This window comes from Chiroxiphia lanceolata, chromosome 3 (genome assembly GCF_009829145.1).
Source record: "Chiroxiphia lanceolata isolate bChiLan1 chromosome 3, bChiLan1.pri, whole genome shotgun sequence".
NCBI classification, from domain to species: Eukaryota; Metazoa; Chordata; class Aves; order Passeriformes; family Pipridae; genus Chiroxiphia; species Chiroxiphia lanceolata.
The window spans coordinates 108131397-108275575 of record NC_045639.1 but is presented as its reverse complement, the minus strand read 5'-3'; the positions used below and the strand labels follow the sequence as shown (position 1 = coordinate 108275575).

Sequence of the window (144179 nt, the reverse complement as noted above, 5' to 3'; positions counted from 1 at the left end):
GGGGGGCTCCGGGAAAGGTCCGAGGGAGGAAACAGCCCGAGCGGGACCGTCAGCGAAGGAGGGAGCGAGTGGAAACCCAGGAGTAACAGCACGAGAGAAACCCAGGAACTGTGACCCCAGAGACAAACAGAGTGGGGCAGACACAAAGCTGCCGACTTCAGCAGTAATCAGAGCAGCAAAAACCCCCTTCCTTGATTTTTTTCCTTTTTCTTTGCAGCCTGAACTAAGAACTGGTCTTTTTTGCAAACCCTTTTTGCTTATTAACCTGTTTCAGTTTCACAGTATAAGGCGAACAAAACGCTACCAATGGAGAGATTGTCCCCCCACACCCCGCAAACAAACAAACAAACAAAAAAAAAAAAAAAAGGGGGGGGGAAGCGAAGGAAGCAAAGAACCTTTGCTGAATGAAGATACCCTTCCATAAGTAATAGCCAAAACAGTTTTTAAATGTATGCATAGCTGTATTTTTGAAAATTTTTAAGTCTTTGCAATAACAATTTTCCCTAAGTCCAAAAGCCAAATTAACACAGAAAGACATATATTTGCCTTAAAAATAGAAGAAGTATATATTTTATCCTTGAACTATAGGAATGTTTATATGTATTTGAAATTTAAATTGAACATGAAGTAAAATATGATTATGTTTTTACAGGTTATACTATCATCAAAACAGAGAACATAGTTATATTAGTAATCTAAGGATGAGAAACAAAAAATGCCAATGCATAACCAAAAGACACTGTAAAATGAAACCCAAAGGTATGTTTGTATGATGTGTGTTCGATGGCCATCGAGTGTGAATGTGTGAATGTATGCATGCATGTGAATACATAATATGTTCTGATTTATACACAAATGCGCATTACCTCACATATGCACAAACACTCTTAGATAAAAAACAGAAAACATATCACCCTGAGTTGAATAAAATTTCATTTGCAGAGACATCTTAGGTTAAATAAAAGTTTTCAAAAACAAACACTAAAAAACACTTTCAGTAAAAATCAGGAGCACACAAACCCTGAAGTCATCAAGTTATTAAGTTCGGTTCAAAATCAATTGCCTATAAGTCAATAGGATCTTTAGAGGATAGCTTAAATAAGATTTTATAAGAGTAATTTCTAATAAGAAATAATGGGAATAAGTTAAGTTGTTTAAACAAGTTTTATATTAATCCAGGGTTATTTAGTTTAGCATTGTTGGGAATTTTTCCTTCTTGCATTTTGTTCCTTGTTTACTTTTCTATATCCAAAAATGTCTGATAGTCTTTTTGATTGGTTAAATGTTTTTAATGTTAATGCTAAGTTTAAAAAAAAATAATTTATGTAGCAACACGCAGAATGCCTTAAAACAGCTATGATTCCTTCACATACCTTTATAGTGCCAAACCTTGTGGCCCAAACTATTCTGACACACAAGGCCTTTGCATAATCATACTTTCTATCTCAGGTATGTAAAAGACTGTACATTGCCTTGAAAAAAGAAGCCTCCTTGCTAAAATTAATTTCACTTGTGGTATTAAAAGTAAGACTGCAATGTTTCTTGTTAGATCCATTTAAGTATACCTTTGCTTCTAAAATGCAGCTATAGAATTTGTTATTACTACACTCTGAACTGATACATCAAAGCAGTGATAAGTTGCAGAAAAAATAGTAATCAAAGCTTAGATTTCATGTTTAGTTATCATGATAAGTTAAAAGAAAACATTTAAGGTAATATTTGTATTCCTTTGTATTTTTTCTTGCATTGGCAAATGTTTGATCAAAGTTTTTTCTGAGTTTTTTGGGTTTTTAGAAAAATAAAAAAAGAAGGGGCAGATGTGGGAGCCCAAACCCAGCTTTCAGCAAAGGAAAACAAGGGCTGACAAAAACCTCGTGATCGGAAGGAGCTGGACCCTTCTCACAAGACCTGTTAAAGTTCTACCTCATGGATCAAGCCTGGCTCCAGCAGAAATCAGAAAAGACTTTTGAGATGATTGTATCAAACCATGTCTAAACCCCTATAATCCCTCTATCCCCCATGTAATCCTACTAGAAGAAAAATTAACTATTTAGAAATTGCAGTAAAAACTTGTGTAATTCCATAATTAACATAGCTCGTCCCCTTCATTAACATGTCCAGCCTCAGATGCCTTTAAAATAGTGTTCTCGTGTTCAATAAACGATTCCAGTTCCCCCATACTGGGATCGTGTTTAGCTTTTATTTTTCAGACCGCCACTGTCATGAGCCATCAAGCTTAATTTCTTTCTGAAGTAAAAATAATTCCATAATGCTTTTCCTCCCTTCTTAACCTATGTTCTGCTACTTCTCTCTCCAACTCATTGTACTATTCCTGTCCCACGATTCTCACTTGTCCTAATTATATTTATTACTTCTAGCAGGAGAATAATTATGAGTCAAGTATGCGGGAAAATTTTAATTAATGCTAATTTTACATTTAGATTTTATCTGTGTACACATATAAAAATAATTATATGCGGTTCTGGAGTTACAGAATTTTGAGCCCAAAAGTAAAAATATCCAAAGTCCCAGTCTGGGATTAAAGTATCAGCTTGGACAGTTGGAAAGTGAAAATTGCACCATTTAAAAATCAGGAAATTCAACATATCACTGGGAAGAGCAGAGCGGAGAGAAAAATCGGTGGTCCAGTCTCTGTCACAGAAGCTATGCACTTGGTTTTAAAAAGTGTTTAAATAGCAACTGCCAGAGATGCAACAAGTGTGCTCTCCTTTAGGAGCACTGCTTGGTAGGAGATGATAAACTGAGGTAGGAGATGATAAACTGAGGTGCTCTTCTTTCCGACAACCCGTTTTCCAAGACTCTCCCTTGTCTGTGTCCCTGCTGCACCATGCGCTGTCCGTCACAGAGTCGATGACCCCCCAGCTACACTGGGAACAGAGATGGTGCTCCTCTGCCTCATGGCAGAGAAGCTTTGACACTCCACAGGGTACTGTGCTTCTGCGCCTCAGTCTGGTCTTTTTTTCCACAGCATCCAATGACCAATGACCAAAGATAGAATTCATCTGACCAGATGTAAGTACCCACCATGGGATAGTTGTTAAGACTCTTTATGATCACCAAAGAGATGAGGACAATTCAAGGGTGAAATTTATCTTAATCTAAAGATGGGATTTGATAGGAATTTTATTAATTGCGTCCTAAAAGTACTTTTTCACTACCTACAGTGGGTACTTAGATTGACTGACTCATAGGTAGATGTCTTCAACCTAATCACACGCTTAAATATATAGATCGATGGTACATCTCAAATATACTACATCAGGGGATATTTTCATGAAAAGTTCTGGAAGTCACACTTCAATTTTGCCTAAGCATAATTTTTTGCTCATAAGTGCTCTATTTATTCTGGTTTTTGCTAACTAACCTCTTTACACACTTCTGAAAATCTGTGCAGGTGACTGTCTTCACCTTTGAAAATCTGGGTTTTAAGGTCTTTAAGTCCAATTCTAAATGGCTTCTAAATTGCTTCTAAATTCCCAAGTTTCTACTGAAAATGTTACTCCTGCAACTTACATTTATATAATGTTATTTTACAGATAATTTACTGAGTGCTCCAAGCCTGTCTCATAGAAATGACTTCATCTACTCCCAAATAAAATGGGGATATATTAAAACTGGAAACTGATTAATTCTCAGTTATGCTTGGCAACACCCTTTCTGCTTCCTTTTCTTAAGAAAGCCTTGTTTGCACAAAGATCTTTCTTTAGTAAGGCTTTGAAACCTTTATTACAACTGAAATGAAATTAGTCAATCTATATTTAAAACATAGTCAGGGGGAATAAAAATGTATTACTATAAAATTTTCTGAAGAAATTACTGTAAAAAAGAAGTTTTGTTGACATTCTGAGGTTGGATAATACATGCTAAATAAAAGGTCACAAAGGTATTCTGATTTTCGCTTTTCTAATTTTAGAACAACGATATTCAAGTTTTGTAAACTTTTAAATAGACCTAACTTAGACCTATTTTTTAAACTGTTTTTTTATAATTCTGATTAACAAAGAGATTTAGTCATAGAATCATAGAATGGTTTGGGTTAAAAGGGATCTTAAACCCTAGTTCCAACCCTGCCTTACATGGGCAGGGACACCTTCCATTAGAGCAGATCACTCAGAGCCCCATCCAGCCTGGTCTTGAACACCTCCAGGGATAGGGACTCCATAACCACTCTGGCAACATTTACCTGAAGTTGAATAAAAATATTTACTATTAAAATAATTGTACTTATTTAATTATAATGCTAATACATTAGCTTTTAGAAGTAAATAGAAGCTTTTAGAACACCTTTCAAATAATAATTAAAAAAAATCCCGTGGAACTGCATAATTGATAGGAATTTTATTATTTTTGCCTGAAGATTGTTATTTTCACAAAAACCATTTCTGTAGTTTGGTTTTGTCGTCCCAAAAGTACTCAGGAAAATTAGCAATTTTCCTCCTGTTCCTAAACCGCAGTAACTTACTCCAAGGTGTGCTACCAATCTTGTTTCTGTTGCAATGACACAGAAGTGGATGAGGCAGCGTCAAGGTAGGGTGACACTCAGCTGCCGTTGTGGCTCAGAGGTATCAGAATCTGCGGGTTTTAAAGTGTTAGGAAAAGTATTAAAGAGACACTGGGGGAGAACAGAGTATCAGCCACAGATTAGAAACACAGAAAGCACCATGCAAAATTCTCGCTGTCTCAGCATTAGCACTGGGACTGGGAAGCAAAGGCTGTGGCAGCAACTGCGTGTACTGGTAGACCTGTAGTGCTTCCTACAGAAGTTGAATCAGAAACTTGGAAACTCTGTAATTGTCCCTGACTGTAACTCCCATCAATCAGTAGCAGAAATATCATATGAAACTGTGTGTATTTTCTGCTTGCATTTGAAAATAGTGTACTTATCCTATTCCATTAGTGTATTTTAATAAGCATTGCTTTGGGACAGTATGCCTGCCAATTTATGTTTATGAGACTGTCAACAGAATTTACATGCCTAAGAAAATATGATACAACAGTGCCAAAGCAGGGACTGCCTGTCAAATGAGGTTGTCATGGAGAAATGAGACATAGGAAAGCTCATACATTAAGTGGCACACAGAGAATGCCAGGGATTTTTTTAATCCCCCTGTTGAGCTCAATAAATATTTATTTCAGTAAGGGAAGGGGTAAGAAAGTAATGAAATTATGAGCCATATTTTGCAGTCATTTTTGTTTAAGAGATCTTCCCATTGAAGGTGGCCCAATACAAAACTACACCAGTTAAGTTCTTGCAGTCTGTATTGTGCATTTAGAAACAAACTTTAGCAGTTCAAATTTTGCCTGGCAGCCCCTGACCTGCTTTGAAAATGAACAAGTCAGAGACTAAAGGTCATTGCTGGAGTGTGTCTTTGGACTGCCTTGTTGCTGACCACTGAAGTGGTCACTGACTCCTGGAGTGGCTCTCAGGAGTCTTTGGGAGCTGATATTAATTGGACAGCTCCAAAAAGCACTTGGGACTCAGATTGGTGCTAAAGTGGCTCAAGAATTTGAAGGTATTTAGTCACCTTTTTGAACTTCTGCTCATACCAGTAGTGAACAATTTGGGATTTCAGAGAAAAATACAAAGACAAATTCTTATCCAGCCTGACAAAGCAGGTAATTCTGTCTCTACAAGATACTGGCTGTGACACCAACTTGACATGTGTCAAGGAAATAGGAGGTAGCCAAGTGCTCCGGAGTTGTTTCCCTTATCATAATTTTAATTACTCCAGGGAGAAGATTAGATGCTGCTTGTTATTTACAGTCGATTCATAAAATGGTGATTATATAATGAGGGAAAACATTGAAGGGAATATCATTTCAGTTTCCAAACTCTCTAGGTGGAACTAATTCTCCCTGACTTTAACTCACTAAAAATTTGTTATCAAAATCTTAGCTAGTCACTGAGGCTTCCTTAAAAGAGATATAATCTCCTTGAGACTATGATTCATCACATTGTAAATTACGTGAAATGGTTTGTTCCTCAAAAGCTCTTCTCTCCTCCAGTGGTACCAAAGGTACCTTAGGGACAGGCTTAGAATTTAGAGGAATGAATTTCTGAAAATTAAAGGCCATCTTGAGCTGATACCTATCATGTGGACGTGGACTTGCAGTCTGAGGTGATATTTGCCACTGATGTTTGTGTCCTTAACTTGCTTCTGCTCCAAAGAGATCAAAGACCAATTTGCAGCTTCTTTCTTTGGTATCCAGGGCAACTTCAAATTGCTGATGGCCTCAACAGGGAACCTTGAACAACTAGCATAAGCAGCTGAATCAATAATAGTGTGACATTCACCTGGACCATCTGTAAATGGTTAGCATCCCTTGTTTGTGGATTTCCAAAGCAACACCTATTTCCCATGTGTTCTCCACACATTTATGAGTATTTTTGTATCCAGCCCAAAAAACAGCTACCAAGCAATCAGTTTGATAATTGGATAGATGTACATTTCCCTCCACCTACCTGCTGCACAGTTGTACCAAATGAAATTCCGTGCTCCTTCCAACCCAAAATTGAGTCACTTCCAACCCAAACCATTCTGTGATTCTATGAAATTCATGTGCACAAAGTGGTAAATACTATCTAACACTTTCAGTCCAGGTAAGTTAGTAATTTGACTTTTTTTGAAGTCAAATACACCCCTGAGTATGAATCTATGTATTTTTCTTCATAGTAAATTGCATTAAATATCTGACCAACAAGTTATTGTAAACCATAGGAAATATAGAGCAGATTATCCTGTACTGTATAACTTTCACATGATGTAATGGTATGCTAGCATATTATAAATACAGTAGAATAATTTATTTATTATATTCCATTAGTGTATTTTAACGAGCATTGCTGTGGGACAGTATGCTTGCCAATTTATGTTTATGAGCCTGTCAAGATAATTTACATGCCTATGAAAATAAACAACATTGCCAATGCAGGGTCTGCTTGTCAAATAATCTTGTCAGGAAGAAATGAAACACTACCAAGCTGAAGAGTAAAGCATATTCATTATTGTTGGCTACACAGATTGTAGGTGACACAATGAAATACATTTATGCCATTTTTCATGTTTCATATGAATAAAAAAAATGAGAGAGCGGGGTACTTCTGTCTGCCATATATTGTATTGTACAAAACAGATTTAGCACTCGATCACTTTTTTCTTCAAAATAATAATAATAATATTTTTAAAAAAATAGAAATACCTGGGTCCCAGTAGCATTAGTGGGCAAAATAAAATGCATTATTCATCTGGAAAACTGAGAATGCTACACAAAATCATGACTACTTCACAATGGTTAAGGTGAAATAAAATAGCTGTAGAACTGTCTAGGGCTGAAAAAAATTACTGGGAAGAGTTCATTCAAGAGTTCTGACTAGATAATTATTGAGCTGCACTGACAAATTCTACACTTCCCTGCCAATTACACCTTCCAGGCCATGGCTTTTGGAATAATTTAAAGCAGTGAGATTTAGAATCTTGTTCTCATAATTCCCCATAGACAGCTAACTCTGTGTCTCCTTCTTCAGGAGAAAAACCCCAAACTGTAATTACACTCTCCTCCTAATTCTCCCTAAGCATGGAACTGCCCTTGGAAACAGACTCAGAGACTAAATGTATCCATGAGGAAAAAAATGACCCCAAAGCAGATAAATAAGTCTCCCACTAAAGTCTTCAGAATGATCACTGTTACTGGCAAAGCAGTGAGAATGACTTGAGAGAAAAATGGATAAGAAACATACAAAAGGGGTCAGTGTTTATCAGAAAGACTGTAAAGGTATTCTCATTTAGGTGGAGAGATTGCCTGTACACAGAGCAAGCAGCTCAGACGTGAATAATCTCTGCACAGCGCAGAGCGTGGCGGCAGCTGATGCTATCAGCAGCAGCAAGGAGACAGACAATAAGCATGCAGATGATGAATGGAGAACGGGAATAGGGCTGGGAATCACAGGAGAGATGATAATTCAGTACTAGTGAGATAAATTAGAAGGGTACAAGATGAAACTTAGCTGGCTCAGATATGTGTATGCACAGAGACCAATGAGTAAACTGGCTGCTGGAGGAGAGACTGCTGCTCAGACGGGGCCAGACTGGAGAGGGAAGGTGAGCTGTCCGTGGAACTTACTTCACTTCTCTTTCCCATGAATGGGCACCATAAACTGAACCAGTAGATGCCCTAAAAATCTGGGGCCAAGCAGATCTGAAACTGTTCCTTCAGGCTGGCCTGACCCCTCTACTGAAATCTCTGAATATCTTGTATGAAAGGTCAGTGATCCACAAGCACCAAGAGAGGCCAGTGAGTCAGTTCCACAGTACAAATCACATTACTATACTTCCTGTACTTGTTGCAATAGATTACAGGAAAGACAGCAAAAAGATATTTTAAGAGTCACTGCAGGCTGAAATTTTGCTAGAGGTGATGTACAATCGTTTTGTAATGATGATCTGGTAGATCTGTCAGCACACTGGCTTTTAAGATGGCAGCTGCACCCTTTTGCTGACAGCTGCACTATATAGTTAATACTTGAGTAGAAACTTCACCTCCAGAAGCAGATGGCAAGATGTACAGAGACTTAATTGGGACTAGGTTGCCTTTCTTTACAACTTTCCTGATAGAGGTCTAAAGCCTACCAAGTAATAGGTTACATTGAGATAGATTTTCATAGGGTTGCATGAGAAGAGTTAGTCACAAGTTAGAAAACAAATCAAAAATTTTTATTACTTGTTGATTTTTAAAGTTCGTTAGTTTCCAAGTGCAGAAATTTGGATTAATAATTTAGAATAATAAAAAAAAAAGAATCACAGAATGATTAAGGTTAAAAAGGACCTATCCAGGTCATAGAGTACACCTCTCTCCACCATGGACAGGAACACCTTCCACTAGACCAGGCTGCTCAAGCCCCCATTCAACCTGGCCTTGAACACTTTCAGAGATGGGGAAGCCACAGCTTCTCTGGACAATTGGCTCCAGTGCCTCACCACCGCCACAGTGAAAAAAAAAAAAAGCCTTGTATCCTATTTAAATCTACCCTCTTTCAATTTAAAACCCTTGCTCCTTCTCCTGTCACTACAGGCCCTTGTAAAAAGTCTCTCTCCATATTTCTTATAAGCAGTTTATATACAGAAAGTCTGCATGCTCTGGACTGTGTTGCAGGAAAAGTAAAAGTGAGTTAAATTGCATATAGAGGTAATGCTGTGATTAATGGGTGAAATATTTTCACAAGAGAACTAGGGATAATTTAGCACAGGCACAAAGTAAGATTTGTCCAAAATCCTTCCTAGTACACATCAGTCTTGCCCTGGTTTAACCTCTGCATCCCAGCACTGGACCTCTAGAGTAGGTACTTCCAATTGTGTGGCAGTTTCTAATTTGAGCTGTTATCTATAAGAAATTGCATCCGGCTTTCTTCATAGCACTCTATCACATCACCACATGTCTCTGTGGTTGATTTAATTAACACTTTTCGCTAGCTTTTTCCCCTTTCTGTAAGCTTCCATCTATTTATTTGTATTTCCCTCCTGACAGTTGACTCTCGAGTTGTGTAAAATATTTTTAGGTACATTACATCTAATGTAAAAGTATCAGAAATCAATCTGCCTTTAACTTCTCAGGCACATACATACCCTATTTTAATGTGGCCATTTATGCTGCTGTGTAATACATCTTCATAGTGTTGGCTTAATCACGAATGACAAGTGTTGAAAATGTAATAAAGACAGGGACACATTAATCCATTTTGTATGAAAATGCGAAAAGGTAATCAGATTCTGAATGGCTGTATGCTTTAAAAATATACTGGCTGAGATTTCTTTCCATTTGGGATTCTCACCAGAGGTTCTGATTAGAAAGATTTCAGTATAAAATTGCCTTAAAATATTACAATTGTGCCAAAAAAGCACTGAGGAAGTTTTATAAAATGAGAGATGAATCTCAATCAGCAATGTGATGACCCCAAAGCTTCTGAAATACTTTAAGTAATCAGGGAAGTCTGTATTCCTTTTCTTTTTAAAGAATCATACACCTTGCCCACGGGTAGAAATGCAGTGTGTATCATTATCATATCTGTTTCTGAATATCCAAAGCTAATTAAATAATTATTGTTAATAATTCTTCTAGTCTCAATGGGCAGCTAAAAATACTTTTGTACAAAAATCTGCATAGAGAAATATAATTTCCTTTATTTTTCCCACTGCCAAAACAAGAAATATGTGGAAAACTGGCATTCTGTTCAACAGACACTCGTAACATATTCTTCCCTATCCATTACTGTGTAGCATGTATTTCCTATGCCTTAGAGAATCTATGCAGCCTGACATAATGACCTTTTTATTTTTTTTTTTATCGGAAAAAGAATGAATTCCTTGCATCTTTTGCTTTTTCTCACCAGCCTACTTGGAGACTAAGATAGAAGCTCTGAGATCATTTAATTACTCCAACTTGCCTCTTCAAATAACTGCCTAACCCAGGCTACAATGCAGTCATCTGTAACACTTTCAGACTCACTTCATCACATTTGGTAGCTCCAAGACTGGCATTTAAATCCATTATGTGGCCGTATTCAAAAGGGATCTTCCTGCAGGTACCTATTCTGGTTCCACAGCTATTTCCTAGTCTGTGTAAAGGAAACATCTCCCAGACCAAAGCTACATTACAAATTGAAAGAACTTTTTAATTGTGATCACTTTCTGCTAAACCTTTAAATGAAATGATTAAATCTACAGAAGTCTTGATGAAATTGAAAATATTTCTTTAGTTATTTAACTTTGAGTAATTATAGTTCGATGTCAACTCTTGAGCAAAAGATGATGACCTGATTACAGCACTGAAAATGTAGTTTCATACAGCACAGTATCACTGGTGTAGTTTATGTGGCATATTTACCTCTTAGTACTTGTTTATCAGTTTGAAGTATTTTAGCTGCAAAACATCAAGGTCAGTTTTTCAGATGTTTTACAGAGTTTACTATAGGGCCTCAAGCAGAGTTGATGGTTCTAGACATTCTGCCTGTGAATTATGGTGATTTAATAATTTCAGCAATCTTAGAGTTTCATCATTATTTCCAAAATAACTGAAAGAGTTCTGCACACATCATAGATACTTTTGTTCCTGCATGAAACCTGGTAAAGTATAAAGTCTTTTCAATCTGAGAAAAACATTTACAACATATAAGCAAGATGTATTCCTAAACATGGAGTGGAAAAGTAAATGAATAGAACATTTCCCACAAGCCTGTGCAAATTATATTAAATCAAGAATTGGTCCTGTCAATCATTTTTCATTTAACACTTTCAATTAATTTGAGATTCTGTAGGATGCCACTTTAAATTATCTACTTAATAGAGTAGGAAGGAGAAGGATTGGCTTCCTGCTGTGGTTAAGGCAGTCCAAAACCAAAGTGGATTCAGTTCTACCTGCAGAGCTCTTCTGTAATCTAAAGCTGTTCATCTTGCAGCAAAGCCACAAAGGAAGGATGATGGTGGATCCCCTCCTGCAGAGATGGGTCATGGCCTTGCTTCACTGGGTTTCTCCAGGGAGTTCTTATGCTATTAGTAGCCTCCTATGCCAAGCATAATGGAATCCAATTCAATCTTTGCTGGCAGCATAGGTAGTAATATTTTATCTAAATTGCAGTTCTATTTTAACCTCTACATTGTTTCTTGTTAACTAGTGTTTTAATGAATGACATTGAGTCTATATCCATGTTTGTGAACTACACTAATGGCATTTCAGGATTAACAGACGAGGAGAGAATTAGTTTATTTTCCACAATGATTGTTTATACAAGGTTTCCCTGAGTAATAAAATAGGTTATAAATGAGGGAGCACTAGAACAACAGCTCCTGAACTCTACTTTGTAAAGAAATTTTAAATAGAAATGAAAATGTCACTTTCACGCACAGTGCATTTCACTCTTTTCCCCTTTAATTTTGAAGAAAAACTCAGCTTTATTATAAGGGCTAGCACAGTCTATCATATGTTGGTAAAAACCTTAGATAAATGGCAAAGACAAAGTTCTACAGTTATTTTTGACTCCCTGAATCTTTTACATTCTGTGTGATAATTTTGGTGCTCTTTAGGAAAAGTGAAATACAATACACAAGGTTCTACCTCCTGTAGTTCTAGACTATTTCGAAACAGGGATAATACAAAGGGTCCAGGTCGATACAGATCCTTCCATAGTAATTCATAGGGATGCCCAAGAGAATAGGAGCCACCAGCATGTCAAAATGCTTTGAACTCAGTGACATCATAAAAAGAATACCTAAGTACAGGGTTAAAGGAGTAATTTTGAACTGCTATTTAGATTAGGTCTGAACAATACTCCTGTGAAATCTGTATTTTATGCATACACCTGCCTTCTGGATCAGGACATACATAGATTGTTTCTGCATGAATAGCTTTAGGCTTACCATGTGCATGGCAGCCATGTGTCAGTAAGTACAGAAATGAGTCAGCTTTGAGCATGCTAGATGTAAGTCAGCCAGGCCTTTGAAATACTTTTTTTTCCTGTGGAGGACATAGAACATAGGTGGTACACAGGTAACTTAGTCATGTTCACATTTATAATATAGGCTAATATAGATAGTGAACCACAGCAAGTTACTATCCAAGCCCAAGGTGAGACATGATACTTGGTTATATACATACCCTCCATCCAGTTCCATGGAAAATGGAACAAGGTGGACTGTAGTCACTTTTTTGACATTTTAAAATGCTTTCTTCTGCTTTGCAACCAAGTGGTTAGAGGCAGTTATGGTGGAAGATTCATTCCTAAATACAAGTGTCTGCTTCTGAGTTTGTTCTCTGTCTTTTTTTGAATATGGAAGACAAATAGGCACTTCTGCAAATGATCTGTCTCGTCTCAAGGCAGACACTTGAAACAGGGCAGATGAAACTGGTCCAAGTGAGGTTTTTTCCTCTCCGTTATCACAGAGGGAGACCAAGGTCATTAATATACAAGCAAGCATCTACAGAGACCTAAATTTAGGGAAGATGAAGCTCATTCTGTGCACAGATGAGGGAGTTATAGTTAGCAAAGAGTATCCCCATAACAGGAAGATGAAAGTAGATACTTAGCATGTGTGACTGAAGTCCCCTTCAGTGTAACCAAGTATATTGCAAAGTGGTAGTGATACAAGAGAGTTTATGAGATCTGCTCCACAAGTATGGTGTTTAAAAGTACAGATGTATAGATTGACACCTAGATGGGCTATAACTACATCTCCTGCTGCAATGCTATCATACTGTGTGTAATATATATATTAAATATCATCTGCAAGCAGATTCTGAGGAAGAAAAAGGCAAGACTGTAAGAACAGTCTTCCTTCTCTAGACTCTGCTGTTCCTTCTAATAAATTGTGTCTTCTCCATGAGTTCTATAAAGCAAACGGATACAAATAAAATATATTTTGACTAGTAGTAAAAACAGGAAAGTGAAATAGGGTTGTGAGTCTGGCTATTTCAAGTGGGATTATCTGATAGGTGGGATTTTATAAAACAAAAGCTGGGTTTACTGTGATATATTCTCAACCTGGAATTCTCAATACATCTAACAGTCTCTGTGGAGAAATATATCTTCTCTAAATTTACTTTTTTGCTATGTAAAGCACCATTCCAGTTGTCAGTCCAAGTGGGGTGCAATCTTCTCACCAATGTATGCACGTCTAATATCACAGAGAATTACAAACAGTACTGGAGGTTTATATTTAAACAACTAAATCAATCTACTACACAGGATTCTGCTTTCAGATTAAGTCGTTGAGATGTTGGTAACTAAATGCCAGAGCTGGTATGGCTCTGGATTCCCCTGTCAAAACACATGCCTCTAAGTACCATTTAAAATATCTTCTGCTGTGTAGGGCTCAGACCTACAGAAGCTTACAGATATGACACAGGAATTACAGGAGGCCTATATCCACCTGAACTGGCATGAAGTGCAGCAGAGAGAGCCCAGAGCATCGTGCGTGGTACTAAATACCTGTCTTAAGGTAACCAAATCAAACCCTAAGTAGTACATTTAGTGTCATTGGCAGAATTATTCAGACAATCCCAGAGTCCACTCATGGATGGTCATATGAAGTATTTCCAACTTAGCTTTGATGTCTGACTTTTGGATATGCAAAGCTATTGAGAATGATGTTACCAGTTTTGTTTCATGGAGGGTGGCAATGTGTTAACCAAGCCCTTGGCTATATAACATGGCTAACGTGTAGTATAAGCTTCAATGGTTAAGTATCTGTTGGCCACAATAAAGGACTGATTTAGATAATAAATGAATAAATAAGAAACTGCAGTTTGGTTGATCAGGGTCTTCCAGCCTCTGACATTGCTATATATTAACTGTGTACACCTTGTACACTGCTTCATATTTTATAAGGCAAATGTCCCCCTGGTCTCTGTATCTATCTTTGAGTATCACTAGCTGCTCTTTAATTAAGTTATCATAAAAGCAAGTTAGAGAAAAATACAAAGTTTAAAATTGAGAGTAGAAATGTCAACAGTATTAAACTCAGTCAAGTAGACAAAGCTGAGTAGACAGAACAAATCACTTTAAAGTGATCCACAAATGATTAACACTAATTTTGCTAGAATCAAGCTCTGTGTTGTCTTTGAATCCACATCCTCAATCTGTACAGTATTCAGGTACACATGACAAAACAAGATGTCTTCTACTCTGACTAGAGCTACTTGCAATCTTGAAAGCTTTTATAGAAAACACTGGAAAAGCATTAATGTTTATTTTCAAAACGTGTCACCTAGAAGTAGATATTTCAGTATCAATAGTTGCATCTTATAATTTAATAAAAAACAGCTCTTCTAGATGACTTCTACTTGTAGTATAAAATGTAAATTCTATTTCTGTTTACTCCAATCACTTAGGAATAAAGAGTTATAATGTTATATTAGTACCTTATTCTACACTGATTACTTATAGATATATATTTCCTGTAGTATGCTCATCAACATTGTTACTGAATCAGAGAAAATAGGGTTAGAAGGGACTTAAAGATCACTCAGTCCATGTTCTTGTCTCAAGCCTTGATCAACTATACTTAGAACTCTGACAGATGAGGGAAATTTTACTGTCTGCAAAATGTCTTTCAGCAATGTTTATTTTTATAGTTAGAAAATGTTGCTCTTATGTTTAAACATTCTCCTCTACTTCAGTTTAAGTCCACTGCTTCTTAATGTACAATAGTCATAGAGAAAGCTCATTTGTCTCTTTTCCTATATTCATTTGTTGAAGATAAGTTATCATCCCTCCTTTAAGAATTCTTTTTTATAAAGAAAGCAATCTGAATGCTTTTAATAGGTCAAGCTTTCTGACCAGACCCCAAGTGCATTAGTAGGTCTGAATTTCTCTGAGCAACATCACCAGGTCTCCAATCCTTTGCCCAGGAGCACAATGTAAGTGTTGAGCCCAGTCCTTGCCTGGCGTGGTGTAGGTGGATGTGCATCCTGTCCTGTCCCCTGCCCATCCTGACCTGTTCACTTGACTTCCCATTGACCTCAGACATTTTGTGTTTGTCTGATGCTCACCAAACTTTCATTGGACAGTGTTACTGCACAGACCTGACCCTGTTTGAGTATTGCAGGAGTACACCCAGGTCAGCCAGGCCACCAACCTACGTCTGCTACGGTTACCCTTAGTCCCAATTTGGCTTTCCTTGCTCTGCAGTCCCGTTCCTGCTACCCCTTGGTAGAAACATTTTGTTTCCCTCCTATTTGAACTGTCTTGAATTTTTAGGTTTCCTTCATCTTTTTTTGCTGATTTGTCAAGATCATTTTGTATTCTAGTCCTTCCCTCAAATCTTAGTGCAGCCCCTCCTAGCTTGGTGCTGATTAGTAATTAAATAAGTATACACTTCACGCTTTTGAAATAATTAAGGAAAATATCGAGTGGTGGCAGACTGGAGACAGACCCTGTGAAATTCCACTTACAGCATCCTTCCAACTTGGCAGTGAACCTTAATAGCTACTTCCCCAGTATGATATCCTTCCCTTCCAGCAGTGCCATATTTCTTTATCTTGTTTAAGACAGACCTGCTGAAGTTTAGCCACATGATCTCTATTCTTTCTTTTCTTTTTTTCAGGAAAGCTCTTAACTTCCCACAGAAGGAAGTTGAATAGCTATGACATGATTTGTTCTCAGCAGTTCTTCATCTCCCTATAAGCATGTACTAGCTGTATACATGTAGTTCAATTATTTATTCCAGTATTTTCACAGGAACTGAAGGTCAGCTGCTAGGTTACTCCTTACACCCACTAAAAATAGACAATACAATTTCCTTTTCTGGGCTTCTGAAGCCTCTCTAGTCCTTATGAGTTCACAAAGTTGCTGACCCTGAGACTGTTTGAGTCAGTACCATAAAGCGAATTTCATCAAGCCCAGACAGTTCAAACTTATCTACCTGCTCTCTAATTGGCTCCTCTCACTGCTCCTCTGGCCTGAGGTTTTACCCCTCTTCGTTCACTGTGACGTAATGAGCTGCCTGATGAACGCTGTTATTGTCAGTGAAGGCTGAAGCAGAAAATGCAGTAAATGCTTTGGCTTTTCTTTGTATCACCTGTCAATAGCCCTCTCTCCTTGTTAAGCAGCAGATGAACTCTTTGCTTGATCTCCCTCTTCCCCGGTAGCATATTGCACTTACAGAGGATTCTTGTTTTCTTGTTGCCCTTGCTAAAACATTTGCTACATTTTTCCTTGTTAAATGTAGGTTTCTAAATCTGCTTTTAAGAACCTAATAGGAGCAGACTGCTTTTTCAAGGGTGCTAGCTGGGTTATTTCAGCATCTGAAGATTCTCTTCAGGTGCTTAAATGCGGATTTACATCTCCAGCTTTGAAATTGTTGGCTTATGTAAAGAAGTATTACATCCTTTTAACTGCTTTCAGTAACAAAATAGGAGAGTAGGGAAAAAAAGACAAATACTAAGTCCAATTTAGCAGACCTTCAATCTTTTTAAATGTTGTTGTTTTCTTAATTTATTTAAAAAGTATAAGCTCTTTCTTTTAATGGTTTTGTTAATTCTTCCAATAAAACACCAATTTCTTTTTTTTTTCAGACGTGTAACAGTCAGAATCGTATTTCTTGATTTAAAATTAAAACAATTACTTACTGCATTATTTCCTTAATAGAAAAGCCTTAAACTACCTCCCAATTTAGAGTGCCTCAGTGATTTCTACGAAGTGGTCATTAGTGGTGTCTAGCTTCATTTTCACAGCAAAGAAGAATCTTGTTAATATTAACTCATCCTACTCTTTCAGGCATTCTGAACAGCTTTAACTTATTTTTTTCCCCTTTAAAATAGTGATAGAAAGAATTATCTTATACCTAGGGCTATAAACTAGGTTTCCAACAGAAGTAACTCCACATGGCTCCTGTTCATGAGCACTTCATGACCAGAAAAAAACCACTTCTGGCTTGTCCACACAAACACTTCTCTAAGTTGCCTAAATGCAAGGCTACTCTATTACAAGAGATAATTAAGAATATTACTGACTCCATGGTCTGCAAACACTATTGTGCATACATTATCTTACCCATCTGTGAAGACATATCTGATTCACTGCATTGCGTAGAGATTCTCATTATGTGTCAGAGTAGTACCAGACTTAGCAACAATGCCTTATTTCAGCTATATATACCACTTATACAAGGAAATCTTATGAGTATTTTTATAGTTGCAATTGTTATACATAACTTATTTCACTGAATTCAACTTTTCCAATTGATAGGAAATGGTAGTTTGTTTTCTTCATCCTCTAGACCCAACAGACGGCGCCGCTGTGCCATGTTGTGGCAGAGAGTTTAACGGGGACTGTATAGGTATCTATGACACAATGTCTGGATACAATCACCAAAAGCTTTGCAATGTTATAAAGGATATGGTTTTTTTTTTCTCCTCTTAATCTGTGCTTCCTAGAAAAAGAGCAATTCTGATTTTTGTTCCAAAGACACTGACAGAAACAGGTACCCAGGCTGTTTAACTTCAGCCTGAAACATAAAGTAAAGCAATGGATAAGAGGACCCTGCAACAAAATGCACTGGGATCAGTTCCACATTCACTTCTGATTCCTGCACAAGGTAATCACCATGTGCAACTTCCTTCTTTCTATTATTCTGGAGGGGGGAATAAAAAACAAACACCTCCCCCCAAAAAAAAACCACAAACAAACAAACAAACAAAAAAACCCAAACCAAAACAAAAAAGAGGTGTAAGGAAGGAAGGGTTAGTCTACATATGCATAATAAAGCTGATATATATTGGTTATAAGCAAGGAATTGAATTCTCTCATATACGTTTTGTTGGACTAAAAATAATTGAGCATTTAATTGCAAAAACGAGACAGAAATTATTCATTAGTAAGATGTTTGAGGATTTGAAATCCTATTTCCCAAACAACAGTTATTATAATAAAAGAATTATTGTTCTGTGCACTGATATCTCACTAATCAAATTTTTCCATCCCAGGTTTTAGGGTTGTTTGTTTCACTGAAAGGGAGGAGCTGCAAAAGTGAACTTTTATATTTTTGGGGTTTAAAAATATTTCTTGGAGACTTGTTGAATATTGCTTGAAGAGTTTTTTATATTGACCATTTCTAACACTGTCTGGTGACACCATTCTACACCTGCAGATAAAGATGTAGTCATACTAATTTTTCACAGTGTGTAACATTCACAACTCAGTGTTCTTCAGCAATCTAAAATAGCCAAGCTCAGGAAGAGGAAGTGAGAAGCTAATGGGAGAACTGATGTGGCCCATTTCTTACCACTGTTGGGGTTGAGCCAATAGACTGAGCCTGAGGAGATGCATCCGTTTTTTCTAAATGATGCTTTAAAAAATGTTTTTGTTTTTAATGATGTCACTACCCAGAATATGTGACTGCATCGTTATTTAACTGAACTAAAAATTTGATAGTAATAGAATTGTATTTTGACTGGGTAGAAAGTATTCTGCTATTCCACATGCTGAGCTATGCCAAGTTAGCAAAATAAAATTCAGATATCAGTTTCTTTTGACCTTGGAAGATTAAATATTTACCTTACACACACATTCCCAGTAACAACATACAACCACTGAGTCTACATGTTGGTCCTGTTATACTTAATCTGACATGTACCAGATGTATTTGAAGTTCAAGAAATAACTGATTTCACAGGAAAGAGACTTCTGACAAGGCCAGAGGACGAATGTCAGTCACTGTGAATAAGATATTGTAACCACTTTAATATCACATTATTGCTATTGTTATGATTAAATGCATCAAGTGTTTCCAGAAACTTCAATTTCTATCTTTTCAACGGAAATAGTGACAAAACATGTAGGTGAAGAAATGTTCTATGCAGGACATTCATGACAATTTATAGGTACTCCATGTCCTTCAGCCGAACTCACTAGGTGCAATATTTTTGACTTATAACTATTTCAAGATTCATGTCTAATAAATAGATCTTAGCTTGCACAGATTTTTGAACACAAAATTGTCTGGAAATCAATAACTTTGTGATGAAAAAATAATCAGTATCAATAACAACTTGGTTTCAGCCACAAGCTTTCTGCTAGTTTACTCAGCATGAGGAGTAGCCAGTCATCTGTTCTTAAGGTGCACATCCTAAACTTCCTGCAGAAAAGACACAAATCCTACATAACTGAGTGTATGGAAGAAATAGGGGAAGGAAGGAAGGAAATCCAAGTGTGCTTCACAGTCAGAATATGCCAATTTCTCTCAGGAATCCTGAAACTTTAGAGCATGTACCATGGTCCTGGACACTACCAGGCTGGGTCTGGTTGTGGTGGCTGCATCTGGCTCAAGATGGATTCGGGGAACACAGATAACAACACAGCAGTGAAGGGCTAATCTGAGTAGTGCACCCACCTAACCACAGAGCTGGGTAAGGTTTGAATCAAGGCAAAATTTGCAAGAAGTTAATATGTGTAGTTGATATGCAAATATGACTATGAGTCAATTATCTTAGTCCATAAATAAGGGAAAGCCCAGTGCCTGTTGAGCGTTCCTGGCTGTCATCAGTGCACACCAGGATCTCCCCTTGAGCAGCAACACCTCACAAGTTTAATCATTGAGGCTGAGAGAATCCTTGTCATGTCAGATACTATGAAAGTTAAGTGGGAATAAGTGGGCTGAAACTTTGAAATCTTAGCTAAGTGATATAAAGGATAGATTGTTAACATATAATCCTTCAGACATAAACCATTAACCAATACTGAGATTAAGATTGGATTCAGCTGCACCTGAACTGCCCCCCCTTGCTAAGAAGAATTTTGGAACCCAAGGGGGTTCTTTCTGATCCTCATGACTCGATGGGAGGGTCTCCCTGATAATTTTGTCTCACCCTATTCTTTAAGCATTAAATAATCAAATGTACCTTGTCACTGAATTTTGTCAAAGCCCTCTTGCATTTACTATCAAACTTTATAAAATTACTGGGTTATATAATTTATGAGCATATTACTGCCTTTCTCTTACAAGTGAAGTGCATCACTCCATCCACAGCACTTATTCATAAGTTATCCTATCAACTGCTGTTAAATGCACCTATTTTCCATGACCATTGCTCTTGAGACTCAATTAAGGGACTTTCCAGTTGAATCGTAGCTGATCTTTTATACTAGGTTTTTGATTTCTCCCTGTGTATATCCCTTAATGCAAAACTTAAATTTCTATGCTGTTATGTCCCAACATCAGCAGCTATATGTGTTCTACAAATTATAGTAGTTTCTTACGTGCAGAACTAGAAGTAAGAAAGAAGGTGGTGTTTTATGACAACTTGGAAGGTAAAAAAATCTTTGCAAAGGTGAAGAGATAAGCGTTCTCAGATTCTTCTCTGATCCAACTCCTGGGAGCAGTGCCACTTTTCAGAGTAGAAATGTGTATATTCCTGAAGCCCAGAACCCTTTTCAAAAGACACATTTTCTCAACAACTGATCCACAAAAGAAAGATCCTGTCAGAGATAAAACAAAGGTGGAGATGTTCTCCCCACACACAGATCCAAGGATTCAGTCCTTTGAATATCTCAACATCTTTTCTATGTGTATCCCAACGTCATTCCTCCTGCTGTATCTCATACCATCACTTTGATTACCTTCACTGATAACACAGACAAGTCAACTTTTTGTTACTTATTGTCCTCCATCCCCTTTAACAAAAGAAATTGTGCATTCAACCCTACAGAGAGTGCAAGATTATACATTGGCTCAGTAACAAGCAGTGCTCCTCAAAGTTTGCTGCTGTGTTTCTGAAATTCTGGATTTCACAGGCAGCCGTGAAATTGGTCAGCCAGATTTTCCTCACTCCCTCAGAACTCAGTGTCCAGATCATATAACTCCTTAAAGGGAGACTATCTGAAGCACTTCAGGTGTTTTCTGGATACATCTCTCCACATGGATTGAAGAGGTGGTTGTATCAAATAATGCAGTCGGAGGAGTGTGGTGTGTAAAGCTTGATGATACAAATATTGCATTAACTTATGAAGGGCTTTTCTACAGAGCTGGAAAGAATTGCTGACCATCTATAAATGCTTTTTTTTTTTCCAAACTTTAAGTTGAAAAGTGCAGGTCCTAAAAATTCATTTGTTGTTTGTCCTCTCTGAAAAAAGGGAAACAGATTTTAAAAGCAATGGCATTGATTCTTCATTAGAGTGCAGGATTATGAGATCCTAGCCATGAAAAGCTAAGGGTCATTACAGCACATATTGGATTTATAGTCAATAAAATAATTACTTCATTCAATCTTACGTACTAGGTCAATTAATTATATTTTTGAAAATATTTCTGGCTTCAAGGATTGTTTTACTTATATTGCACAACAAAGTAATGATATAATTAAGAAGAAATTAATCACTCTGGCAGCGTACATTTCCATTCAAATAAAAAGAAGAATGAATGTGTATTTCAGTCAGGATAACTTATACACATTTTTGCACACTTAGCTAAGCTAATCAAGACTAGCTGCCATTATACCTATGTCAAAGGGAAAAATTCATATTGTCTAAATCAGATCAGGATCGAAGCAGTTAATTGAAGTACTAATGGCATGTAGTTAACTGGTAATCAGCAAACTGTACATTAAGGATTAATAACAACAATGCAACACACAAACCATAATACTGCACACCTACAAAATGTTAATATATGTAGACTACTTTCTAAACATCCTTTTAAAACTAATTCAAAAATCTATAATTAAATATGCACAATATACAATATGTGATTATGACAATATAGATGTCATTTTCACAGTTTTGCAAACAGTTCACACACACCCCGCCGCATCCACACACACACACACCCCCCGCACAGGCCATAGGTTCCTATCATCCTTCCCTTTTGGGGGTGCAAGAGCTACTGGCATCCCCCTCAGTGGGAGATGTGGGTGATCCAGCTCTATGTGTGCTTGTGCTGCCCCGTGCAAACCCCTATGCCCATGCAGAGTGGAAACCCATTGTGAGACAACAGACATCCCCTCAGGGGTCCCTGCTAGTCACCCTCGCTGGGGGTACCATTTTCCCCAGAACCGCAGGGAAGGGAAGATGCTTAACCCAGCCAAGGCAGCCTGGACAGGGGGACTTCTGACAGCACCAAACTAGGTTTAAACTGCTACTCTGTTTCAGTGACTCTTATTTTCCTACTAATGACTGTAGCATCAGCTCCAGGTAGATTCTGACTATTTCCATTTAAAAATGACTAGTCTGTTCTATAAAGTGTTTCCTTTTGATGTGTTTCTCTGCTGTTGATGGAATGACTGCTCATTCTATCCTTTTATTTACTTATTTTTTAAAAAGGTAAAAATTTCACACACTATGTTCAAAGGTTTAATGCCTTGTTCTGAAATTGTTCATAGCTATTCTTCTCTGTCTAAAAAAAAAATAAAATTCTTCATCTGTTTTGTAAGTGTTTCTTACTAAACCAAAACAACAGCTGCCTTAGCTTTGTTGAGGGCTGGCAAACTGTTTTCTAGCCTCAGCACTGATCAGCATGGTGTGGATTTATCTTTGCAGACTGGCTTCAGGCTCACATAGCCAGTCCCAAGAGTACAGCCTGCTGATGGCACTGAATGATAGAAATAGGAGAATTGTGTGGCAAGAAGTGAGGAACTTGAAAACATTTGCCTTGCCTAACATCTTGAAACACAGATTGACTTCAACCTGAATTTTTCATTAAAAATATTAACCTGAAACTTTTGTACAGATATTGGGATTCCTCCGTCATTAGATTACACTGAAATAACAAAATAAGGCAAAGGAAACTTGCAAAACCAGGAATGTGAAAATTAAGGAAATTTTTCAAGTAGTTTTGCATCTCATATATTATTGATTTTGATGTTTAAGGACATGCGGGCTTTGAATGAAGATTTTTCACAATTGCAGGCATTTTTGATGGCTTTACTTTGAGAGGATTACCTGCTATCTGAGAGGAAATAACTGGGTCCTGAAGCATTTTTCTGATTGGCAGGATTTGAGACATTTCTCTGCTCTACCTAGCTGCTATATTTAATTAAATTTGGAGGAACTTCATAGGTCTGAGATATTTACTTTCCCTGTAGACCTCAATCAACAGGATTAAACTTCATAAAGGAATTGTAGGGACAGACAGGTAGGACAAACTCTTTGATGACTTTTAAGATGCTATATTTAAAAAAGAGATAAAGAGGTAAATGTTTTGAGGATTTTGCAACTAGACATATTTTTTCTCATCATTGAAGAAATAGAACAAAAATCAATCTAAATATAAAATTTGAATGAAAAAGTGAGGGGGGTTCATTATGCTTGGTAATTTTATCAGGAAGAGACATATAAGCTCTAACTTTTAATGGCTTAGAGCATTAAATATTGGAGGATTTAAAGCATTCTAACTTTTATTTAAAACTATTCTGCAGGATTTTTTTAGTACCACCAGCATTTTTGTTACAGGCAATTTCCCATCATGTTAAAAAAAATTCTCTCTGATTTGAAAGAAATAAAATTATGGTTGTTCTGTAATATGTAAATAGAGGTTTAGATTAATTACCCAAGACTGCATAAAAATTAATGAAGAATATGAATATTATGTTAAAATCCATAAATATGATATAGTAGTATGTCACTACTAGAGGCAAAAATATCATTACTAAAACTCTGGAAGCGTTATATATATTAAGAACCCTTGTTCTATGGAATTTCATACTCAGTAGGAGAGGACAACTAGAAAACACAGAACACTTTTTTATAAAACATCTGCTTTCTCAAAGTCTTTTTTTTATTTCCTCCCTTATCTCCTCTAAGTTGGCAGCAATATTATTCTTAAGGACCAAGATTCTTCAAGGTTGTAATGACCTTCCCACTGAGTCAGTGGATACTAAGCTGCAGTTTTTTGGGTCTGTTCATGACAAAAAAGAAACTCCAATCACTGACCCACCTGAAATAATCAAGTAAATAGTTCAGTCTTGCACCCTCACTTTATGCCGTGATACCACTTACCGATCATTGAAAAAATTGATTGCTTAGGACAGATAATTTTTTTTCCAGACAAGATGCACTGAATGTTCTTTAGGAGGCAGAAGCTTTTCAGCTGTTTACTTCAAAAAATTAGGTTATTTTTTCCACTACTGAAACTGTTGTTGTCATCAGCTAAAAGTGTATGGAGGTGTATTCTTTCCATTTGTTTCTAGACTTTTAAATGTATATTGCAGTATGTTTGACTTGCACATTTTCTTCCTCAGCAGCTTATTGACCTTCCTTTTGCTGAAACATCAGAAATAATTTTAAATTCTTCACTTCTTGCAAGTGCCAGTGAACCCAAATGAAATAACACCAGTGAAATGTCAGAAATGAGTAGTGTCAAACTATCAATCAGATGATAATCCTGACAACATTAATTCTAGCTAAGCTCCAAAGGATGATCTAAGAAGAGTATTTCAGTGCTACAGCCCTTCAAATTAAGAAAAACTATTTTGCAGACATTTAGTGCTTCGTGTTAATTTTGCAATTAATAATAATATTATAATTTATGTAGAAGTAAATGTAAAAGTCAGCCAGCTTTAACCACCGTGCCCTACACAACTTAGTCTGACGAAGATCATCAGATATCCAAGTTCCTAAATAATGTACTGAACTGGCAATTTCTTTAATATCACAAAGAATAAGCTTATACACAAAAAAAAAAAAAAAAGCTATGCAAACCACTCCATTATCCAGTTAATTCTTATTTTTCTGGAACTTCTCAGTAGCAAGACAAAAAGAAAGTGGCTCAGTGATTCCAAAGCTGAAGGTAGAGGTGAAAACTGTTTTTGATTATGTGAGAAACAGCTATACAGACCAAAATTACACATGTACAGTGCAAATGAATAAAGGATAACAGATGAGTCTGTGCTGCTTGGGTCACTGTCAGGCATCTCTCATCTTCACATTCAAAAATCTTAAGGCCCTAGGTGCCTAATTTGCTAAACAAGCCATTCTTTTCTGTTTTACTTTTTCTTCTTTGATCATTCTTCAAGCTCTTCTTCACAGTATTTTTTGTTCCTATTTTTTGATAATGAATCATACACAATCAGACAAAGAGAAAGTCTTGGCTGTGCTCTGCTTGAACACTCGCCTATCATCAGCAAATATCCCCTGACTGATACATTGTAAGTTTTCATTTGTATTGTGTGCTCTTACATCAGATTGATAGTGTACATCAAACAGGCTATCAGCCAACAGTAACATCTTCACCCACAAACATTGTTCATGGCGGTAATTCTTGTTAGTAGTAACTAAATACATCATACTTTCTGACTTTATTAATTGTCTTAGGAAACACCTTATTTCAGTCTTTTGGGTCTTTACATGCCCTCTGTGGTTTATTTCTCATTGTCTGCACTGCTTATGCCTTCTAATGGTGTCGTATTCTCAGTTTAACAGCACATTCTTATGGCAAAGTTATTAATGCAGGTACCAGCTAAGTTTGATATCAAGACTGGCTTCTGAGGAAAAAAAACACGTCACCTCTTTTATTTCTGAGCAACCTCTTATAATTTCCCCTTTAATCCTTTATTCTGTCCACCATTCAATTTCTACTACTCTAAACCAGTTTAACAAGTAGTCTATTATACAGCAACAATTTCTTACATTTGACTGAGAATATTATAGACATTTTTCAATTTCTTTGTCTAGAAAATCATTTATTTTTAACAAGCAAAAGCTATCATGTCAGACTGTCATGTTCCTCTGCATTGCATTTTTTCCTTTTTATATAACTCAATTTTTCTAATTATTCTTTCCCATTAAACTGCTAGTTTTCTATATGGCTGAGGGTAGGTTAGCAGATTAGTCCCTACCTGAATTACTGTCCCTTGTAAATATTTGTCATATACCTAGTTCTCAAATCAAGTGTTCATATACTCAGCATGATGAATATTGATACAAATTTTACAATTTATCCAGTGTACCACAGAATTCTGCAATGGTGTTCATCTATTTTACAATTTACACTTGAGATTCAATTTACCTTGTGTGTAGTAATTCAGATTATAATTTTTTCCTTTATATATTTTTCTCCATTGTGCAACCTATGCATCTTTCGTTTCATATCGTCCTTTTCAGTGAAAAGCAAGGTATTTTTCATTTTCTGTTTATTTCCTATATATTGCTAAAACTCTACTTATCATGTTCACATTTTGAACTCAAGTTGGATTCAGCTTGACTTTTGACATCTTGCATTTTACCCTTACTTTATCTGAATCACCTTCTGATTTGTAAGACCTTTGTGGTGTTAATTTGACTTCTTTCATTCACAGTAGATGCTCAATTTACACATGATATCTTTGATAAAGTTGATATTTATTGAATTCTATGGGTATTCTTTCTCTGGTTTGCTCCTTTTTCAATTTGCAGATGACTTTATTAGTTTTTTTTTTTTTGGTGATTTTTACTCTCTTGTTTTTTTTGTTAAATACATTTGAAACTTCAAGGAAAATCAAGTCTTTGTTTTGCTAACTGATTTCTCGAATTTTTTAAAGCTTGTTGATTAGAAATCTGAAGGGAGAAAACAGGAAATATATTCACTGATTAAGAAAAGAGAAATTTTAATCCAAGAAATAGATTGTTCAGAAGTACAGATGTCCATGCCAATGCAAATACAATAATGCTGAAGACAAATTTAAGTCTCGATTAAACACTTCTTTCTACTTCATGTGTCTGGGGCTGTTTGTCTGTCTCTCTTAGAACAGTTTGGGAAATAATTGATTAAGAACCATCATCCCCTACAGGGTATACAATTATTATTCTCAATTGAAGATGGCTAAACAGACATTCAGGTTAAATGACACATCCAAAGTTCATCTTTGGACATGCAACGTCACGCTCCTGAGCGACAGTCCTGTAGATTATACAACATTCCCAGCCCATTTACTGTTTCTCTGGGGATAGAAGTCTCCAGGGACCCTCACTGGGACTTATCAGCACTTATAGAGGGCTCACAAGACAGAGGGAGAGCAATTTTTACATGGGAAGATAGTGGTAGGACAAGGGGAAGCAGTTTTAAAATGGAAGAGATTTGGATTAGATATAGGGAAGGAATTCTTTACTGTGGGGGTGGTGAAGCACCGAACAGGTTACTCAGAGAAGCTGTGGATGCCCCATCCCTGGTAGTGTTCAAGGCCAGGTTCGACAGGGCTTTGAGCAATCTGGTCCAGCAGAAGTTGTCCCTGTCTATGGCAGGAGGGTTGGAGCTGGATGATGTTTTAAGTCCCCTCCTGCCCAAGTTATTCAGTGATTTGCATGCATCTTTAATACTACCCACCTCTACCTACCTTGCATTTAAATTTACCTGTTCCAAATGGACCCTGATCAACAATTATTATTACAACAATAGCATGAACTTTCAACAGAGATCTTTGCAAAGTCAACAAAGAGAGCTCCATGGTGACTAAAAATCAATAGGGCAGAGAGAAGAATAAAAATTATTTTTGTAATGACTTCTTTTGAAACAAATATTCAAGTTGCATGAGAACTCATGACTCAAATAGTGTTGCATGGTCTTATGAATAGTAATGAAATCAAATCCTAAACAGAGGTATTAGATTTTAATTGAGCTATTCTTTAAAAGGCTTTTTTTTCACAGTGTCAAGGTCATATTCTCACAGATAAGAAGTTTATTATACGAGAACAGCGATAATAGGCACTGGAGACATATTGAGTATATGCAGCATGTTACATGAAAAAAGAGAGAAAATATACTGAAAGCAATAATTGAAGCATACACAGAAGATATTCTCATTTACAAATAGTTTAAATTATTTAGGCATATAAGAGATTGCTAAGTAGAGGGTGTATGAATTATTTTTTTCCTGAACATAACTTTTGTTACTCTCCAAAACTTATTCTTCTGTTAAAATGAAACTTAAATGCAATTAAGTTTCTAAATATATTTTGAAATGTCCATGAAGATGGATTTATTGTTACAAATGTAATCCTGATGCATTTGTAATCAGGTTACCTATACTAGACATTGATTGTCTGGGAGTCTGAATAACACTGTTTTGAATAGGCAAAACGTCTTGACTATGAGGACTTTTCAAGGCTTCTCTAGACTCTGCAAAGCTTTTAAATATGAGCTACACTTTAAATATATTAGTAATATCATCTCCTTAAGAGGGTTCAATCATTTACTACTGAAGCCAATGAGATTTAAGCAAGTGCATATATGCTCCTGTATAACAGTTCCTTTGCGTTCCTATTTTTTTACATTATACTGGGACTCATGCTGGTTTATGTTACCCTATGGAGTACCTGGCACTTAGTGACTGCCTTCTCCAAAATTTGTCCCCCATATAGCTGATTTTAGTGATATTACATCTAGTGTCTTCTTAGGTTTCGTAACACATCTTTTTTTTTCAATGTTGCGGGTTGTTGACCATCATAGCTCCCAATGGTCCATTCCACAGGAAAAAGGAAAAGTCATATGGGTCTGTGGCAAGGATTTTCTAAGTAAGCTGTGGACTGTGCAGAAAAATGCACAGAAACAGGTTCTCTTTGTTAAACTGGCTACATCAAATGAGCAAATACCTTTTCCTGAAATGGAATCCAGTTTTAAACTCCTCTGGAATCTCCCACCTGAACATACACCAAAGCACCTGTTCCCAATTTGCAATGCTTCACAGATAATGTACTTTAAAAAAAATGTCTGTGTCAGAGTCCTTTCTGATTTATTGGCATAATTTCCATTGCAGAGAGGGTGCCATTGTCTTTTTTTCTCATTTAACCTTCCAATAATCATATTTTGTTTATTTCATCCAGAAGCAGCACTAATAATCATAACACAATGTGCTCATACAAAAAGGAACAGATAATATTCATGGAACGAAATTAGAAAATATTCACGTACCCATATGACTCACAGAAATTGCTATCCCATTAGCTGCTAGCTTTCTGTTAGTCAAAATTGGAGTCAATTTACTCCTGACATGTCCATGAAAACAACTTAAGTTCTATAATAGCTTATCCATAATTTTCTATTCAGGAATAATTTCATGCACAACTACAGAATATTACAAAATCTGTGTCAAGATTTCACTTCTTGCAGTCTCACATCTTCACTGTTGACATGCATCTCCTGCACTTGTTTTACATCAGTATTAGATTTGGAATTGTCTCTATGTCAGTTCTCCTTAAAAGTTATTTATCAATACAGGCATTTAAACTAAGCACCCAGATGTGTTTCTAGCACTCAAGTAAAAATCTCCTTCACTGAATTCTGGGTTTTTCTGGAAGTAAGAAAAAACAGTTATTCAGAATAGTTTTTCCTCTTATAGTTCACATTTAATATATTAATTCTCTTAAAATATGGATAATGAATTAATTAATATATACATAGAATTACACAGAATCTAATTCCAAAGATATAAATCTGATGATCTTTTTTTCTCACATACTGGAACTGTTAACTATTTTGATAACATAAGGAATCCAAACATTAGTTCTAATTCTCTAAGTGGTGTACATTAGGATTAAACCTTTTTTCTTTTTTTTTTCCTGCTTTTAATAAATATATGATTTTCTTTTTGCCATTGAAAAGTTTAGTAGATTCTGAAGCAATAGAAATATTTTCAAAGCCTGCTGAAAACCCTACTTACTTTTGCAAGAAGTTCTTATGTATTGCTTCATGGCTATGCAGAATTTCTCTGAGCCATGAGACAAAGATAATCTTGCAGGAGCTCCTTCGAATTCCATGCAATTCTAGGTGGCATTCAGAAGAATTGCCATGCAAATAGTCCCCATTGCACTGAAAGTATGTTACATTTGTTTCATATTGTAATTTTAGCCATAAGCATTAAGTTAACTGGTTTGTTTGTTTGTTTGTTTGTTTGTTTTTTTACCTCCCATAGTTCATTGTAGCAGATTCAACTTTCATAGGAATGGGGAAATTTTACAAAAGTTTTACAATTACATATTCAGTATTTGCTTTGAACTTAACCAGAATTTCTAGTGGTTTCAAGGTACTGATGTCTGAAATGCGACTGTTCACACAGAGCTTCGAAATGAATATATGTCCACAATGCTTTTTATACTATGTAGTCTAAGGATTAATTTTGAGCAAATACTATTATTAAATGTGATTTCTTTTTTTCCTTCCTCTTAGCCTCAGTTACAGTATAATATTCATACTGATTAAAGTTTTTGTATATTTACTGGTTGCAAAAGAACAGTTCTTTTTCTCTGTAATATCATTTATTCATGACCTATTGTCCATCTTCTTTTATGCTTATTAATATGGTATATTTAAAAGCACTGATATTTGGATGGATAGAATTTATAAGAACTGTACCATAACCAGTTTTCACACCATGAAGACTTTAAAAATTGCAGTGGTCTATGTGGCAGAGGAAACATGACTAAAAGTATTTCTGCTTACACTAAATCAGAGGAAAAACTTGATATTAAGTAAGAATCTGTTCATCTGAGTAAGGTATTCAGCATTGTGTCTAGGTCACATGGTAGACCAATAATACACATTTCACTAAAAGGGCTAAGAAGTACTAAAATAGTCATCTAATGGGAATTACATCACTACATATGTTTTCTGCTAAAACTAAGTGGCTGACAACCAACATAAAAGCTTTGATACAGAAAACTTTGTATTCTTTCATTCTTATGTCTTTTCTAAATTCATTAGAGTATGGTAGATGTGTGCAAAAATTTTGTCTGATTTGGTTTTCAGGAGATATAGTAATTTACATTTGATCTTAAAACCCAAAAGAATTAAACCATGGAATAGCGTTGGATGAGTAGTGATATTTATCTTTCAAAAAAAAAATTCTGTGTTTCCTTCTAAACACTGTGTTTTCTTCCTATATGCCAAAAATGCTAATGTATCTTCCAAGGTCTATGAAGAGAATCATTTGGACTTTTTGGGTATCTATCTCCTTTTTATTTTCTGTAGTTATTAAAAATAAAGAGGCAGCTTTCTGAGGTTTCTTTCAATCATTTTCATGCGTGCTACATAGGAAACATTTTGAAGGAGTAACTCTCTAACTTTTAATGTCATGCATCCTGTTTTAAGAAATTTTTACAGCCCAGCAGATTATGTTTCTCCCTGTAGAACCCAGGGAGCAAGAGACTCTTTCAGAGAATGGGTCAAGTTAAGCACATGAACTATGTGCTTGTGCAAGGTTACACAGCTCCACCATCTCAGACCCTATCCTGAATGCCAGCAGCCAAACCCCCAGGAATAGAGGAAGAGATTGCAGAGCTGCTGGTGCACTCAGAGCCCTGACACCTCCCCCATGTGATAGTCAGAAAGTTTGAAAAGGCTGTACCTAGTGTTGAACCCTCATGATTTCACTGTTAAAGCACAGAGCTCACAGACTCATGGAAGCATAGAATAATTTGGTTTGAAAATACTATAGAGATCAGCTGGCTCCAGCGCCCACATCAAAGGCAAGGACATCTTTCACTAGACCATGTTGCTTAGCGACCTGTTTGAACTGGTCTTGAACACTTCCAGGGATGGGATACCCACAGTTTCTCTGGGCAATCTGTTTCAAAGCCTCACCACCCTCACAGTAAAGACTTCCTTCCTAATATCTAATCTAAATCTATTCTTAGTTTAAAGATACTACCCCTTATCCTATCACTACATGCCCTTGTCAAGAGTCACTCTCTGGCCTTTAAGTACTGGAAAGCTGCTAAAATATCTCCCTGGAGCCTTCTTTTTTCCAGGCTGAACAACCCCAACTTTCTCTATGTCTTCATAGAAGAGGTGCTCCAGACCTTGGATCATCTCTGTGTCCCTCCTCTGGACTTGCTACAGCAGGTCCACATCCTTTTATGTTGGGGACCCTAGAGCTGGACACAGAATTCCAGGTGGAATCTCATGAGAGCAGAGCAGAGTGGGGGAGGATGCCCTCTCTCAGCCTGTTGGCCACGCTTACTTTGATGCAGCCCAGAATATGTTTGGCTTTCTGGGCTACAGGCACACATTATCAGGTCATACCGAGCTTATTTTCAACCAACACCCTCAAGCTTTTCTCCTCAGAGATGGTCTCAATCCTTTCTCCACACAAACTGTATTTGTACTTGGGATTGCCCCGAGCTTGCACTTTGCCTTGTTGAACTTCATGAAGTTCTCACTGGTTGTGGTGGGGAAAAAAAGTGTTTTTCCCCCTGGATTTAAAAAAAATGGTAACTCTCGAGGGAGTGGTGTCTCTCTTGGTGTTGACCCAATCAGCGCCACTGCAAAATTTAAACATATCACACCAGACTGGAAAAGAAGGATGAGGTAGTTGGAGGAGAAGTGGCCATGTTCTGAGACCAAGAGGGGAGAAGGGGCAGGAGACTCGCTGGGGGCCACAGCCCTCCAGCCCCCCGGCTGGGGCCACAGAAACTCGGAAACAGTGTTAAACTGAAATGGGTTCTGTGAGTGAAGAGCTGGGGGAGTCTTTCTCCACTGTGAGTGGGCAGCAGGAGCAGTGGCAGAGGCAGCACTGAGTGGAAGACTATGGCTGAAAGCCAAGAAGATAAGAAACAAGCAACAAGACAACAAGCAGCTGAGTTGAGAGACAGAGATGTCTGATGGAGAGAGAGAGAGGACTAAGCTCAGCAGAGGCAGTTTTGGGGTAAGAACTGAATCAGATCCCCACAAAACCCCTTTGAGACCCCTTCTAAGAGGGGGTGGACACCTACTTGGTGAAAGTCCTAAAATGCAGCAGCACCGGAGAGAGGAGCTGAGAAGCTCAAGATATCCTGGAAGCTGGACCGGGACGGCCGGACGGAATGCGGGGGAAGTGACCTTGTCCCCCCCCCGCTGCTGCCATGCTGGCAGTTTTGAGACAGAGCAAAGGAGCTCTGATAGAACACTTAGGGCAAGGACTGAACTGAAAACTGCCCTAAATGTTCTCACTCGAGGGAACTCAACCCCTCGAGGAAGGTTCATGGGGGTCTTACATCCCATGATATGATGTAGTGAGGTGAGCTTTTGTCCTGGCTATCACAGTCCATGGGAGAGAGACCTTCGCTTGGAGACGAAGGGCTGAGAGGGGTGAGAGGAGATCCCCTTGTGTGTGATGGAGAGAGATCCAGCTACAACAATCCAATTACGACTGTTGCATTGAAGAGAGACACTGCTGCTCTGAACGTGGAAAGGATCTTTCCTTCTTCCCTTCTGGCCCTTTATTGGAGGTAAGAGATTTGATCCAATGTAAATACTGCTTTACCATAGGAGAGATAATTAGAATTGTGTATATAATGTATTATAATATTTATTTGTGTAGTGATTGTAATATAATTCCCTTTCCCCCATACTGAGTCTTGTGTTGTGTCTGGAAAACCTCTCTCACACTGGGATGAGTTGTGGGAGGGGGACTTGGACTCGGGAATTGGATTTTTGGGGGTCTCAAACCACCACACTGGCCCACCTCTCAAATCTGTCCATGTCCCTCTGGATCACATCCCTTCCCTTCAGTGTGTCAGCTGTACCACACAGCTTGAGGATATACTGAGATATATTGCAAAGATCAAATGAAAGATGCTCTGCTTCCCACATCCCTTTGAGGTCAGAGGCAAATTGTGGTCACATGCATATATAATGGAGTCTTGTGCACATGATGTGCTGAGGTTTTACCTACATGCCTTTCATTTTTCCTGTCATCTATTGAAGAATTGCAGGCAAATTAACCCTCAATCAACACGACTGACAATATGCAGATTTTACTTTGTTGTCTCTGACAGAAAAAATAGCCTACAAATCAGTCATTCCCCTCAGTCTTATCTTTTTCCTTTAAAGCTATTGTCCATACAGATGGTAGTCTTCATTTACTTGTTTGTTGCAAACAAATGTCAGATGAACCTGTCGAATAAGGGCTGCTTGAGACAACCAGTCAACACTTGGTTTGTGTGATTGATTAACTACTCCAGGATTTTCAGAAACAATCAGGACTTAATGTTTAACAACCAGAAATGGGAATGAATTTTGAAAATAACTCAGAATGATAAATAAAAGGTTTTCTACCCTTTCATCTCTCTGAAAGCAATTCAGAATTTTTAACATCTGGGCCTTCTTACAGACCAGTTAACAGACATTCTTTCCACAGTTTTCAGGATGCACCTACTATGATGCTATGATCCATTACTGAAACAAAGATTGCAGCCTCTGCTATATTTATACCATACTAAAAATTGGAGGTTCATTTAGGTACATGAATAGTCCATGAGTGTGTTGAAACTGTGGCCTTAAAAGCGGCATTCAGGGGAAATTTACTGGAAGTTCCAGTCAGAGCTCATTTCATTTTCTCAGTCTTTGACTGATAGAATTTTTATAAGAAGGCAGAGATCTTGGCTATTTTTGTGAGAAATAGTTGTCCAAGGAGCACTGAAGAGATCAAGATTATAACAAGGTGATAATCAGGACTATGAAACAGGAAAGGACTGTAAATCTTTTTTGCTTTTCTTTTCTCTTTCCTTTCCTCCTCCTCTCCTTTCCTCTTCTCTTTCTTCTTTTGTCTTTTTTTAATCTCTCTTTTTAATCATATGTACAAGAGTATTATTAAAATGTGTGGTTCCTTCCCTGAGTGAATGAGAAACCGTTTAGATGTTCTTCAATTTTATATTTTTCTTTATACATTTACTCAAAGTAATTGCATTAGAATGCACTCCATTTTTTTTTTCCTCAGGTCCCCTTTCAAAACTGTATGTTTATAGTGATTGAATGTATGTAAATATATGCAGCTCTATGAATAAATGTTGGAAATGAACATTTCCTTTCACTGAAGGCTCTTTCCTGAGAGAATAAAGCAGCAATTCCAAAAAATACATGGGCATTCCTACAGTCATTCACTATAGTCACCAAATGATACAGTTGGAACAGATTTTTACCTCTTTACCTGTACTTTGCAGATCAGTTACAGAGAGATATGATTACGAGCCCAACAACATGTTGGACTGCGACTACTGACTCACCTCCTGCTCAGATTTTGGCTAACACAGAGCTCATGATAGGGCCTGATGTGTGTTGAGAGCAGCTCCTTTAGGTCAAAGTGAGCACAGGACATGGTGGCCAGAAAGGCCATTATCACTGCAGCTTGCTCTCTTCTGTGGCCATAATCCTTATCCACTGATTGCATGGCAGTTTCTTTCAGAATCTGATAACGAGTGGAAATTGTATAGAGCAAGCCTATTACTCATTACTCTGGAGACTGACCTCCACCTCAGTACAGCTTCCTTCCAGGCATTTGTATAGAGCAATACGGTACCCCCTGAGCTTCCTGTTCTCCAGGCTAAACAAACCCAGCTCTCTCAGATGCTCATCATAAGATTTGTGCTCCAGATCCTTCATCAGCTTTGTTCTCTATACACGTTCCAGCACCCAATACCTTTGCAGGAAGGGGCCCAGAACTGGACACAGCACTTGAGTTATGGCCTCACCAGTGCTGAGTACACAGGAATGATCACTGCCCTGGTACTGCTGGCCACACTATTGTTGGTACAAATCAGGATGCCATTGGCTTTCTTGGCCACTTGGGCACATTGCTGATGCGTAAATATCTGTCTTGTTGCCCTTTCCCCCCGATTCATACCCAGAAACAATGAACTCTTTTGTCACCATCATTAAGTTATGGATAATCAAAACACTTTCTAACACACAGAGCTACCCCACCACCTCTCCCCTTCTGAAGAGACCATAGCCATTCATTGCAGAGCTACAACCTCCTTTGCCCTTTCATCTGAGATTAGTTCAGTTTTTTAGAGCATGGTGCTAATAAAACCAAGGTTGTGGGTTTAATCACTGTATGGTCCATTCACTTAAGAGTAGGACTTAATTATCCTTATGGGTCCCTTCTAAGTCATATTATTCTGTGATTTCATAACATAAGAACAGGGAATGTGCCTTAAATGCTCCTTCTCTTTCCTGGCTGAGTTCAGGTACACAGATGAACAAGCAGGTTGATCCTTAGTTCTAAAGTATCACATGGCAAACATCCATGTTCATGTTGGAGGTCGTTTTGCATATTGTCCTTTACTTCCTCCACAACAGCTGCTCATTTTCCTGTAGGCATTATGAAGAAAGTCATACTTGCTATTTCACTGCCAAAACCCTCCTTCCTTCCTTTTCAAATTCTCAGCCCACAGAAAGCTTTCATAAAGGTCACACAGGCACATGTGATATCAATGTTTGTGTGAATACATGCTTGTATGCATATTCACGGCACTTTCACATTTGACAAATGTTCCAACAAACAGAATTTCTCTCATATGAGTGTTTTAAAGAAAATAAATGTGGTCATAACTATGATGGAAGCACTATTCTTGCATTGGGGGGAAATACATTTACAACAGCATTTTACTGGACAATCGGCACGAATGAATTTGTCACGTGATGAAGACTGAAGGCAATGAGCAAATAGTCCATGAAGCTATACCAACATATAGACCAGCCATTCTTAGATTACTGAGCATGTACTGCATTGGGACCAAATTCAAGGGCTAATTTACCTGTACAGTAGCTTAGATATTTCAAGCCTGTACCACTTCGGTTTCTTTTTTACCGAGAACCAAATTTGCCAAAAAGTGTTATAAATGGAACTCTTTTTAAATATTGATCCCTTTACCCTTTTCCTTGTTTTCAGGAGATCATAAGTAAAGAATACAGCAGAAAATTATGCTTATGGCATATGAAACTTCCATTTCAAATACAGTGTCTTACAGGAAATGACCAGGAAAAAATATAGATCAACAGGGGGCCAACAGAAAAAAAAAATTTGAAAAGATTTCCATTTCTCTGCAAGATCCAGCAGCATTTTAGGTGAGTTTCTTTATAGGGTTCCACATCCTTGTATGAACTTCAGACAGAGATATAGTGTGACTAGCTGCAATTTTTGTTAGTTTGCCATACTTTTCCACCTCTAGGAGTCAGCGGACAGATAATGAGCACTACTTTTGTAGAAGTTAACTAGCATTCTACTTGTTCTAGCATAGGTTGGCATATACAATCTTCAGAAATATTAATTACAATTTTATTAAAAGAAAATTAATAAGCTAGTGACTCACATAACAGATATTGGTATTAGGCAACCATTAAATGCTGCAGAAAAGGCATAAACTAAAAGTCAAGAGATAGGTTGAGCCATTTAGATGTTTTCTCAAAGCATAGAGCCGTGACTTCTCTGTTATTTTTTTCCTCTCACTTTTTATCAATAATAACTGCTTAGGAAGAAAGTTTGCTGAAATATTGTCTGGCATATTAGGGTCTGAGTCTCATTATGGAAGTATTATGCAGACTTCTAAAGAACCAGATGCAGTTGCAAAGTAGACAAAAAGAATACATGGGTAAATTATTGCTTTCATATTATGGGACCTAACATATACATATCTCTGTATGGTGATTTTAAAAGACAGGGTAGAAGACAAACTCTGTATGCTTTCCTCTTTCAAGTATATCACTACCAATTACTGTGTGACTGAGAAGAAATTTCTTTCTTAATTTCTAATTTTTTCCAAATATTGTTTTCATAATTTCATTTTATTTACTGTTATCTTTGTCCTTCGACTCTTCCCTCTACTCATCAAAATCTCATCAGAGTCATAAGTTTTTATTATGTTTTCTTTTCCAGTATGACTAACTCACATTCTCCTTCCAAGAACATATTTAGTACTCATTTACAACTGCAAAATACAAGCCAATCTGTTGGATTTCAACAATTTAAATCAAGGGCAAAAGAGTCTTTACTGTGCTTTCCTCTCAAACATATTAGAAAACCAACTGTTTCACAAGTTACAGGACAAATTCTTAGCTACATTCTCAGAAATCTTTTTTACAGGTGATTTTATTCTACAAAAAGATGATCAAAACCTAATTAAAGTTTAAAAGAGAATCATTTTAAGATTTATATTTGTTAAAGAGGTAAGAAGGTGGGAAAAAAGCATCCATTTTAGCACAATGGTCGAAGAAAACAAAAATGGTCTTCATGAGTGAGGAAGCCCATTTTATACTAACCTAGTAGCATGTTACATGTGGCTACTTTTATTGCATCAAAAGAATAACATGATATGAAAATTAATTCTGATGGCATATGACTATGTATGAGCCAAGTATGGAGATAATAATATTCTCTTACGGCAATTTTTCTGTATTGCAAGAAGCAATGAAGTAGATATCTTAGAAAAAAAAAAAAGAGGAAAGATCCAAGTAGAGTTTTGCTCTCTCAAAGCTAAGTAAGAGTTAAATGAACTGCTGGACTGCATGAAAAATTTAGAAACCTAATATTTTCTTAGACAAGCCTGCCTTATTTTTGTCAGTATGTCTCTTCTCCTTTTTATAGCATGCAGCATTTTGCATGCTACTCTCACCAGGTGAAGACTTCACCTTGGGTTGTGACAAGATGGGGACCTCATAACAATCAAGGTTGAAGTCACCAACAGGAATACCATTCCTTCTAATTAGTAAGCTGTTCTCACATGGTGTTGTGAGGGCAGGGAAGAGATATCTGAAGAAACCAACATTTCTATTCACACAGTCAGTACTGGGAAGACTACTTACAAGGAAGACAAATTCTCCTAGTGTACACAGAATTAAATCCAATCAGAATATGATTCTGTAAAATGACAGTTGCTTATTTAGGACCCAGGTGGCAAAATAGTTAAGTGAGTGCTTAAATCAAACCCAATTCTTGAATGAATGCTCTTTGTAAGCACGTGCTAAATTTATTTTTATTTATGAAAATTTTACTGATTCCTGAGCACCTTAAATAGGCTGCCAAGCTCCTTGACTGACACTGAAACAAACTGATATTGGGAGTATCTGTATTGATGGATGAAGAAATAATCAATTTTTGTATTACTTGTCCACACAGGCATGCATTTATTGAGCACATTTCAACTCCATGTTTTAAGGTAATCTGTAATTATACTTGTAGGAAACAGTCAATGTAATGTGAATTATTGTGTGACTATGAAAAGATTGTTTCAAACTCTCTTTTCATAAATATTAATAAGTCGTAAATGGTGCTTGCAGGACCCACAGAATCCATACCACCCTCTCTTATTCTAGTTTCCAGGTATGCATTAAAGGGGTATCTTGCAATTTTATTGACTAGATTCGATAGGTACAATGCTCTATATATGTGAATGTTCACTGTAGTTTAACCAAAAGAGAGAGAGCAGTCCAGCATATCAGAATGATCAAAAATTCCTCTCCATAAATGGAGATATTAGCAGTTCTTTGAAGTTAAAACATGTTTACAAGGAATATTTGTCAGGACACAATGGTAATGTAAACTTTTTCAAGTGCAGTTGTTGCTTTTTAACATCCCTCCCACCCACATGGAAGCACGTGAACTGAACAGCTACACTTTTTCTGTTGGGATCACATTTGTCATTATTCGAAGCAGTATCAAATAGAAGGACTGTCAACTCTTAGTTCTGTTCAACAGGCACATGTTGTATGTCCACATGATTTACTCAGAGCAGACTTCCTGGTTGACAGGTTTCCTAGACAAGACAGCTCTTTGCTGAAGATTGCACTTTTCTATTCATGTGGCACTGTTCAACGCAACCCTTAAATAAAAGTATGTGTATTTTTCAGTAATAAAATATTTGTTCATGCAGTGAAGAACATGATTCTAGCAAGTAAGCAAGGGGAATAAAATAGCTGAATATGTAGGACATGTAAACTCTAATATGGAATAAGCAGAACTTAAGTTACCTTTACAATCACTATAACCCACTTACTAGACTGTTTTCTAGTAGCAGTAAAATAAACATTTTCTGAAGGGAAGAAATACTGTATTTTGTGTTCTCTGGAAATTACCATGTAACATATTATTGTTCTAGCTGTCAGTTCTCAAAATCTGTTGTGCAGCTTAAGGACCATCACAATACATACCTGAAGCCTTACTCTTTGTTGTAAAGGAAAACAAGGTAAAAACTTTTTATCCCTTATGCTATGTTTTTATTAAAAATATATTAACTTAGATAAAATGCTATTCAACAAATGCAAGTCAGTGATTTTTTTTGCTTTGTCGTATAATTTATTCACCTCACTCTTGTAGTATTCAGACATCATGAACAGAATACATTATTCAACAAATACCAACAATTACTCCTTGAATAATTTAGTTGATGAATATTTTATTCTTTTGTTAAGGCCAGATCCATGTGAGGGAAGTTATATTTGTGCACAGCCTGCTGGACTTTTATGGAAAGTTCATAGAAACCCAAAAGCTGATATAGAACTTCTTTTGTAGTTTTGGGGTGCAGAGGGAGGTAAAATGCATCATGATGGAATCTGAACCCCGTAGAAAACGAAGTGATTGGGTATTTAGGTATTATTATTTAATTAATGTCTGGGATTGATTGCAGTAGGTAATGAACTAGCCCAAAGTACAGAATGAATGACAACAAATGAGTGAGTGTTAAGCATGGCAGGTAGCTAAAGGAGAAACATGAATAACAACGCAGCTCATTTAAAACAAAACAAAACAAAAGAAAAACCAGATTAAAGGAGGGGGAAAAAACCTGAAACAAGAATTCAAGAGACCTCTAAAAGTCAGGATTTAACGAACTTCAGTTCCAGAATTTCTTCTTAAATAAAATATGTAAAGATCTTTATGATATGACTGCAGCTACATCTTCATCTATCAGGTTAAAATATTCAGTTTGTGACTAGGTCTTCTTGTCTCTCTCCAGACAGCCCCTTTCAAGAGTCAGATAATTCATGTGTACTCATATGAACATCATTCTCTAGCTCTGGCAAAAGATCTGCTAGATGTAGATGAATAGCTTGACCCATGATAGGCTGACTCACTTACCTGTAAAAAAATTTGGTCTGCATAACAGTAGAAGCCCATGTGCTTTTTAATAAGATTCCTCTCACAGTTGTAACCTCACTGGACACACAGCCCCATCTGTGAGGATCTCATATATGTGGGAGCAAGCCTTCCAAACAACAGGACGTAGATATATATGACAATCAATTAATCAGGCACACCAGATGCTTTTGATATGATCTCCCCATGTTGTGAGACCCAGTGGATATAATCTCACACAAGGAACAGTTCTGCACACAAGAAATCTGGAAATTATTAACGTGGAAATTATAACGGAATTTTGTGAATCCCAGTCCTATGGCTTCATCACAAAATCAATCCTTTTCTTCCATGTACTACCATATGCATAGCTTACGTTCTTGCAGCCCATTCTACATACTACTAGCTTGGTATCTGCTGATGGATAGTTTATCAGATATCTTCCTTGAAAGTGCAGAGACTTTTGCCTTAAAAATGTTCACTAAATGCAGACCTTCATAAAGGTGAGGCTGTCTTCTGTTTAGATAAAATGATTATAAGTGTTTGCTTTTGAAATCATAATAACCTCTGCATCACTTCTCCTGTAGGTACATAATTAACCTGTCAGCCCACCCTGCAGTAATAAGTGTGATAGATGGGAAATATATTAGAAAAGAACCTGTGTGTGATATGCTTGCAAGCCCTACCTTATCCTCCAAATATTTTTCTTTTAATTAGCACCCAGGTAACTTCAGACCTTAATGAATTAGCATATAACTGTATACATTATTTTTTCATTCTGAATTGCTCACTTAGATGAGATATGAAATACCTGCTATGGGTATATTGGGAAAAAAACCAACAACTTAAGATAGACTGATACTCTTTGAAAAGTCGAGAACTTTCAGTATTTGCAAAGCCTTTCTTGATAAATAAGATGTAGCATGAACTACTAAGTAAAAAATCCTAAAGGAGAAAGACTGGCAAAAACATTGTCTCAAAAATGATAACATCAGAAACAGAAAGTGTTTATGAGTCATATGGAAAGTATACACAAACGCTAACTTTGAAATTAGACTCTGTCACAACTACTGGAGAGAAAAATAGGCATCTGGAGGAACTGATGATCTGAAGGTATCTCAGTGATGTGAGAGTTTGTACCTCCTGCTTTTTTAAGCACTTCAGCATTCAATGTCAAATGAATGTACTCAATTATCTGAATATGTTTCCACTAGATAAAATTTTAGAGGTTTCATTTGGAGTATCCCTTCTAACAGTCAATAAAGGGCAGCAGAAGCAAAGGTGGGAGTAGTAGTGGGTATATCTTCTAAGTCTTAGAGACTAACTCTTCCCCTTTATGAGATTAATGAAAACAATAAACTAAACAAAAACACTCTTCAGTGGCTGGAAAACAAGTCTTATGATGTGAAGTTTAAACAGCTCAGTAGAAAGGTTGAGATGTGTCTCAATCACTGTGAATAGGTACTGGCACAAGGAACAAATACTTCATACTGGAGTCCTTTTTCGTCTTGGAGACAAAGATAGACAGGATCAAATGGCTGGAATTTGAAGCTAGACAAATGGCTTCAAAGAGAAAGTGCGCAGATTTAGATTAGATATTAGGAAACATTTCTTTACTCTGAGGGTGGTGAGGCGTTGGAACAAGTTATCCAGAGTAGTTGTGGGTGTTCCATCCCTGGAAGTGTTCAAGGCCAGGCTGAATGGGGTTCTGAGCAAGCTGGTCTAGTGGAAGGTGTCGCTGTCAATGGAAGGGTTGTTGGATCCAGATGCTCTTCAACATTCCTTCCAACCCTAGCCATTCCATGATTCTATGAAATTCAAACTTGATATAACACAATAACTGCATCATCGTAGCAGTAAGTATAATTAAACACTCGCCAGAGCTTCAAATCCCTAAAACAAGATTAGATGTCTTTCTGTCTTGGTTTTGGCTGGGATAGAGTTAATTTTCTTCTTAGTAGTTGGTATAGTGTTGTGTTTTAGGTTCCATATGAAAATAACATTGAGAACACACTGATCCTTTAGTTATTGTTAAATAGTACTCACTCTAAGTCAAGGACTTTTCAATTTCCCATGCTCTACCAGTGAAGAGTGCAAAAGAAACTGCAGGGAGCATGACCAGGACAGCTGTCCCAAGCTGGCCAGAGGGATGTTCTATACCACAGAATGTCTTGCTCAGAATGTCATACATCCTCCTGTGGAGGGAGTATGCCAGGAGAGGCTGATAGCTGCTCACAGACTGGATGGGCATCAGTCAGTAGGTGGTGAGTAATTTTATTGTGCGCCACTTGTCTGTCTTGGGTTTTATTCCTCTCTCTTTTCCCTTTTCATTATTATTATTATTAATAGTAGCAGTAGTAGTAATTACTATAACATTCTGTATATTCTTAACCCGCAAGTTTTATCTTTTTTTTAGGATTCTCCTCCTCATCCCACCAGGGCAGGGGTGTGAGTGAGTGGCTGTGTGATAGTTACTGTCTGGGGTCAAAACATGCCACTTTCTAACAAGGGATGCTCTCACCTGATTTCTTGGAAAAATAGATGTTGTGATAAAAACTCAGAGAATCAAACTTAAGATTGCAGTTTGTGAGTGAGAGATCTATATATACTGCTGTATCCAATGTCTTCTAGCTATAACAGATATAGTAGACACAAATTTTGAGACACAAAGTCAGTTATGTGGGTGGTGAGCCAGACTAGGATGGATACACTACCATAGAAATAGTCTATGTAAATATAGTCAATTCTACACAGTTCATTACAACCATATGAATTTCTGTATCATAAAAAGTCTTTGCAAACTTTTCGTGACAGTATCATCATCAGTTTTACTTCTAGCAAGTCCTACCACTATGACTTACAGAGAAGTTATTGCAATGAGGTCAATAATGTCAATTCATACAAGAAATGGTGGTTGATCTTCTGGATTGTTACTCACAGTTAAGTTTTAGTACACCTCACTCCTTGTGAGGCTGTGTTAGTTTTGTCATGCTAGTCCAGGCTACCTTTTATTCCTTCACCTACATTTTTAAAAAGGCAGCAATTGTTTAGGCTTCTTCTGTAGTAAACGTTAAAAATAAATACTTCTTTTAAATTGAGATGGTTTAGCTATTTCTGACAATATTTTCCTGATCAAACAAAAATAAATATATCTCAAGAGCTTTCTAGAGAATATATGTCATATTTTGGAACACTTACATCTGGATGGAAGTCATGGCTTTTCTGAATGAGAGTTTATATCATAAATATATGATACTTCATCCTCTGTAAACTTATGCTGGATAAAGAAGACATTCTTAAAACTTTTATCTTCGTATGTGTAGCAGTAATTGCCATTTCTTCCCTCCTCTCCTTTCTAGACTGTAACTGAGTAGTTTCACTAAACTGGGAGGAAAATTATTAAAAAGCTCTCTATTCTGCACAGGCTGTTAAAACAGAGTCTGTCAGGAGAAACACATAATTCACATCACATGGAGACTGAAAACCCTAATTAAAACTGGAATTCATGGCCAGGTTCCCAGATGGAGCTGGGCAAAAGAAGAGTAGTCTACCCTTTCACAAGTATTGTAAAAATGACCTTTCTAAATCTCAGCTGTACTGTTGTTAAAGTATATGAAAAAGAGGAGCCTGAGAAAGACATTGAAAGTCAAAGGATGCCAGACATGGACTTCTGTGAAACCATGCTTCCCCAAGAATTCGTATTGGAGCTAGTTTTTACTTCATGTAGCTCTACAACCACCAAACCTGCTAAGTTCAGGGAGCTGTGAGGACTGTAGAACTTGGAGGACCTAGAACTGATGTCTCAATCTTCTTATCAATGGATTCATCTGAAAGAAGAATGATGAACAAGAGATGAGCAGCTCATATCTATCCATCACAAGTAAAAAATATTTGAATTACAGGAGGCATAAATTTGGTGAATTCTAACAAAAGATACAAAGCAGAGAAGGAAGAAAATAATGGGTTATTTTTAGCTATTGCTATTGCTAAAATTTGCATTCAAAATTGCAGAAGTGGTAGTCAAGAGTATGTCTTTTTAAGACTTTCCCTGATATGACAAGCTACAGCAAATGGATGAATAACTTATGTGCCTTCATACGACACCCATTATTTTATACATAATGTTTGTCCTCAAAGGTGATTTTATTTTTCATTTTATTAATCCCTATTAATATTAAAGAGAGAATAGTAAAATAATTTTGGGTTTTTTTCTGGAATGTATAAATGCTATAGCTAATCATTTCTCAACAATTATCATAAAACAGCGGTGACATTTTCAGCTCTTCAAAATTATGCAAATTATTGAGTGGGTAAGTACAGTAGCTCTTTTCTCTATTAGAGCACTGCTGTTTAAAGTGGTATTGCATGTCAAGGAGGGCAAGGTGTGAGTAGTTTGATTAGAATTATCCACCCTCCACCAGCATCTCCCTCTGCTTCATGCAACTACACTGTACAGACACCAACCGTTCTTTATTAAATCACATTTGCATTTGTAAATTCATTGAGATGTGCTAAAAAAAAAGAAGCACCCAAAAGAAAGTGGGAAATCCAGACCTGCATTGTTTTTTATTCCACAGCGCCATCATTCAGTGCGAAAGTAGGGAACCTCCACACGTCTTTCTATAAGGTGAGGGGACAAAAAGGAGATTAAAATTTGCAATGCTAATTGGATTTTGAATGCAGAAATTAATTTTGCTCTTCATAAGTCAACATAACATAGCTGAGTTTTAGAGTTACTCAGCTGAGGGGTAGTAGAACTGAATGACAAAACTAGGAGTGGATCACAGTCTTTTCCTGTTCAGTTCAGCTTTGAAATAGTGAAAATTCATTTCTGTTCACCTGGAGATCAGTTTCAGACATTAGTTATAAAAAGCACTTCCACTGTTGTCCAGCTTATCAGGCCTAGTGCAGCAGTTCTTACCAAATTCCCCAAAGAGGCAATAACTCCCTTCATGCCTTTCCCTTCTGCAGTGCCTGAGTTACCCAGCCTATGAACACTCACAGCAAAGCTGCTGCTCTAGACTGCTGCACGTCATCCCAGTAATGCTCACCCCACTTGGGCTCTCCCATCTGTTTTCTGGAGTGTTTGTGTGTATGCGTGTGTTTGTTTGTTTTGAAACCATCTGTTGTCTGGTACCTTCCTCTTCAGCTCCAGCTCCACTGCTGCCCTGGATGAACAGTCTAACTCTCAAACTCACAGCACAGCATCACTGTTCCAGGCAGTTATGTGGAACCTGGACCTCAAAGCCCTGCATGTACAGGTGTGGCCACAGCCTAGAGTGCACCTTTCTTCAGAAGTACCAGCATGAGGAATGGAAGTGCTGCTGGCATGAGGTTGTGCCTTAGGGAACAAGCCCTACTCATTAGCAGCACTCCTTGGTTCAAGTTAATCCTGTTCCTGACCTTGGAGTTATCTCTGCATGAGCACATCTGAGTGTATTTCACTGACATTCACTATGCAGCACAAACATACCTTTGAATTGCATACTACCAGAGATGGCATTTCTATCTCAATTTGTTTATATGATCCGGTACTATGGCTCCATTCATGACATTTTTAAGGTGATTATAAGTCTACTTACAATTAATAGCATGAAACCAAAGGAAGTCACACGTGAAAGAAGTCAGTTCTTCATCTATTAAAAGCTCTGATTGCTTTTCCTGTCCTTCTAAGCCAGTTAAGTGCAAACATCGCTCCCTGGAACAATCTACATGTGGAGGTTGTTAATATTGCCCAGTGCACATTCCTACTCTCTCTTTCAATGTTTCATTGAGATATTCAATTCTAATAGTGAAAAGGTCTAATTTACTTTCTAGCATTTAGACAGAAGCATTTTTTACAGTTTTTTAAAAGAAGAAATAAAGCCAACTGTATTCTTATCTTCTATTTTTAATTTAGCTTCAGAAATTAAAATTTCTACCATATAATTGAACCAAAATTACCTACAACTTTCCAGTGCTTTTTATTCTGTATACCCATGCCGCAAATAGAAATTCAAGGCTATGATCAAGTACAAGTCATCCATTGTCAATGAACAGAGCATTATAATACACTGAAGTATTTCCTACATTTTAGTTGTTTTCCTAATGAATTTGTGGTCACAATGGACGTCCATGAAGTCTGCTTAAGAAAAATGAAGACTCTCTTCTTCCAAAATAATGGTGTGGTATCTTTTGCCAGTTCTTTTCCAATCCCAAGCACAAATACAGGCTGTGCAGCAAATGGATTGAGAGCAGACCTGGAGAGAAGGTCTGGGGGTGTTGGTTGATGAGAAGCTCAACATGCCCTGGCAATGTGTGTTTGCAGCCCAGAAAGCCAACAGTGTCCTGGGCTGCATCAAAAGCAGGTTGAGGGAGGTGATTCTACCTCTCTGATCTCACGAGACCCCACCCAAAGTACTGCAATCTATCTCTGGGGCCCCCAATATAAGGGGGTCACGGACCTGTTGGAAGTGAGTCCAGGGGAGGACAAGAAGATGATCAGAGGGTTGGAGTATTTTCCTGTAAAAGGCTGAGAGATCCAGGGTTGTTCAGCCTGGAGAATAGAAGGCTACAGGGAGACCTCCCAGTAGCTTCCACTACCTAAAGGGGGTACAAGAGAGTTGAAGAAGGACTTTTTACCAGAGCCTGTAGTGACTAGACAAGGGGGAATGGCTTTAAACTGATAGAGGGTAAATTTAGATTGGCCATAAAGAAGAAATTCTTTACTCTGAGAGTGGTAAGGCACTGGAACCAGTTACCCAGAGAAGTTTTGGATACCCCATCCCTGGAAGTGTTCAAAGTCAGGTTGGATGGGGTCCTGAGAAACTTGGCCTGGAGGAAGGTGGCCCTGGCCATGGCAGGGGGGTTGGAACTAGATGATCTTTAAGGTCCCTTCCAACCCAAAGCATTCAACAATTCATGCAAGCAGAATACAAGCCATAATATAAAAGCTTTTCCTGTTCGTGAAAAAGTACTTGTTCCTTCAAAAAAAATTAATATAAAGAGAAAGCTAATTTGCACATTTTTACAGAAACATAAAATCTTGGGGTGTTCCTTCCTTTCATTGGCTTTCTTCCATGTTGAAAATTAAATTCTATAATACAAGTCTCAGGCCAAACTCTGGTATATTATATTCTTAAGGACAATATAAGATGCCTTCTTTTCTTTTGTGTGCCCTATGTCATCCCAGTAATTTTCTGAAACAGTTGGTCTCTGCCTTGCAGCCATCTTCAGGCCTCCCCACCTCCAAACCCTTGGCTACAGAACTTGAACTTGATAGTGAGATACAAAGGCAACATATAGTAACATCTGAAATCCACCGAAGAGCATCAAGGCAAGTTTACCTAAGTGAATGAACAGTGTCAGAGCTCAGACATCAGGCAGCATCCATCTCATCTCATGGCTAGGCTTCGCAAACGAAGATTTAGGAAGGCAGCATCCGTACTATTAACTTATTAAACAGCTCTCAGCATGCTTTTGTCCAGATCCAGGTTAGCACTCTCCCAAGCAGTTCCCAGGGGTGCTCAGGGTGTCAGAACCAAGCAAGGGCAACCCCCATTAGACATCTGAGAGACAGCCTCGGTTTTGGAAGATGAGTGTTTAGTGGGATAGAACAGACCAGACGGTGTCAATTGGCCTCAGGGTCAAAAAAGCATTGCCCTCACTATTCAGTTTACTGGTATAGATGCTGCCTCAGGCTCCTGTCTATTTCCAGAGACAGTAATAAATTCTGTACAGGCTTGTCTTTTCCCTCTCATAAGGACACAACACTGCTGTTGATGACATTTGTGTTATATGTGAAATTGGCAGGAAGTAAACAAATAGAAAAACAACAGAAGGTATTGTCCAGGTTCCATCACTTGAACAGCTGGTTCAAAGCAAAAATTGTGCTGTGAATAAAGAACTTTTGAAACTAGTGATATGGAAGCTTGCCTACCCCTTGCAGACAGTACTTTAAGCCCCATGCAGATAAAATAGTTGTGTTTCAAACAATGAAAACAAAATACCTTTTTTTGTCTCCCTCCATCCAGAGTTGCAGGACAGGTGTGGGATGCTTGTGCTTTCACCCTGATGCTGCGTCTTTCTATGTTCACTGATTGTACTGGAAGCAAGGTTTTGGCAACTCTGTGTAGGCACCACGAAAGATAAATAAGACAAGTAATACTGTTGCTAATACCAGACATACTTTAAGACATCTTGATAGCAGCTGAAAAGCTCTTAAATGAATGGAGGGAGAATAAGAAAGACCTGATAATGTATCTTTCAGAAAACATGGGGTTGAGGAAGAGCTAACTGTTCAAGAGAGAATTAACAACAAAACCCCCACACACTGAGAGAAGAGTAAGTACTTAAGTGTGGGGGCAGGAGGGGTATGGGCTGCCAGAAATATTGTCCATGCTTGAGCAAAAGGCTATAATTGTTCTTTAGTACCTTATGACAAAAACATTTATTCCAGAAATATGCTGCTTCAGATCATATCTGAAATCATTTAATTTTTCGTGACCTACATACGAATACACAGAAATGCTCTCATACATTTAATTTCTCTCTTGGGGCTGAGATTTTCTGGAATTTAAAAACAAATGTGAGTGATTTAGGTTTTAAGCTCTCAGTTTGAAAGGTGGTTGTGTTCTCTTCAGGAAAACAGAGTCCATAGCATTTAGGATTTAACTTAGATTCAAAGAGGATTCTACTGAATCAGAGCTGTAGTAGCTCTGACAAAGTTGATCACTCAGTCCACAGAAGCCCAAACCTGACAGAGACACGTAAAACAACAAAATTATATTTTTCCTTTAATGTTACTTTTGTCATTTGGAGAAAAAAAAAAAGAAGAAGAAAAAAGGTAGGAGCTCAGTTCATTTAAACTGAAGTTGGTCTCACAAACCTAGACCTTCACTAATGCTCTAACAGTGAACCTGCTCACCTGCCCTCCAGTACTGTCTGCCTTTGAAAGCGCTGAAATTTAGCCATGCATTAGCCATGCTCTGGAGTTTGCTTGCACACCCACATGTGCAACAATACCTGTTTTGGACATAAATCTATGCAATTCTTAGAGTGGACCTGAAGCTGCACCTACACCGGAAAGTTAAACAGGGTCAAAATACCAGGATGAGCACTTGCATGTGGTCATCCATCTGTGCAATCAGAAGGAATCAGAATGCAGATTTGATCCAGATGCATAACAGCACTTTGGAGAGCAGACTCTGGAGCATCATTCTGCTTCTTTCTGTTAAAAGTAAAGTTTCTTCTGTCAGCTCCTACTTGCTGGTCTAAGAACTCTGCCAGACATGATAGATATGGCTGAGCTGAGAGAGATCCTCTTACCCCCTAGGCAGAAGGTGACCAGAGTGGTGATCAATGGGCAATGCTGCCATCCTTTTATTTTTTAAGGAAACCTTCCTGTAGGAGCTCTCAATAGAAGGTAGCTCACATTGCTTGTTATTTCCCTGATCTGTGAGAAAGAAACCTCTATGCTTAATTTAAGCAGTCTGATTCACCCTGTACCTTTCTTCACTGACTTTATTGGGATTACATATTCTCACTTACTTGTTGAAGCTGAAGTACCACCATGTCCAGGTACCTAGGTTACACACACAGCAAGGCTCTACACTTGCTGCAGACCATATGACAAAATTCAATTTCTTTGGAACTATGTTCTTTTGAACCAGCTCTTCTCTTAAACCTGCTGGTGTTATGATTGAAATTTGAAAGCTAACCATCCCTTGCTGCTCCCAAAAGAGTGGAAAAAAAAAAAGTACTTCACCAGGTCACCTTTTTACTAAATTCCATTAGTCTGTTTTAGTTACTGTCTGTCATGCACCAAAAAGGAGGAAAACTAGAAACTCCATTCAAGGTTTTGTTAAAATATTTATCTTTTAAAAGTTCCACAATATCTGGAGTGGTCTTTCATGCAAATCACTTTTGACTGGGATGCTACATTTCTTTTATTTTTAAGTCAAAATATCCCCAGACTCAATGGATTAGTGATTTAAATCTGAAAATTTTGGAGAAAAATATTTAAAATAAGAAGTTGAAGAAAATTTCTGTAAGTCAAGTTCATTTTTCTGACTTTTCCTCCATCCTGAATCTTTTAAGCATACGGAGACTAAAGTATTTGTCTCAAAAAATAGTATTACCTTGATAAAATTACTGTGATTTTCTCTTTCTTGTGACCTCCTGAATGGTTTTAATCCATAGCCATGGTTAGTCATGTCATCATTGGTCAAATTTCTCCTTGGTTTTGAAAACAGTTACAGCCTCTTGTGCAGACATTTACTTCTGTAATGTGGGCACGAAACAGTGCTCACCTAAAGTTATGTCCAAACCCAGCACAACGGTATTAACAGCAACACTTTTTTCTTTCTAACAATGGAATGGAAAATGATCTTACTCATGCTACCATTGTGCCATTGCAACTCAATGGTCTTCAGTGGAGATGCTCCTGATTTACTTCAGATATATTAAACTTAACTCCCTAAGTGTTATATTTACTGAATAGCACTTATCCAACGATCTTAAAGGCACCTCAGAAACATTAGTTAAGCTCCAGAATCTCTCCTCCCACGGTTTCCCAAGTGGAAAATAAATTAATACGACTGGTTTAAGAGAATTTAAATCATCACCCAGGAATATTCCCCAAATTTGTATAAAATCACACAGCAAATCACCATCTGGGTCAGATATGAAACTGAATGTCCCACTTGCTCTCTTGAGCTCTGGAACTTGATATTTTATTCTCTTTTAGAACAATGGATTTAAACTCTTGTAGATTATTACTTTTATCCTAAACTCTCTATTACCTCAAATGGCTGCTGAGTTCTCAGTTGGGCCATTTAACATAAGTGCCTGCTCTAGTTATTCAGTCCATTAAAACAGAAATCAGACTACATTACCCAGAACACACTTAAGCCTCCCACAGTCCTGCTCAGTCAGAGAGGCAGCCTGACAATAAATATGCTTTCTACAGTGTCCTCTTCTAAAATCATCTGGGAGTTCCACGTTAAAATATATGAACACATATTTTTATACAATCCCAATAGCCAGTATCAGAATTATCAGATAATTTAGTTAGAAAATCACTTGCTTATGCATGTTGAGTTGGATATTTCATTACTCAGAACTAATTCCTGGGATGCTGTTAGCAAGCTTCTTAACTTCTTTCTCTGTCTGCACGGTCCTCTGCTGTAAGAACATAGACATTCTTTTCTTTAGTTGTAGGACACCTTTGCTATTAGAACTAACCTGGCCATGGGAAGCACAGGATACTTTGCTTGTGTGGTTCTTGGATGCATGTAGGCAATTCATCTACACATGAGCAAGGTAGGCAATTCCCTGAACTAATAGATAGAAGGAAAAAAAACAAATTAAAAAAGAAACCTTAATGCCTGTTTTTCTAAAGTCCTAAGAAGCTAGATTACCTTTTATTATTACCACCACTGAAGAAAGTTCAGAGATGTGAGAGGAGGTAGGTGCTGCTAGGAAGCAAGGTGTTTAAAACTACATAGATGGTTCCTCAAGGTAGAGTCACAGTTCTACTTTCCCTGTGGAGACAGTCAAACCAGCAGAACTGATTCTGAAGTGTTCTTCCCCATCCCTTCCTTCAACCACTTTTTCTTCACCTGCTGCCATGGCATGAACATGACTAGTCCCAGGTCTTTGTCTTGAGACCAGCAAAATTAAGATTTTCCTGTACTGCCTTGAACCAACACCAAGCACACACCTTTGCTTAGTGAATTCAGGACTCAGTCAAGGAATACACATGCATTACTAGTCCACACTCCTGCAGATATTTGAATGCCCTGAATGCTCGTATACAAAATATGTGCCTTTGCAAGACCTGAGCTCTATAAGAATACACATAATCAAATTCAGACACCATTTGCTTGCCAATTACTGGCAGATTTGCACCATTTATGGTCAGTCTGTTATTACACAGCTCTACAAATTGAATTTGTTACAGAAAACGTTAAGAAGGAAGGATCTTTGGCTTCAATTTATCCAGAACAAATGGGCAAATGGAAAAAATCAAATCTGAATTTGTAGTTACAAGGCAATTTGGACAAATTTTAGGCTATACTGTCCTGTCTGTGGAGCAAAACATGATCCAAACTATCTCAATGCATTGAGATTGTATAATTTGATGACAACATCTAGCACTGTAGAGGCACAAGCAATATGGTGTCCAGGAAATTCCTGAATTTTGGTTAAAAGCCTTTTTTTAGTTCAAATATCTTTGTTGGTCTAGATTGCACATTTGTGGTGTAAAAATGAAACAAACAGTCCAAAATGGGAGGAAAGACGCCTGTGGTATAACTGATTTGCCAATTGCCTTGATTACTGTAGAAACATTCAGCACTTTTTCCTCCTCACTATGCAAACAGATAGACACACACATACAAGTTAATCTGTATTTTATAAGAGATAGCATTTAAAAATACCTGTGAAAAATGTGGTATTTGCACTACATGTGGTGGGTTGCCTCTGTCTGGATACCACGTATCCACCAAAGATGCTCTATCAATCCCCTCTGCAACTGGACAGGGGAGAGAAAATAAAATGAAAGGCTCATGAGTTGAGACAAGGACAAGGAGATCACGTACTCAGTACCATGATGGGGAAAACAGACTCAGCTTGGGGAAATTAATTGAATTTATTACCAATCAAAATCAGAGCAAGATAATGAGAAATAAAACAAATCTTAAAACACACTCCCCCAGCTCCTCCCTCCTTTCCAGGTTCTACCTCCTCCCCCCCAGAGGCACTGGGAGATGGGAAATGGGGATTACAGTCACTTCATCACAGTTCCTGACGGTGCTCAGGGAGAAGAGTCTTTCCTCTGCTCCAGTCTGAAGTCTCTCCAACGGGAGACAGTCTTCCACAAACTCCTCCAGTGTGTGTCCTTCTTATGGGCTACAGTTCTTCATGAACTGCTTCAGCGTGGGTCTCTCCCACGGGATACAATCCTTCAGGCACAGGTTGCTCCAGCATGGGTCCCCCAATGGGGCCATAGGTCCTGCCAGGAAACCTGCTCCAGTGTGGGCTCCTCCCTCCACAGGTCCACAGGTCTCCAGCAGGGGCCTCCCACAGAATCACATCCTCCTTTGAGCATCCACCTTCTCTGACATGGGGCCCTCCCTGGGCTGCAGGTGGATCTCTGCTCCCTCATCAGCCTCCATGGGCTGCAGGGGCACAGATGCTTCACCATGGACTGTACCACAGGCTGCAGGGGAGTCTCAGCTCCAGCACCTGGGGCACCTCCTGCCCCTCCTGCAGTGACCTTGGGGTCCGCACAGTTGTTCCTCTCACACATTCTCAGTCCTCTCTTCTCTGAGCACCATTACATTAGTGCAATAGCGTTTTTTTCTTCTTAAATATGTTATCACAGAGGCATTACCAACATCTCTGATGGGCTAAACCTTGGCCAGCAGCAGGTCCATCCTGGAGCCGGTTGGCATTGGCTTTGTTGAAGTCTCTCCAGTAGTTCCATATCTCTCCGTAGAGAAGCAGAAATTCATACAGCAAAAGTATAGGGCCTGTAGACTGCTAAAGGTAAATGATTTAATCTCAGATTCAGTCTCCTCACCACTGAAATCAACAGTAAATATGTCTACATTGAAATTGGTTACTCAAGCTATCCTGTAGGGGTTTTTATAGCCATTGGAGAAAATGTTGACATTCTAGTATGTAATTTGTCTGGTAGTTGTCAGTGGCTCCTCCCCCCTTTAAAAGGAGATTTTCATATTTTGTTGGAAAGATCCTGTTCTTTATTTCAACATCTACAGTACTTCAATGAGCATGTGAGCATCCACTTTATAAAACCACAGCCGACTGACTTTGTTCTTTCCAGGGTCTGCACATTTCACTGGGGCTTGTAGAAGCACAGCAGCTGCTGCTCGATGCTGCAGTAAGATGAGCTTCTCCATTGAGCCTTTCTCAGTGAATTGTAGAAGGCTGTTGCCATCCTCTGGGCACTCACAGGAAAGTGTCTGAAGGAAGGTCATCTCCCAGTTGTTCAGGTAGGACATGTCAAAGCAGTGTAAAGGAAGGTCATCCAAAGTAATAGAGACAACAGACTGGAAGTCAGCAGCAGTATAACCCTGTTCCAATCCATATTGTCTCTGAGTGGAAGAGCTTTAATGAGAAAAAGGGATTATTAACTTTCAAGTGTTGCAATGACAGCTTGTTTTTTCCCAGTAGATGCGTGGTATCCAAACATGGCACAGCACAGAAAAATATGTACTTAGCTAGGTGCTAAATATAACGTCTTACAATTCACTTTGCCCACATCTTGACTGAAGAGTGGGAGAGAACAGAGTGTTTCTAGCTAAAGTGAGCACAATGTAAAGTCATCATTAACCCCTTTGTGAATATTACCATGATTTACAGCAATGGATAAGTACAAGCATTAGCAAAACTTCCATGGACAAATTATAGGCCATAATAAAACTGTATAGAATATATTCATTAGAATCCTGGGACTGGTTTCAAAATATTTAATTCTCAAAGTTTCTAAAGTTGACCTTGAAAATTTCCCTCTCCTCTTGCTATCCCTTCCTGTGATCAAACATTCTCAGTCATCACAAGCTGCATACATCACATACATTTTCTCACAACAGCTCATATGAAAAACAAAGTCACCTTGCAATTTTAACCTCAAAAAAACCCCAAACCAAAACAAATTCTTATTGCTTATCGCCACCAAATTTAACCCCGAAAAGAGAAGCTTTTCAAGTTAAAAAACAGGAAGACCCTTCAGACCTCCAGTGTAATCCGCTCCTTTCTGACACTTTCCAGCTCTGTTTAGATTTCACTTCCTTCATCCCTTACATATGATTTATCATCCCTTTTTGCAGCAGCTTTGTGCTATTCACAGCAGAGTGCCATTTTAGCAGTTGTCCACCTATGAGAGCAGGAATCCTTGTCACAAACCTGTCAAGAACTTCTCTCACCTGATGTTATGAAGTTCTGTTAAAGAGATATAAATTCTTATTCTTTAGAAAGATTAGTTTTAGTCTACTTGTTTAGTTGTTGTCACAGTCACTGTTGTCACAGTATCACCTAACCTTTTCATGACTTGACATGATGGGATCGAAGAAGGGATACCTCTGAGACAAATTTCCAGAAGAATACAGTTCACAGCTTCCTTTTGTTGTAGCCACTGGTCTTCATCACACCCGAGTTCCAGAATCCTGCCCATTAATTTCCCTACCAGTCAAGAGAAAGAAGAGGCATACAAGTACTATTTGCTTTCCCCAACAAGTATGAAATAGATTTCAGTGGAGCCTGCATCTGACAGGAGACTACAGTTTTTGGGTTAGGTGAAGACAGAATGATACTGGACATCAGAATGTATTGTCAAGACTGGTCACCTGTTGACAGCTGAAGGGAAGTGTTAGAGCTGTAGATACGTTTGGACTTAAAAGCAGGGAAAGATGGGTGTGAAAGTTGCCTTAACTTGATTTCCAGTGATAGCATCAGTGGGAAATGCCTTTCAGTATCCCTCACTGGGTTTTCACAAGTTCTGGTGTGATACGCTGACAGTGTTACATGACAAACTCTGTGCACCATCTCCACCAACTGGAAACTTGTGACTTTCTCCTCTCCTCTCCAAAATTCACCATAAAAAGATTCATATTTAGAACTTATGCTAGTTCTATTTCACATTATTTTCACAGAAAGATTTAAGAGCTGGATGTACTCAGAGATATTCTCTGAGTGCCAGACTGGAAGTGCCAGTCTTTGTGACATTGATACCCTCGGGCAGAAAATGCAAAATATGGAAAAAGTGTAAACAAATTTGACCTACTCAGGTTCAAAAGTCAGATCCTGAAAACTTCTATTCTTCTTCTTCCTGGCTTCTAAAAGTATCCGAATTCCTTTAGCATATTCTTCTCCTGCATGTGCCTTGATGTCTTGGAACTGAGAAACCTGTCTGACATGCAATTCCAATCAGGTAGATCCTCCTCTACTTAAGTACCCCAATGTTTTCAAATCTGTGATTGGATTCATCTCACATAAACTGAATATCTAAAATTAAACTGTCTTCTTATTTACCTTAACTCTCTCTATTATTGATGGAGTCAAGCAGCTCTGCAGGCAGTACACTTCATGCAAAACCATCCCTTATGAATCAGCCTGTGACAGTATCTGTCCTCCATTGGATGGAGAGAGAAGTCAGAGTGGTGAGTTTAGGAAGAAGTTCTAGGCAATATAATGTTTGACACAACAGTACTGGTGCAAGGCATTCTAATCTGCTCAAGTTCCTATCCTGTACCTTCTACTCCCTTCACATGCACTGAAAGAATTTATGTCTTTTTCAAAGTTTAGTTTTCAAGACCATGCTTTAAATCCATGTTGGTGACAAAACAAAAGTCTTCCCAAATCATAGCCTTGGACTTTGACAACTAACTTGTAAATGTTTCCATGTGATAGCTCTTACTAATGCACACATTACCCTACTGATCAGAACATTTGGCAAGGAATCTGGAAGTCCTAGGAAGCATATTTTTCTCTAGTACATTTACTTCTGATAACTTTACCTCTCTGTGTCCAAAACCCAAATGACAAAGTTTTCTGCTTGTCCAGAGTGGTGACATTTCTTCCACTATAAAGAAAATAATATTTTTTTTAAATGGACTAATGCTCTTTTGTGAGTAGGAAGTGAAAGGTTTCTAGGTGCTGACCAATTTTACATATCTGTTTTTTTTTCTGGTGGGTTGGTGTTCGATCTTTCTGTTTGTCACCTACTTTCCCCAAGATAAAGAAAGGGGCCCAATTTAGGCTCCATTCTCAGAGCCAGGTATCTCAAAGTTAAAAATATCAAGACCAAGCTTTACAGTACTGTGAATGGCTTACCCTGCCTAAAATAGTCCATTTGAAATATGCTATTGTGGAGCCAAGTTTTCCAAGAGCTCTCTGATACTGGGGTACATCAGCTGGAGGATGCAGGAAGTCTAGATCAGGCCCAGTGTAGCTCTCTACTTTGCAAAAAAAGTACTGCTTTTAATGAACACTAATTATAATTGGAGAAAGATAAGCTGTGGATTCAACAGAGGGGAAAAAGGCTAATGCTTTTAAAATGTAGCTTGATTAATGAGACTGTCATAGAATTTATTTATAGGTATTCTGTACAAAGTATCATAATCTCTGGAAAGATTTGCAGCAAATTAAAACCATCAGACTTTAGAAATCATAAAACTGATTTGACTCAGAAGGATATTCCGTGGAGGCCAACCAAAGGGTTATAGCTGAGGCAGAGAAGTTGTAAAGAGCAAGTGTTCTTAGATTGTTCCAGGGTGTGGGTCACATTTCAACCCCTCGACTCACTCTTTCCCTGCCTACTAGTCACACATGGAATATTTCACAATTAGATATTGGCCTTGTGTAACAGTAGCAATCGCCTTCTTTGAATAGTGGCATTCAGAAACTATTTAATATAATTTTAGCTGGTTTAATGTAAGATAGCAGATGGAAATGCAAAGGAACCTGTGCTTTGCTAAGCTGTTCTCTATGGACCTCCATCAAGTGCTTAATGAATCACTAATGGTGCATAGTCTACAGTTGGGAGCTATTGATTTGAAGAAAGTCCAAGTAAACAGATAGACCTTGTACTATGTGGTGAAGGTCACTAAGCATAAGAAATAAAATTTTCCCTTCATCAATGTGCATGGAGAATTTGGTATCCTGAAAGTAAAAAAAAAAAATAATTGAATATTTGGGACGTTATATTTAAGGTAAAGGAAGTACACTGACAGAAAGAGACTTAGGTATATAGATGCAAGACACAGATCATCTGGCAAATGGCAAAGAAAGTAATCTGGGCTTTATTTTTTTTGTTTTTAAGAATGACAAGTCCCTTCAAATCTTGACTTCCGGGGATTAAAAACATCATCCAAACTAAGACAAATGGAGTGAGGGTCAGATAAGGCTTTTCTAATTGTAAATCTGCCTCAGAGAGGAGAGCTAACAAATGTGAATATGTACTTCTAAACTTTTAAGGGGCAGAGAGGAAAAAAAAGATTAATAGGGCAGGAGAGTGCATGAAATTAAATGTCTGGATATGCTGTCAGACCTGAAGAAGGAGGAAAATCACCAATTATTACAATCATTCAGAATTTAATGTAAAGTCAAAAGAAAAAAATACTTATAAATGATTGATTTCCCAACCTACTATAATGTCTTTGGACATCAATATAACATTTGATGATACCAATGTTTTCCTCTTGTTCCTCTCATAGCTCCATAGATGTTAACTTGCAGGCAATCTTGCCGGTACAAGAACATAATAGCATATAGGATTTTGGCTATATTGAGCACTGGATAATTTTGATGACTTCTAAAATCCTTCAGCCTAGAAGTGCTTTATTTTCAGGCTCCACTATAATTAGTTACAAAAGTTATTTGTGTGAGACGTGAGACAAGGCTGGAAGGTTATTGTTAAATGAAATCAATTTCACCTACTTTTTCTCCTGCTATAACATTTTCTTTCAAATCTATAATAAAGAAACAGAGTACTTCTGACAGTCATTTACCAACAATTACTTGTTCAGTAGTTTAAACAACGCATTCAGGAACAATGAAGGGATTCAGCTGATACCAGCTTTTGACTGAATAGTTCTCTGTGTCTGTCAGGCTCTGTCTCCACCTATATTACATATTCCAATCATGGACAGCTTCTTCAGCTTGAAGGAAGGCACAGTTGACCTACATAAACTTCTCAGGCTCTAACTGAAGTTTGAGCAGAGGCAGCACATCCCACCAGCTCTGTTCCATCTCCCAGATCTGAGTAGCCTCATACATTACTGATAGTCCATAGTTTGAAAGATCAAAAGAATAAGGATGTATTTCCAGAAAACCTGGTCTAGTTTTATAGTGCTTGAATTCTAAAACAAAGGTCTCAAGAATCCACAGTGCATCCCGTGCTCTTAAGAGGGGTGGATGGAAGAAGCATTCCAAGAGAAACAGAGTAGTAGAGTCAATGTTTAAGAATGCTAGAGAATTGAAATTTGCTCAGGGATGGCATAGACATGGTAGCTACTAACAGGAAAAAGGAAGTTCCCACCCATTTGTCACAATTATTCATACTCCAGATTCAGAAATTATTGTGATTTTCTGTTCATTTGCTTGAGTGAAACTTGGCAGATACAAAAAGACCTAACTTGAGCTGGATTTGTGTGCACATTCATGCATGTATACAGACAATGAGGAAACACAGGAAAATTTTTAAAGCTGAAAAAACATGCCTTTTAACAATTGCTAACGTCATGACTAGAAAAGATAGCTGTTGAAAGCATATCAGTGATTAGTCTCTTGACCTTTCCTCAATTTGAAGTCATCAGCTATTGTTCACCACTGATAACAATAATAACCTTTATTTTATGAGGTGACTGACAGACAATCCTTAGAGACCACAGTCTTTCACAAGATCAACGTGCTTAAAAAAGAAATCATATTCAGTAGGCTAAATACAGTAAATTAATTCAGTATTTTTTACATCAAATATTAGAAACATGAAATACTGTCTATATAAAAAAAAAAGAGGAACATTCAAATGACTTTTAAAGGAAAAAGCTGTAGCAGAAGTTTGGGCAGCAGAATAGTAGAGTACTAAAATTTATTTCCCCTTTACCCGAATTTTTTCAATAAGAAATTAGAAAATTTCTCAAAGTTTTCTTTTTCTTTGCTTCATTTTGAAAGACTAAGAGGAGAGAAATCCAAGATTCTATGAACTGTCACAGGGAATATCCTATCTTTGACAATGGCCAGTCATGAATCGTCAGATATGAACCCTATAATACTTCATTTAAGAGGAGGGGATTTCTTCCTGATCACAGTCAGCAATCGTCTCATGACCTGAAGCTGCAGTGGCTGCCCCCTTCACATTTTCATTCTTCCTAGTGTAATTGCATATGTTACTCTAGACCAGACTTGAATGCAAGTCTCTTTAAGGGAAACTCCAGGAGGTGGAGTCAATAATAGGGTAGGTGGCTCTCATTCCTCAGACTCATTATTGAACCAATCAGACAATACAGTGTGAGGGGTCACTGTTCTGAATGAAATGTAAAGCCAAAGCCCTGAATAACCGTGGCTATTAGATAGATTTTTTTTCATGAGTGAAGAGCTTGCTCCTACAAGACCTAACTTCAAGTCCTGTACTTTGTCTCCTGTCAGTTCAGTCAGTCACTCAGCCTGTGTTAGTAGCATACAGGAGGTCTCTGTGTGCTTATATACCATTCTGCTTCCCCAGTGCAAGGAGCAGCAATTCTCCAGTGAGATTTTCATTTGCCAGAAGAATTTAATCCAACTTGTTAAAGCATTATGATCATCATAAAACATTATGATCATCATTTCGTTGGAGGGCTGCAGAGTATGTGTCCTTAAACTCAGTGTGATTTTCATGTTCACTGCATTTACCACTGCTACCTGTGGAAGAGAAGAGCAAGCATGGAAGTTAGGAATTGTTTGGAGGCTCATCTGAAGTAATGTCTCCTTTACCTAGCAACAACTGTATCTCAGGCAAAATGTTCTGAAATTTATAAAACCAGTAAAGAGCTAAAATGAAGTTATTAGCTCTATATGGTTTCTTAGTCAATTATTGTGAAACATTCATTAAGCAAAGTTAAGATCTTAAAGAGGTTGAGGAACCTGGCAACTAAATCCCACTGGAACTCAAAAAGTTTGAAAATATCAGTCTGAATTTTTAATTTGGATTTGGATTCAGGGGGAAGATATCTATCAGCTGAAAAGGCTCAACATGAGATAGCCACGTCTGAGTAATACAAAATATATTGAGATATGTTAGTCTTATAAAAATGTCAGCACTGTAATCCTAAACCCACCTAGCCAGAAGAAGATTCAAAAGTCAAATGGCCCTATCATGTGGCTTATGTCAGTCTCCATGGCCTATGACAGCTCAGGAGGCCACTGGACAAATCATCACCATTCAGGGAATTCTGTCACTGGCTTTCTGCAAGCCAGTTGTTGGGGTCTTATTTTCCTTATGTGCAAAGATGGAGGCTTTTTTTTCTTGAAAGTTGTTTTGAGAGTTACTAATAAAAAGAGTGGGTAATTTTGTTGTAGTGGTGGTGGTTTTGACTACAATCTAAACAGCACCACTTTTTATTCATATGCAATTTGGATGATACCAAGATATCAGGCATCCAGCTTGTAACATTTTTTATTGCAGGGAAAATCCATTTAAAACCATTTTTCGTGTTGCTAAAATGTAGTAGTCCTATTTTTTTCTGCCTCCTAAGTTTTGAATGCACATGGGAACTTGAGAGATCAGATCTAAATTGAGTGGATCAGCAAAGTGTGTTAGAGTCAATGAAGTTATGTGGGTTTACATTATCTAAGAGTATGGCCCAAAGTGATAAGGACTGGCAGGAGAAAAACTCCACATACACTCTCCCCCTTGAAACACATGTTCTTAAAACTGCAGTAAAATATTATTCTTTCTGCTAAATATGTAATATATGGAGGATATGTCAAATTTTCATGCTTTCATAAAGATTATGCAGTTTTAAATGCCTTTTCTTGTCAGACTTAATCTACTCAGCCCAAAGACAAGCTGTTACGGTTTTATACTGTACAGCGTATTTTTGTGTGTCTCTGTGTGTGCATTTGCATGTATGTGAACAAGAGAGAGAAATGCATTTACAATCATGGAAAGCCACTAATTAGGCAAATTAAAATACACTTTTTTTCATCAGAACCTCAGATATTTTCCTTTTGCCTTTTATTGTTTATTGGAAACAGTCCTTTCTTTGACACTACCCACAATGGATTTTGCAAATTTTGTGGCTTATGTTGACTGTTTTGCAATTTATACTAGTATGTAAAATATTCCCAGCACATACACTTAATCAAAACAAGCCCAATTAAGCTCAGTACTCCAGATTCCACCTCATTAGCTTTCTGTTCCTAAAATATAACAGATGTGATTGCTGCGGGCCATGAGTTAAAGACGAATTTTTCAGCTAAGCACTTGCAATACAACCTAAAGTTATATGAAGATTTAATTATTACTTTCATTTTCATGACTTACTGTAAAAGCTCGCTTTTCATTTACAAGCAATAGTAGTATTTCACTACTGTGCTTTACCCACTGTTATGGAGAAAAGTATCTAAATGAGGAAGAAGACAGAGGTCAGTGGTCTTATTTTTACTCTTGGCCTCACATATTGAATGAGTGACTTCCAAACTTGCAGGGCTTTTATCCTTTCTAAACTACTGGACTTCAGAAAGAAGTCAGGATCTCAGCTTGCAGAATATCACTTCTACCTAAAACCTCTCAGCAACTGAGTGAATGATATTGCAGCATGTTTACTTGGCATGCTTCAAAAAGATCTGATGGCTTAACATACCAGCATTAGATGTCTAGAGCTCCCTTCAAGTAATTCTTGGTATTTCTTAGCAGTATTTTAAATGTTTAGAACTACTAACTTCCATATAATATACCATATAAGGAAAAATATTATCCTTTTTCAGTAGTCAAAAAACCAAAGAGGATTACTATAGGACTGACAGCAGGGATACGAAGGAAAGCTCTGCCAATTGTCAGTAGCTGTATTTCTTTGTCAATACCCCAGTGTCAAGCTGCTGAATCTCTCCCACACTTTGTTATGGGAACTCAAGCATCTGGTGGATCAAAAATAATCTGGCCAAACCCAAGCAATTCCAAGAATAATCCAAATGTGACAGTCTGAGTTGTTTGTGGCACAATTCTCTGCGGAAATTTCCAAATGGGCTTTCAGCTTCCCAGATACTGTACTGATGAATTACTGACACCATCCTCTCTTCTAATTTCCCAGAACACTTGAGAGTCTTGTAGGCAGGACCCACTTACTCAACCTGTTCAGTCAGTGGTTTTTTTTAACTACATTGAGTAAACCAAAAAAAACCCACTCCCAAGGTCTATGCAGTGAAAGATCTGTCCCAATGCCTCAGCATCCTGGTCCAGTGAAGCCAACTGTGCATAAAATTGTGCACATGAAACACATTCAGTCTTGCAAAAATGAGTATAAAATACTCCCATTAATATCGGTAGCAATACCACAGGCCCTAAAAAGGCCTTTAGGTACCTTTTTTTTGCATAAATTATTACATAAGTACAAGGCGAGACTAATGATTAAAATTACATAAATGCCCCATTTCACCACTCTTGATGCATTTCTGTGCAGGAAGACTTTTTAAAAGTCTGTGGTTGCCCTCTGCTCAGGCTAGGTATCTGAGATAGCTTAATTGAAGTCAATGGAGCTACACATTGACATAAAACTAGTGTACTTAATAGGAGGCTAATGCTCAGAAGAAACGAGAAGCTTTTTCTTGCAAGATTTTCTCATGGTTGAGATCTTCTCTTGTTTGCACATTCCCACTGGATTATTCTTTCTTTTCTCCTCCCCAAAAGGTTCACCAAAAAATGAGCGTGTTTCCTTTGTGGTTTACACTGAAAAAAAAGACACAGCTTTTCTGTTTGCTAAAATGTGGAAGAAGATAAATAATGAAAATTTCTAGTGATTAGTCCCTCAGGTCTTTATTTATGGATCTCTGGCACAGAAACGCTACAGATAATAGCCCAATCTAATATTTATGATGTGCTACGTTTCTCTAAATATATAAATTTGGCAATTATCATGGGAGTTATCCCTTATTTATCTACTTTTGACTTTTAATTAGTAGGATTGCCATTTAATCATTAACAATCTTTTTGTCCAAAAAAACACCCTACCTGCTAATTCCTTGATGAATGTGTCCCTGTTGTGTCACTACTCGCATTAGAAGATCATTCTTAGTTACTCAAATGACAAGCTTTCATTTAAAAATACTGGATCTACAGATCTCTTGAAGTGGCATATCACTGACTGCAACCCATGTACTGTTAGTTACACATCAGCCTTCAGCAGACCAGGCATTAGGAGACTCACTAAGGTGACCAATGACCCCTCAAATCTTAGTACACTTTTCAAACAAACAAAGAAAAATACCATATATGTGAGAATGGATAGGGGAGGAGGAAGTCTGTCACAGTCTCTTTAATTAAACATAATAACATTCAATGTAAAGATTATCCCTCTTTCTTTAACAATATAAAATAGTGTCTCAGAAATTATACCTTTGTTAAAAAGTTCTCTCTAACATTAATCAAGTTGCTTCCATAGAGAGATGAAACTACAAGCTCTAGCATGTTAACATTCAGCAGCATGTTACTAATAGCATCATTAACACATACCATATATAGTTGCATGGGGTGCCTTAGACTGAGCTGGTGCCAAGTCCCAGTTTGTCAAGTTGGTACATGGGAATGGCAAAATAATTTCATTCACTCCACCAGCTAATTAAGATGGAGCTTAAAGCATGGAAGCTGAGAACCTTAGCAGGTCTGCTGTGCCATTCCTCCAGAGTGACTTCATAGGGAATAGTAAAAATACTTAATATAGTCACTGTTGCATGTTAAATGATTGTTAGGGAAGTGGAAACGGTGCAGGTTGAATCAGTAAAGGGTGAACAGTGCCATCATTGTGCAGTATTCACTTCTCCCTCTCCACTCATCTCTGCTCTCATGTTGGCACATACTCTTACAAAAGAATATTTTTTTTTTTTAATACAGGAGCTCTTGACATTTACTTTAAAACCAAACTATCTTCTTACACTGTGCTGTTACCTGGTACATCTTATACAACTTTGTCTTGAGAATTTGAAGGGGAAATTAGGACCCATTCATCTATTTAGGTTTCCCAGCAATTTGCATTGTGAAGGAATCTCTCATCATTCAATTTGAGGAACATTGTCACCACCAATCTTTGCAGCAGTTCTTAGCAAAGGAATGAATGAATCCAGTGTCCAGCTTCTTGTGTACTTGGCTGACTGGGTTATTTTTTAACCTTACACTGATATAACTGATATAATTATTCAGTCCCAAAATCTGACATGTAGAAACACATTTATAATACACTTTAACAGTGTGCTACTATAAAACCTGCAGCAAGCTTGTAATGACAATAACACTGTCTAACTAGGTCCCAACTCTGCATGCAAGACCTCTGGGTGCTGGTGTCAGGGTCCATCTACAAAATATCATGTATTCAGTCATGAAGAGAGAGAAGCTGGTCTGCATAGTGACAGTGCAGTTCTCTCTGTACCAGACATGAACAACATCTTAGTAAGTCCACACACAGTTGCAGCTCAGACCTCTGCCCCTAACTAAGAATGGATTTGAGGCATTCTGTTTTCTGCTATTACCCCTTTAGTAGTGGCTTACTTGACAACATGTTATATTTGTTTTGGTTTCAAAAAAGCTGAGGAGTATATGCTAAATTAATTGCAAAAAAACCCCTCATTTAATTCGCAATAACACTCTTCATTTTGTATTCCCTTTATGCTGGGAATTTCCTGTTATTCAGTTGTAAATTTTTTACCTATTTTCCCTGTGTAAAATTTTGGAGACTGTAGTACATCTTCATGTGACTGGTATGGACTGGCAATGGCCTGGTAGGATTTTTTTACTTTTATTCACATAAAACTTGATTAATAATGATAAAAGTAAAAATTTTGAAGGATTCCTCATTCTGTTGATATGATTCTTTTAAGACCACTGACATACCATACAACAGCAGGAATACCTAGCTCTTTACCTTTGATGTTGGCTCTCTTATTTTGTTATTTGATCATTTTTGTTGCTCCTTCAACATCCCTCTGATTTTTCTCCCATTATATATGCCTTTTTCTGTTTTGAATCCAACAAAATCAAAACAACAAAAGGTTAGTGAATAATGTTTTATAGGCTAAACTTAAGAAGACAAGATACATTCTCTGTTCCAATTTTGATAATATAGCTCCAGCAATATTTTCTGGTTAGTTTTGATTTTATCACTTCTCAGTGCAATAGCTGATTAAGAGCCACTTGCAGTATAATTTCCTGTAGTCAGGAAACTGAAAAGTCTACAACACAGTAGTGTATTTTGAAACACGAGCCATTGATGCCAAAGTCAGAGCTGATAATGTTCGAAAGCTTGTGCTCACACATGCATCCTTAGGGACGTAAAAGAGAAAAGGAGATTTCCTGTAAATCCAATCCTAATTTGTGATGTTTATCATCAAAAAACATATGGCCAGATCAAAAGGACAGATCCTAAGCTGGTGCAAATTGGCCAAGCAGCACTGTCAGCAGGGATACTGGATTTATAACAGCTGAGTGTTCAGACTATTTGTAGTTCAGTATAAGAGTTCTCTGGCTGAGAGCATGGAAATTATAACCAAGAATTCCAAGTCTTTCAAAAAGTTATTACGCATTTTTCAGAACCTGAAAATTCACAAATTTGTTATTGTCTCTGGAACAGTTCCCTCTTCAGTTCAGATTCCATATTACCCCTATTTTAGTTCTTTATAAAAATGAAATGCACTTCATCTCAGTCTATACACTCAATAAAATAAATTCAACTGTCATAGAATCAAAGAGAGTCATTCTGCTATAGTCATAGTCTGTCTCTCACTTTTGCAGATTTAAGCAGAATGAAAAGAAGCTACATTTAAAAATAGGCTGGGCGATGTTAAGAATATATTGTTGAAAACAATCTGGCAATGGGGAAGGTGAATAGCCTGAACCATCAGCTTTCCTTCCATCCCCAGCTGTTAGGATTCTCCAAGTGCTGAGAACACACAGTTTAGTAGCTTCAGAGATTTAACTTGTTACTTGTTTTTCTGGCATATCTGTAATGCAGCAAACAAAATATATATATTTGTATGCATGAGATTTACATTAGAGACAAAAAAAAGTAACTATAGAGTGGATTCTCACTGACAATTAGTGGTGCTGTTTGCACAGAAGGAGGCAACTTGTTGGATGTACACTGATGTGAAATAAAAAGCTTGCATGAAGAAAATGCAAATGATACGATTGTAGTTTAACAAAAAATAGAAAAAAGACTCAAAATGGAATTCTAGGAAGGGAGAACTGAGGTGCTTTTGGTACTGCAAAGGACAGGCAGGTGTTTAGATTAAGAAAGTGTCATTATGACACATGTCACTATGACTTGTGGAAGCTGAATAGGAAAAGTGACTCATACTACCAATCTCTGAATCTCTTGATCAGGTAAACCATAATTATTGCTGGAAAATGACTGATATAAAAAGGAATTGAAAATAAGTGACAAAGTATAATGATGTCACAAATTTAGATTATCTTCAGCACAGACTGAAGTAGAAAGAAATAAAAAGGTCAGATGCTGAAAGACATCACAGACTGGATCCAATCTAATGCTTAAATGCCTGAAAGCTCCAGTAATGCAAAACTCAGTGTTAATGACATGGCTCTGTGACATCCAGCACTTCTGGTGGACATGCAGGTACCCACTGCAGTGAATAGGGACATTCAGCAACCGCAAAATAAAGACCAGATTGCTTTGTACAGAGGCAACACAAAGGTACTCATTCAGTAGCCAATTGGAAAATACCAGTTTCTGCTCCCAGGGCTGTTCCTGCAATCAAATTAAGTGATGATTGGATATAAAAAAATTCCATGCAGTCAGCCCTCTTTCTCTGAGGCAACAGTACTCAGCACTGAGGTGCAGAGTTACACAACTATGCTCTTTCTCTTCTCAGACCAGGGAAACTTGAAATCTTTTATACACATGGACACAGCTTCAAAAAGGAAAGTGGAGCAAAAACACCTTCAATCTTTTATGAACATAAAACATTTTACAGGTAATACAGTTCATCAGGAATAAAAAGAGATTTAACCTGGGTCACCTACTCAATGACTGAATGCTTTAAAAATACTAGGCTGCTACATGGCAGCAGATGGAGCATTCATCTGATTACAGGGGCTGGTCAGCAGTGACGCCACTTCTATGGCTTAAACAGAAACATACACACTTGGATGAACATCTGGAATACTGAGCAAACTTACCACGCCATCTAGTTCAAAGATGCCTTCTTGAAGGAAACCTAGATCTCTGAAAACATGCATAAATTCTTTCTGTACTATTTCTAAAAAAAGATTAACACCTGCAATTCCATTTTGTGCAGGCCCCAGCCCTTTTAGAAAGGGCTTTAGAAAGTATTTAGAAGTGTTCTGCAGGTTGATGATGAATAGACATGTTCAGGTGAGATAGGAAGAGAAAAATTCAGCTTCTGGTACACCCCATCTTGCCTACATGTGCCTAACTGGAAGTACTTCATACTAGTACTAGACAGCATGCTAGCCCTCAAACATGCTAGGAATATGAAGGACCCAAACTGAAGCATCTGGGGTTTAGGAGCCTATACAGAGAGGAAGCAGCCAAGCATGAGGAGCAGGGATGCTCAGTAGCCTCTCTCCTGATGACCCATTTCTGCCTCTCAAATGCAGAGAAGAGTTGAGAAGACAAGAAGTAACAAGATTCCTTAAAGCCCTTTCCAGTTCCTTCCAGTCTTTCTCATCATCCTGTTGCAGCAACAGACAGGCTTCAGTGTTGAAGGAGAAATATGAAGTTGCTCAGGATGCAATTTTTTCTCAGATTTTTGTGCCTGGGAAAAGCTAGCAGGACAAATAGAAGGATCTGTGAAGCTGGAACTCCTCTGGAGGTGAATTGTTTGACTGACCACACTTACCTCCGGGCTGAAACCTACAGCACAGATCCCATTCTTACCAGAGAGTTGCCTAAAGCAATATAGATAGTGGGTAAATGCAATTTAGTTTTGATTTAGAAATGGAAGAAGAAAAAAATTATCTGTGCTTAACTAAATCAATATAGATACTCAGGATTTGATTTCACAGCAAAGTAGCTTCATCAGCTACTTGGCTGAAGGTTAATTAAGATTGTATTTGTCAATATACAAATATGAGTATGCACATTTCTGGAATTTTCACTGACTGTAAGATTGCATATTCTACTAAGTATTCCTGAGATGATGCTTTCGTATGTTTGGGTACACATTTTTTAACTTCTATTTCCACATTATACTAGAAAGCGTGATGATCTGTGAATCAAGACGGTCTCATGTGTAATCCAAAAAACGCTGAAAGAATCTCAGTCCAGCATTCATGGAGATAAATGAAGCTGTCTCTAATTAATTCTATGAATCATGTTTTGAAGGATTCCAGATCCTTCAAAATGTATAGCTTAACACAAAAATAGGAATCTCTTGATGAAGTTGTATGCATGGTAGGATAATGTTCCCCTCTGTGTCAAAAATTTAATATTTCCTATTCTTATTTCCATGTCTTACTCTGGAGCAGAACTCAAACTTGGAGATGATCAGTCTCAAAAATTAATTCATAGGTGGGGATTATTTTCTGTGTTAATATCTGAGGTGTTCTGAAATTTCTTTGGAAATTCATCAACTATGGATAATAGAAATATACACAGGGAAACAGTAAATGTATAATATACTGCATAAAACATTTTGCCATCATTACCTTCTCTGCAGGTACAGAAAAATAGAGAAACTGAACACTTTACTATACATACAAAACCAAAATATCTTGAATTTTATTTCACAGATCTGTTCTTTCCATTTATTTTTATGAAGTACAGAATGATAGACCCTACTTTTAACCTTATGACATAATAAATCAATAAAGGATGTGCTGTGAAATAAATGGAACACCAAAGTACAGGAAAAACTGTGAAAGTGAATACTTTTCACAGCATGCTGTTGTCCCTTGGAATTAACTCCAGCAGGAGATTATTAAGTCAAATATGAAAGACTTTTGAAGGGCTGAATAACTTTATGAGTAATAACAACAATATGAATGTTAAAGTAATCTATTGTTATGCTTCAGAGGGTAAATTGATAGCTGCAGGGGTCAAGAAGATATCTTCTTCTCTACCTCTCTTTCCACACAACTGCTAAATGCATTAAGGGTTTTTCTTCAACCTCCCCTTAAGCACCAGACATTGGTCACTTTTGAAGGCAGCAAAAATGCAAGACAGCAAATGAGAAGGAACATAAACTTGTCTGATCCAGCACAACAAATCCTATGCTCCTTCTCATCATCTTTACTGAACATATTTTACTTCCAGCATAAAAGGAGATTGTTTTCTGTGTTCACCATCTCCATAGATGCAGCATAGGCACTTGTAAGCTTGCTGTTCTAAGTCACTTATCATTTTAATTCTCATGCCTCATCCACACTTTCATCTGGGAATCTATCTCTTCTTTAATTTACCTAGTAGATTTCATGAATTTTCCAAGCTTAGACTCCGGAAAAAGATGACAAAGCAAAGGTAAAAGAGAAGAAAAAAAACCCACAAAAACCCCCACTCCTTGATTCATTTTTCTGGTCTTGTAAGAATCAATTTGCCCCAAGAAGAGGAGAATGACAGTTTCTGTGACACTATTCTCACTAGTAACCAGCATGGATATCAGGTGAGGAGGCACAGGAACAAATCTGTATCCAGTATAAAATTTATAAAAGTCTGGTTGCCTATAGTTGTCCTATGATGCATTTTTGAGATATTTTTAAAAAATTCCAACATCCTTTCTAAATGTTTTACTTGTTAAAAATCCATGAACACTTGAAAGAATTTAGATTCTTCATGAAGCAAATAATTTCTCAACCACTTTTGAAAAGCAGTCTGATACACCTTTAGGTGCTGCCCACGACAAAGTCACTGTGGAGTTTATGGTGCCATATTATTGATCCTGACATTTTTATGACCTACTGTGTCTGAAGGACTTGGTAAAAAGTAATTATTCAAAGCAGAAGAGAAAAGTAACTCCCAGGAATTTATTATTGTTGTTGCCATTACAAATTTTAAAATTCACAGCAAAACTGCAATAATCTCTACAAACACTATCTAAAATGGTGTAATAATAATGATAATAATAAAATATGCATCATTCTTTAAAAAATTATTTTTTTGGTTAACCAAAGTTTATATTCTATCCATGTAGATTACCCTTAGTAAAATCTTGTGTAGAACTCTCTCAACAAAGAGCAGTATCTAGTTTGACTGCTCTGGGAACTAGAACAGACCTACCAAGAAGCAGAAGAATAAGACATCACAATAATTAGGAAATAAAATCTCTCGTTACAAAAGCTACTGACGAATGTTGAATTCTTCAAAACATATTGTTTGGAAGAAATGGCACTGAAGTTACTCATTTACTCTAGGTACATCTCTGTCATCTTGTCATTCGTATCTCAAACATTATTCTCCCCTTCAGAGTGACTTGGTGTAAACTGTGAGTCTATGCTAAGTATCATTTTCAAAGCACCAGAGATGACTGTGCTCTGACCAGGAATACCTGTGCTGGAAAAATTGCCAAGAGGAACAGTATTTTTGTGGTGATCCTGAGAGAACACCAGCTGCAGCACTTTCTAGATCAGTAAATAAAATATATTCATCAAAACCTGCAACTGTATTAGCTTTTGGGATGGAGCAATAATCTGGTTCTGAAACAAAACTCCAGTGCCCACGTTTATTGTATATTCCTGTTTCAGAGACACCTTGGTGTATATGAACAAGTGTTTTATCTGAGGAAACAGAAATGGAAGATCAGTTTAAGGTGCATGAAAAATGTTTTTCCACCCCTAATGAGGACATAAATGCCCAAATCAATCACTGATACATCCTTGAGATAGATTTGAATCAAAGTTTGTGAACATTTTGCCCAAAGTCCCAAATTAAATCTAGCCCAATGTGTCTATATGATAAAATCATGGAGTGGCCTGTGTTGGAAGGGACCTTAAAGATCACCCAGTCCCAACTCCCTGTCATGGATAAGGGCACCTTCCACTAGATTAGGTTGCTCAGACCTCCATCCAAAATGGCCTTAAATATTTCCAGAGATGGGGTATCCACAACTTCTCTGCTGGAACCACATGTGATCCATATGTGAAGTCTGTACTTTTAGTTATTTTGGACTAGCGTCCTTCTGTTGCACTACTTGCTAAAGTAGACACAATCAACAAAATGTGAATACCCTGCTCTTCACTCTCCCACATCCTCTGGAGAAAGGAACACCAGTTGTGTGAGTTAACAATCCAGCAGAACTTCAACAGAAATATGCATTTTCCCTTCTACCAGCCACAGAAACAATTTATTCATTCACAACCATCCACAAGAAACATAAAGGGACTCATTGCTGGTTAAGCTTAACTGCCTCATTAACAGAAGAATTAAATGAAGACTCCACAAACTGCAGCATAGTGGTCTACTCATTGAGTGTCAAGTGATGCTCAACTCATCCAACTAGTTCCTATAGGACTCTGACTGCACTCACTGACAGATGTCCCTAATGCTTCAAATGAGGGACTCACGGATTTCAGAAAATCTGAAAAAGTGTTTGATAGTATTTAGAGAATTACTTTTCTTTAAAGGTTGCACATACACAACCACATATAACTTTGAGAAACAGTGAAGGATCCATGTAATTTCCCACCAGACAATCTGTCCTGAAGAATCTGATTTCAGTGTTTATCTCAGAGGGATTGGATGTGATCACGGTGCAAGGATGTCTTCTTTTAAAACAGGAGATTGATTTCTGGGTTCACGAGACTTTTTGAACCAATTCTTATTTTAGAGGCTCCCATATCCTCAAAAATGGCAAAATTCTGTCAAAATGGGTCATCCATGTTTCTTTCAAGAACACATAAATTTTTTTCTATGTCATTATGAACACTGAACTTAGTAGGCTGAATCTATATCTCACTGGTGGGTGTTTAAGCTACAAGGTGAAACAGAGCTTAGAGTCACTGCCTCTCAGCAGAGGAAAGAGTCTTATCACAGATGTGCAACAATCAGTTTTCCTGAGGGCTGTTTGGGAATTACTCCACTTTCTTCGTGAAGCCCTCATTTCTTCATCTAATCTCAGTTTAGAGAAATTACCAAATTGGGAAGCAATTAGTCCTTAATGCTATAATTTTTCAACTCTTTCAAATCTAACAGTTGTGACTTTTCCAGCCACTGAGCAAGAATATAAAATGATGCAGTATGAACAGTACATTGAATTGCTATAGTTATTATTACCATTATTGTTGCTACCATATGTAAAAAATAAAAGAGCACAAGATATGCAGATATATTGCTAGGGCTTGGGTTTTTTGGTTTTGTTTTGTGGTTTGTTTGGGGTTTTTTGTTTTGTCTTGTTTTAATTTGTTAAAATCTACTTGAAGCAGTGAGTTTCTCTGTTACTAATTGATTTTGAATGATGGCTTTTTACACCAACAAAAGGGAAAAAAAAGTTCGCATGGAACATGCTTTAAATAAACAAGACACCTACACTTCCCATGAAAATGCATGTTGTTATAGTGACACCTGTCAAATAAGAAGTTCAGAAAAGTAATGGAGTAATATGGAATCTGCAACTTTGGGGGAATTGATCTTCTAACTAACACAGTACAAAGAATATTTTTTTTATTTGGTGAATAGGTAATGTCTGGTTCCATATATAAAGCTCACAATCTCAAACCTTCTCTGCCTCCACACCAGGTTAGGTAAAAACATTGCAGTTGTACAGGAGTTCAGGACTGGAAAGGATCTGCTGTCTTGGCAGAACCCCAACTGAAAAGGTAATACTCTCACCAATTTTAACAGCATTTTGTTGTATTGTCTCTATTGTCACTGTCAAACTGTAAATAGCATAAAAGACTATGAGAAAAGATGAGATAAAAATCTGAAAATTATATAATTAAAATTTAGGTGTGATAAATGTGAAATGATGCCCATTTTGGTGATGGGATATGTTTATATAATTGCATGCATCCTGTAGTAAATTCCTGTGTTAGTAAACACTGTAATACAAAGAGAAAAAAAATTAATTGCAGTGAGAACCTAAAGTTCACTAGATCTGAACAATTTAAAATATTCAGAAGGAGAAGTAAGGTGTTTAACAAGAAAATATGCACTTTCTTTTTAAGAATTCCTGATAGAATGTGATTATTTCATGTTCCCAAGTAGTAGGAATAGAATTGTTGATTTCACATATTTTTCTTATGTTCAGCTAAACCGTTGACAGGTCTAAAAGGGTAATATAGCTGAACCAAACTCCTTTTGCCTGTAATCATTTATTAAAGAAAAGATTTATCACAAACTTCCCCTCAATGTATGGTATTAGAGACTAATTTTTGAAGTAATCCGATTAAAGTCAACTTGGGGATAGTGGTACTTCTCTAATTGTTTCTGAGACCTAGGCATTAGCAACAGAGAGTGTTATGTTGGCACAGCAACAGGACTATGATAATGACTTCAGACATAGAATTGAATTATGTCACAAGGTGGTTTGGGAACAGCTGCTTCTGTGCAAGTTTAGTTAGAAGGACAGAGATGTGTTGGCTGCGAAGAAACACGTGATGGTTTGTGGATCCTAACTGTAGATGCATATAAGGAGCCCAGCCCTCCCCAGGTGATAGTTGGCTACAGTAAAAATAATTCCATTATGGATATTTCATTCTTATTAATCTGCAATTTGTGTAAATTCACTCAGTGTCATAACTGTTTTACATCAACAGACCCAATATAAGGGTGAGGACCTCTGGATGCTGTTTTTCTTACGCATGATCAACAAATAAAGGTGGATGAAGGAGTCCACTGTGATCCTTTCATAGTCCTCAAGTACTGAAGCGAAAGCAAGAGAATTAAAAATGCACCACTCAAAATTCAAAACAACAATATACTTCATCAAAAGGGTTGACCTGTTGAGTAGAGTGTCTCATGTTGTGTATGAAGATGTACTCCATCTGCTTTCAGATTAGCACTCGCACTAAGCAAGGTGCCTGACTGTAACTTTCTTTGTTTCCTTTTACTTTTTTTTACTGGCTGTCCTTTATGAACTCATGGTCTAGAAAAAAGTGAACTCAGCACAAGGTAAAAGGATTTCTTGTTCATTAATTACTTGCTATTAACTTGGCAACTTTGGTTGTGGCTTAGAATGCAAATAGTTGTCCAGATTGTAACACTTAAGTTCAAAGCATGGCACAGATCTCATAAAGGTGATTCAGGATAGTTTATAGAAAGCAGGACATCAAATGGTAAAGCTAATCTACTAAACAGCTCCCTTAGTGCTAATGCAGGAAAGGCAAGAGAATGTAAGGGTTCAGATACTTTGGAAGCCAGAAAACGTAAAGGAAACATCATTTTGGTTCATACAACTCCATATCCAGGTGTTGAGTATGAACTGAGCATTTCTAAGTTTCTTGAGAAAAGGAAGAAGAAAACAGAATGCAAAAAGATAAATGTAGGGTTAGATATTCAAAAATGTAATAGTAACAGTGAAATGTACAACTGAAATGTTTTTAAAGAAACTAAAAGCAATAAAAGCAATATCTCCACGGACAGAGAAAACCATAGATTTTGATTTCCTGTGGAGTTGTGTCCAGTGTTATCGGGGAAGACATGACTTCCACATAAAATTTATCAGGTGTTTGAAGTTTTTAAATGCAATCCTTCTGTGTGTATTCCCTACTGTTTAATAAGGGCTGAGGTCATACTGCAGACAGCTGTACCTTCTCTCTCAAGTACTTAGATGTCTGTTTTCACAATATGTCTAGGAACAGAGTATCTTTGAAATTACTGTGTCTATGTCAAAGTTTGTTGAACTTGGTGGACAGGTTAAAAAGTCATGGACAAGCAAAAGGGAGAGAGAGATAGACATACAATATGATGACTTAAATTTTATTTCTCTAAGAAATCTCACTGCAAAGATCAAAACAAAGTAAACAGAAAGCCTATAGCTTGCTAAAGACATCTGAGAAAGTCAGAACTTCTACAAGTGATATATCACGGGATTAACACTTTGAGGTTAATTTTAAGCAAATGGCATAAATTCAAGCCTGGTAATTTTTGTAACAGAAAGAAACAACATGTTATAGCAACATACCACTTTTGATGACAGTATAGCACAGATGTCAGGACTGCAGCTTGGGAACACCTACTGTCACTGGGAGTTTGGTTTGAAGAGATGAGACAAAAGTTTTTCCTGGGTTAATAGAATTCTGTTCCAAAGTCTATTTTCTGACACTCTTTCAGATGCTTCACTGTTCACCTATCTGTCCTGATGACTCTGGTGTGAATTTTAGTGAGAGGGATCTCCTCTTCATAACTTACCTAGTATATGGCAAGTTTTTTCATAAACTGCTGGTGTTGGTGGGGGGGCAGCTGTTCTGATATGGGCATTAAAGCAGTTGTAGATGATGAAACAGCTGGTTTGGGGGTGCTTTGTCATATCTATAATACTTCTACTCCCTAATTGTGACACAGGACCAACAGACTGTGGACAAAGCAGAGCACGTTTGTATGCCCCAGTAATTTTAATTGGTTTATAACTTTTTAAAATTCTTATTGAACGAAAATGTTAATCATTAAAACACTTGTCTGAAAATATAAATTTATAGGAATGCTTATGGACATGAATCACAATCTGGGTTAGAGCTTTGTTTGGGCTGTAGGAGACCAAGGCTCAAAATTATATTTCCCAAGATAATGAGGAATGAGATATCCCAGCTTTCTGAAATTGATAGCAGTTTTCCATATAATTCTTTTTATCATTGGTGGTATCCAAAACACCACATTATAGTGTATGTCTCATCGTAAAAGCTTCACAGGCAAAAATAGAACTGTGATGAGAAAGGAAATGGGGAATGATGATGAAAATCTCCAATTACTGCATATAAGTTTTGTGAAAGCATCAGGTGCATTTCTTTAGTGTTGAGAGTTTAGTTTGAAACACTTGATAAATGCTTCCATTTTTCTCTGTTAGAACAATCATACTTTTTAGACCACTGACAAGGTATTTGTCTGCTGGCAGCTGTCAAAGTGTACAGCTAGTCAAATAAGCCCTGACAAAATAAACTTACACAGAAACACGTAGTTCATTGAGCCCAACTGTCTCATTTCAAACATCTTGGGTTTAACAAGTATTCATTGACTGCAGAGATGGTTTTACAGGGAGCCATTTAATTCCTGGTCGATTTGCCATAGGGACAGAGATCTCACAAACTGTGAAAAACTCAAATTGGATTCATACATCTGCTCAGGAGCCAAGTCCTCTTCAACCACCCAGTGGAAATGACAGTATCATCAGTTTAATGGCAGGTATTATTTGGGAAATTGACAGGAACACCAACTGCCTAAAGCAGCTACAGTATCCAAGAGCTACCATAGATACATAGAGTGAGCAAATGATTTTATTCAATGTGGACAGCAAATATACTTTAACGTTCACTTAAAATTTTCTCTAACTAAAAATTCCTACTTTTGAGCAAGGTCTACACTTAGTTTTTATATTTTCCTTTCACAGCCCTCCCTAACATATACTTTGCTTGAGAGGAGCAATCCACACAGTGTATTCATGAAGGGATGTCCAAATGAGCTAAAGTTATCTATGCTGCCTTCTATAGTAATCAGTGTTTTTAAACAAATTGCCTTTCCTTAGAATGACACACCACTTTCTTGTTCTTCCTCACCATGAGCAGAAGTATGATAAGGATCACACAGACCATCCTAATGACAATTCACCAAGCATGGTCTGTAGAGAATTCAGAAGAATGACATTTGTGAATTCTATCACAGATCTGAGCAAAATTTTATGAATAAGTTTTGTAAGCACAGGAATAATCCCAGAATCACTGTTGCTTATCTGCTTATCCTCCCTTTCTAAAAGAGCAACCATTGGGCTGGCTTGTACAAGTCTTGAACTGTAGTACTGTTGCTGGTGACTCAGCTGAATGATCTAAACAAGCATGAACACAAATTCCAAATTCATCAGGTGTCGAAACTTCCCGTTCTCAAAGTGCAATGGGAAAATAAAGCCTCTAACCATATTGGACCCAAACGTACAAGTCTAGAAAGCATATGCAAAACTGGAAACAGTGTTCTAGAAATAAGAATTATAATACCCTTTCAAATTCAGATAAAATTAAGATAAAACAGGCTTAAAGGGTCTCCAACAAAAAATAATAATGTGAAATACAACATTAAAAAAATATTAACCTTACAAATATGTCAGTTATCTCAAAGTAGCCCAACAATAGACAAAAATTTGGCTTTTTCCTGTCCCTTTAGTAGAATGGAATAGATCAGAAAGTCATTAGTTGGAGAAACATGAGTAAAATACAGCCAACCACATTCCAATAATGCCAATGTCCTCTTAGTGATAAAGGTACTCTTATGGTCTGTCAGTTTATACCTGTAGATTTAAAGACATAAGCAACAACTGTACATAGTTTTCAAAATGTAGTTTTTAAAAAATATTTATTTCTTAGACATGAGTCAGTTCAAATGAAAATACATGTTCACAAAAAAAATTGTGAAGTCAAATATAATCATAAAATAAGGAAAATTAGTCTCCTTTTATGTTTTTTCCCATCTGTTGGTATGGATATGTTGTCTTTCATCTCATTCTTATAGTTTTTATAGTAGAGATAGGTTTGCTTCATTATTGATCTGTGTGGATCCAGCACCAAGTACAATGGAGTTCCAGTCAACAATCAAAATTCTAAAGCACTATAGTTAGAAAAATACACCTATTATAATACATGAAGAGGTATCATTTATGAAAATGAAGTGAACAGAGAGTGAATAAGAAAATTACATAATTAAAAAGCACCACGGAAGGATGGATTTTACAACTATTTGTTAATAAGCTTAACAAATTTGCTCGGATTCCATCCATATAACATGCTAAGTAATGGTACAGCTAGAAGAACGGTAAAAGACCATATTCTCTATCTTTTTCAGTTGCACTGTAAGGCAAAATCGATAAATGTGGTCAGGTGTACCAGGACTAAGAAGAAAAGAAATAGACATATAAAAAATTAAGCTGCTTTCCTTTATGTTGCAAGAATATTGAAAATATTTTGGATCCTTCAAGAGCAAAGAAGGTGGGAGTAAAACGAACATAGGGTAATGTAAGCCTTCAGTAGGTTGTGCAAAGGCTATTGCATAGTGCATCATACAATAAGATTATTGGACTGATGTCTTGGCAAAATTGATGCGAAGTTGCATGCAGATGTATCTACTGTATCTGAAATATGAAATAAAGTGCTGGATAAGCTATGTTTAGAGCTTATCAAAAGCAAATCTTCAATGAGTCTTTGTCATACATCCTTTCTTAAATACCCATTTCCATCAAATGAAATGTACAGATACAGAAAGAAAGATGTTTAATGACTAAAGAAAGAAGGCTTGCTTGCTTTTTTATTAAACATCTGATAATTTTATTAATTTATTAATATTTAACCTGTATTTAATTTCATAAAGTATTAAAAAGAATCACACAAGTGTTGCAGAGATGATAGCAGATAACTGGGTCCTGCACTTGGATCTCAACAACCCCATGCAGTGCTACAGGCTGGGGAAAGAGTGGCTGGAAAGCTTCCCAGAGGAAAAGGACTTGGGGGTGCTGTCAGTGGCAGCTGAACATGAGCCAGGCAGCGTGCCCAGGTGGCCAAAAATGCCAGTGACACCTGGTCTGTATAGGCAATAATGTGACCAGCAGGACCAGGGCAGTGATCATCCCTCTGTACTGGGCAGTGGGGAGGGACACCTTGAGTGCTGTGTCCAGTTCTGGGCCCCTCGTCACACAAAAGACATTGAGGTGCTGGAGGAAGTCCAGAGAAGGGCAACAGAGCTGGTGAAGTGTCTGGAGCACAAGTCTGATGAGGAGCAGCTGAGGGAGCTGAGGGGGCTCAGCCTGGAGAAAAGGATGCTCAGTGGGGACCTTCTTGCTCTCTACAACTCCCTTAAAGGAGATTGAAGCCAGGTGGGGGTTGGTCTCTTCTCGCAGGTAACAAGTGACAGGACAAGATGAAGTGGCCTCAAGTTGCACCAGGGAAGGTTTAGTTTGGATATTAGCAAAAATTTGCTCACCAAAAGAGTTATCAAGCATTGGAAGAGACTGCCCGGGGAAATGGTTGAGTCTATAGGGATTTAAAAGACATGTAGATGTGACACTTAAGGACATGGTTTAATTGAGGGCTTGGTAGTGCTGGTTTAACAGTTGAACTTGATGATATTATAGGTCTTTTCCGACCTCAATGATTCTATGATTCTAACCAGAATATTGATTATAAGCTTTTGGGATTCCTTTCAAAAATGTAATTTTAATAAATAAATTAAGGAAGCATAAAATTAATAAGCGTGAAGGACAAGCAGAGATATCACTAAATTATTTTGACTAAACAGAGAATTCACAACTAAGCCTCAGTGCAAAAAGATGATATATGAGGAGGTGGAAGTGAGGAAAGTCTGAAGAAGAGGGATACAGAAATATTGGTAGAGTGTGAGGGGTGGTGTTAGGAAAGTCAAAGACAAACTCATGTTGAATCTAACAAGGGATATCTAGGGCAAGTAGGAAAGCTCCTACTGCTATATTAATAGTGGAAGAAATAAGCAAAATTACAGGTGCAGGTGATTCATTGACAGTGGATGCAACAAAGGCTGACTACCAGATATCTTCTTTTCTTTTCTCTTCACAAACTTAGTCTTTCAGGCTTTTGTGCCTGGAAAGAGAGTTCAAGGAAGAAGGGAACTATCAGTCGTGCAAGATCCAGCCTTGAACCTGCTGAGAAATTAAATCTCTTTCAAGTCTATGGAAATCACAGGGATGCATCCAAGATTGCAGAGACAGCTGGCTGACACCCTTGCGAGGCTTATTTTCCTCAATTTAGGAAGGCCCTCTGATAAAGAAAGACAAATGTTGCACAGATTTTCAAAAAGGTCAAGGAAAACAGTCCAGAAAACTGAAAGACATTAAACCTCTGTTTATTTCTGAGGGAAATCATGGAACACGTCCTCTTGGAAGCCATTTCTGGGCGTGTGAAGCAGGAAGTGAAGAGGAAGAGTCAACATGGATTTACCAAGGACAAAATATGTTTGACCTATCTGATTGCCTCCTGTGATAAAATGTCTAATCCTGCGGATGAAAGGAAACCAGTAACTGTTCTGTCTCTTGACTTTAGAAAGGCTCCTGCATGCTTCTAAATCAGCATGTTCTGATCTACTACTAAATGAATTACCAAGTGAACTACTAGATAAGTGAAGTACTAGAATAGTTGGCTTCAAAGGATAATATCAGAGAATCATAGAATCAGCTGGGTTGGAATGGAGCTCTGAGATCATCAAGTCCAACCTTTGATCCACTACCGCTGTGGTTACCAGACCATGGCACTAAGTGCCACATCCAGTCTCATCTTAAAAACCTCCAGGGACAGAGAATCCACCACTTCTCTGGGCAGCCCATTCCAATGTCTGATTACCCTTTCTGCAAAGAATTTCTTCCTAATATATCTAACCTAAACTTCCCTGGTACAGCTTAAGACCATGTCCTCTTGTCTTACTGATAGTTGCCTGGGACAAGAGACCAACCCCCACCTGGCTACAGCCTCCTTTCAGGGAGTTGTAGAGAGCGATGTGGTCTCCCCTGAGCCTCCTCTTCTCCAGAGTAAACAGCCCCAGCTCTCTCAACCTCTTCTCATAGGACTTGTGCTCAAGTCCCTTCACCAACCTTGTTGCTCTTCTCTGGACCTGCTCCAGCACTTCAATATCCTTCCTGAACTGAGGGGCCCAGAACTGGACACAGTACTCCAGGTGTGGCCCCACCAGCATTGAGTACAGGGGAAGAATCACTTCCTTGGACCTGCTGGCCACACTGTTCCTGATCCAGGCAGGATGCCATTGGCCTTCTTGGCCACCTGGGCACACTGCTGGCTCATGTTCAGCTTCTTTCCAAACTCCCAGGTCCCTTTCTGCCTGGTTGCTCTTCAGCCACTCTGTGCCCAGCCTGTAGCGCTGCAGGGAGTTGTGGTCAAAGTGGAGGACCCGGCACTTGGCCTTGTTGAACCTCATCCTGTTGGAATCAGCCCAACTCTCCAGCTTGTCTGTGTCCCTCTGTAGAGCCCTCTTGACTTCCAGGTGATCAACACTCCCCCCCAACTTGGTGTCATCTGCAAATTTGCTGATGGTGGACTCAATCCCCTCTTCTAAATCATTGATAAAGTTATTAAACAGAACTAGGGCCAACACTGATCCCTGGGGGACACCACTAGTGACCGACCGCAACCTGGATGCAGCACCGTTCACCACCACTTTCTGGGCCCGGTCATCAGCCAGTTCCTAACCCAGCACAGAGTGCCCCTGTCCAAGCAGTGGGCTGCCAGCTTTTTCAGGAGAATGCTGTGAGAGACAGTGTCAAAGGCTTTGCTGAAGTTCAGGTAGACACATCCACAGCCTTCCCCTCATCCACCAGGCAGGTCATCTGATGTAGTGGGTTGGTTTCTTGAATTTTTTAGGCCTTCCTTAGCAATGGGGTCAAGAATCTAAGGAAGTATTCCATGTCATTCCTTTCCATAACACCACATATAAAAAGGCACAGATAAGAGAGTTCGCTCTCTTCTCTCTTCCTGTGGCTGAAGGCGACAGGTCTCTCCATAGACAGGCTTTGCTTATATAGGCCAGGACCTGCTACTCAGACCTACCGTTATCTCCGGTCTCTCCGGGAGGCAAGGGGGAATTGGCTGCTGCCTCGCACAGTTCTGCTGTCCTGTTCAGGGAAGTATTTAATTTGTTTTTGTATTTATTCACTAGCTCTATAGTAACTGGTATATTTGGAGGATATTTGGTTTTAGTTCTTTTATCCCTGCTTCCCCCTCCCTTTTCCCTTTTTTCCCTCTCGGGAGCTCCCTGTTGTGTATAATATATTCAAATTGTATATATAACTGTAAATATATGTAATATATATATATTTTATATAATCCCGTTTCATTTGAACTTCTTTCAGGTTTTTTTTCCCTGTGGTTTGTTTTTTTTTTCCTCACTTGAGGAGAGCAGGAGGGGGGAGGAGACAGCTTGGACTTGGCGGGAGAGCCAGGCCAAACTGACACACTTGATCACAAAAGGAGATCAGGTTGGTCAGACAGGACCTGCCCTTCCTAAACCCATGCTGGCTGGGTCTGATCCCTTGTCCATCCTGTAGGTGCTGTGTGATTGCACTGAGGATGCTCCATAACCTTGTCAGGCACTGAGGTCAGGTATACATAATATAGAGAGGCTGTTAATTTTCAGTTCTTAGAGGTTTTCATAACATTACAGGACGATGTCCTTAGCAACCCTGTTGCTGAATTCACCACTGACCCTGCTCCGAGCAGGAGTTTGGACTAGAGACCTCTGAAAGTCCCTTTTCATCTGAATGACTCCATGACTCTCAAGTATCTGGGGATACTGAAGGCACAGGTCTGTACAAAGAAGACAGTAAAAATAAAAAATATTGTGCTATATGAAATTATTCTTCATCAAAAATGTTCAAAGAGGCATCTAAAAATTGGAGGAACATGATGACAGCAAATTTGCAGATGACACGAAGGTGAGAGATGCAGCTGACACAACAGAAGGAAAGGATGCCATCCAGGGGACTTGGACAAGCTTGATAAGTGGGCCCACATGAACCTGGTGAGATTCAATGAATTCAAGAGCAAGGCACTGCACTTGGATCAAGGCAATCCAAAACATGGATACAGACTGGGAGATGAGCTCATTGAGAGCAACCCTGTGGAGAAGAACTTGGGGGGTTCTGTTGGAGGAAAATCTGAACATGAGCCAGCAATGTACACTTGCAGACCAGAAGTCCAGGTGCATCCTGATCTGCATCAAAAGCAACATGACCAGCAGATCAAGGAAGGTGATTCTGCCCCTCTACTCCTTCCTTATGAGACCCCACCTGGAGTGCTGCATCCAGTTCTGAAGCACTCCACAAGGGAAAGACACGGATCTGTTAGAGCAGATGCAAAGGAGGTCACAAAGGTGATCAGAGGGCTGCAGTACCTCTCCTGTGAAGACAGACTGAGAAAGCTGGGGTTGTTCAGCCTGAAGAATACTCTGAGGAAAACTCACTGGAGCATTTCAGTAGTTAACGGGAGCTTACAAAAAAGATGGAGAGTGACTTTTTGCACAGACAGATAGTGTTAGGACAAGGGGGAACAGTTTTAAACTAAAAGAGGAGAGATTTAGGTTCAGCGTTAGAAGGAAATTCTTTACTGTGAGGGTGGTGAGTCACTGCAGTAGGTTACCCAAAGAGTCTGTGGATGCCCCACCTCTGGAAGTGTTCAAGTCTAGGTTGGACGGGCAAACTGATCTAGTGTGTGGCATCCCTCCTACGGTGAGAGGTTGGAACTAGATGATCTTTAAGGTCATCTAGTTGTTCTATGATTCTATTATATGATTCTACGAATGTTAGCATTGTACTAGGTAATAACGAGTTCATATGTGAAAGGCTTCAGGTTGAAAAGAAGAGTGAAATAAAAGGTCTAAGAGAACTCTAGATGTTCTGGAAGAGAAACATACAATAGAAGTAAATTATGTGGGAATAGAAGATGAACTGAGAGGACCTTGAGTACCGTTCTAAAGAGTAAATCCTAGTAAGTGGATTACGTTATTAGACTGACAGCAAAAACATATTCAAGGAAAAAAGGTGTAGCAAATAGGTTTAAGATTAAAAAAAAAAAACAATAGACATATGACAAACCATAACTTAAATAAGTATGTGTTGTTTATGTTGTTTCTTGTTGTCATTTTGTCTTGGTGTTAAGTGGACTTCTGTTGCTCGTGAGACATTGGAGCATCACAGAGGACAGACAAAGTACAGGTGTAAAGGATAAGGTATATGGTCAGTCACTTTAAAGTGATTGTAACAAGTTGGAGAAAAGTCTGAATACAACCCTACAAATTTATCAGTGCAGTGTAAGACATAAAGACTACACAAAGGAGAAAAAAAAATTATACTGGATGAGATCTTCTAAGAGAACTAGACTACTAAAAGATTATGGTATTTTTCAATCATTACTTTGAAATGTTTAAATAGGTTCATTATAAAAAAAATAAGGGGAAAGTTCTTTATCTTAAATTTGATTTTTTTTTATGAGACCATTGAATTTACAATACAAGGCTAATAAGGATAGTCAGTTACGCCAGAAACTTAAAAGATCCTTTGGAATTGAAAGTGCATAATCACAAAACGCATTCTTTGTGATGCTTTGACACTGTGCACAAATCACAATTGCATTAAAGACATGGAAAACCGGTTCTGTCATAAGCCAATGTCCTTTACTCAAGCAGCATTGCCAGGCATTTGAAAACATTAGACAATTAATTAATTTTACAAATTCATCGATGTTTTGGTCTAATTTATATTCATATTAAGATTCTTTTCCTTGTGAAAATCTGTGAATTATAACTCTAACAGTACTCCTCCTACTGCTTCCAATCACAGTAGTAATTAGGAAGAATCATGCTCAGATTAAACTGTGAATGTTTGTTACTTACTAGGTTTTCTGATAACACTGATAACAGCAGAAAGTAGTACATGACTATTTTTAAACGGGAAATATCCAACTGCAATTTTCATATCTGCTAACCATGAGAATATTACATCATGCTTTCTCTGTCAGCTCTGCTCACACACAGTACCTCAGTGAGTATTGTGCCCCCTCTATATACCCACAGCTACTCAGAACTGGAATGACTTTGTCCAGTTTCACTAATTGAAATCACAGCCCTTATCAAAGCAGTAAACCATATCTCCAGATCTTTCCATTCCCTGTAGCTTCTGGCTTCCACTCATATCTTACGCAGGGAAACTGTCTCACTCTAATTGCAGAACTAATAGTTAAAATTTGGAAACGTACTCCTGAATACCAATTGAGTCCTTAGCTGCCCAAGAAGCCACAGCTTAGCTGCTACAGTCAGAGCCTGACTGACATAAAAATCGGGATAGAAAATTGGCATAATAAGAAGTAGGAAGGATATTTCCAGTCACAGTTCAGTTCAAACAAAGACAAATACAGCAAAATGTTGCAGACAATAAAAACACCCAAAACTCCTTAGGTAATTAGGAATGAAGCAAGACATTCTGACCCCAAGAGCAGTTTACTCAAGCAAACCGAGAATCAGCAGAATGTTGCCACCCAGTTATAAAATATTTTTATTCTATTTATCCTTAAAATAACACCATGTAGATTCTTTGGAGGGATGGAACAGGAAGAATATGAGTAATGTATAAGAAACACAACCTATTTCCCAATCTTTTCCTATATACTATTTCTGAAAATGTCACTACCATGCTGAGTCTACTAATAGGATCATTAGCTCATCAAATCAGGCTTGTAGTCTAAAACTGAGAAATGAGACAGACTCACAAAATATCTCTGAAGAAATAGCTAATTAGGTGGAATATGGCATGGTGTGGGCTCTGAAAAAGGTCAAACTAAAAGTAAGGCTTATAGGGTTGAATCTTAAAAACCAAAATATAATTTTGAAATACAAGGAAACAGAAATGCAATGGGCATTCATAGCCTACAGCCTCTCACAGGTAAAATGGTACCTGAAGAAACAGATATGAGGCACAATGGGAATTCTCACTCTCGCCTAGTCTATCATACATCTCTCCAGGGGTGCTCTTTTCCTCATACTGCCAGCATCAGCCACTGCCTCCAAGGACCTTTCCCAAAATTTATGATTTTGTCATAACTTTAGTTGCTGTCAAGTAGAGTTAAGAATACAAACTCAAACTTCCTCACTGGAAAAAAACCCAATCAAACAAACCAAAACAAAAGAGGAAAGAAATTTCAGATAGCTAACATAAAAATGGACATTATATGGAACTGGGAGAGTAGATGTTATCCTCAGGGTTAGTAGTCTGGGCTGCAGTTATTCCCACACTATCCACCTTAGCCTTTTTCCAGTCACAAATCAGTTGAACTTTACACTGTATCTGTCTTTATCCATATATATGTATATGCATGATACATTCAAGATAATAATACAGTCAGTCAAAAAAACATGAAAATATTAGGTGATGAGGAATGAAATAAAATATTCCAAACATCAGGAATTATTTCAGTACATATGAGATATCAATTTCAATACAGGAGACTAAAAGAGGCCTATTTTTACTCAATATAACATGGGTAGATGGGGAGAGGAACACAACAGGATGAAGGACTCATTTTCTTTTTAAAGCAAAGATACAGAGGGTGTACAGGGAGCACAGGTTTTGAATTGACTCCTCAAGGCTAAAATGAGGGAATAGCAGGATGATTTTTCCTGATCTTACCCTGGATGATTTTTCCTGATCTCTTTGTGAGAAAGTCAAATGGGGTAAAAAGACAAAGACAGAAAGACGGGAATATCACTAACACTGAAATACAGACTGGAAACCTGAGACCAAAACATGGACAGAAAGGTCCTTATGGGATATCTCCGAACTTCCAAAATTTAAGGAAGATATGTTTAAAATAAATTTTCTCCTCATTCAGCTTTTAGCTTCATCAGACTTTAGCTTTGTATGGGCTGAGCAGAAATCTTGGGAGCTATAAGTGAAATTTTCTCCATGAAAAGGGTTGACAATGAATTCTTGAAATTGCTAACTGAAGAGAGTAAAAATAAGAAGTCAAAGCCTCATATGTTTGAGATTCTCTTTCCCCTAAGATAACAGAAGAACCATGCTTAATTTAAACTAAATAGGACTTGCAAACAGCTGTAGGGAGCCTAGTGCAACCCAACACATTTCCTCGCTTACAGGAAGAAATGAGAAGAGACAGGAACATTGTGTGTATAAAAGAGCCAGAAACTGCCAGAAAACTTCCAACTCAATCCCACACTGACATTAGCAAAAAACGACAAACCCAAGTAGACAGTATAACAACAAGTTTATGATTACACCTCTGATAGAGCAGGTGGCAACAGAGCCACTGCAGTTAGTAGAGTAGCTGGAAAATGTCCAGGGATTGAAAAAGGCACAAGCACAATACTCACATGCTGTCACACAAGCACAAAACTGTGGGTAAATATAAAAAAAAAGCTGCAAGGAAATGGCAAGGCTTGCAAATGATGACTGACCTTGTCATCAGAAATAGTCACGATTACCTGTGGTAGGTCAACTGAACTCCCAGAGAAAGTGGGAGATCTACACATATATAAACAATATCTGGCTACATCAATATGATTGAAGGTGATGTGGTACAATGGCAAAACAACTCAGTAATGCTGTCTATACTACTGGAATGAGAAGTCATTATACTGATATGCATTAGGTGGATAACTAAATATCTGCAGAAGAGGCCTCTATTTCTGAATTAATTGTATAGAGTCTTTTTGTATTTGCTGCACAGGAAGAGTAGTTTTAGAATACATGCTATCTCATGCCAAGCAGACTACTCAAAATGGCCTTCATACTAACAGATAAATATATATTTCTTTCCTGAAAAGGAGGTTTTAAATATAGACCTTTGTAAACTGACCCAAACTGTATAAAAGCCTAAGAAAAAATATTTAGGCTTCCTAGAATATATTTAGTTAGCCAAACACAGTAGCCTTGTGCTATTTGAGAGTCTTTCAACAATACAGATAATAGAATCTGGACAGCTTTTCAGCTCACCCTAAAGAAAACATGCAGGTCTTGATTCAGTTGGCCTTGCATAAATATCAACCTTTCATAAATAATCTTTCATCTATTCTGTTTCAAAGCATATCTGGGAATTATTCAGGTGATCACTCTCTGGAGTAAGCCAAAACTAGACCAAGGACAATTTAATACTGTGAATGATTAACATCCAATACCTAAGCCACGGCCTTCTCTCTGTTTAATTTACTCATGTAGATGTATCTAGCTGCAGTCAGCTTTCTAGATTCCAAGAACTGCATCAACTATTTCTCTGTTAACAGCAAAAGGAACTTAAATGTCATTATCATGAATATATATATATACACATATACATGTATCTTGTGAACAAATGAGCTTAAAAATCTTACTATAAAGTTTAATTTCAATGCATAAATTGTTAACCCCTCCTATCACATTTTCTAGATGAATTATTAAAAAAAAAGAAAAAAGAATAAACAAAAAGAGTGAATAATAAATTTCCTCAATTTTGATAAGCAAATGGATCACTGATGGTCATGATTGCATGTCATCATCATGCAAAAATTCTCCTGAACAGCTGAAGAAATGAAAAGGTTGTTTTTAAAAAAATAAAAATTATGGACTGTTATCAGGTAGAATTTGACAGAGCATGTGGCTTTGCATGTCTCTCATCACTTGATACATCCTTCATCAGAAAAGGAATGTCAATCAGTTGTCCTTACATGTGAAATGCTGAAAGTGGAACTGCTGTCTAAGTATAATTAGAACAGTAATGTAGACGTATTAATGTTTTTCTTTGTTGAGCTCTGAGTTCGATACCCAAACAAAAAGCAGATGCTTTTGAAGGAAAAACTGATTGCACTTAAATACAGAGTACAAACCTTCCAGCCAACATATACCAATAAAAACAGATTACACGAGTCAAAAAGATGCTTACAATAGCAATTGCCTTTCCTAAGTTTTCACTTACAAAACTAACATCAAAAGGGTATTCAGAGTTCAAAAAACAACTTCAGCTACCCATTGACTCTGACAGAGATTACAACATCATCCACTTCTCAATCACAGCAAGTACTGACAGTTTGAAAAGCATACAGCATTGTTTTGTGATGTGAGGCCTATAAAACAGTCTGATGATACAAAAGACAAAGTTTTCTTGGAGATGATTCCTTATCAGCTAGGATGTAACTGTTTAGAAATGCTGATGATGCAACCTTGAAAATTAAAATCACAGGTTTTTTAAGCTTAAAAATCTGGAGTCTTTAGTTAATGCAGTGGATTTGGAGCCAAATCACAATTAAAACCTATTGTAGGACTGGTATATGATAAAACCCACAAGTGCAACAGAGAGAATTAAAACCCTAGTAGATGCATTTGTTCTGGAGACAGAACACAAACCTACTCCTGACAATTATATACCTATTCAGTAAGCCACAATGAAGACAACAAATCATTCCTATTCAGGAAATCCAATTTTCCTTGATCACCAATTAAAATGAAAAATATTGAGTACATGGTAATAGTCTCATGAGTCTGCTGTAGTCTCCAATAACCACACACTTCAGCAGCTCTAGACTGTACATTTACAATACCCTGACATCATAAGAAAGAGGGAAACTTAAGGAAAAAAAAACATATATTATGCAAACCATTAAAAAGATTTAATTTTATATCACCCCAGCCTAATAGTACCCTAAGTACATATTCAAGTTATTAAGTCAATCCCTGTAAAAGCAAGACTCACCTTTCTTAACTTTCAGTGTCTGAAGGCTGGTTTTAAAATTAAAGTGTCTAGGCTTTATCTTGGAGAGATAAAAATTTATAGTAGATCATTCGTTTCGTCTATTTTAAGATGGAATGGGCTGAGTTTTGATGGCCTTTAACTCTTACTGTTCACTAGGAAGAGAAGTCTGATGACCTCCTTAGACTAGATGCCTAATATGTAAAGGTAGCCAGAAGTCAAATATCACCTCCATATGTGTTTGTGAAACAAGATTCAAGCCCTGAAGCTATATAATGCATTTTCTCGCCCTTATTATGCAAAAAGAGCAAGAGTACTCTTTTCTCGAAAGCTGCTGCTCTTGGTGGTGCTGCCATATGCTCTCCAAGCATTAGATGGATGGCTAGAACACTTGCCCAGAAACTGGGAAATCTGGGTTTAGCCAGACATTCTCAGGGTAGTTTCGAAAACAACAGTTGTTCTGGATCATTGAACCTTTCCCTTCAGACATTAAACACAGTCTAAACTTCCAGAAGAAGAACAAGCCGTTTCTGATCTTTTTTGGGGGAAGGTTTTCTAAAGAAAAAATGTATAACATAGGGTTGGACATGTGGACCAGAATCCTCTATTTTTCTCTGTTTGATTTCACCAACTGATGGATCGCAAACATTAGAATTCTGCATTTGTGTTCTTCTTTTAAAAGGAAATAATAGTTTTTAAAGAGGGCTGTAGAAACTCCATTATGACACGTAGATAAGCAGTGCTAATACTTCAGGGAATGAGCACATCTCTGTGTCAACAGCAAACAGCTTCAAGTGGTGAATCTCTGTTCAGGCAGGTAGAGTGCAAAAGTACTTGACTGGGTTGTTGGGAAGATTTTCGTTTGATGGATTGATATACTCTAATAACAAAGACAAAAGTAATCAAGTTTCTCTACTCTGAAGGTGTAAAATGAAGCTCAATAGCAATATATGCATGTTGCAGAAAGAAACAGAAGAAAAATATAACTTCAGATGTACAACATATTCAGCTTTACTTTATATGTGTCAAGTGCACCAGTAAAATGCAAACGATTTGACTATGGTTGGCTAGGCTCAAAAACCTTCAGTTATTTTTGTCAGGAAAACAAAAAAAAAAAAAAAAACAAACCACGAAAACTAACAAAAGAACCAACCAACCAACCAAAACAAACAAACAAAAACCCCTGAAAAGCGTCCAACCAACCGAGATGAACCAAAAAAACCCCAACAACCAGAAACCGCTCAGACCTTTACATATACTAGGAAAACATTGCATTCATAAAGAGAAATGTGTCAACCTAAACTGCATTTTCAAAGGGCAAAAGGGGATTTCTTTGACAAAGGAAACCCCAGTGAGCCCAAGTCTTGTTGTTGTGGTGGCAGAGGACAGTGTCAGTTTCAGCGATCTGAACACAACTAATACAGACTAAACCATGTTCAGCATTTTTTTGTGATTCCTCAGTTCTTACAAAACTTGAGTCATAGGTTGGACCCACTTGTAAGGCTGGATTTTCATTGAAAAGTAATATAAATCTAATATGTTTGATACAGATTGGACAACAAGGAACAATGGCACAGCTTTTGTTATTTTTGTTCCTACTGAACGTTCACAATAAATTTCAGCAGTCAGAGAGATACCACTCAAAAAGAGGCTATGAGATTAATTCCATTAAAAAAGAATAAAAAAAAAAAAAGAAAAAAAGCAGGAAAGAAAAGAAAGGAAAGAAATTAAAAGAAAAAGGAAGCCCTCTGCTTTTTCATCTTCCATGTACTAGAGGCACTATCTTCCAGCTTGAGTACAAAAAAGAATTTTAAGAGCATGGCGAGTACAAACTTAACTATATAGGTATAAAATTTGCTACAGACATAGAATGCAGAACTTGTCTGGCCTTTCATCAACATAAGTTCCTGGAGAAATATTTCAGTTAAATATCGATAAAAAGATTTCCTTATGTTTTGTCCTTTACTTAAAGTATATTAGCTATGTCAAAATGTCATTGAAGGTAAAATACAGTAACTTTAAAAGTAACTCAGGTATACTTTGAATGTTTGAGAAAATTCTTAGGTCTGAAATCCAGTGTCAGCAAATAATAGCAGTATCGAAACTAGGGTAACATTTGGGAATTCAGTGTGTTTTGGGAAGAAGGACAGAACACAGCAATGCTGAATGTCTCAAATTACATAAAGATTATATTCAGGTTAAGCACCACTTTTTAATTTGTTTTAATTACCATAGTAAAGTTGTCACCAAAAATTAGGTATTCTTAACAGTAGAAATCCATAATGACAGTAATAAAAAGGAAGTACTTTATTACTCTTTTCATATCCACAAAGTCCTTGGCCTGGCAGAGCAAATGAACAGCAGATGCTAAAGATATATCTTGGGCAAAGTGACAAGGAATGAATGTTCAAAATGTCCTTCTATAATTCAATTCAAATTCTATAATTTACATATTCATTTAAATCTCTGTGTGGTCATACCATCCCCAAAGTGTTGGGATAGCTAGTTCTATTTAAGGGATCTTATAGTATCTTAGCAAAATCTGTGGTGTGAAAACAGCCTAGCCTGCACATGTCGTTTTAAGATAAACACATTCCAAACCAGGAAATCAACACGTCAGATGAATTCATTAACTAAAAAATTTAACAAAACCCAAGTATCTTTTTCAGTATCAAAGGCAAATTATTTCTAGTTCCATATCCTACCAGCTAACCAAATTTCCATCCATCTCAGTTTCTTAGAAGAGCAAATCAGTGCTAAAGGACAGGCCTTGAGCTGGAACTCAATCATTTATAGAGGATAAATATTGGAATTATTTTAACTCAAGCCAACAAGCTCTTTCAAATAACAGGTGTATTTGAGAAGGCAGCCTAGGCTAGGAATCATTGTCATTAAGCACTTTCCATGTAGCCACCCTATTTTAGAGGCTAAGAGAGATTAGTAAAACGAATGTGCTATAATTTTGTCATTTGGCTTTAAGGTCAGAAAGCAAACCTTGGCACTGTTTGGTAATTAAAATAAACATAGCCACAAACCATAACATTTTTGATTTATACTTCACTGCTTTCTTCATTGCAAAAGGATCGGCATCTATGGATACGATTTTTTTATAAAGAGACTGTTCACCTCATTAAGTCTAGATTATAGAATAGTTCCATGTTAGAGGAGTTGGGTTTGAAAGTTTTCAAGGAACTCTGGTAAGTGAAAAGATATGTGTAATTCTTGACATCAATATCCAATTATTTCAGAAAGGAAAGAAATCTGTTCTGAAAGTTATATATGCATTATAAATAGTGGGTTTGAATCTAATCTAACCCAAAGAGGAATTTAATAGTAGTCTCTCTTAAGAGAGATAGTAAAGTGATTGAACAAGTACAAAGAGATTGTGCATATATATATGTGTATATATATACATGTGGAAAAACTCAAAACCAGTCTTGAAAGTGTTACATGGCTCCTCAGAGAGTAAATGACTCCATCTGTTTAGCCATTAAAAGATTCAAAGGCTGATAGAAGAGTAAGCCTCATTATGTTGCCTGGGAACATACAGTAAATATTCTTATGTATCTTTGACTGCAATGTTAAAAAGTCATCAAGTTGCCTTGATTTTCTGAGACCCAAAAGAACCATACACTGGTATTTGTATATCACGGAAAAATAGTCTTGTGGGTATGTAAGCAGATTTTACTCACAACATGAATTTAAAGTTCACAGTTAAAGCAGTTTGTAAGTTTTAATTGGTCGTTTGGGGGGTGGGGGGACAAATCCATGCATGAACTTCTGCTTTTAAGAGGAACTTCTTTCTCGATAACGCACATTTCCCCCTCTAATTATGTACATCAAGAGAACCAAAGAGAGAACAAGACACTAAAAAGCAGGTTCATGTGAGTCCTGACCCTGAGACAAAAAAGTTAAAATAAAATCTACTAAAGAATGACTTTGCCATAAGAAAAAAAAATAGGAGTAAATAAAAAATTGTGGTAACTGAAATAAGATCATGAAAGTTTTTATAAAAACATTGAAAAATAGTTGAAACATCTAATTTGAGCAGAAAAATTACTCTTAAGACTTCTAATGAACCCTATTAACCAAAGCCACAGAAGCATGGTGCCACTCAGAGAAGCTGGTGAAATTCTTCACTCTGCTGCAAAAAGTGAAAAGATTTATTCAGGAGTTCTGGAGATGCTACTTATGTTTTTATATCCCCAGGATAAATTTGATTTCTTTATAAATTTTAAATAAATTTCAGGTTTTTATCCCCTAGAGTCCCCAAATCCATTTTTGTAGTGTCATCTCAGTCAGCTCTCTCCCATCCTGTATTCATATACCAGATTATTCTCATTTGAAATGGTATCTTGCACTTGTTCCTACCAAATGGTGTATTTTCTTCTGAGAGTTATCTCTCTCCTGCATTAAGATAATTTTGGGCTTTATTTGCATATCCCAACATAGTTACAATCCCTTTGACCTCGGTTACTGCCAGATTTAATACATCTACTCTTTAATCTAATGTTTATTCATAAAAATACTGATGAGTACCACACAAGATACATCTTGGCAGGGACTAGCTTGGTATAACCTAGTGTTCTGCATATGAACTATTGAAAACTCTTCTTTATATTCAGCTTTCAAACATCTTTGCCCCTATGCCGCATTAATATTATGCAAATGACGTTACCATAGCAAAATTTTAAGAATGTTGAATGAGAGAAAACAAATAAAAAACAGTCCAAAATGTGAAGCTAAATGGCAATGGGATCATATGAAAACAGTAGCATGACTGTTTCTCCTCTTCCCATAAAATCTGCTACCCTGCTATAAAAAAGAATCTACATTGCTTTGATACAAATCACAGGGACAGTTATTCACCGTTTTGTTGTTTTCTAGGTACCAACAAATTGTCTGATTATCCTTTTGCAGTATTTTTCTAGGCCATTAATAACACTAATAGACTGATCTCCATTTCTATAGTTCTTCTTTATCCCGTTTTTAAACATGGACACTCTATTTGTTTTTTTTTAAGCCTTACAGGATTTAGCAGAACTCCATGGGCTTCTCAAACTAACTGCTCAGAATTCTGAAATTCCACCACCATCTTCTACCATGGGATTGCTGTCTCAGAAAAATAAACAAAGAGTAAGGTCATGTAAGTCAAATCAAACTTTAAATAGATACACACTGTGAATCCAGAGCATTATCTTCATCTAGAGAAAAGAAAACAGGCTTTTAATCAGATTTAGACATTTAAGTTATACATTGAAGAAAATTTCAAGTGTATCCCTCAGACAACTTACATGTACTTCTTGCAATTTGTAAGTTACAAGGACAATCAGAGGAATAATGGCTCTTGCTATTTCGGCATAATAGAGTATGAAGATCCAGGAAATAGTAGCAGTGGAAGTGCTATTAAATGGACTAAAGAAACTCTTATACTAACTCAATGAAAAGGAAAGAGAAAGCCAGGAATGTTGGATCTAACAATAACAAAATCTGCAATTCTGGAATAGAGTTGCAGTTTGCTTAATGTACATTTGACTGTGGAGTTGCAAGCAAGAAAGTTTCCAAAGTGAATTTTAATAAATATATACATATATATAGTTACATATACAATTCTATGTGGGTTTTATATCATATTGCTTGCTCTCTAAATAACACAACAAAATATATTCAAGTTCATGAAGGAGACTGATGAGAAAAACAAAAACAGAAGTCCTTAATATACATTCATTTTGTTTAGTATTTTGAAAAGAGTGGAAATCTTACAAATACTTGGAGTCATGTTACTCTTGTTGCTACTTTTTTACCATTGAAAAATCTTGAATTCACAGTCAGAGCTAGACCTCATTGTAGGAGACATTTTCTATCCACTCAATGACAGACAATATCCCTTTCAGGTAAACTACAGGATAAGCATATGAGAGAGAAGACAAATGATAGGGGAAGTTGACACAGAAATGTAAAGTGTCTCCCATCATACCACCAAGTAGATTGACTTCAATGTTAGAAGTTCAGATCGAATTTCCAGAATCTTAACGATATTATTTTTTTTCTGATTATTTCTTAATAAAATTCAGTTTTCCTGAATATTTCCTGATGTCTAAGAAAAATTCAAAACATGATCTATGTGAATCTTCATGCAGAATAGATTTAATGTAAATTGTTATTTGATTTCCACAGGTTTCGTAGTATTATTTTTTTTTACAATTAGAATTAAATATGACAATCCCCTAGAAGACAGTTCAAATTAAACAAAACAAGGAATACAGTTGAAATATGTTTATAGTCCTATTTGTATGACACATAATTTCTGTATTCTTTCTAGAATGCTTCAGGATAGCTTAAGAGAATTCCATAAGAATAAAGGTCATTAAGCAAGGTAATACCTTTTTGAGCGTGCTATGTAAGGCGACATGCTAATGCAAATCCACAGAAAAAAACTTAGGATAAAGAACCAGAAGAACTTTTATCCTTGAAAATGTCTTAATTGCACATAATAAGGAAAATTTCAGTGTATAATTCTTTAATATTCAAGCCAAGCAAAAAGATCATTAGCAATGTATTGAAGTTCTTAGGCCACACCTGGTTGCCAGTGAATGCTTAGGCAACTTATGAGCCTTGTAATGGAATGGGCAAAGGAGAGAAAGCTGCTTATAATTTGGGTTTGTTTTTCTGCTTCTCTGCATTAGTACTGTGAATTAAATGAATACATTTCCAAATATTCCAAACACATCAACATGTCCACATCCCTCTTTGTAAACTGAGGTGAACTGGGCCATAAGAATGGTCTTTTCTCTATAATCTGGTATTTCCTTTGAAATGAACTATAAATATGTTGCGATTGTTATACGACTTTGTTGTGTACTTTGGGAAGTGATATGTCAATAAATTCGACTTTCTTTCCCATGTGGTGTGTTCTTTGAGAGTGGGACAGTAAGAGGAGGTCTGTAACACCAGGGCAAGCATGCCTGTATAGAGGTATTTAATGATTATTATACTCTCCTTTACTCTTTTCTTTTGTCTTGTTCCTCCATGTTTCTTTTACTCTTCTCTCCTCTCTTTCTCATCTCATTCAGAAAATAAGGAGTTCCTCAGCTTCTTGAGACCAAGAGCAGCATGCAGAAGGAAACTTATTTAATGTACAGCTTCTTACAGAACAAAAGATAAATTGATGTCTTTAAAGTAACTTCTAAAACACGGACAATCTTGGTAAATAAATGGGAAAAGAATGAATAAAGGTCAGTTCTGGAGTCACTAAGATTTTTTTTCTGTTTTCTACAGGAAAGTAGAAAGTTTGGCTGACTGACAGAACCAGGTGTCCTGAGCATAAAGTCCATCAATGTGGCTCTTGCCTTGATATGCTTACTAATGGTCCTTGCTCTCTCTCACTGCACTGCCAACTCCAAAATCTCCAAAATAACAAGTTTTTCCAGTTTGCTTTGCCTTTGAGGGAAGACTTTTCGGTTGTTCCTAAAAGGTACTACGAAGTTTCATCTTCCCCTCATTATGAACTCACTCTGATGACCCTGTGTGTAGGAATTTGCATGAGTGAGTTAAAGTCTAGTTAATTATCCCGAAGGGAGAAGGCAAGAAGGTATTCATATCACTCAATTCACTGTGAAATTTCCCTCTTCTCAAATTTCAGTCAATTCACCAACATGTCTCTCCTGGCCCCCATTTAACCCTTCCCTAGGCCTGCCAATGGCACATTCCCTGCACCCACTTCAGGCACTCCCTCCTTGCCGTAAACATATCCCTTCTATCAGCTCCAAATGATGACTAGTTCTCACCACACCTTGTTTTCTCTTTTCTCAGTCCTGGGAGACAATGCCAAGAGTGACAACTACTTGTCTTTCACAGACTGAAGTATCAAGGGTTGAAAGCAAAGGGAGGTAGAAGACAATAACAGCTCTATGGAAACAATCATGTATGCCAAAGATCACAGTGGGAAAACATTGATCTGAGCCAGCTGGTTCATAGCTTCAGAAAATCTGAAAAAAAAATAAAAATAAATTGGTAAGGTTCTAACAAGAAGTCTGGCAAAGCCTGACAACTCTGTTCTAAAGGCAGTTCCTCCAGGAAATGTTAAAATTTTACTTAATAAGACATTAGTTTTAGTTTAATACTTGTCTTTCAGTGTCGGAGGAGAACAAAACTGAATTGATTTTGAAAACATAGGAGCACACACACACATGTATATGTGCGTACATATGTTTATCTGATGCATGTGCCTCTAATGTTCCTTCTCTAAATTGTTCCTAGTCTCAGTCACATGGATGAATTAGAACAAAAATAAACTTTAAGCTGTAGGATCCCCATGTGAATTAGCTATGAAGTTGGTCATGCAGTCTTTAATACAAAATGTCTCTGCTTCAGAGAAGCTGCAAATTAAATGAATGGCAAAATTCTTTCAATAATATGAAAATGACACTAAGAACTTGGAAAGACCTTGAGCAACTAAAATACTTAAATATTATCTGATTAGAGGGAAAGGGAGAATATACAAAATTCTATTTAGAGTTTTATGTGAGTAGTAGAAGTCTTATACTGTTCCTGTTTGTTGAAACAACATGTTTACATAACTATATAATTAGTGTTCTCCCTTAGGATAGTGTGAGTAGGTTATTTGGATCAACTACACAAATCCTTTACAGAATTAAATGAATCCTTTTGCCACTAAAACTACTGGGGAAAATACTGTAAGGAAAAAACTTTTGATCTTTAACTCTATAAGCTTTTGTATCAATCTAGAAGAATTTACTCTTCCAAGTAGCCTTCAGTAAGTACTAACTTGCTGAAAAATGTTATTCTCCTGTAAGGCAATATACTACCTGGAAAAAATACATGATTTGGGGGAAAAAAATGACTTACAGTAAATCCAGTCTTATTACAGTTTAACAGCAAAGTGAAAATCGTGGCTTTGAAATTAAGTTTTGAGAATTTTTAAATTATTGGTTTTGAAATTATACAATAACAATTTCTAAGTTGAATATCTTCAGGAATCAATGTGCTATTTAAATATTTGCTTTGTTTTGAGACTCAGATGACAAATATAATTGGTTGTCTGACTACAAATTATCATGACTTACTTAATTTAGAGCATTTGTGTGGGCCAAGGTGTAGAAGAACTGAAAAAGAAAACTGCATTGTCAGCCATTAAAATTCAGTGTCTTTCTGTATGTGGTAGAGATGGATGTCTAGAGAAAATAAGTATCCTGTACTGGAAGTCAGACGACAGTATAAAAATGAAGAATGCAACGGTTAAAAGTCAGTTCCCATCTTCAGGTTTCCACTGAACTAATGATTTAGATAGTTCTTTTTCAGTCTCTTCTCTAATTCTCTAGAATATCTCAAGGCTGAATGTTCATTTAAACCACTGGATGTGGGTTTCATCCAGCTTGTGGAAAATTATAAGAATCTTCATGGGCTATAAAAAGAGAAATACCAAATAAAGTCTCATCTCTGGGGCTTCTGAGCCAGATGAGATCATCTGGATCAGGTGAGTGTAGATGTGATAAATGTGACACACTTTGGCAACTTCTTTTTTTTTTTTTGACAGCAGCATATGTATTGGTTCTTCAGGTCAAGCTAAAGCAGTTCCTTTTGTTCTGGAACATGAAGGCTGCCAGTTCAGTGCCTCTTGTGTGTATCTGCAGTGGCTGGAGGGTAAGATTTGTAATGCACGCTGATACCTTACTCTATATTTTAGGGAAGGGAGCAAGAAGCCAACCTGCACTGCAGTTCCTTTGGTAACCGTATATATCTATATATACATACACACCATATCTATCTATCTACCTTCCTACCTATCTGTCTGTCTGTCTGTCTTTAATATCTAGAATGTTAAAAAAGTATCTTTTGTTCGCTAATATTAATCCTCTGACTATTCCCAATGTGTGTCCTATGCCTTGACACTACAATAGTGTACAAGCCCTTTTCAGCTCATCCTTCCTATTGTTATTGTATTTTAAAAATAATTGTGCATATAATTACCCATTTTTACTTTTTTCATATATGATTATGCTATTATATAATCCAATAAAAAATGAGTGAACTGAAAAGGAGAGATAAACCAATTTAAATTAAATTTCTAAATTAGATATCTAATACTGATAGATTACCTTCTTTTCAAATATAGCACTCAACAAAAGAAACAGCAAAAAATGCAAATATTGTTTCTCTTTATAATGAGATTTCTTTGCACACTACTGTTTTGCCTAACCCTGGAACTGCCGTAGGCATTGCAGTAGTCTACTTGTGCTCCTTCTTTCCTTCTTATTGCTTTCTTTATTAAGCAATACTAAGTGCTTTTGAATGCTTAATGTTAAAACAGTTATGTTATTTACCTCATTAGATTTCAAGAGAATAAGTCATTTGTTTCATGTGGTAATGATTTGCCATTTCACAGGGCTAATGTCCAAAATTCTCAATGCACTTTATATCAGTAAACTGAATATCTTTTCTATCTTTCCATCTTCGTTAAACACTATTAATTTAATTTATACATTAGGTAAACAAGAGAAATGAAGCCAGCTGAAGCCATATTAGACACAGAAAGGATATACTCATGTTAGGAAGTAATTTGGAGTGATTCAAGGGTGTACTCTAGATAAATTTACTCTGGTCCCTTGATCCAAGCATCCCCCCTGGATAATTTAAAGCTGTCTCAATCACTGAACATTATTTCTTACCCTCTGTTCTCCATTAGGGGACAGTAAACTTTAATCACTCACATGAAGAAGAATTTCTCATTTAGTGCCTTCTGGCAGAACTCTGCTTCTTATGTATCAAAATCACTTTGCAAACCAAACCAAAGGAGAGAAAATGGAGGTAGTTGAGATATATCAGAACTGTGGTACTGCTCTGAAAAAGATTGCTAATGTGAATGTAGATGAAGCTGGAAGACATGTCCAAGTCAGAGTAGAATTAAAATACACTTGTCTGAAGCTCAGACAGTGATTCTCAGTTTGCAATTATTGAATAGCAACTCAACAATTGGGAATGAGCTGTGATTACAGGTTAAAATGACAACAAATCAGCCAGTGACATAAACTGCTAAAGCAACTGAAGTGAAGTTGCCAACAAGCACCTCTTTCCACTCCACATTTGAACTTCTGTTAAAAAAACCCCAACACTTTTGCAGCACAGTGCCCAGCTGATATTTGTGTGAATCGTGCTGTTGCCTCTTTTCTCCTCAATCTTTTTATTACTAGCCTGTCCTCAACTTGAACTCCTTTAAATAGAATCTTCATCTGTCCTTCCTGAAAGCAAAGCACTCAACACATACGATGTGCTACCATAAAGAAAATAACAAAATAGATGACATTTTGGATCTAGAGCCAGATATGGATGTTGCCATTCATTCCACGGCCTGATTTATCACTGCAATCTTTGTATTGCACAGTGCCATCAATGGTTTTTCATATACAGAGGTGGCTGAGGATTTTCAGAAAGGACTTTCATTAACAGTTGAATCAAGATTAGTTTGTTGCATTGCATAAGGTCAGAAGATTGCTTAACATATGGACAGCAGCTAAGGAGGGTAAATATTTTCAAAGCTTCCAAACATTTTCTGTGTAACTAGCTATAACTCCTTTGCTGGTCTCCAGTTATGGAAGTTTCTGCCACCTACTTAGTAAGCAGAAGCAGTGCCATGGTATTTAGACAACCCAGCTATACATAAATACCAGTTACAGGAAGCAATCAATTTACAGTATCTAAAAATAATTTATCTAACTTTGTGATGAATATAAGGAAGTTCCAAGCAACAATTGCTTGACAGAGGAAAAAGGAGATGTGTCTCAACTTAACTGGGAGGAAGAATTCAGTCAGCTCTTAACATATTATTTGCAATCTAATTTGTTTTTCAAAGAAGTGATGTTTATTTAACACAGTAGCATTTTACTACATGCAGTGCTAATGGAGGTTAAATAAAAGACACAAGGGCAACAAAATCTCTCACTTACTTTTCACGCAAGGACAAAACTGCTATGTGAGAGAAATGCAGATTAATTTCTCAATCCTCACAGCACTGTTTGACACCACTGGCTATGGGTTACCTCTAAAGGATTTGAAGATTTTACTGGGGCTGACTGATTTAGATTTGGATAGGTTTAAATCATACTTGTCAGTGTGCTATTAATTTTTAACTACAGTCATTTTTTCCCTAGACCTGTTAATATGCTAGGCAGTCCCAGGAAGCATAAAACTTTGACCCATGCTCTCCAGCATTTGCATATGGCACTTTCTGAAGGTGCTTTATTCCATAATCAAAATTCTAACTGTATCCTCAACAGCATACAGATATGGGAATCCACAGACCCAGATAAAAGGTCCTTCAAACTGGCCCTATGATTATCAGACACACATTCTTTTATGCTAACTGGTCTTTTCCTACTCAATTCAGATGAAACACAAATAACTTCAAGCTCACTACTAAACTTTGCAGACAACACTCTTTCTCTGGAAGTGCAGTGGGATGGAATATGGTTTTTCCTTACAACCCACCAATTATTTTTATGTCTTTTCTGGACCTCGAGATCTCTTTGGGAGTCACGTTAGTCAGAGAAATACAGTAAGGCTAAGATTACTGTTGCCTCAGCACAGCGTAAAACTTTGTTTGAAGCCTTTCTGACAAACCATTTGGGAATGAATGCAGCCCCATCTTTTCAGAATTCCAAAACAGATCACTACACAACCCCAAACTGTCTCAAGTTTTCAAACTGAGACAACTTTGTAGAAATAATAGAAGCATTTCTTTACCATCGTTCTAACATTGAATTTAATTTTTAAAAGCTTGGTAGAATATACTTGCAGGCTTCAAAACTGGCAGACTTTCATTTGAAAACTTCTACATCTGTATGATACTCTCCAGAAATACCAAACTTTTAGTCCCTGTTTCTGTGACTCATGTTAACTAATCAGCGATACAAGATTTGTTGAAGACACCTGTTCTGAGTTCTGCAAAGGACTGGTGAGTTTATCAACTAAGTTCTAACATTCCTACTGGAAGAAGAATTCCTTACTATTTAAAGGGACTTCTGTGCATGTGGATCGACCTTAGCTGGACACCAAGTGTCCACCAAGACACTCTTATCTCTACATAAGAGGAGAAAAATACAATGAAAGGCTTGTGGGTCAAGATAATTGACCCACCAATTATTCACCAATTATTGTCACAGACAAAAGAGTGTAAACTCAGGGAAATCAACTTTTTTGTCAATCAAAGCAGGATAATGAGAAATAAAAACCACCTCGCCTCTTCAACTTCCCAGTTTCTCCACCTCCTCCCACTGAGTGATGTGGGAGGATAGGAAATGGAAACTGTGGTCAGTTTATCACATATTGACACTGCTGCTCTTTCCTCCTCACACTCTTCCACCGCGCCAGACATTCTTCCAGGACCTTCTTCAATGTGTGTCCTTTCCACAAGCTGCAGTTCTTCATGAGCAGCTCCAGTGTCGGTCCTTTCCACAAGGTACAGTCCTTCAGGAACAGACTGTTCCAGTGTGAGCTCCTCTCTCCGTGGGGTCAAAACCTCTTTCAGGTTTATCTACCTGCTCTGGTGTGGGGTGCTCTGCATTTGTCAGATTTGCAGAAAAGAGAAGCAAATGCTGGTGAAACAGATTTAACTCTGGACATTGTGTGTAGGCAGTCAAGACTTGTAAGGGCAAACTGCAATCTCAAGCAAGCCTTTTGCCATTAATTTTTCAGCGTCACTTGGGAAACTATTAAAGAAAAAGAAGGCAAGCAAGTTTCCTGCCTGGAAACTTCATTTCATCTGTAGAACTAAACATTTATCCTGGGATATCTGGTCAGCATTTAGACTCTCTATTAGCCTCCCTACTACCACTGTCCTCAGTTTTTCCTTTCTTTCATTAAGTTTCTTTGTCTGGCAAAGAAATACAATCAGAGAATCAGAGAGCTGTGAAGAAGTCAAGAAAATAACTTTTATCAGAGAGGGTCAATAATACATTAACCACCCAGATAGATAATTGTTTAACTTTCTCTTTAAAAAAAAAATTCTTGAAAATGATTCTGTATCATTCACATGCAGTCTGACTCAATGCATGGCCATATTTGCCGTACATTAAACGGTCTTTTTTTTCTTTTCCTTGAACCTTGAAAACCTATCAGTATTTTTTCTCTTTATAAAGATTAGAATTTTTTTAATTTAAGAACTTTCAATCCCTTATTTTTATCTTTTCCGTACTAAACAAGCAATGTTTTCTAACTTTCTAAATATTTTCCATGCACTCCAGGTATCTTTTCAAAAAAACAGAAAGAAAGAAGGAACTGGATTCAAAGGGTCATTTTTTTTCCATTATGTATTTTTTTCTTCAATTTGCCTCCTTCATTCTTTATCTGTGACATTTATTATTTTCTGAATTCCTATCCAAATCAGAACTTGAATACTCTTCCATAGTTTGTATCTCACATATTTTAAACAAAATACACATACAAATAATTATTTAAATGAGTAATAATTACAATTATCAGTACAAGTTATTACTTCCATCTTGAAAATTCAGTCTTAACTTTTTTGGTATCAAAACTATAAGATTCCACATTACTATCTTTCAAATCAAAATTTAAAATTTTACCACCCAAATCTGTATTATCTGTAACTGAAGGTTTGATCTTTACAAAAATCTCAGTGAATCTTTGTTTTGTCTTCCACATAGCATCCTGTTGTTAAAATTAGAGTGACTTGCTTTCTTTTCTTTCATTCTTTGACTGTTTTTTTTTAATTGGAAACTCTTTGGTGCAAGAACTGTCTATTACTATGTCTGTAAAGTACAGCAGAAGAAGTATTAATCCCACTTGAGGATTCTCCTATTGTTGTGTTGCCAAGCAAAATATTTTAGCTCTGGAATCTCAATACATTTATTTATCTTGCTACCATCTGTAATTTCTATTCTGGAAAAAAAAAAAAAAGGAAGACTAAAAATCAAAAAAAAAGTAAAAGTAACTTGATAACGTTCGGTCTTTCATCTCAATAGTCAAAAATCAAAAGATTTATTGGATAGAAGACAAATGGTTTGGGGAAATAGCAAATGCATGTGAAATATGACTTGAAAGCTCTCCTGTGAGAGGCTAAAGAGGACACAAAGCTCTTTAAGTGTGTGGGGGGAGCACTTTCTGTGCCATTAGTACTTGATTAGATAGTATAACAGATAATGTAAGATAAAATTAGACTGTGACAAGGAGCAATTGAACCTTGAGTTTTGACAGTCATCTGTTGGACACCTTACCACTTTTATCTTCAGGGCCTCTTAGATGACACATAAGGACTTTGTTCCAGTGGATAATTACCATAAGTGCATAGTGAAATGTTACACCTTTTTCCAAAGATGTGTTGCTTAACCCTAAGCACTGCCACAGTGGAGGATTTTTGGGGGCCTGGTTTTGTATGAAGTACAATACAGCAACTGTGGTCTTTGATGGGTTGTAGGAAAAATACAAAGGTCATAATATCAAGTCTGAAAAGCAGAATAGTCTTCAAGTCTTGACCTGCTTGATTGTTAGACAGTTTTAAACTTTCAAGCACAGATTAAAAGGAATACCTATTGGGTTAATTTTGTCTTCTATGTACAATTATTTTTTTAACTAATATCAATGTCATGAGTCAAGCAGTGTCTCGTCATGAAGTGCTTAAAAGAAGAAAAAAGGATTTACTTTGCAGTTTAAAAGAAAAAAAACCTTTTAGATGAGACTAAACATGATGCAGATTATGTGAAAAGCAAAAATTTACCACATTACTTAGAAGATGTGAAAGCTGTTGGCTTTGGTTTTAGTTTCAAGTGAACCTTTCACCCAGGTGTGTCCTGAGACAATGATACTTAACTGTTGACATTTTGTCTGTGACAGTCACTTTCAAATGTTCAAGTGAGGTTGTAGGAATCTTTTTCTCTGTTGATACATTCAGCTACCATGTTTTCTGAAACAAATGGATCAAAGAAGATGCAAGTGTTAATCAGAATCGTATATGTGAGTGGTGTTAGTTTTCGTACTTTTGGGTTCAGAGTCCAGAAGGTGTCTAAACACATAGCTCTGTCTAGGATGTTAGCAAGATCTGTGCAAAATAGCTTGCCATGAAAGGTTTGAATTTTAAAAAATGAACCGACTTTATGATATCACAGTCATTTGGGAGATTTAAATGTCATTAATATCGTTGTGTTAAATTTATATCCCAGGAAAATTCCAGTTTCACTTAAGGCTAAATTTATTCTCTATCTACACACAATTGTTGATTTTCTCTGTCATCATAAAAACAAAAGAAAACTATATAAAAATTGATGTAATAACGAAATGTTTCTAAATGACAAATCTTTCAAGGACAAGGGTTTATCGGACTTTTTTTATTTTTAATGGCAAGAGCAAAATAGTTACAGTAATAAGACACCCAATAATTTATACCTACAAGCAGTATTATCTTAAAGTGATTCAGAAAAATATTTTGGTGTTTGGGGATTTTTTAAGTTGTTTTTTTTTTACTGTTTCAAAGTAAGGAGAGAGCTTTTAATACTAGGAAATTCTCTCTGTTTTCTGTCATGGGAAAAGGAATATGCACACAACTTTGGATGTAACTTTCTGATGTCATAATTCACCTTGAAACGTAATCCATACAGATTTATCCACAGCTGCAGATTTGGTTTTTCTGCCAAGTTTCAGAAAGTGAGTTCAGGTACGTATTCTTCCATTTCATATGTTGATAAACTGAAGCACTCCTGACCAGAGTATACATGGTTTACAAAGGTTATATTAGTGATCAGTGTAGAATAGAGTTAACACTTTAGTTATTTCTATCTGATTTTTGGTTTGTATTCTGCTCAACATAGGTATTTAGTAACACAATAGGTAAATTCATAAAACAAAAAATAAATCACAATGTAATTTCACAAGGTCAGAGTAATGGGGAAACTATTAGGGGTGAATTCATTGTTATTCATTTCACTTCAAAGTTAAATGTCAGTTCCCATGACCCAGTAAATGGAATGTAATTACTGAAAGTGTATAAATGATATAACAGAGAAAAATCTGACTCCTGTAGATGTTCTTGGGAAAGGGTTTTTTTCATACATCTGGGTGATTAAAAAATTGAACTTCTGGACAGCAAGATCAGTCAAATTACTTCCCCATCTCCTGACAGAAAAAATACACTTTGAGGGGTCTTATTAAGCAATCTATCTCTATTGAGCTCATTAAGTTCTGGACAGCTAATAAGAATATAATAGAATCTTGGATGTCCTTTATAACATAATCTGACAAGTTGAAGCTGCATTCCAACTTCATTTGGATGGGCAAACAATGAACCATATGCTAGTTTCGAATTCAACTTAGCTTCCTTCTTTTTTCAGTAGGACTTGTGCATTTGTAAAGATAGCTAAAATAAAAATCAGGCTTGCCAATTCAACTTCATTCTAACCTCTCTTTTTTCCTTGTGAATGCTAACTGTCACAATTTATCTCTTTTCTTACTCTACAAAAGACCAGAAGAGCCACTTCTTGAAAGATGCTTGTAAACACCTATGCACAAAAATCTATTTTTGTGCATAACAAAAGTTTATTTTAGTCTGACAAAAGGTAGTACTTAACTGTGTATTCGTGAACAACATCCGGTGTCATGTGAAATACTGTGTATTTCTACCCTGACGCTCATATCTCTCATTTACAAAGTCCCATTACAGGTGGCATACAGATTTAATTTGTCCTTCTACCCCATTTTTTTCCCCTTTTCAGAACATGGAATGCTTTGACCTCTTGTTCCTTTCTTTCTCCTATTGGATCAGAGAACAGTCTTGCTATATTTAATACTTATTCTAGTGCCAATCTACTTGGTAATAATGCTGTCAGAAACCCAAGTGGTCAGCTAGTCCACCTAAGAGGCTAGATCAGTTCTTCAAGCATAGCAGCCTTAATAGCCAGTGGCATTCCAGGGTGGGAAGTGAATAATGTTAACAACCTGTATTGACCTCAAGTCCTCAGCCCAAATGATCACATGCAAATTCACAGTGATAAAAGCTTCTCTGTCTGTAAGACAAGCCTGAAGACTCAAATTCTCCCTTACAAAGTGAGAGATTATTTCCCTGATTGAACAGCAAAACCCTCCTGCTTTTCCCGGAGAGAGAGGGCCCTCCATGCTCCAAGTGAGTTCTGTGCGTTTGACCTTTACTTGCTGTTAAAACTGTGCTTCTCCTCCCCTTTCCTTAGCAGCAAGTGCAAAGGTTGAGGCACAGAAAACTTTCCCAACTACTGGAACTGAACACTGAGTTTTCTCAAAGCTCATCATTCTTTCCATCCAAACAGCTCTGAGGTGAGTGAACTCAAATATGATGCTGGCACAGAAAGCAGTGCAAGCAGGGCTATAGACCTTTTGTTGCTGCAAGACCTCCGCTAATAGTTCATCCATCCTTCTGATTAGATGCCCTATACTGGCATCAGATCACCTTAATGCACCTTTCCAAGCTAACTTTTTGCACTGGTGATTAACCCTTAGGGTACCTAAAGGCATGAAATTCTAGATTAGGCTGTAGGTTGTGTGGAGAGAAACTATTTATAAAATCATACCAAATAAACGAGTCATTCAGAGGAAGAGAGCTGCCATCAGAAGTCATCCGAGCCCCTGGTAATGTCATAGGTAATGAACTGAAAGCGTCTACAAGAGGGAGAAATTTTTTAACAGAAGTTTTTAGATTGAAATTCACTTGACTATAATAAGATGAGACTGGTATCCTGCTTTGGATATCCTATCTTTGTGAGTTACTGGGACAGAATCAAGCTGGAAGAATCAACTTTTATTATCATCACTGCTGTTGTTGTCTCCCAGATTTCTGGGACCTTCCACAATACCACTCTGACCTCATGAGGCAGGTCATGAAATGCATTCTGACTGCAAAAGGACAGAGGAAGGGAACTAGGTGCTACAACACCTGTTGTCTGTGATAAACTTTGAATATCAACTGTAACATAAAACTCCCCCTTTTCCACAGTTTTCCTTCAGCTGTGTATTTCTATTCACCTATTCTTTCAGTTATTACCTTTCAGCTAATAGTCTTTGTTTTGTTAGAATCAAATTCACCTTTTCCAGTGCTGCTAACCTGGTATCAAAGTAGAAGGAAGCACCTGCTTGTACAGCCCAGCAACCCACTGAGTGTGTCAGACCTCGGTGTGCATGCTCTGCATCTCCCACAGCAAAATCAGGAGCAAATATTATCCCCAGTCACAGAACCTGCCTTTTATATCTTTGCTGCTCTTTTCTTTCCTTTTTTATGTTCATTTATTTTGCTTTATCTAACAGTAGATAGGATCAGGTTTCTACACCAAGGTTTCAAGTTGCCCTAAACTCTCTTTCTTTTCTCCCTTCAAGGAGAAAACAATAACCAAAAGACAACAAATGTGACCTTTGAATCCTTTTAATCATAAGTGTTCATTCCAGAGGTTTAAAGGCTTTACCAGCCAAATTAACCTCTCTCTGCTTATGTGAGTGTCTATACTGCAGGACCATACTCAAATACCCTTATTTTGGGTATTAATGGGGTTGTCCATTTTTGTTCACTCCTTTGTTATTCCAGGGACATATTCTGTGTCTCAATTGCAAAGTGAGGATATTTGTGGACGAATTTACTGCTGAACTTTTTGAGATGCTCCTCCAGGATTCATTCTAACTTCTGCAGCAAACCTGGATTCATGTCTAGAGCGCCTCCATGTGGGCTTTCCTGGGCAGGTTTTCTTGGAAGTCAGATTGCATAGAATTCTCTTATAAAGAAGACTAATGGTGGTGTGTGAGGGCAGCTAGGATTTGAGCGTGGGTACCTGCCAACTTGAAGAGCCTGAAGTTCGCTGATAGAGGTGTAAACCACCATTCTTTCCCAATTCATCATGAAAGATCCCAGCTGTACTGCTGGGTGCTATCAGGCCTCTGTGCTGTCTTCATGGTGAGTAGTCAGCTCAAGAGACAGCAGAACCCAGCTTAGCCAGTCAGCCCAGACCATTCTGTCAAGAAGCTCATGAGAGATTTGTGTGTATACGGGAAGAAATTAGAAACAAATTTAACAAGAGTTATGTGGTGATGGGAATATAATCTTTAGCTATATCAGGGAGGGACTTCTCTGAGCTTAAAAGACGAAATGTTGAAAGTAATGAGGAAGGAAATTTTTTATACCTTTTGCTGTCACTGGTTTTTTCTTTTGTAAACAAACGACAGAGAGCAATTTGGCACAAAATCCTACACCATTACTTAAGCTTATAGCAGTAAGATTTCTGTTAATGTCCTAGACTTAAGGGTTCTGAGATCCCTTCTTGTTACAGCATCAGTCATCTGTACTTGTACAAATACCACCAGCTCCAAACTGCAAATATATTAGACTGAATTTACAAGATGAGACAAATACTATGTAACAGAGGGTCAGAGGTTTGGAATCTTGTATTAGCATATTCTTGGTTCTTAACAAATAACTCAGCAGGAGTAGTAAGATAACCTTTGCAATTAATATGTGTGTGTATATATATATATATATATGTACTACCGCTGGACGTTCATGAGGAGAATCACCGACTTAAACCAGGTTATCTTTCATTTTTTTCCAGTCTATCTTATTTCCATTCCACGTGGTCCTTCAGAAGGTGAAAAATGTAGTGCACTCCTATCTTCTGGTTAACTTTCCAGCTCAAGAATAGCTTGTTATTTTGTTTTGTTGTTGACTTTTCTCCTTTCCACAGTGATTTTGCTCCCCTTAGAGGGAAAAAAAATATTTATCCAAACAGCTACTGACTCAAAAAGCATCAGATGAATCCCCCAATTCTACCTGTTCATGTATGCATATAGTGATATAGACATAGAATTTGTCAGACACCACCTCCTTCTCCTCCTAATAAAGTGTTCTGTACCCAGTGAGGTGTGACTGGACATCACGAGCATCTCCATATGATTTTACATGATGTATCACCCCAGCTCTGCTGTCTGCAGTACAAACTACAAAAGATTTAGGTGGCAAAAAATAAACCACAAAGACAGAGCCTGGCAGAAACAAAACAAAGTGGGTTTATTACTTTGTTACTGTTTGAACTTAAGGTCATGGATTGCTGAGAAATCAGAAAGCACGTTTTCCTCTACTTGAAACGAAGTGATGCAATGAATCATGCAGTGGTTTGTTTTACATGAAATAGTCTCCTATGGTCTCCTGGGAATGTCAGTGAGCCGGAACAGGCACTGGGATTTTTCACTGGATACTTCACTTCTGAGGAAAAAATTCCTTACATCTGTTGTACCTGTAGACCTCGACTGAGTTACTTGATCTTTGGTGCTGTAGATGCCCAGAGTACCCAGCAGCATTCCTCTCACAGTTCAGGGGGGGAAAACAAAAAGAAGGAAAATCAAAAAATAAAATAAAATATCTCCTGTCTTCTCTTTCTTTCCTTACATATCTCCAAAGGATAAAAGCCTTAAGAACCTGTGTTTTACAATAGGGAAGACAATACTGCTTTTGAAATAAGAGCTGCTATATCTTATGCAAGCTTGAGGAACACATGAAGATTTATGCAGGATATATTGCAGAGCCATGCTTCCAAAATCACCACTGTGCAAACAAGAAAAATAATGGACAAGAATTACTAAGGAGCTCATCATCATGATGACCAGCACACATTGTGCTCAACTACAGACTCTGATCTCCTGGTTTGCAGCCTGCATTTTTACTGCATCCTGTTAATAAATTTAGAAATAAAGAAAAACTCAAACAATGTTAGTTCAAAGGAAATATACTGTCTGACTGAAACTTTAGACTTTATTAATTGCATTATAAGAAAACAATAGCCTGAATGTTGCTAACATTTCAAAATTTTAGTATTGTTTCACAGATCCGTATCAATGCATTTGATAATGCATTATAAAATTAAGTTATCATTGTCAAAGAAGGTACCTGATGTAGGTAACCACTACCTATAGAAATTTCTGACAATTCCAAATTAAATGACTGCTTGTGTACTACGTTTCAAACCACATTATGATTTTGGTACATATAGCTACTCATCACTGACCCCAGTAATCATATGGGATTCTTTCTTTTTGAGAATCCTGAAGTCTAATATTCTTATTATTTATTTATTAATTTTTACATTTTAATTCCACACATTTTGGGGGGATTTGATTTGAGATATCAACTCTAGGTAGCTTAATCAAAAACTGAATTCCATCCTTTAAGTCTAATGCAACCTCATCAGCTGCTGTCAGGAGCTGTTCAGCAGTTCATATGATTCAGAAATAATACATTACAAGATCAAAAGGTGAACATTATGTTAGAACTGTCTTCCAAATGGAACTTCTTTGCGTACAAAATTCAGACTTTAAATGTGCCTTCATTTCTAAGGGGGAACAAAAGTCAAAATCTAAGGTTTTCCTGCAAGGTACAAAGTTTCATAAAACTTTGTTTCAACTACTCTGAAGCAGCATTTTGATAAGGTAGAAATCTGCTCTTCTGATAAAGTTGAAAAAGTTGCTTCTTCTTTTTTACTTTTACTATATATTAAATGATAACATAAAATAAATGTCAAAATGAAATATTTTGACCTTATCAAAATGTCTCATTTTGGTAATTTTCCCATCCAAGTTTTAAATTAAATTGGTACATTCTTGAAATCATTTAGGTGTTGCTAAATTGGCATTTTCTTCTGGCAACCTGTTACACCGGAAAAATCTTGACTAGCTCTTGTCAAGAGACTCTGCCAAATACGGCAGTTTTCTCCTGGAGATCTACGTGTCTCTTTGTTCTGTTTCAAACTCTCTTCGTGAGGTAGACTCACCTACACTGAATGAAGCTGAACTGAAATGATTTCTGAACCAGGAGTGTGGAAAGGGGAGCTATGACTTGTGCTGCCTGTGCTTTCCTTGTAGCTCCTGAATTGGGGTTGTTTCAGATGATCAGTGATGTGACAGTCACACTGGGTGGTTTTGGGTCACTACTTTTGGATGGAAAGAAGCTGGTAGAGCTGCCATTTGCAGTCACCTGTCTATCCCAGATCACTGTGATGGGCCAGGTAGTCATCACCATCTGTCCTTTCTCATGTTTGTCCTTCCCTTGAGCTCTCTGAGTATATGTACATATGGCTGTAATGGCTCCTGACCACATGGAGACTCCGGTGGGCATCTCCTACTGTGAGCATTGTTGGCCTGTGGGTGCATCAGGTTACTTTACTGTTCCACCTCTCTGAAGGACAACAGAGGCTTAAATGCTGGTATAATCAAATTTGGTTTATTTAGACGTATATATTGGACTTTTAAAAGACACATTTATTGCTTATGAAAAAAATATAGTCAAAGGATCTATACCTGAAATTCCACCCAAAGGAATCTGTGGCATGAGCAATTAAACTTTCTTCATAATAGTCTGTTAGTTTGATTTCATACTCTTCTGCGGGACCTAGAAAAAAAAGTACAAAAGTTGCATAGTGGGAAAAGTGCAAAATCATGGCCAAATACAGAAAATAGTAACATCAAATAAAACCATCAGCAATGACATCTCCCAGCATTGATAGAAAGCTGAAAATCTGTCACCAGCTAATATTTACTGTATAAGACACTTTTTCTATATTCTTGTTAATTTGTAACTTCTTCACTCTGCTTCCTGTCTTGATTAAAAGACTATCTTCCATTTTCACAGATGTTTCACTTGGAAAGTTAAAACTAGCGGCAGGGAAAAAAGCAAGGAAAAGCATGATACAAAAAGAAACCTGAAGAAGTCTTAAGTAACTTCTGAAGTATTCTGTATCCTGTGGAAAACTCAGTAGGTATATTTTGAGCAATATTTTTTTTAATTGTTTGCAGAAGGCATTCCAATCATATGCATTTATTCTACCCAAACCTCTTAAAGAAAACAGTATTTGAAAGGATAGAAATAATTCCAGTTCAAGTGAAATACTAAATACTAAAAACAATTCCTTTATCCCTCAAAATCTATTGTTTGATTGTAACATGACAAAAATGTATTTGGGTCTCAGCACTGGCGGAGAGGATGGGAGTGGATGACAATTTTACTCATAAATGTTCATTAGAGACAAACAGTGCATAATTTGGACTCTCTTCTGGCATGTTGAATCTGCAGGCAGCCATGCTTTCTGTTGCATTAACATTTTGATTGAACGAGCAGGGTCAAAACCATCACTTTTCTCATCTTAGGAAGAAAAACTATTCTGGAGCAAATCATCAATCAATGTATGTAATCAGCCTTTTTAAAGTGTCTTGGGCTTTACACATATCTGGCTCTCTTGTAATAAAATCCAAATATCAACACATTTTTCATTCAATAGTCATAACACATATACAATAAAGTGTTAAAAGGCCAATAAGGACTTGAAATGTGTTTTGCTATTAACAAGATTATTGCAATGGATTTATTTCAAAGGTTACACCACTTCAACTCTGTGATCTTTGGTATGATAATTAATTTGCATATAATAGTTTATACAGTATTGTAATGAATAATATAATCTTGCGACTTTATTCATTTTCTTGAAGTTAATGGCTCTTAAAATAAATCCAATAAAGTCAAAGAAAATGTCACTAATATCAACCAAGTACACTTTTCAGTATAATTTAATAGTCACTGACAGTCTTTAAGCCATGAAAGTACCATGCAACTATCTTTTAACAAGATATTGTTTTTTCACAATACACTGAAGCTATACAGTATTATGTTGGCAGCAAGTATCAAAGTAGTAAAGTTGGTTAGTGATTACCTAGCAACTTTCATTCATAGTGTTTTGCCAAGTGTATCCAGTTTGACACATGGGAAATGAAGACACTGAAATTTAAACAACTGGACCAGATTTACACAATTAATCAATGGTTGAACCATTTCCAGAGGGAGAAACTCAATTCCTTATCTCTGCACTCTCATTCCTCCAGTCCTACCACCCTCAGTCTGTGATACTTTTAGGATACCTCTTATTACCAATAGTGGAAGTTGTCTGGGACAGTATCTGGTTGGTGGGTAAGATTACTTCTGGCAAATATATCAGAATCAGACTTTTAATAAACACAATGTCATAAGTCACTTCATTTTCTGAAGAGTAACGCTGAGATTTATAAGCTTTAAGCAATCATATTATCATTATCAGATTGTATTTGCTGTTAATATGAATATCAGTGTAACACGATTTTACCTCTACGTGAATGTGTGTCTAACACACAGTAAAAAAAACAACATCAATTTCAGTACCCCCAGGTGAGCACTGTATGTGAAGTTCAGATTTCAGTTCCCTTGACTATTAATATACCTCCATTGGACCAAATCACTGCTTCCTCTGTAAACTGCAACATCAAACAACACCTTACAATTACAGGAACTGGTAAAAAACTAACTTATGAACTCATAAGACATGTATCAAAATATATGTCCAAGGGTAGTATATTTACTTTCACAAGCTAGTGTAGCACCTAAATATCATGAAATAGTAAATTTGTGGAGTTTCTAATAGCCCTTGCCAATAATTTTAGGGTCTTTGAACCTCATATGGCATTATCTCTTCTCTTTGAACTAGCAGTGGAAAAACGGTTCTAAAAACTCAAGTAACATTCTATTCTCTGCCATAAATAACCTGATTGCTGAATTGTGTGTCACTAGGTGTATCTCTCACTGTAATTGCAAATCAGAGAATCTGCTTGTGGTAGTTCCTGAATCTCCTGGACTTGTTCCAACTTCAAAGTCAAAAAATAGGCACCTGATGGTTTCCCTGCAGATCTTAGACTCCCACCTAAACATCTACCATTCATAGCTCAAAGAAATATCTTAAACATTCTAATTAAAAGAACTCTAAACATGCAATAGCAAACACTAAATGTAAGACCCTACGCTATCACCCTTGTCAGGTGAATACCTGTATCCTTGGAAAGTCGACAGAGCCATTACTTGGCTATTCAAGACAGTAATCAGATTTTCTGAGCATCAATCAGCAATCATGGAGTCAGGAACATTTTATCATGAAGTCAGGAATACAGAGGGTTTTCATAAGCTAATCAGCAGGCATCAAATAGACAATCAATCTAATTAGTGGCTCACATTTGCGTGGCAATCACAGCTGCCAAATCTAGACGACAAATTTCATTAGTAATGAAATCTGAGAACTATGATTTGTGAGACCTATCATTAGACTGGAATTGTGGTTATTTTAAAAGGATAGTCATTATGGTAGTTTGGGACATTTGAGGAATTTAATTTGCATGGTGGACTTCACATTCTGGTATTTCTTTTTTTGTTTTCAGGGTAAATCAACATCCAGGGTCACAATTTTCAAAGAACTCATCTTTCAGGGTGGACCGCAGTTTCAAACAAAGCTAGTGTTCAACATTTAAACACTTCTTTTGTTTCTAAAATGTAACTGAACCTTTTGCAGCTCCTGACTTCCAAAAGAGTTCTTTGAAAAGTACTAGGACAGAACTAGTTATACCTAAAGTAGAATCATAAAATCATTGAATGCACCAGCCCTCAGATGATCTTTGTGGCCTCCTCTGGACTCATTCCAACAGGTTCACATCCTTCTTATGTTGGAGGCCCCAGACCTGTTGGGGTCTAATGAGAGTGGAGTAGAGGGGGAGACAGTCATCTCCCTCAACCTGCTGGCCAAGTTGCTTTTCAATCAGCCCAGGACATGGTTGGCTTTCTGGGCTGTAAGTAGGCACTGCCAGGTCATGTTGAGCTCGTCAGTCAACACCCCCAAGTCCTTTTCTTCAGGGCTGCTCTCAATCCATTTGCTGCCCAGACTGTATTTATGCTTGGGATTGTCTCAACCCAGGTGCAGGACCTTGCACTTGGCTTTGTTAAACTTCATGAGGTTCGCACAGTCCCATCGTGCCTGTCAAGGTCCCTCTGGATGATATCCCTTTCCTCCAGCATGTCAACCACACCACACAGCCTGGTGTCATCAACAGCCTTGCTGGGCTGCACTGGATCCCGCTGTCCATGTAGCACTGACCGCTGAGGGCAACACTCATCTCTGGTCTTGACTTGGACATCGACCCACTGACCACAACTCTTTGAGTACAACCATCCATCCAGTTCCTTATCCACTGAGTGGTCCATCCATCAAATCCATCTCTCTCCACTTTTGCCAAGTACTTTACTGCAGCAAACATTTCTAAATCTGAAAATTTAAGACACACACATATGTGCATATTCATGCATAAATTAACCATCTACAAAGGAAAAAATAACCAACTAAATCAAAAGGAGAAAATGTTCCTGACATGCAATATGCCACTTACTGAGAGAAAGAAGAAATAGTAAATCCATCAAGGAAATTTTTTGTGGGTTTGATTTTTTTTTTTTTTTCTTGAGGAAACAGAGCCTCCTGTCCATTAAACATGAATATTTACTGAGTTACTTTCCTTGGCCAAATACTATGTCCAGTCTTCAACATATAAAATTAAAGGACTTGTTTTTGCCTTGGAGTGAGAGGATTGATACAAGTTCTTCTTCAACCCAATTTTACTAAGACTTTTTACTGTGCCTATATGTTACCATTCTGGGCTCTAGTCTCAACAGCTAGTATATACTGATTCCTTTAATCAAGGAGTTGATGATGTCCCTGAAGTCTGAGAAATGGAAAGAAACACATGGAATTTCAGATTATTAATACCCTAGATGTTGCAGCTGTGGAATGTAGAAAGTGATAGTGACATTGAGGAGGACTCTATTATGATCCTATTTAAGTATTTAAGGTCTAGTAGCTCTGTATGATACAGTGTCACCTTACAGCCATATTCACACATAATTATAGAGCCTATTTTAACAGTGGTACTTCTTTTGGTATTATACTCACAGAATAATGAAGTACTTGATATACAGGGAAAAGAGAGATATGTATTTAGGCTGTTGTGTAAAATACAGTTGAAGCATCCTTATGAATCAGCACTGAATATTGGATCACTACTTTATTTGAATGTTCACTGATTTTTGACTGGAACAGTCCCAGATTTCTTGGTATAACTAATCCAGATGCCACTGACTACCACCAGGATTAACGTTGCAAGGAGCACAGTGCTCATCATCATCCTAAAATAAAGACAAAGGCTTATACACTTTAGTTTAATCACATACGCATTGCTAATATAATAATTTTAATGCAAAAAATCAGATTTCTGTGTTAGCCATATTTGAGCTTCAAAATCGACCCTATGTTTAGATCAAATTTAAATGGATGGAGATTGCCAGGAGGCTCCAATGATTTGAGCTTATCCAAGCTTTCTTAGGAAAATCCAAGATGAACCTTTGATCATTAACTTCCATGTTTTCTCATCTTGTAGTTTAATCTTTTGCAGTATGAGATTGCAATCCTGTTTTTAACACTCTTTCCATACAAATGCACAATGTTAAAAAAAAAGGTAAAAATACAAAATATTAAGTAAAAGTTGCTGTAGAAGGGAATATATAAGCAGCTTGGATATTTTTTTTCTTTCAAACTAAGAATCACAGTGTGAATTAGACTAAATGCCAAGAATAAAGTAACAGCTTAAAATGAACAGTTGAAATTAACAGGTGTTACAGCATATGCTACATTTAACTGCCAAGTATTTCACACCTTCATTAAAACCTTTCATGTCAAATTTAAGGCAATGTTAAAATAAAGATGAAAAGCATAGCTTAAAAATGAATAGCTAATTGTTAAGTTTCAGAATCAGGATATATGATGGCAGAGAAATTCTCAGTTCATTTTGTGTAGGAATGTATTTTAACTGGGAAGACACTCAACTAGAGTATATCACACAATTTTAATTCAAGTGACTTTGTACTTAACCTTTAGAAAGTAATGTGACCTACAAAGCGTTTCAGTGGGGGAGATAATGGAACAACAATGCATTTCTGTTTCATGGGGGCACGAAAAAGACAGAACAGACCAAGAGCAGTGAGATGCACAGACTGAATGCTGAAACACCTGGAAACCTGTATCCCAGAAATCTGGCACTGCTTTTGCTGGTAACAGCCACAGGCTCTCTACTGAATTTGCAAGGTCTCAGGAACTTATCAGGATAATATTGTGTTAACTTATCATAGAAAAAGTATTTTTTCTTCTGACTAAGTGGCTATGGTTAGTTTTCTTTGGTTTGTTTTTCATTACTGTATGGTAGAATCATATTTTCATAATATGAATAACAAGTAGTTTTTCTGTGAAGAGCAAGGTGTTTCTGACTCCAATAATGTAGGACTGCAGACTTGGTGTTATAGCAGATAGCATGTACAAGGGTAACAGCGTAAGGCTTGGCACAGACTTGGTACAAGTTTGGCACTAGAAATCCCACTTCTATAAACAACCCACCAACTCTCAATTAAAGAAAAGCAGAACTAGAGGTGGGCCATACTGCTCTTAGGAATAAAGAAGAAGAAAAAGGAAAATACTGCATAGCATAGAGAAAAGCCGTCATATATAATACATTCAGTTGTAACATGGAATTACAGATCAGCGAAGAAAAAGCAAAGTGTAAAAGAATTTTAGCAAATGTAAAAATAAAAGCAAGTGCATCCTGGTTACAGAGCTAAGGACTAAGCAGGAAGTGGAATGGTGATTATAACTCCAGGAAAAGAGGTAGAAATTGAAAAGTGTATGTATGACAATATTAATTTTATTATTATTATTGAGACTTTTTAATCATAAAAGTGTTCTTTCTTTTTCATTAATAATTAGATCTAAATTACGACTAATTCTTAGATGAGGCCATTAAGATTTCTTTTATTTAACCTATGAATACTTGGCCTTATGAATAAGGAGTGTTTCCTCTTTGCCCACAAAAATGATTTTGGGCATAACAACCTCTAAGCAGAAACACAGCATCAGTTCCCTGAGACCTGTACTATTTTCCCATCCACAGCAAGGGCTATTTGGAAATTCTACATAAGTTTTGTTCCTGGTGAAATCATCACCAATGCATTTTTAAGGAAGCATTCCCTACACAGAAATGTTTCCCCACAAGTCGTTGACTTGTTTGGGGGTTTTTTGTTTGTTTGTTTTCAGAAAAATATGTTGCTAAAAATGCCTAAATCAATGGGCAGTGCATGCCTACATTATTTATGTCCTTCTATCTGCAGCTTGCAATCATAGTTAAAACATGTTATACACTGACTCCCTGGGTCACTGAGCCTGGAGTTGTTTTTATTCTGAGATTATTATTCTGAGAGAGAAATGTAAAGTTTGTATTATATCATGCAAACATAGCTTTTCTGTTTGTTCCCCCCACCCCCAACCCAGATAAATGTGATAAATGTGTAATAGGGAATTTATTTGAATTCTGGTAACACGTAGGAGATCAAAGCTGTATTGATAGAGGTATTGTATGAACATACAAGAAAAACAGCCCCCAGAAGATTATAATCTTAATTCAACTAAAAAAGACAGGATTTGGCTTCCCAGTACCAATGCCATAGGCACACTGGAGAAGTGAGAATTCCGTGAGTATGGGAGCATATATCACCAGTGCCTGTTGGTTGCTTAATCAGTCCAAATATTTAAAATTTCACAACTACAGTACTCTTTAAAATTGTGAGGTAATAAATAAATATTTGAAGTATGATTTCCTTGTCAGAATGCTTTAAAGGAAATATTTGAATTTAGCACATAACTAAAGAAAACAGTACAATTCATTGTACTAATTGCTTTCTGGCATATGCAGCTATGCCAAAGGACAAGTCAGGAATACAAAATCAGGCATCTTCCAAAAAACAGTTGAATCAAGGAGTTTTTATTCCCACTTTGGAAGTTGCTCTAGAACTCAGTTCCTCTGGTAGCTTTATGAATGCATTATGATAATGCAATTTTAAAACATTTATTTTAACTAATCGCTATTTCCTTTACATGAGCATAACCATGCTGAAGAGTGCTATAAAGAAGAGACTGGGAATGGAATGAATAAAAAGTACGTTAATCATTTTGGATTTTGAAAGAAAGCAAAGTAAATTTTTTTTTCAGAGGGAAGTTTCTAAAATACATTTTCCTCAGCCAGCAATGGGCAATGCTTAGATAGGTAGACAAGCCTACAATACGTATCTCTACGGCTAATAGAGTATTATTTTTCAACTTTTGATGAAATCATAACACTGTAAGTTTTAAAAAGTGATTGAGCTAAATTTTCTGCTCTCCCCATCTTTCTTTTTGACTGATCTTTTGAAATAATTATGTATTATGACACAGTTTTTATGTTCTGGGTTGGGGTTTGTACTTTTCCCTTCCATTTCCTGATTTCCCCAAGCTGTTGAACCGGACAGTTTTGATGGAGCAAATCAACATTGAATATAATCCAATAACAATAAAGACACAGAGCTAGAGGCACTTTTTGCATTAGCAGATTGTTGGTTGCATTGTTTTCCTTGAAAAATTATCATCTGAGGTTAGAAATGTTTTCAATTTAATCTTCTCTATTTTCAATGGAAGTGGTTAACAAAAAGCAGTGATTTTCCCATCTACTGCTTTTCATCATCACCATTGCTCTTCTTTTTCTCATTCCACTTTTTCAACTTGGAAATGGAAAAAACCAACCAAACAAACAAACCCAGACAGAAATTGCAATAACAAAAAACTGGACAACAATTATTAAAAATAAAATATTAATATGTATTTAAACATATAGAATATTTTATATTTTTTCTATCCCCTTTTTTTGTCCCCGGTGCCTTTAGAAATCACATGGTTCAATTTGTTTTTCTCTACCTACTTGATTACAGATAAGGCATACATCACATCAACCACCTAATAAATAGTACTCAACTTTTACAAGAGCACTGCCAAAGTGCCAGAGAAGCCCATCCACGGAGAGGCCTCTTGATAGTCAGGTTTACAAGCATTTATATCTTTGGAGATTTGAATTGCCATTGCTCATATATCACATGAGACTAAAAAATAAGCTTAATTTCACCGTTATACCTATATCTTGTTTATTGTCAGAACTAAATTTTTAATGAAATTATTAGTGAAGGAAAGACTATGGTCTCTGTGTTCTTCTGTTGGCTTTTTCAAGAGAAAATATCTGATCTGTGGAGACAGACAACCCTGACAAGTTTGATAGACTTCGAAATGGGAGTCTGCATGGATGAAGATATAAAAATACAGACTGGAGCCTTCTGCTAAAGTCTGAACAGTCTGGTTTCTTACTCTTTTAAACAGAACTTGGGTAGAAGAGCTGACCACAATAAAACAGAACTTCAGTGCTTTACTGTCAATCTAAATTCATCATATGGAACTTATCATTCAAATCATGTTCCTGAGAAAAACTAAACCAGAGCAGAAGGATTTCACATTTCCTAACAAACTATATTGAGTAAGAGCAATTTTGCTTTTTAATTATATTTTTTAAATGATTTTGAATGTGGCTTCTGAAAAAAAGTTTTTTTAAAAAAAATTTTTATAAAATTAAAAAATCAAGTTCATGTGTTCTAGCATCATGGTTTGACTTGTAATAATCCTGGACAATCACAAAATCACAAACATCCTCTGTGTTACAAAAATGAGTCAGAGGCTACTCACAGCTGGGTAGCTTGATGATGCCAATTTTTTTTTTAGGATAATTAGATTCTGGCTAGATATGGAAACATCACCATTTTTTAACCTAGCTTTTGTGTATAAATTGTATCTTTTCCAAAATATCAGCATTTCCTATTTCGAGTTTGGATGAGTAACCTGTGTTTAGCACAGCAGGTAGACCTTGTGGTGTCAAGACCCAGAACATGTTTAGTTTAGGAAGAAGCCTTCACCATAAGGCCCCCAAGGAGCACTGGTGTTTCTGAAAGGACCAGCAGTTCACAGCCCAATGATTTGATTGATCCTTTTGAGACACATGAAAAGATTTCTCTTTTTTTCAGAGTGACCCTTAAATCAGCTTAGTGAACTTTGTGAGTGGTCCCTGAGTTCCCCTAAGCTGAGGCTCTATGAAAGGAGATCTGCATGTGCAGCTGCTATTTTATTCAACTGAAGATCCCATAAAGGAATTACCTCTTGTGCTGGTTTTGACTGGTGGTCTTGTGCTAATTTTCTTCATCATAGTTTGTATGGGATTATGGTTTGGATTTGTGCTGAAAACAATGCTGACAATGCAGGGATGCTTTAGTTATCACTGAGCACTGTTTAAACAGGGTCAAGGTCTTTTATACTTCTCAGGTTACTCCACCAGGAGGAGGCTGGGGATGCACAAGGAGGTGGGAGGGGACATAGCTGGGACAGCTGACCCCAACTGACCCAAGGGATACCCCAAACTCATGGTCAGCATAGAGAGTTAAGGGAAGAAGAAGGCAGGGGAGGGGACAGTTGGAGTGATGGTGTCTGTCTTCTCAAGTCAGTGCAACTTGATAGAGCTCAGCTTTTTTGCAGATGGCTGAACATGTGCCTTCTCATGGGAAGTGGTGACTGAATTACTTGCTTTGCTTTGCTTACACATGTGGCTTTTGCTTTGCCTATTAAGTTATCTTTATCTAAGCCCATAGGTTTTCTCACTTTTAGCCTTCTGACTCTCTCCCCCATCCAACTGGGGATGTGAGTGGGTGTCTGTGTTGGGTTTAGTTGCCAGCTGGGGTTTAACCACAGCACTTGCTAAGTGACAGAGGGATCCCAAAAATCCCAGAACTGTGACATATTTTGTTGGTTCCATTTTTAATACATAGTAGAGGAAAATAGTCAACTGTCCATGAAAAGTGGATTTCTATCTTAGTATTCAAACAGCAGCCTGGAGAGTTTTGCATCCAGCAAGGGCTATTCATGCAATTTGTAGAAATTTAGAGGGAACAAAGTTATTTGCTCTGCCCATATTTATCTTCCATAAAGATGCACAGCTTCTGTTCCATTATTTTAGGCTTACTGTGCTAAATCCTTGTTCAACCTGTATAAGGAGGCTGAGCAAGTTGCTGGTTCGGTGCAGCACAGACAGCTCAGTCCCAGCTACTCTCCAGTATGGGTGCAGAGTTAAAACTTATCTGTGTTCATGAGCAGTGCACACTGCCATCAAGAATTACCCTAGACTGACAGAGGTGAAGACACCACTACAAATAGTCCATGACTCCCTCTAAGCAATTTATGAAGATCGCTTGCCATGAATGCTGAGGTCTCACAGTCCTAAGATACACATATGCTGGGGGATATAGGGGGATGGAATCCTATTGAATCCTGTGCAAAGACAAGTAACAGGGCAATCTCATCTTAAAAACAAATATTAAGAACCCATTTAAAGCATATTTTCCATTCTCTGACTTTTTGGGAAGTAACTTAATTCAAGTGGAAAGGTCACATGCTGGCTTACCTGCAAACTTTACTTTTTTTAAAGAAACAGTCTAATTTATTAGTACAAACACATCTTTCTCTTATCAATTTGCCCTCTCAGGGACTGAGATGATGACAAAGGAGGCAATCCTTGAAGGACTAGTATCCCTGGACAGAGGCACCTGCTTACAAACCCCCAAGTTTTGCTATAAGCAGTTGAGGTAGCAGTTCATGTGCCTTGAATCCTTTACAGCTCTTGCCTGCAGAAGCACAGCTTGACCAGAAATAGCCCTGTGAGTCTGGAAAGAAATGAGTTCATCTTCACATCTTGTGCTTTAAGCTTTGTCTTGGGGCTCATAGAAATTTCTCTGCTGTAGATTACATGGCTGGGTACCTCTGGGATCCCTTCACAATTTAAAAAGGCCAAGGGAGCAGCACATAAAAAATGAACTCTTCCTGGCATCTGATTCAACACATTGTTTAGTCACGTGTTCCTCCATCTTTCCTCAGAACAGAGCAAGAGAAATATACAGTCGAGTACAGCCTGTGAACATCTTTGCTATCAACCGGAATTTTCCTATTTCCTGCAACAAAGAACTGATGGATGGTTTTGCCTGTCTACCAGCTCCATCAGAAAATGCCTTAGAAATATACTGACTTCTAAAACTATATGATTATTTTAATTTGTCTTTATTCTCTTCCTGATTTTAACGTGTGCTACATCAGCACTGCCTTTTGTGTCTGCTGATCACGTCATTAATACTCGGTAATTAGTATTTTCACAAATACTTTGGTGAAAGATCCAACGCTGCACATGGAAGGCCTGAAGTTGAAGGTCGTCACCCATGTGGGATCCCAGATGTGGGAAATTTCACAGATATTGCATATATACATATGTATTTGTGTGTGTCTGTGTATGTAAATCATATTTACACACATTCAATATTTAGTTTTGGTCGTTGCTGGAGACAGGATACTGGACTATAAAAGCTTATACTGGATTGGTTTGACTGAGTAAAACATGTTTTATTCATTTGTGGGCAGAAAATGTAAAAGTATCAAATTTTCAACTCTGCTTTTCAACTCTTATTTTTTTACTTATGTACTGCCAATCTGTGCTGCTGACCCTTGTGTAAAGGACAAAGTAGTGTCTTCTTTGAGAAAGGCATCCTGGTAGATTTCAGCACTGGAAAATTCTTCACAGATGAGTCACTGTTGTGTGGGTTTCTATTGCCCTTCCAAAAAATAGAAGATGTCATTATACGCTACATCTCTTAGACAAACGAAAAGCAGAGCTGGGGATTTTTTTCCTGTTTCTCCAGCAGCTTCTGTGTATAAATTATACATTTTCTTAAATATCTGCATTTTCTATTTCAGGTTTGAGCTGATAACCTGTGTTTTTGCGCAGTAGGCAAACCTCATGCTGTCACAAGCAGCAGTGATACAGCCTCACATTTCGCTTCCCTTCATCCCAAGGAGCCCTTTGCCATTATGCCATTAGAGATAATGCAGAGCTTTGAATTGAAACACCGCAGACACCAGTGGTGCATGACAACTTTTCTAGCCCATGAGCTGCCACCGCACACTGGGACCTGCTCAGCTGCACCAGCCCACGTTCAGAGGAGATAATCAATTCTGTAGAGGACAGTCTCAAGCTGTAACACCTTCCCCAGCTAAGGAGCTGAAGGAGCCGTGTGCTTCTCCTCTGAGAAGATGGAAATGTATCTGTCGAGATTGCAAACGTAAATACCCTCAGAAACCAAAATAAATACCCAAACCAGTTTGAATGTGGGATGCAGGGTGGCACTGCTTGTGTTCTGGGCATTGTTTGAATTTTGGAGCACAGGAGCTTGGGGGCAAAGGTGCTGTCATGACTTTCTCATTGCAGAGCTCAGAATGGCTGCGCACTCCATGGGAATGGGTACACAGATATGTGGCCATCTAAGTCTTACAGCAAACAATCAGTATTAAAGACTTTTAAATCTTTTATGAAAAATACAGAAGACAAGCAGATAAAGTACTTGTTATGTAAAGTGTTCAAGGAGACTTTCATTTTAACAGCATCCATTATCCCCTTTTCTTTTAGCTGCAGAGCATTTTTATGTGGAAAATTCCCTGGTTGATAGTGTCTTTTTATACAGTATTAAGATGATATTAACTCCCCCTTTGGGAGAGAATAATAAAATAAAAAGCAGCTGAAATGGCTGGAGCTGTACTTGTCTCTTTTATTGGAATCTGGGCCTACTCCCTCGAAAATAAAACAGCACAAGCACATACCCAAAGGGAGTGGGTAAAATATGAAAAAAAGAAGGAAAAAAAAAGCTTCTGTTTGTACTGTTGACTCGGATTTGTAACCTTGTTGCTGGAGAAAGACAAGCACAGCATATAGTCTTATCAGCCACTCCAATACCTGGCAAGCTTGGATTCATGTTCACTACACTACTATTAGCTGCCTTTCTGGTCACAAGGTTAACAACAATAACAACAGTAAAACCCACAAAAACCAAACCAATAAAAAGACACCAAAAACCAAACAAAAGGAAATTAATATAATAGAAAAATAAATACAAAAATAGAGAGATTTGGCCAAGATAAGCCAGATTCTAATTAAACAGAAAAAGAGGGGAAGGGGAGATTAAAGATGAGGAAGGCCAAGGCTGAGTTACACTAAGGGAGCATGACTCATGCTGAAACCAGCTTTCAGGATCAAAACTGGTGCAAGAAATGCTGCTTACACTCTTCTTCTATATCTCTCTTGTCCACTCAGCCCATCCATTTCTGTGATTTCTCAGAATCAGAAGCACAAAAGCACCACGACAAATCCTGAGCTCCTAAAATATGAAAATCCAGCAGCTGAAATGAAAACTCTTATTCCTTTCTGTTTTGTTGTCCTTCCAGCAGTACTGTCAAACTATCCCTGCCAAGAATGACAACTGGCATAATATCCCATCTTCTCATCCTTTTATTCATCTGTTAAAGCTAATTTTTTACATGCCACTGTTGCTCCATTGCTTTCTCATCTTTATTCTTCTAATTTACCAGAAAATTGGAATCATAATCCAAGCTATCAGGAGGCCTCTTTGTTGGGACTAGATTTGTTATTTACATGTAACTTTTATTTACTTTTGGAAACAATGTTTTATAACATGTTTTGCTCGTCTTTTGCTGTCTTGAATGATGGAGACCGTAGATTTCTTTACTGCAGCCTGAGTGAAATAACAATTCCAATATGCTGTCCATGCAGTCCTGGTACAGTGCATCAAAGATCAACTTCCCATATGAGGAAAAATGTAGTATTTAATGCATCTTTGGAAGGACCCTTGCAGTGTTATGGGGAGAAACCACTTCACATTCATCCTACCTGCAAGACGCCTTCAAACAAAATAAGATCTCTGTGCTTGATCCACACCTCTTTGAATTGTGCAAGGTCTGCCAGGATCTCTCTGTGAACCATTTGGGTTCACCTCTGTGTTTGTTCCTGGACATCATGAGCACACCAAGCACACTAGTTGCATCAGGAATGGAGGAGGTAGAACATCCTTCGATGGCATCTGGCTATGGTCTGAGATTTTATGAGTCTCAGGTCATCTCTGAGGGGGAAAAGTGAAGTGTTTACATTTGAGAACAGGAAGTTATTTTACATTCAAAAATCAGCAAAGTGTTTCAGTATGTTACAGTTAGTCTGTTTTCTTGACTTATTGCCTTCATTATTACCTGCTCTTATTCTTCCCCTGCTCCTGTCACAATGCATTTGCATCCATCTCTAAGGAAGAAAAATAACTTTCTTCTGAATCTGGGTGAGGGTAAGAGTCTTGCTGAGGAAGGGACCCCATATGATTTGAGTATAAGTCTAACACATGACAGTAAGATCTGGCCCCAGTTTCAGGTAAGCCAGAGAAAAGTTGACAGTGTCTTTCACACCAACCTTGAGGATGCCTGACTGGGGTAGGTAGCTATCTGTTCCCCTCATGCCAGGCACCGATCTTCCCTGTGCCTGAGACAAGTAGCATAGTAACAGGGAGAAGAGGGGTGGAGAGTGTGCAACAGTGTCTACAAAAGGGGATTACAATGGGGTAAATCTATCCTGGTTCATGTAACCCTTTAGCAGAGCTGAGTTTGATTTCTATCCCTGAAGAATATATTTTTAAGTGAAGGAAAGCATAGCGGACGGAAACAAAACCCATGAGGCTCTAGATCCTGTTCTATATAGTGCCAATGAACTCTACAATGTCTGAATAAACAACAAAAAAACAAGCAAAAGTGCAACAGCAAACCTCAAAGAGACAGTTTTATACTACACTGAGCACACATATTGCAGAGTTTAGACAGTCATGTGCATAGCATCACTCAAGAAGTTACAGATGGACTGATATACAAGATTTGTTGCTCCCCTGAGGTGCCACTATCTACTGATTTCAGAGGTAGGTTTAGGCAGCTCAGATGCTTTGTTGGTAGCTACTTGGCTGATTTTTTAGGGAAGTTGACTTCAAATTGACAAAGCAGATCTCATTCTTCTTCTAAGCAGATATTCAAAGAACCACCAATTAGTCTCCATGGTTCTCAGGGATGTTATGTCCTGCATATAGTAAATATTTTTTGTGAAAATGCAATCCCACCATTCTAAAACACAGAGCCGTTAGAAGATTCAGATGGTTGTGTATTTCTTCCTTTACATCTAATACGGAAAAAAGCAAATTCTATTTCAGGCATGATGTTTAAAAAAATACATTTCCACCTTTGTGACAACCAGTGAATAATTGTTTGAGCTTTCCAGTCAAGTGCTTCAGTGCTGAATCATTTCCCTATCTTTTAAAGACTTAGAGTTGGAGCAACAGTCTTTTATTTAATCAATTTGTAGTGTGGTATATTATTTAGGTATTTCTGATGAGTAAGACTTTTAATATCTATATCTTTATCACTGTTTCTTGTTCAAAAGAGAGTACTCATGATTCAAAATGAGATGGTCATCTTGTAAAAATAATCTGTTTTTCTTAGGACCTTTAGCAGTTGTTTTCTTTCTTTCATAGGTCTACTTTACAGTAAAAAAATAGGAATTAAGTAAAAGCAGAAAGACTCAGGAGTGGGTCTGGATCATGCGGTACATTTTGTGTTGCTACAAATGACTGGTATATTACTGGGCATCGCATGACTTTGTCCCAGTATCTACTTTAAAAGACAGAGGGAGTCAGTAAACAGGAATGGGTCAAATGCATTTATTTACTTTTAGGGGTAAAAAGGAAGCTAAACGAAAATGCTAATCATGTAGTAACTTTTTATTAATTTCTAGTTTACTTTGGTTGCCGAACTGAAAATCAATTTTAGTTGGTACTTGCAGAAAAAAAGAAGAGAAAATAAACATGAAGGAATGATATGAGGAAGGGACAGACAGTGGAGGGAGATGGGGCCTCTGTGAGACCCTCAGAACATACAAACTATGAGTGTTCCTCTCTCATTTCTGTCTATAGCTTGCATTTTTGGGCTGGCTAACTCCTGTCATTCCTATTTCTTTAACCACACAGTACAGAGACTCACCTTTAAGTAGGTGCTTTCAGTTTCTATATTTCTTTTTTTTAACACAAATCTAGAAACCATGTGTTATTTAAAAAAAAAAAAAAAAAAAACACAACAAAAAAAAAAACAAAAACAACAAAATAAAATTTAACAACATGACTTGTTCCACTACATATTTCAATATTTACCTTTTTATTCTTTATTTGGCATCTTTACTTGAATACATTAAGGGGGGGTTGTTCAGGAAAAGATCATAGAGTAAGACTCCTTATTAAAGTGATTCAGAAAGCTTTCTTAGCAAATCTTCAGCTATTGGGACTTTGACATGTTTCAAAAACCTTTCTTCAACCCATGCAGGTTTGCTGAACTGAAATGACTTGCTGAGGGCCATGATCCAATTTGTGTTGAAGTCAATGGAAGTCACTCCAGTTATTTCAACTGGATCAGCAGGATCTGGTCCGTAAATCACTGAGCACCTGAAGTTGTTCTGCAAATGTTAAATCTCTCCTAATGTACAAAACACATTCAGTAAAAAGGAACAGGCTGTAATAAGGGTGAGGGAGTACAGTGTGTGTATACAGCATTTAATTAAACACATCATTCTATACTGTCATAAAGTATTTCTCACACCAAGTGTTGTTCACATTACTCATAGGAGATGTAGGGTTTTGAAAACCCCCACAAAATGTCCCAGCTGTTCTATATACTGTATCTTATAGTACTTGTCTCTGTGTGTAGGAAGGGTAATTAACCTGAAGGACATTATATTTCACTGTCAAATGCTAAATGTCAGTATTATAAATTTCTTAATGTAAACAACAAATTTAGAAATAGTATGAGAGATAGAGATATTCTTTAGAAAGGTATTTCACTAAGGGACTGGATGGCCCAGGCAACTGTTACAAGATACTTTAAAGTAGTCTTTTCCAGTTCTATAGTGCCTAACAAAGCAATAGCATCTAGCTGTGATGGGAGGTATTTGAGGACTTAATGTGGTAAATCTGACCGCACACAGAAGTAGTCCTATCTTTTCTTAGTCACACACTATCATTCATAAAGAGCTTAATTCCTTGGTGAATGCTATGTTCTTGAAATGGTTGAAATGTGGAATTCCTGTCCAGTAGGACACTCACTTTTTCTAACAAATGTATCCCAAGTTATAATGAAAAAAAGAATATTACTAAGTTCTCAGTGGTTTTCTACTTTTTTTGCATGGTGTTTTTGTTTGTTTGTTTGTTTGTTTGCTTTTATTTGCTTGTTTAAAATAGAATCAGCCTTCCATTGTTTTGCTCTTTAAAATCAACCTTGAACTTACACTTTTCAGCTCTTCTCAGTCTCTCTCTTGTTCCAAAATTGTTAACTGATCTTTCACAGGTTGTGAAAGGTTTTGGCAAGATAAATAGAGTTGAGTATTTCAGAGTCAGGGAACACTCTGGCTATAGGAAATCCACAGCTCAAACCCAGCTATTTCAGACTCCAGACATCACTAATGCAGAAACAGAAGAGTAACTCGGGAACCTCTGTTCCAGCAAAGACACCCAGGGCTTGAAGGCTCATGACTCTGCAAAAGCCTGATGGGAAGCTCTGGAGTCCATTCACACAAGTTTGATGAACCTCTCCCAAATGTGGATTCTGAAGTCTATCATTTAACAAGAGGTAAACTGGGTCTTTCAGACTGGTAAATCACTTCTCTGAAAATGAAATTATTTAGAAATGTTTTTCACTCAGAAAATGCCCATGTTTAGCCTTTTCTGTTATGTGGTCTTTGCTAACTTTATAGAATTAAATGTAAACTTCTGCGACCACCAAATATAGCCTTTGCACTTAGACCAACCTTGCCTTATTTTCCAACAGCAGACCATATCATAACTCAGTGAGGGAAGTGTTGATAGCTTTTCTGAAGAGATATTTCATTTAATCGAGTAATTCTGATTTCTCGTGCATTTTCTCAGAGTGTTTTACCTAGAGGGCAAAGAACTCTGGGCAGAAAAAGAAGACCAAGAAGTGTTCCACACAATTTTTAAGAAGCACTCTTAAGCCACCGGTCATCAGAATTTCCCTTCAACAACATCACAGCACAAAAAACAATAACCTTGGATTGTCAGTGATCCCATTAAAAGGAGGGGACAGTCAAAGACTTGGGTTTGCATTTTGTTTTTCTTTATCTATTTTATTTCATTTATTAAAATTCTCACTGCAGTAAGGATTTTGAAAATGAGAATCCTGGCTACTTGCAACACATGAAATTATTATTGTGACTTTTTCATGGAAAAAAATTCAGGTGTATTGTTTTGTACTTATTCATCTGGAGAAAAAACTTTTCTCAGCATCATGACAATTATTTGCAAGATGAAAATTACTAAATAGTTCATCTCATTTTTCCAGCTGTCAGTTTTCTTCACTGTCTTTTTCTCCTTGCAGAAAGTGAAAGTGTCCAATACAGTTTCCAGTTCTCTCCTTAAGACCAAGTATGGAAGAAACAACTAAAAATCCTTTATCCAGGTATAAAAAATGTCTGAAATGGTTGACACAAATTTATCACGAGTTTCTTGTCTCTGTTACAGAATTTTCGCATGAAAGATGCTCTAAAACATATTTCATGTTGATACTACTGTATGCAAATAACTTGTAGCATTATTAACTGATTTGCTAAGGTTTTAAACAGATGTTCCTGAAATTAGATGGTTTGATTACAGACATAATAGAGTACCCCATAATGAAAAGATAGAGCTTTCCAGTTTTAGTAGTTGCAAAACACTGACAGGCAAAACTGTACATTTAGAATGCATTTTAAAATATGGTACAAAAAAATTGAGTAATGTACTTGAACTCTCTCATTTTAATGGTAGCTGAATATCTGTGAGAAGGATCTTTAATTCTGAATAATACATTCCAAGTAAAATTTCCCAGTGAAAGCTAAGCAATTTCTCTACAGTGATAAAAACTTCTGTTCCTACCTATAGTGTTACATTGCAAAGATTCATATTGGCAAATTTCTTGCCTAATTTCTTGTTATTTACTTACTGATAATACATGACCAAATATTTACAATAAAGAAAAACCTGGGGTTTTTTTGTAAAAGCCATTCTTTGCAAAAGACATCTAGAAAAATGAGGAAAAACTTCACTGATTCAGGAAAGTGCCTCCTTATCCTTTGGGAATTTTGAGGATGACAAGTATGCACAAGCACATAAATACCCACATATTTGATGTTCACTTGCATTTTCTGGTCTTCCCATCAAAACGTAGCTCCCTGCTGATGTAGGAACATAAAAGTTTGTCTAGCCACAAAGAAGTAATCATTTTCTCTATAATTAATGACTGCTATCTTCAGAATTTCCTCCTTGTTTAAGAAAATGATAACATATTTTGGGACCGAATCAGTTCACTTTTAATAGCTAATATCTAGCATATCTATTTTACTGCATAAAAATTACCTGCGGGATTACACATTTCTGATCCCATTAATGATCTGTGGTTATCTCTGGAAATCACTCAGAAGTTTGCTCACACAGGATTTATATTTCATTGCAGTGGTTTCTAGGAAGACTTGGATGCCCACAGTGTATATCACAGACATCACCAAGAGGCAGCTTGCAGCTACTGATATGGTATATTGTCCTCTATGGGAGTAAATAAGTGCAAGACTTTGAAGGGTATGCTGTAGAAATAATTCTATGTTCTATAAATTTTTGGTGACATTTTGAGCCCAAAATTGTAGTTCTCTATTTTTTTTTCTAAACTAACCCCTTACAAAATATGACAATGGGGGATTTTTTTCTTCAGGTTAGCTAAGTTAGTTACTCCTGTGTAACTTCACTCCTGCAAGTGAAACTTATGGAGTCTTTCATAGGCCTAAGCTATGAAAACAATCAACTAAAGGCAAAGACAGTGAGCATTAATACATTTTCATGCTAAGAGTGACTTGTTTATCAAAGGGAGTTATCCCAGGTACATAGGTCATTGTGAAATCCCTTTCCATTCTATTTCCCTTATTATTAAATTTTCTTTTCTTCATAAGTAGACTTAATAAGAACAAAGTTATGCATCTACTTAAATGCTTTGCAAGACTGAAGACCTCTTCACTCCTTTTTTAACCTGAAAGTAATTCAGGCAAATCTGAAACACTTAGAGAAAGAAAAGCTGGAATCAACAGGGTTCTTTGCTTTCACACTGTATAAATTTATGCTGAAACATGGGCACTGACATTTCATTCTTAGCTGTTGTCACACAATACTGCATAGTAGATCAAATGCAGCAATTAAAAATGTTTTGAAACTGCAACTCCTACTCCATAAATTACCGTAGTCTTTTGTTACAGAACAACCAAGTCAACTTCCTGTTTGCACTTAAGCTATTCACAGCTTCAGCCGATGTCCTGCAGTGTCTTTTCCAAAGGTCACACCATAGTTTTCGATTCACACATTTGATTAAAAATATAAGAATCACAGTGTCCTGGGAAATGATCTGCAGTAAAAATACATCAAACTACCTGCTGTTTCCAGAATAAACCAGGTTCCTGTCTCTTTTCCCCTTTCAGTTAGTATTGCAAAAAGAGGAGGTTATATGCATGTCTGCAGAAATCACACTGCTAAACTAGGAAATTAAAAGTAAAGTATTTGTTTTATGATTTTTAATTTTTTTTTTTAGAGTACATTTTCTGTATCTGACAAAAATATGTTCCGTTTAAAATCATGGCTAGGCTTCGCGAACGAAGATTTGTGAAGGCACTATCCACATTTGCAGCAGGCACGCTGGTGGCTTATGAGGCCAATACGTGATAGACATATCCGATTGCAAAAGGCGCAGCAGAAAGACTCCTTAGATGGTGTATTTTGCAAGACACGGTTCTTTCTGCGTTGCCTTTTTTCCTCGAGAGTGATCCTGCGTGAGTTCTCAAAGGCTTCCGCAGCGTTATAGATGGTGTGTCTCCAGGCCTCCCGATTGGAGGCCAGAGTAGACCAGTTATGGTGATCAATATGGCCAAGGCTGAGATGTTGTTTCAGGGAGTCCTTGAATCTTTTCTTCGGGGCTCCTCTCATGCGGCAGCCAGTGGCAAGTTCACCATAGAGCAGGATCTTAGGGAGGCGGTGGTCCTTCATCCTTGAGACGTGCCCTGCCCATCGCAGCTGCGTTCTCAGTAACATGGCCTCAATACTTGTGACAGCTGCTTGCTCAAGTACAGATGTATTGGTCACAAAATCTGACCAGTGGATGTTAAGGATTGTACGGAGGCAGCGCTGATGGAAGCGTTCTAGGAGACGCAGGTGGTGGCGGTAGATGACCCATGATTCGGAGCCGTATAGGAGAGTAGACAAGACTATGGCTTTGTAAACACTGATCTTGGTGCTTTTCTTTAAGTGTTTATTACGCCATACTCTCTTGTGGAGTTTTCCAAAAGCATTATATGCCTTAGCTAATCTGTTGTCTATCTCTCCGTCGATCTTACCATCTGAGGAGATGAGGCTACCAAGGTAATTAAACTGTTGGACTGATTTGAGTTCTGATTGGCCAATGGTGATGTGGGGATGATGGAAGACTTCCTGAGGTGCAGGTTGATGGAGGACCTCTGTCTTCTTTAAGCTGACTTCCAGCCCAAAGAGCTCAGCAGCACCTGCAAAGCAGGATGTTAAACGCTGCAGAGCTGCTTCTGTGTGGGCAACAAGGGCGGCGTCATCAGCATAAAGCAGCTCCCGGACAAGATGGTTTAAGGTCTTGGTGTGGGCCTTCAGTCGCCTTAGATTGAATAGACTTCCATCAGTACGGTATCGAATGTAGATGCCGTCCTGATCATCGAGGTCTGCTGTGGCCCTTTGGAGCATCATGCTAAAGAAGACGGTGAATAGGGTAGGAGCGAGAACGCAACCTTGTTTCACACCATTCTTAATTAAAAAGGGCTCAGAAAGTGTGTTGCCATATCTGACTTGGCCGTGCTGATCCTCATGGAGTGAGATGATCATTTTAAGGAACTTGGGGGGACAACCTAAACGTTCCAAAATCTGCCACAGACCTTTTCTGCTCACAGTATCAAAAGCCTTGGTGAGGTCGACAAAGGTTACATAGAGACCTTTATTCTGTTCCCTACACTTCTCTTGCAGTTGTCTGAGGACAAATACCATGTCTGTGGTGCTCCTGTTGGTTCTGAAACCACATTGACTTTCAGGTAGAATTCCTTCTGCTATAGTGGGTATTAGTCTGTTCAAGAGTATTCTTGCCAGGATTTTGCCAGCAATGGAGAGCAGAGTAATACCACGATAGTTTGAGCAATCTGATTTAGAACCTTTCTTCTTATACAAAGTGATGATGACAGCATCACGAAGGTCTGATGGTAGTTCACCGAGCTCCCAGCAGCGCACCACAAACTCGTGAAATTTGGTGTGGAGTGCAAGGCCCCCATGTTTCCAGACTTCAGGTGGAATTCCATCAACCCCAGCTGCCTTGCCGATTTTTACCTGCTGTATGGCCTTCAGAGTTTCTTCTAAAGTGGGGGCAGTATCCAATTCATATTTTACTGGTTGTCGTGTGATGGACTGAATTGCTGAATCTTGGACTACACGGCTGGTACTGAAAAGAGTCTGAAAGTGTTCAGACCATCGATTCAGAATGGAGGTTTTATCTGTTAGAAGGGTTTGACCATCAGCACTGAGTAGAGGGCTTTGGACCTGGTATGTAGGTCCGTATGCTGTTTTCAAGGCCTCATAGAAACCTTTGTGATCACCTGTATCTGCGCATAATTGAGTTTGAGTTTTTTCAGCTAGATCGATCCACCAGTTGTTCTGGATGTCGCGAAGTTTCTGCTGGAGCTTGCTGCATGCGAGACGAAAGGCTGTTTTTCTTGCGTGACAGGATGGCAGTGCAAGGTGTGCTTGGTGGGCGGTTCTCTTCTTCCTCAACAAGTCTTGGATTTCTTGGTTGTTTTCGTCAAACCAGTCCTTGTTCTTCTTGAGGGAGAACCCTAAGGATTGTTCAGAGGAATGCAGGATGCTGTTTTTAATATGAAGCCAGATTGTTTCAGGAGAGGAATCTGTGGGAATGTTTTCGAGCCTAGTTTGAAGGTTTGCCTGGAAACTGTCTCTTACTGTGGCTGATTGGAGATTGTTAACTTGGAGTCTTCTCCTTGGAATGCTGCCCCTCTTTGGTTTGAATTTGAGCTTAAAATTGAGTTTACAGCGCACAAGCCGATGGTCTGTTTGGCATTCTGCGCTGGGCATCACGCGGGTATGGAGGACATCGCGGGCATCTCTCTGTCGCACTAAGACATAATCAATGAGGTGCCAATGCTTAGAACGGGGGTGCATCCAGGTTGTCTTCAGACTATCTTTCTGCTGAAAGATAGTATTAGTGATGGTGAGTTGTTGCTCTGCACAGAATTCTAGCAGAAGTCGACCATTGTCGTTGCAGTTTCCAACACCATGCTTGCCTAATACTCCTTTCCAGGCTTCAAAATTCTTGCCTACTCTGGCGTTGAAATCACTAAGGATAATGATCTTATCGTCTGCAGGAACCTTTTGGGTAAGGAGGCGCAGGTCAGTGTAAAATTTATCTATTTCAGCAGGGTCAGCTTGGAGAGTTGGGGCATATATACTAAAGATGACAACATATTGCTTGTTGTTTAGCGGAAGGCGTAGGGAGATAATGCGGTCAGAGTGACCTGTCGGCAGATTTTCGAGTTTAGGGACAATGGAGTTTTTGATCATGAAGCCGACTCCTGAGAGGTGTTTTTCGGTTCTGGGCTTGCCTGACCAAAAGAGTGTGTAACCGGCACCATGTTCTCTGAGGCTGCCTTCTTCATGAAGGCGAACTTCGCTGAGAGCGGCGATGTCGATGTTGAGACGAGCCAGCTCATGGGCAATTAGGGCAGACCGACGCTCAGGACGTCCACTACCCGCATGATCGAGCCGTTTAAAATATGGTTAAGGAAAACCAAGGGACAGAAAACTAAGAGCACTCAGATTTTATGAGGCCTAAGATCTCTCATTCTTCTTCAACTGCTGCAACACACTTTTGCACAATTTTCTTCAGATCATATTGTCATAACTTTCTATACGCTGACGAGCGTCCTCCCTGAAGTCCTATTTGAATTTAATGGAGTTACTGTGGAAGAGACTCTGCAGACAGAGTCTACATGTCATCTTTCCTTTTTCTCAAGCTCACATCCCTCAGTATGTGGGGTAAGATAATTAAATGTCTATTCCTGCTATCAGTAGTCCTAATACTTTGGTGTCCAACAACCAGAAATTTTGCAACAGCTTTTGAAGCGTATGGGGGCAAAATCCTGGCTGAGAGTGAGTGGAATGTAGGAAAAAATGCCATGGTGAAATACATCTCTGTCAAATTAAAAATTCCTTTGAGAATTCTTTTCCATTCTCAATTTGGGAACTTCATTTTATGCAAGATTAAAAATCTAAAGCAAGATTATTTTATTGTCCAAATTTAAATCAAGATTATTCTAATCTAAAGTAGGATTCTTATATTGTCCAAGAGATGTTCACACCAAACCAGATGACTAAATTTAAAAACTGAGCCCTTTGCTGCATTTTCATCTTTCCTCCTTTGTTCAAGGAGACATTAATGCAGAATCTCCTAAGGAGGAGATATTCAATTGTAAGAGCAAGGATGTGAGATAAAAGTGTATTTTCACAGCTCAAAGGCTGACCCGGGGAAAGCTTCCTTAGAGCCTCTGCTTCCCAGAGGAAGATTTGGATACAGGAAGAACTGGAAAATCCTGACTAGACTTTACCCAGATCCTGTAGTTACACAAAGAAAAACATGGAATGTGGTGTTGAGACAATTTGTAACAGACTGGTGAGCATTTTGAGTAGGAATGGGCCAAGTTTTAAGAACAGATCTAACACATGTTCTCTCAAATGTAAATTGGATTAAAAACTGTTCCTTTTTACTTACTCTACTGTGAAATGACATTCTGGTTTATTAGCAATGCGGGTCCTGACTAAAATTTAGTATGATTTTTATCTTAAGAGTGACTCTGTGGGGAGCTTTACAGTTCTTTGATGATTTTCATTATAGCTTTAGCTATATTTGAACTGATTTTTCATGTACATAGAACATCACATTCTTTTAAGCACAAAGATGTCAGGACAGACTGAAATAGCTCTTTGTGAGCCCTTGTTCTGACTATAGGCTTGGACGATAGGAAAAGAAAATAAATTCATGTACAGGTAAACAAGTAGTGGCTCAGATCTAGTCAACTCAGCTTTTGGAAACGTATATTACTGCCAATTTTGGCTTCCAGTGATAATTTGAACCCTTCAGTTACATATATCAGTCCTGCTATGGGACCTGCCAGCACAGAACTCTGCAAAATATCCTTCACCCAGCCTTCTTTTATCTGGGTTGGAGCTGAAACACACATTTTCATAATGAATATTGTTAAGCTGATGGACGAGACGTTAACACAATCATTTACATGGGTACTCAGGGAAGCAAATGTAGTGATTTACGTGATTTACTCTAATGGTTCCATTACAGTGTTGAATACTGGCCCTCTCAGGATCTTTGCCTCAGAAGAAAAATAACTCTGAGTATTGATATTCTAGCCTAAATAACTGTTCTTATAAGTTATTCTTCTAAAAAGTACTTTTTTTTCATCCCCATTAAATATATTTTCTTTGGTCAACATAAAATCTCAAATTGCAATATTGGAAAAAAGAAGCCTTGCAAGCCTCTACTTTTATATTCTCACAACTTAAAAATAGCCACAGCAATCTTTTTTGCCACTATATTTTCTGAAACTATACTGTATAACAACACTACATCGTTTTGATAGCTCACAATTGCAAGTATGTTTTCCTGATCCAATTTCAACTTGATATTTCTGCAATAGATCATATCACAAAAGCGTAGTCAGAGCAAAGACTTAGCATAATTCCTATATTTAGGGTTCTGTCAACAGATGTTGAAAATACAAAGAAACTACTTTGAAAATAGAAGTCATGGTAAATGGACATTTGTCTATCAAGCCTGAAAATACATCTGGCTACCTGGCTTGCCAGCAATCGCATACATTACTGTCCTTGAACTGTAGCTGTAAATACACCAGCATACAGTCAAGCTGCCCAAAGAAATAAATCAGTCTGAAAGTAACCTACTTCTTTCTTTCAAATTACCATTAATATAATTTTGCTTTTGCAAGATTAATGCACCTTAGCAGACAAAGATACAGTGAAACCAATTGTCTTGTCTGTGCTCCAGCTTTTAGTCATGTTACTGTCTTTTTCTACATTACTTATGTATGTATATGTTTCTGAGCAAATTTAGAGCTCGGATATACACAGTGCAGAAGACAGGGCAGATATAGATGAAGTAACAAAGTAGCTTTCCTAATACTTTCCTTCTCAGATAAAGGGAAACCCCTGTGATTAAGAGAATGTCTCTCCCCCATGAAAACTAAAGCTAATGGGATTTATTTTTTCTCCTCAGAAAGAACAGAAAAATTCCAAATCATCTGGAGAACTCCATCCCAAAACTTCATGGATTCAGTGGTTCTTTAATGAACAGTAGGTGGATTTTCAGACAGTTCTGGTCCCTGCTGTCCCAGTACTGCCACTGTGCAGTCCTAGGGCACAGAGACTTGTTGCAGAAGGGTCAGGGCTCTGCCACTGGAAAAGTCTCTTTAATCAAGCAGAGCTCAATATATATCAGAACATTCATTCTTAAGAACAATCACAGAAACAGATGTTTTCTCACCCAGTTTCCTACCTTAATGACACTGTAACTTTGAGCATTTTTCCATGTTCTTCAACTCTGCCTGCTCCCCTGCTCGAAGTGCAAAAACCTATCTAAATGAGCACATCTCTACCTGAGGTCTAGGTCAACATGTCTAGCAGTGAAGAGTTACCTGCACCTTCACAGAGTCCTGCCTGGCTCCAAAGCTCACTGCCCTAAAGCTGGAATTCACAGAGTTTTATGGGGTTTACTTCCAGACTGCTTTTTGTGAGACAGATACTAGGGGAACAAGTTCCCATGACAGGATTCAGCTGAACAAGTGCAGAGCAAGAATTCAGCTCAGGCTTAAGGACACCCAAATGATGGTGCCTAAAGGGACACTTGGGGCTTCACCTCCCCTTGTGTTTTATGAAGAATAGATTTCAACCTGCCAGACAATGGAGAAAAGATCAGACATGTAGTGCTATTTGAGAAGTTCTGTGGTGTCCACAACATCCTTATTCAGCTCACAGATACAACACAGGACCTGCAGAAGATCCTGTGCAGGATTAACCTGCTGCAAGGTGGAATGTACCAGCTCCGACAGCAACAGGCACGGCCATGTGAGCAAGTGAATTCATTCCTACTTTAGAGTGATGTGAACTTGCCTCCACACTCCAGTGGCTGCACTGATTAGACTTCTGCTGGCTATAATTGGTGCCTTGGACCCTTGCACAGCTGATAGACACCTGTGTTTCAGTGTTGACATATGTGTCTGCACATGGATTCCTAAATTTACATGTCTAAATTAGTGAGCTGATCCCATTGCTATATCTAAATTACTCACTTGATGTTCTCTTTAAGATAAGTCAGGAGAGAGATGCACTTCTAAAGTGAAATTCATCCTGTCTTAGTGTGCTAATTCAGCGCTTAGATGGGCCTATTTATCTCCACTGACTTCTAGGGACCTTTGGATAAATCCAGAGGGAGACAGTTACAAGGCAGACATACAAGGGATTCCATTCTCAAAACACAGATTTGTCATTTTGTGCCCTGTGGCTTTCCTCGTTTATCTCTAGAAGTTGATATGTTAGAGCAAGTTTTCTGTGCCAATCCTTCATGTGACTGCACACATGAAGGACAAAAGTTTCAATCTTTTCCCCAAAATGCTTTTTTTTAATTATTATTTTTTTCCTCTAAATGGAATACTGACTGCCCATCATCCTATTTAGAGAAAAGGTTTTTTCCCTTCAGCAGGTGAGTAAATTAATTTTTGTTAGATTGGGGGTCACCTCTTGAATTTGTTTGAAAAACAACTTTTTTTCAATGAGATATAAAAGTCTCCACCTCTCTCTTTGGTGGCTATTCCACCATTAATGAGTCTTTCACTGAACCTTAAAATCAGTAAATTGGTCTCTGCATTAAAAATGTATATGATATGAATATCTAAGCAAAGCAGCCTAGGTTTTCAGTGGAAATGATGTATGTTTCTGGTTCTTCACTGAGACCAGACACAATAAAATACTCTAGAATGATGGAGTGATTCATAACCTCTTAAGAAACCGTAGTGTGCTGTCACAAGTAGTTTTGAAATACTTGACTTTCATACATAGGAGAAAGTGTCACCCTTTGACTTGCCCTGAAGGACAATGCAGGGTAAAGCTCTTCATCTTCCCTTGCTATAGAGTTTTCTTGTTGTCATGATCACAGATTTATCTCCAGAGAAATTCAAAACCAAGGTTAGAATGTGGACTTGCAAGGGCTCTGTGCTCAAAAAAGAGTACAGGTCTAGACTTATGTTCTTATCTCTTTATTTCATTAATAAAACTAAAATAAGAATGCTTATTTGTCTACCTGTATTCATTTAGATTCATCATGGACTCTCTTACTAGCGCATTTCTGGAACCCTGTCATCCAACCCCTGAGGTCTGTAGTTGCCTTTGCAACCACATCACTGGTTATGAATTTGTTAACGTTAAAAAGTATCGGGGACATACTAGATAGAAAATGCAGAGAGCAAGCACTGAGTGGGAGTACAGTGCCTAAAGCACACTGGAACAGCTGTGCTGATCAGCAAATCACCACAACTCACCTGGGATGTTCAATGACTCATAAATTTCATTTCCTTCCCTGGGCTATTCAGACTATTGGCACCCGCCACCATTTCAACATATTCCCTGCACACATAGATTTTCCTCCCTTGAAACTACTCAGTGAATCAGATTTCAAAGCTCCTGCTGCTGTCTGTGCAAGCACTGGTCTTCTGTTTGCCTTCAGAACCTCGTTGGGCTCATCAACTATGTATCTTGTCATTTCTCCCTGACAACATGAGCACCACTGCAGTCGCAGAAGAACAGCAGAGAGTAAAAATTCGAAGGCTAAGTGGCTAAGTGAGAATGAACACAAAAGGACACTTAACTCAACTTGACATTGTA

At 37.5% G+C, this 144179-nt stretch overlaps 1 long non-coding RNA gene across 1 annotated transcript; it reads left to right on the top strand.

Annotated features, from left to right (window-relative positions):
• Positions 1-131033: 131033 nt before the first annotated feature.
• LOC116784591 lies at positions 131034-132701 on the top strand. Its single transcript, XR_004356158.1, has 3 exons — positions 131034-131106; positions 131437-131535; positions 132609-132701. It is a non-coding gene; the product is annotated as an uncharacterized LOC116784591 (long non-coding RNA).
• The last annotated feature ends 11478 nt before the right edge of the window (positions 132702-144179 follow it).